Raw genomic sequence first — 144,179 nt, 5'->3', positions numbered from 1 at the left:
AAAATTTTGCAATATTTTAATTATAATATTTGGAAAGTTTATATGTGAATTATGGTGATTCTAGGTGAAAACTGTATTTTTATCATTTAAACTGGCTAATGAAATTGGAAATTATAAGTCATAATCAGGATTAGTAAGACTTTTAGACTAAGTTTCTATTACTAGAAATAGATCTCACTGATAAAAGTCTTAGTCTAAAGTAAGTTCATATAATACACCACTAGAGGAATTTCAAATAAAAGAGCAACTTAAACTTCTACCAAACTAGATGATTAGTACAGAGACTTGACCTGTGAGACTTGAGCCTTTTAATTTTAATTTCTTGGAGAGTCTTTGCATAAATTTGAGTCCAAGTTGACTCAATTAATTTTCTCTGCTTAAATTCGTTGTGTAGTCTCATTTATTCTTGATTTGGTTAATCACGAGGTGACATCAACTGGGGAGATAGCCATTAGGTCTTGTAGTCTATTCAAAGCGGAATATCATATTGATAAGTCAAGTAGTGAACCAATCAGCCTTTATCCCACCTAGTAGGATTATCATGTTAACCCCTTTTGATCCTTATATATTAAACCTTTTATTCTTAAACCAATCATCTTAAACCCAACTCCATATAAGGAGTATACCCCATATTATTAGCCTTACCCATATTTTTGAGAATTTCTAAAGAACTAAAGAGAAACCTAGAATGAAGAAGATTTTGAAGGAAATTTTACCAAAGTCAAATGACGAAAATCATTCTTTTAGCTCAAAGAAAAAAAATAAATAAATAAATAAGAGAAAAAGAAAGAAAAGAAATATAAATAATTGAGCAGAAGTCGTGATAGAGTTCAAGTGTTGCAGTCTACAAGTGAAGAAAATTTCCAAGAAGGTCAAAAGTACAAAGTCTTTAGTATATTCTCAGAAATTTTTAAATCCTTTTTACCCTTTTTCTTGTTAACCTATCCTAAGCCCCGTTTTAATACCCAGACTTATCACTAAAGTATGATATGAAGTGTAGAATAGGTGAGAGGATGCTAAAGTGAAGGACCCGACATTTCAAATGTGATTGACATTCTTTCCATGAGACTTTATTTATATATTTGCAAATTTCTGTCTTTCTGACTAAATATGTGGGATGTTATACTTTTTACTCATTTCCCTGCATATGAAGGTAAAATGGAAAACTTATATGAGAGAGATTTTCTTGTGAGTGTATGAAATGGTGAGATTTGAAGTCAAAATACTAATCCAAAGGTTAGGTAGAAATTTCGTTGCTTGGAAAAGAGAAAGGAATCAAAATGGTTAAAAATGAATAAGCTCTAGTTAGGATGATTAGTCAGTCTTTTCTATCTTTATGAATAGAACCTTAGCCTAATGTTTTATGATCATGGGTGTGATAAGTAATAACTTTTTGATTTAGACATTTTAACTGAAAAAGTTGTTTTATCTAGATTTCACCATAGTTCATATTTAAAATTGATTTTGTGGGTATATCAACTGAAAACCCTCACGAGACTATAACTCGTCCTTTAAGGGTAACTTAAAGGTTTAAGGCCTTGTTGCATATGGTAAATGCAACCGAGATGCCAACGAAAGTGAGTTAGTTGATTATTTAATTAGTATTGTTAGCATTGAACGTACACTTCTTTAGTATAACACATATTTGCTAAGAGACTAGCAAAATGCTAGTTAGGGGTTGTAATAAGTGCTCAAAAGTAATGATTTATAACTCCAATTATGTGTATGTTAGTCTCCATTTTATATTTAAATATTCTAATATGATGCAATTTGAGTTTTTGCAGGTCAAAGAACCTAAATGTGAAATATGGAGGGAAAAGAAGTCAAACAAGTCAAAAAGGAGTCATTGGGAATTACATCTAAAGGCCTAGGGCAAAAATGTCATATTTGTCTCCATAAGTGCCAAGCCTAATGGGACTCTAAAAGAGGATAATAATTAAGTTAGAAGAGTCTTCAATCTGATCTCAAAGCTTTAATTTCGACTTCATAGGAAGATGAGATCAACATGGAAAAGAAGTCAGAGTTTCACAAGAATTAGGAAACTGAAATATGTTAGAAGCTGCAGCTTGGGAAATAGCCTGCAGGGCAAAGTGGGCCACGTCTTACTTTTGTGCAAATGAATCTAACTTTTCTAGGATTGCTTCTAGAAAGATTATAGAGAGTTTGACACCAAATAAACATAGGATTCGGATCTCTATCCAGACAAGCATGTAAGCCAATATATAAGGCACAAAAACCTCAGTTTACATCATCTAGGAAATTTAGTGTTTGCACCTTAGATCTAGAATTAAGAGAGAAGAAAGTTTAGACCTTTTCACCATTAATAGCTATAAATATTATTCCTTTTCATATTGTGTTTATAGCATAGTATGAGGAGCTAATCTCCCTTCTCTTGGGAGGGGAGATGAAGCCTTTTTCGTATGTTTTAGTTTAGTTCTTCTTCTATCATGTTTTAGTTTAAATCTCTCATTGAGTTTCTTCTTATTCATCCATTGATCTAGTGCTCCTATAGAGGTTAGGAGGTCTTAGGGTAATTCATGATTGTGTAGAGCCAAATACCACAAATCCTAGATTCTTTTCTTCTAGTTTTTAGTGTTCTAGTGTGATGATTGGATTCTTTATGGCACCTCAATTAGTTGTATGGTTAATACCACATGTGGATTTTCCATGGCACCTAGAGTTGTATATTGAATGCTACCTAAAGCACAATTTGGTTAGATAAAAGATATCATTGGAGATTGAAGAAGTATTTAATGAAAAGATAGAAAGCACGTTGAAAGCCACATATTATCATCGTGGTTATGAGCATAAGGTTTGTAGGTATGGTGAGTTTCTATTGGTGATTTATATTAAGTATGATAGGTAGATTTATTAGACTAGTTCTATGATTTTGGTGGATTCATCTCTCCCAAGATATTCTCCCTCTTGATTCATATTAATATATTTAATTTAGTTTAGTTTATGCATAGTTTATATCTCAAATCAAATCAACTATATATTCATCATTACTTAGCCACATCTTTTACTTGCATCCATTAGAGTAATTTAGATTAGAAATTTCTATTATAATCAACTAGTTATTTAGAGTAGGATTGATAGCTTGCTAGCCACTATACTAATCAATATTTAATAGGCAAAGTAAGATTTGCAAAAGATACGTAACACAAACAACGATATAAATAAATACGTGTTACGTGCTTTTTCAGATAGCCGAAGAAGGAATAAAATGTAGATATATATTTCAAATAAAGTTTCTTATTGTCTTCTTTCTTCATTTATATCGGGATTTATCCTACTCGAAACCCGAACCCGAGTCCGATGGGTACCCGAAATATAAGGTTAGGGTAGGGTTTGGTCACACTTCTCAACAAAATACCCGACTCCGAACCCGACCGGCTAAAAACCGGTCTAGGTTCGGGTAACCCGATACCCATTCAAAACCCAAAAAGTCATGTTCGGGTACCCGTTTGGACATCCCTACTCAAGCACTACCTCCAGGACCTCATTGAATCAGGACATATCAAGCATTATACCAATATCGCTGATGGCGACCTGCGCCGCAAGCTCATGGCTCGCAAAGAGCACAGTAGATCTCCAGCTCGCCATAAGCGCTAGAGTGTCCAAGCTCGCTCTCGTAGCAGAGGACGCCCCAACGACCGCTCCCACCATGAGCGCCGTCAGCACTCGTCAGATAGAGATAATGACAGAATGATACACATGATCACGTTCCAGGATGATTATGTTGCATCCTCTAGAGAAAAAAGGAGACGCGTAGGTGCTCTCCAAGAAGTTTACCAGTTCTCTTCACAGGTCGCACCTGCCCCACACAGTTTAAGTCCCAGCTCAGGTGATATAACTTTCACAGAGGCCGACCTCAACAAGGTTTGCCTCCCTCATAATGATGCCTTAGTGGTCCATGTCAAAATCAGCGACTGGACAGTCAAGCGTGTCCTGATAGATCCTGGTAGTTCGTGTGACATCTTGTTCTACCATACCATCCAAGAGATGAACCTACCCAAGTCAGTCTTCATAGACCCATTAGCTCCTCTCTATGGGTTCAATGGCTCCAAAGCCAACCCAATTGGTGACATCATACTCCCAGTCTCTATGGGATCCATGGAGGACAAAGTCAGCTTTAATACGCGTTTCAGCGTTCTAGACATCCAATCGTCCTACAACGCCATCCTAGGACGGCGTTGGATTCACCAAATGCAAACTATACTATCAACACTGCATCAAGTGCTCCGCTTTCCCAGCCTTAGGGGTATGATGGCCGGAGCTTCGCAGCAATCAACTCGAGGCTTATTATTGTAACCAGATTCTCTCACCGAACAAGTCCGCTGACCCACCTATCAACACTAGGAGCGAGCCCACCAGCTACACGATGGCCAAAGATTTAATCGTTGAGGTGAGATCCAAAGCACCAAAGTAGAACGCTGGGGACATTAGCAAAAAAGTTCATTCGTCTGTCAGGACCCCAGAGGTTGCCAAACTTCCTGTGCATCCACCAGTCAGGACCCAAGAAGTCGATCTAGCATTAGTTACTCCTCCAGTCAAGACCCTAGAGGTCGCCCCAGCATTTTTTAGTCAACCGGTACAGGTTCCACAGATCACTCCAACCCCTATTGTCATGACCACAGAGGTCACATTAGCCCCTGTTGTCGGAACCACAGAGGTCGCTCCAACTCCTATTGCCAAGACCTCCATTCCTCAAATTGGCAAAGCACCACCAGATATCAGTTCCCCTAAGGACGCCTCATCTTCAAAAGTAGCAGTTCAGACTACAGAAAAGGAGCGAGTGAACTTAGGAACAGAAGACGATCCCAAGTTCGTCTATGTAGGGGCTAACCTTGACCCTACACTCAAGGCCCAACTTGTAAACTTTTTATCAATGAATTAATAAAGATGTTTTCACTTGGTTGTATATCGATGTGCCTGGTATCAACCCTAGTGTTGCATGTCATAGATTAAATGTCAATGCTAATGCTAGACCAGTTCGACAGCGACCTAGGAGACTATCCCTGAGGTTTCAAAAAGCAATAAATGATGAGGTCGACAAACTCAAACAAGTCGTCTTCATCCGGAAGGTCAATTACCCAGACTGGATCGTCAACATTGTAGCGGTTCCAAAGAAAAATGGCCCAGTTCGCCTCTGCGTTGACTTCACCAATGTCAACCAAGAAACACCTAAAGATAACTTCCTTTTACCTAGAATCGACCGACTTGTGGACCAAACCTGTGGCCACGAGCTCCTATCATTTATGGATGCATACAGTGGATACAACCATATCCCACTCATTGAATAAGATCAAGAGAAAACGTCATTTATCACAGAACAGGGAATTTACTGCTATAACGTCCTCCCATTTGGCCTCAAGAACGCTGGAGCGACTTATCAATGGCTTGTCACTGATATGTTCCAGGACATGTTAGGTGATACCATGGAAGTTTATATCGATGACATGGTCGTCAAAAGCAAGAAAGCAGGTGACTACCTCACTTACCTTGAGCAGGCGTTCTCCAGATTACGCCGAACTCAGATGAAGCTGAATCCAGAAAAATGCCTTTTTGGAGCGTCCTCCGGGAAGTTTCTGGGGTATCAGGTATCACAACGAGGGATCGAGGCCAACCCAGACCAGATTCGAGCGTTCTTGGACATGCCCGATCCAAAGACAAAGAAGCAAATACAGAAGCTATCCAGAATGGTTGCAGCACTCAACCGATTCATATCAAGGGCGTCAGACAAATGCCGACTGTTTCTGCAACTTCTTAAAAAAGGCGAACAGTTCTCATGGAATGACTAGTGTCACCAATCATTCTCCACCCGTAAAGAATACCTGACGACACCACCCGTCCTAGCAAAACCAACAGATGGGGAAACGTTAGGGCTCTACCTAATAGTGTCAGACTTAGCTATCAGTTCGGTTCTCTTCAAGGAGGACAATAACTCAGAGAAGCTGATCTACTTCATAAGTAAGACATTAACACCAGTTGAAAAGAACTACTCTTACATTGAAAAAGCAATACTCGCATTGTTATATTCTGCAAGGAAGTTCGGGCCTTATTTTCAAGCACATCCAATTAAAGTACTCACTGACCTCCCATTAAAGAAGATCCTTCTTAAAGAGAACAAGAGAACTCGCATGGCAGTATGGGCAGAAGAGCTCGGAGAACCTCACATCGAGTTTGTTCCACGTACTTCTCAGAAGGGATAGGTCGTTGCAAATTTTCTAGCAGATTTTCCTATCGACGACCTAAATTGGGAACCAGAAACAAATATCCCATCCATGAAGAAACAGGACAAGTCCATCTGGTCTCTCTTTGTGGATGGTTCTAGCAACCCCAGAGGGAGTGGAATCGGAGTCGTCTTAGTGTCCCCAGATGGAGCTACAATGGAGAAATCAGTTCACATCGATTTCACGACCTCCAACAATGAGGCAGAGTACGAGGCACTAATCATGGGACTCAGAACGGCGCTACAGCTCGGTGTACAAGAACTTCAAGTCTTTAGTGACTCGCAACTGGTTGTTTGCCAGATTGCTAAAGAGTACACTACCCATAAAGGTAACCTTTCTAAATACTTTCAAGTTGTTTATCAGTTACTTCCTTCTTTTAAGAAAGCCACCATACATCACTTCTTGCATGATGAGAACTGTCACGTGGACAGTTTAGCATATCTGGCTACCCAGACACCGAACTGCGCCCCTAGACAGTTACTCATCGAAGTAATTGATCGACCTGCTTACTAAACTGAACATATCTTGGAAATCAGCGACCTATACCCACTCTCTGACAGTCAGATGAGTCAAACATGGATGCAGCCCATCATAGAGTACATCCAGCATGGTATAATCCCAGAAGAGCGTACCAAAGCTAGACAAGTTCAATATCAGGCATGTCGTTACTGCCTAATCAATAACAAGCTATTCAGAAAGTCTGCTGGCAGCCCTCACTTGAGATGCATAAGCCCAGAGCAAGGTCAGTTGATTTTTGCAGAAATCCATGAGGGCGAATGCGGGAACCATGCTGGAGGTCGCTCCCTGGCCCACAAAGCGATCTCCCAGGGGTACTTCTAGCCATGAATGCAGATCGACGCCAAAAAGTATGTACTTAAGTGCATCAAATGCCAAACCTTTGGCCACAATATCATTCAGCCAGCTCGCGAGTTAATCAACATTGCCAGCCCTTGGCCATTTCACATGTGGGGCTTGGACATTATGGGACCATTCATCCCACAAAAAAGCACTAGTTTTCGGTTCATCTTAGCTGCAACTGATTACTTCACTAAGTGGGTCGAAACAATCCCCTTAGCTCATGGCAAGGAGTCACACATCAAAAACTTCATCTAGACACACATCATCACCAGATTTGGCTTGCCAACACACACTGGTGATGGACAATGGTTCCCAGTTCAAGGGAAAAATAGTCAAGGAGTTTTTGGCCAAGTGGAAGATCGTTCATGCATTTTCCACTCCCCAGTACGCCTAAAGCAATGGCCAAGCATAAGCCATCAACAAAGCAATCTTGGAAAACTTGATGAAAAGAACAAGAGCTAATGACCAAATCAACTAGAGAACATTCTATGAGCTCATCGAACTACAGCTCGTTCTAGCACAGGCGAGTCACCATTTCCATTATGTTATGGCACGGAGGCCGTTATTCCTACCGAACTGACATTCACCATGACTCGCTCAGAACTCGTCGAGTCTGGACACAATGACTCCGTCCTAGCTCGAGAGGTCGACTTACTGGAAGAACGATGTGACCTAGCAGCTATCAGAGTGGCATCTTACCATCAGACTCTAAAGAAGTCCTACAACAAGCGAGTTAATCCTCAATCTTTTCAACCTGGTGACCTAGTTCTGAAAAAGACTCAAGATGACACTAAGCTAGCACCAACATGGAAGGGTCCATACATAGTAGAGCGTGTCGTTGGCAATGGAGCGTACTGGATCAAGACCCAAGAAGGGAAACCATTACCACGTCCTTGGAACACTTATTTTTTAAAGAAATTTATCAATAAAAGTGTAATGTTTTGCAATCCATGTTTCTATTTATTACAAAGTTTGGTATAATTTACTTATGTGTGTTATTGAAACCTACTCCGTTTCAATAACACATAGTTCATTTGTTCTTTGAGTGTACTTACGCACAGTTCATTTGGCAGCATATATTACAACGTGTAGGCTACAACAAGGCACGAAGTGCGAACTGGTTGGAAGAAGTGGAATGGGTGATCATGAAAATGAAAGGGAAAGGCATTCAACAGGATGCGTTTCGACTGATGTTTAATGGCTTCATCTATCATGTGTGGCAAGAGAGGAATAGAAGGATCTTTCAGCACAAAAATTAGATTGTCGACAAACTCTCTTCTCTCAAAACAATAATGATGTAGCGACCAAACTCTCTTCTCTCAAAACAATAATGGATGAAGGGCCCGAAAGAGACAGTGTTATGTCAATATGGAATATAATAGTGGAAGCAAGGCCGAGGATAGCTCGATTTTGTGCATGGGAGAAGCCAAATATGGGATCGTACTGCCTCAAAACTGATGGAACACTCCAGGGGGGGTGGGCGGCTGTGATAAGAGACAAAGAAGGAGTTGTTGTAGCAGCTGCATAGGGGAAATCAGAATATCAGACGATCGACCTCATTGAGTTACAGGGGTTAGCGAGAGGACTTCAGCTGGCGGTGGAGAGAAGATGTTTAAATGTTAGAGCCCAAACGGACTTAACAACAATAACAGCTTATATGAGGGATCAGGCCTATTACCCATGGCGAGCCCATTACCTTTTGGGTGAAATCCACCGATTGAAAGCCCAACTTGAGAGTTTCACACTCAAACATGTATTTTGGGAAGCCAACAAATTAGCCGATATATTGGCGAGTAATATCCCGACAGCAAGTTATGTAGTAATTACCCCTAGTTCATTTTCCGAAGATGTAAGGAAAATTGTATTCGATGATGCCACGGGAAAAAGATATGTAAGAGTATAAGCTATGTAACCAAGCTAGTTTTAATTTTAATAAAATAGGGGTAAGGGACCTCTCGAAAACCCTGCTTGCCTTTCAAAGAAAAAAGAAACCTACTCCGTTCAAGTTCACTGACAGACATAGAACTCACGCTGAAAGAATCACCAGCACAAGCGAATCAAAAACACTCTCATGAGGTCAAACGCTCTCAACGAGCAGAATGATTTCTTAAGCTAACACGCTCTCTTGAGCTCATAGGCTCCATAGCCTCTCCAATTTCCACTAGTTGAGGACCTACAACTGTAGGATCAACTCAGTGAGAACGCTCTCTACGAGCAATACGCTCTCCGCGAGTAACAAACTTTCTTAAGCTACTATGCTCTCCACGAGCAACACGCTCTCTTGAGCTCATAGGCTCCATAGCCTCCCCAATTCCCACTAGTTGAGGACCAACAACTGTAGGATCAACTCAGTGAGAACGCTCTCTGTGAGCAACACGCTTTCTTAAGCCAACTCGCTCTCAGGGAGCACCAAGCTTTCTTAAGCTAACATGCTCTCAGCGAGCACCAAGCTTTCTTAAGCTAACACGTTCTCCACAAGCACGCTCACTCGAGCTACCAGGCTTCATAGCCTATATAGTTCATACTAGGTGACGATTTACAAATTTAGGATCAACTATATGAGATTAATGCTCTCTACGAGCAAAGAGCTTCCCTGAGCTAATTCTCAGGCTTCTCAGCCACTACATGCCTCATTTATTGTGAACAAAACAATAGATACAAGCAGTTAAGCATAAGCAAAAGACATGCATTCCATAATCATCTATAATCCGAACTGCTTAAACAAACACAGGAAACCAGTTCACAAATCCACCGATCTGCTAGGACTACCCATAAATCTAGATCGGTCTTCTTACAACTTTTGGAAAAATCGAACTGCCACTTGCATGGAAACCAGTTCGTATTGTAGCAAAGTAACTGTAAAGCAAAGCGAACTGCCCAGGCAAGCCTGAGAAACCAGCTCTATAGTTTAACTCTCTTATAGAGAGGAGAACAAACAACACATTCAAAAAAAATTCATAACTTACTTTCAAGAACAGACAGAACATTCAAGAACCTGGAACAATGTGTTTATCATCATCAGGCATAGGGGGAGCAGCACTGGTCGAGGGAGTGTTCCTCGCATCTCTGGGTATGACACGCATACCCGTACCCAGAGTCCCACAATCACACGCCTCTTTCAGCTGCAAGTACTTCTCTTCCAACTTGGCATATTTGCCGCATGCCTGGTCGTATGCACCTTGCGCCTTGCATGCAACACCCTGGCAATGCTTGGCGTACTCCATCACATCAGCCAGCTTTTCTTACAAGTCCTTCATTGAGCTAACCAGCACTGACCTCTCATCAGCAACGTCCCAGTACTTTTTTGTCATCTCTTGCAATTTCTTCTTGTCAGCCCCCCACGCAGCTCACATGCATTCCAGCTCGACTTTAGCACTGTCATCGTTGTCAGCGCGTTGAACAATACTTTTTAGCTTATCATACCTAGCAAGAAACTACAAGTAAAATACTAAGGTTAGAGTCGCCCATCAAACAACAGGAAACCATATCAGATGAAAAGCTTACCAAACAACAAGCCATATCCATGGTCCCTAACAGCGTCCTCAGGTCTTCATCTTTGACTTCTGCTTTATCACCGTCCAGTACTATCCCTTCTAGAAGACAGGTCGCTATGGGTGCTGAGTGGAAGCTACAGTCAGAACGTTTGACAGTGCGCTTCTTCCCCGTCTTCCCAACATAGAAGAACTTGCTCCCTACGTCACCGAAAACGATCGCGCGAGTCACGTCACCAAAGAACATTTTAGCCTTGACCAAGGTCGCCACATTCCTCAGCAGTAAGGTTGGCCCCATCCCTTCGACTGGGGGACCTGAACACAATTCCCCCAGTAGAGCGACCTGCACTTTTGGATCGCTTGTTACTCTTGGCCTCAGAAGCAACAACCTTCCTTTTGCCACGATCACAATGACGACGAGGTTTGAACTCAATCTCTTCCATCACAAGGGGGGAGGCTTCCTTGTCCCTTCATTTTCAGCAGCATTCCCACGTCGCCTGTCCATTGCATATTCTACAAGCAACCCAACATTCAGCGAGCTAACATAAGAACAAAGTTTTCTTATTCAAACGGTAAGGAAAACAAGGAAGGGCACTTACCTACAGCGAACAAAGAAGCTGGCACAAGAGCTTTGGAGAAGAACAACTTGAAGAACAAGAAGAGCAAATACCTTTGATCTTCTTGTAATAGTTCTACTTATGGTCAAGTAACGTACTTTCCCAAGGCACATAATAATTACATCGAGACGCCAAACGTCAGACCACCTGGCAACCATCATTCGGTATCTCCAACTGTTCATATTACTACACGTGCCACGCACGTGCTACGATCTCCTCTCACCAGAGCGCTCTCTAAGGGAGAACGCTTCATAAGAGCGAGACGCTCACCCAATCTCTCACAATTCAGGCCTAAAATGCTAGGATTAAACATCAGGATGCTCAACCAAGCTCACAGGTTACTTAGCCTCACCCACTCTTACCAAGGGTCGCATATACAGCCCGACAATTACAACAATATCAAGAATCGCACATTCAAACAATCAAGGAGCTAAACAAAATGGAGAAACAAAAAACAAACATTGCATAAAAGCAAAAGGATGAACTGTTCGACCAAACTAAGGCTCCAGTTCGTCTACTAGCTGAGCGGCTGAGTCTACTCATGAAATCCAGCTCGACTAGCCACCATTCATCATTCCATGGGTTCCCCAGAACAGTATGGGGAGCCAGTTTGTTCAGTATTTTGACAACCAAAAACAGAAAGGCGAACTGCCTAGGATACCCCGGGAAACCAGCTCTAATGTATCGCAGCTTACAACATCATAACAAACAAAAACACTTGCAACTCTCAAATTCAAGAAAGAACAGACAAATTTTCAGTAGCTAGGGGGTCCAGTTCAACCTCTGCAGCGCCCCCATCACCCACCACAATCGAGAGACCATCAGCATCCACATTCACAAACACGTCTGGAGCAACATCTTTAACTTGGGACTCAACGACCTCTTGAGCAGGTACAATAGAAATAGGAGCATCACATGCATCTCCCAGTACGGGTACTACTGATGTACTGGGAGCCCCGCGTTCATGCCCCTCTTTAAAAGCTTTATATTCTGCCTCTAGCTCGAGGAATTCAGCGTCCAGATCTTCATATCACTACACTAGAAAAGGGGTTTACTAACGGATATATCCGTTACTGATATTTTTACTAACGGTTATATCCGTTAGCTCTGGGGCATCACTCTCACTTAGACCAAATTTAGTAACGGATATAACCGTTACTAATAGTATTATCAGTAATGGTTATATCCGTCACTAAAATTCTTTGTAACAGATAACCCACGGTTGATGGCCCTATTAAATTTGTCATTTCTAACGGATATAATCGTTAGTAATGGATGTGCTATTTACTAACTATTAATTGTAACGGATATAACCGTTAGTAATGGATGTGCTATTTACTAACTATTATTTGTAATGGAAATATCCGTTAGTAAACTGTAGCCACTAAAAAAAATATTTTTTTTCCTGGGTCAAATAATGTCCACCATGCACATCTAGTTCTAGCAAATATGATATAAATATCACATTCTACAAACTTAATCAACAAATGAATAACAAAAAACAAAGCCACCAATCAATTAAACATTATTATAAAAATATAGCCATCAATCTAAATCCCAATTTACAAATCAAACTTACATAGAACTGAATTCACCTAACCTAATCTTGGGATGTTAGTCATAGAAGATCGCATTTATGACCCAACTCATTTATGTGCATGCTCACGTCAAAGTTGGTTAGAACATTAATCCCTCTATTCAATTGCTACAATATCGTAAACACGAGCAACAACCTTTTCTTGAGTACCTGCAACAAATAAGAAATCAACTTAGGCACATATAATTAAAGGAATAGAGCTAAGCAATTAACAAGTGAATAACAAGTAAATTACCAACTTCCATGCACTAATACAAACCCAACCCCCTAGGTAAATCAACAAGTAAAAGTCTACAAGTATTGTTATATTTAGAACAAAAGACCAACGACAATCGTACTTGCAACATTGGACCCTTGGCAGCCCAATCACGAGAGCTTCCACTTCCATACTTGGCACGAGCTAAGATGTAATACTACCCTATGTGATGTGGGTGTGCAGTGCACATTTTCACCCAAAAACTTATACTTCGAGAAGTACATATACATAGATGTAACCCCAACAAAAAAGTAAAAAAAAACATGTAGTGATGCTTTCCTTCAGCATATCATCATCACAAACCAAATTAGCAAACCGAGTCAGCCTAAGAGGTTCGAAATTGTTATGGAGCTTATAATATGATGAAAGACTTAACTTTACTCCAATCTTTTATGTTTTTTAGTCTTTTTAGAACTATATATGAAATATTGTCAATCAATAATATACTAAATAAATTTTTTAAGGAAATGGTCCCACAATGTGTCAGGTTGGAGTATAATTCCTAAGTATCATTCTATAAGTCAAATTGCATTAGAGTTCTAAGGAACAGTTTGAACATTGTTGTATAGTCTACTTCCCCTCCCTCTTCTCAAATTCAATAGCATAAATATACTGGAAGGTGTCAAGGGTCTAACTTTTCATAGTTTCTAACACAAGATACATCACTAACTAAAATGAGTTACCGGAACTGACGCTGGCTTACAAATAGTAACCACGTCACTTTCTTTATGAAGAATCGATAAATCCAACGCCATCACAGGTGGTTCATGCCTACACACCATTCTAAACTTTAAAAACTTTCATTTGTAATAAATAAATAAATGACAATAGCTAACTAACTAACTAACTAAGTTAACCTGTGTAAGAAGTGACTAATCTTGATAATACAGACATGGAAAAAATATAATAATGTGCAGATGGAAACTTGATTCTTGAATTTAGTATAAACCATATGAAGTTAAGTTTAGAAAAGTTACATTGACTACATATTAAAGGGAAAAGGGAAGGGGAGGTTGGAAAAGGAGGGTTCTCACACAGAAATCAGTTTTGACCATGAAGAGTTCCATTGAAGCTCCAATCATTGCTGATATCACTCCTATTTTCACGTACCAGCTAAAAAACTTCATCTCCTCTCACTCCCCTGTTTTAAGATTTAAAAAAATAATAATAATAAGATTAAAGAAAAGTTTGAAGAAATGAAGATTTACATGTGTTAGGGCTTGATTGATTATTTTGAGTTGTGGATTTCAAAGCCCAACAGATGATAAAAAAAAAACATGTAGTGATGCTTTCCCTCAGCGTATCATCATCACAAACCAAATTAGCAAACTGAGTCAGCCTAAGAGGTTCGAAACTATTATGGAGCTTATAATCTGACGAAAGACTCAACTTTACTTCTACACATGGTAGTTAACTAAAGAATCCATAAGAATCCTAGAAATACTAAAATGATGCGCTAATATCACAGCCCAGAAGAAGTGCAAGTCTAAAGGCATGAAAGACTAAGTGGAGAGGGAAACACTTTATGTGTGCTGATGAGACAGTACCACCGAATCAGTATGCTACATTTACATATAGTACCACCATTTACTTTACGCGTTTCTCTTGTTTCTTTTAACCTTCCACAGTATCAGCCAACATCACAACAATTACCTCCCATTGCAACCTGATATATAAGTACAAAGTTATTAGATGTTTTTATAAGTCCCACAACATGAGTGTACTAGAACCAAGATACTACAAAAAGGGACTATAATAATAATAAAAACATATGTTAAAGTAACATGAATCATAGGCAAAATGAACCATACCCCAAACATAGAGCTCCAAGTGATAAACCAATATCTATTATCCTAGTACCAGAATCTACAACTATTTTCATAGGGTGTTCTTGACCAAACAAATGAATTTGAGACAGATACTCCACAAGGCGTATTACACCTGCAAGAACCTACTCAGTTTCAAATAATCAAACTTCAGTGACCAAAATGCTTGCTTCATGATAGAATATAGAAGGCAAAAAACAACTGTCTAAACTTCAGTATAAACGAAATTCATTCCATGATAGAATAAACATATATGTAACAAAAGCACCTATAGAGAGATAACATTGCATTCAGTAGAGCATGCAACCATTCTCCACGTACAAGGATATATATTGAGTTAATAGTAACACCCCCACCCATCTGGCCATCTAGAACATGCACACCATAAACAAGAAATGTCTAATGGGATTAAAATTGAATAACTTCCTACTTTCTCCATATTTTTCCACGGGTGAAATAATATTGTCTACTAAAAGCAAAAAAATTCACTGGCATTTGCTCAAATAAATAGCAAACACTACGCATACCCCATACCATCAAACGAAAAATGTACATCTTTGATGCAAGAGATCAAAAACATGTTCCAAGTCCTTCTTTCCCTTCCGTACATCTTCTATGCTCACCCAAATAGTACCAAACCAGTGGAGAATACTTCTTACCAATTATATATAAAATTAAGAAAATCTTGATAGGACATAAACTTATTTGTAAAGTAGATAATTTCAAGATAAAGAGATGAATCAATCAAAATTAAGTGAAAACCTAAAAAAAATAAAAATTCAAGATAAAGAGAATAAGTTACCTTTGAGAGTGACTTCATAGCAACATATCTTCTTTGATCTCAAATCAAATCCCAACATGACAAGCCTTTTTCTATAATTTGAATACCTAACAATTTTATTTACTTTGCATAAATAAAAGATACCAAATATACTTTCTAAGGCATGTTGGTTGTGTTATGTTATTCATGAGCTTTAGCTTCTAAGCGTAAACAATAATTTTCTATGAGCTATGGTTATTTTTCTTTTTGCCTCTTCAACAGGTTTCTATAACTATTTACAACTCCAAATAAAGATGAAGCAGCAACCATGAGTTATTCATGACACTGAATAGTTAAAATAATAATAATAATAGATATAAAAAGCAATTTATATGATTCTCCTTTAAATTTCTCTCTTTTTTTTCCTTACTGTTTCGCATTACTACTTCTACCAAGAAAAAGACGAGAGGAACCACTGGATAAGAATTTGAATCTTCTTATCTATCCTACCATTTTAATGTGTATCAAAAGAATTCTAGGTGTTGTCAAGGGCGAGGTGAGGTGCAAGACGCTAGGCTTGGCAACTGACAACAAACTGCAACTAATTTCACTAAAAATAGACCTACTACTATATTACATGGATAATTAGCAATTTGCCACACAAGGACGAACAAGAGATTGCATTCAATTCAGATAGAACAACATAGCACAAACAAAAATTAAAATTGATGCAGGAAATACGAATAAAATAACTCACTGAAGTTTCAGCCTTTTTTGCAGGTGGAGAATCCAGCAGTGCCTCGCAACAAAATCTCTAGCTAGCAAACAGAGAAGAAGAAAATTTCAGCAAAATAAAAAAATAAAAATAGAAGAATGAAAAAACTAACATGTATAAGCAAAAAAATTTAAGAGGCTTTGGGGAGAAGAAGATGGGATGAGTGTTTGATGATTGATAAAAATACAACTCTAGGGTTAGTTGGGTAGCTTCAGCAGAAAGGAAAAATTTGAGTTTTTTGGGTTTGCTCTGCTAAAGTGAAGCAAAACACAGGTGTATAGAAAGGGGGAAATTTCATGGGCAACGAAAAAAGGTAAAGATTACGAGGGTTTTGAGTTGGAAAAGAAATAATTGTGGCCAAAGATATGAGAAACCCATGTTTGAAAGAGGCATAAGAGAGACAACCAATTTTGATCAGACCATTGAAGGCAGTCAATTAAATTTCTCTCATCATTCTTATGTTTTTGGTTAAAACACAACTGGTGTTGCTGCCTAGTATCAAACTAGGGACATTCAACGAGTAAAATAACGATGCGACCAATTCGTTGTACTCTCACTGTTTTCTAACGGATATTAACGTTAGGTGATATTAGAAAATGTTTTATAAAATAATTTAAAGAATAAATTGAATTTCAGTAACGAATAACTTGATCACTAACGCTTATATCCGTTACAACATTAGTAACGAATATATCCGTTAGAAATGAAAATTTTGGTCTGTTACAAATTGACCATTATGGTGTAGTGTATGCTTTAGTAGCCTGCTGAGCGACGCCCTTGCAGTGCTGGGCATAGCCAGTCACCCTGACAATCTATGCATTCGTAGCATCAAGTTTCTCCTCAGCGGCGTGTAGTTTTCGCTTGGCGTCTTCCAACTCAGTGGCCATCAGAAGCTTTGCCAAAGTAACATCCTAGTGCTCTTTTTTCAGTGCTTCGAAGTCCTCGCGATCTACGAAATATGCATCCTAGACATTTTGCAACTCTTCCTTCAGCTTAGTACAGACTCCTTCTCTGACTCAGCGATCTGAGCAATCTCCTTCAGCTTCTGATATCCACTCACAAGCTACACACACAAAAGTACAACAACAGTCGATAATTGACATGCAAGTACATAGCTAATGAACAAGATCTGAAGAACTTCACTTACCAGACAGTGAGCCATGTTCATTCGCCTCAGATTATCAGCAAGACCCTTGGTGTCCAGTTCCTTACGGCTGCCATCTAGAGATATGTGATCAAGCAGGCAAGATGCAATCTTACTTGACTTGAAGCCGACATCAGTTCGCTTCATAGTTTATCGCACCCCCTGGTCGTCCACATACACCAATTGGTGCTCCAAATCATCATCAGCCATAATAGACTTCCCACTCACCCTACTCGGGGACTTCAATTTCCCTGACGAGTTGGGTTATCGGGACGCTGGGGGTGGACTCTGACCGACCCCAAAGGTCTCCAGATCCAAGAGTGGTGCAGGCCTCGACCTGGAGCTACGAGTGGCCTTACCACCAACTCATTCACCACCAGACGAACCCCCAACACTGGAGCTACCCCCAAGCACATGCCTTGCAGCCTTGACAACCTTGGCAGCGTCCTGCTCAGTCATATCAGTCTTTCTCTTCAACGAGCTGCTCCACTCGCGAGGCTTGAAGACAATCTCATCCAACTCCAAGGGAGAGCTACTAGACCCCCCTTCAGGCTGCCCACTCGATCCACCAACCCCCGAGGCACCAGCACCTCCGGTGGCTCGCTTAGGACCAGAACGACTTCGGTTCCTGTCCTCCCTTGTCACCAACTCGCTCTTACGCTTCTCCATCGCTGCTTCACTAGTTTGACCCCAAGCCCTTTCTTTCTGATTCCTCCTCTTCTCCCTGACCATGCGCCCTCCTCACTCTACAAAATAATGCACGACCTCTGATAGTTTCTCTCGCTTCTGAGCCCGAGTTAACTTTGCAAGCTTATCTATTTCCCCCCGTTTAGTTCGCTTATTTATAACGAGCTCTACAAAAATAGCGAAGACCCAAGTCAATTAAAATATCAATTATCCAAACATCAAAACAACATAACAATACACCCCTACCCACCAGCAAAATTGCAAACCCTAGTTTGCAAACTACATCCTCTAGCACAGAAGTTTCCAACTAAGAGCAATGACCTCCTCTCCCACGCCTAATTGCTTACACCATCCAGCACGCTAGATTTTCCCGTCAAATTTTGTAAGCTAAAGTTGAAAGCACGAGATCGCTTTACCGTGTAACGCTCAATAATGTCAGTTACCCCTATGCGGTATTCACCATTCGCATTCAGTAGATCAAACACCTTAAACAGCCGCCAAGTATTACCCACAAACTGGCAGGGGGATTTCCAACAGAAGTTTAAAAAGTCGCAAGTTAGCTTCGAGAATGGTATCCTCATACCAGCCCTCAGCTGCCCCTCGCAAACTATTATCCCGTAGTTTGGTGGGGTGTACGTCTCACTAAACACCTTAACGGTCTTCTCCAGTTTGTGTATCTCCAAGTCGCCCCCTTGGATACTGTAAACTTCCTGCATATCAGTGAAAGCTCTCGTGGCATGTTTATTTACAGCCTTAGGAGGCAACCCACTCGAGGATGATCCCTCATCACAACCTGAAGTACTAGCTACAGCTGCCACAGCTTCAGATCGTACTTCCTCCTCCACATCCCCACTCTCAAATCCCTCTGACTCCCCTCTCTCCTCCTCCATTTCACCACAACTCAGTGACACTTCTCAAATCTCTTCAGATCGAGTATCATCAGAGTCAGACATGTCACTTTTTCTTAGTGGTTACTAATCCTAGACAAGAAAAGCTAAAGCCGACCTACTAACCGAATGAAACAAGCAAGAACAGAAGAAAAATAAGATCAACAATGGCGGAAGCACTAACCTGAGGAGTTCCAGTCTCTGGGTTTCTGGAAACAAAACAAAAAATGACTTTTCGGATCTCCAAAAGTTGGTTTATACAACCGCCTCTCAAGTTCCCAATACATTATGATTACCTAAGCCCTAGCCCGCACACGTCTACCAAAGACCTATCTTTTCAAGATTTCAGGAAAAAGCGGCAACACATTTCCTCACTGATACTATAAAAATGATGGTTTACCTACGAAATGAACGATGAAACTCAAAACGTAAGTAAACTAAAACTTATTACGAGTCTATATTTATCAAAGTTTCTACTCTCTTTCTATTGAACAGATATAGTGGAGTAGGAAATTCATTCCACTCCTAGGTCTCTATCATGGAATGATTTCATAGTTAACTAATCGGTCTTAAGTCTAATGAGAGTTTTACGAGGGGGAATTATACTACGATGCAACTACCCACAAGATACAAACTATAATTGATTCAATTACAGAAATACTACGTTGATTCTATAATAAGGAATTAGGGGGGATTGATTCTACCTTAACTCAACTTAACTCACTAACGACGAATCGTCGTAATCCGAATTAAACTGCTACGCAGAACAATTAGTTCTTCCTAATCCCTAGTTACACATGACATTTCTACCAATTCATAACTAGCATGTGAACGATTAAACCCATTCTCATGGCGAATTAATCGTTTCTAGAGTGGAATAGAAATTACGACGACTCTACGATAATCGGAATCAAGCTTTCATCAAGGCTTCTCAACCCCCTCTAATGGAGGTTTAGCAGAGAATCATTCTGCAATCATTTCCATATGAATCTAAACTAAACATCATATCAAAATTCTAACTTGACTAATTTAACTAACAATACTTCAATCTAATTTAACAACTCAGAAATGATAATCAACAAGAATTAAAACTAGATCTATAATTTGAAATGACAAAAATCGAAATTGACAAATAGCTATTTTATTTATCAAACTAATTAAGAACAATGATTCTAAGAGTTTAATCTAAAACAAGAATTGAATTTAAACTAAACTTAATTTAATTAATTGAAAACTAGATATAGAATTATCTATAGTTTTAGGTCTAACTAGCTACCATTAACAAAGAGCTAAGCTTTTGTTTTTATACTTTCAGATCCAAAAATCGTGCATGGGCTTGGAGCCATGTTTTGGGCCAGAGAATCGGACCAAAACCTAATTTCTTTAGTCCAAAATGGGCTCTTCAGCTGCAGTTGGCTTTGACAGATGTTTCGTCCACTTTTGCTCCTCTGATTGGGTCAAGGCTTGGACCATTGGAAAGCTCTTTCCGCGCTGGTCATTTTGACATAAGGTAGGCCCAATTCTGAGGTCTGAGTCCAAAGATATGGTCTTCAGAAGTTCTGCTGACTTTGTGTGCTGTTTCTACCCGCGTTGACTTTGACTTTTCAGCTTTGACCGGGCTTTAGAAAGGTTTTGTCTTGTTGAATCTTGGCCTTTAATCACAGAACTCCTTAGCAACCAACCATTACTCTTTTATCTCGCTAAAGTGGCATATTTCTGCAAATAATGGACTTTGAAGCCTGAAATACATAAAAACACGTAATCAGTATTAACTCTTACTTATTATTCACATAATTGGTCTAAAAGTATGATTATTAAGGGGTTAAAACTACAGTTTTGGGCTCTTATCACTCACCAACTGCTAAGATTCTCTCACATGCCAACCACGTACCAACTATCACCCCACATCAGTTCGTCATACAACACGAACTAAATTCCATAGCATGGTGGGTATTTTCACGCCAGGTTGCATCTTCAATGATGCTTGATGCTTAACACGCGCCACCGTTTTCTCTCAGCAGGTCGCTTCAATGAACAGCACGCCATACTGAGAGGGAGTGATATCCTCATTTAGGAATATCAAGCACGTGTTCAGCATAGCGGAAATACCACACCGACCTCTGACCTAGTTCCCCGAACTGCCTTCAGAGCGACCTACATCATCAAATCACATCCAAAAGCTACGAGATCGCTCTAGAACAGATCGACTCGCACATCTTCACACATAGCGTTCTATCTCATGACTCAGTCTATCTTATAGAAACATCATTGCCAAATCTGTACTTACACATTTCATCACTGCAAATTACAAATTGCTGTAACCACTCCCCATCACTATAGAATTCCTACCAACACCATTCCAATACTCCTTCTCAATCTCGACTATACATTTGTGTTTGTCAGTACATGTGTTGGATAATGATCCATATTCACCAGCTATAAATACCTCCCATATGAACTACGTCAGACCTGATTCTTCTCTCCCCCCAGAATTGAGAGATAGATACGTAGGCAGTTCGCTCAACAACGAACTCAGTCTTTCCCATTTCTAAACCCCTTCTCCTTCTTCTCCACATTTGTAAGGGATAACTAAAACACTCCTTTACAGGTGATATGGCTGATTTGGTGATATGTTTTTTTTTGGTTATTTTAAGTAATGGTGATGAATTGAGTTTGTTCATAACTAACTAACTTAACTAACTTTCCTTCCCTTTCTTTTGTTCAAGAATACAGTTAAAAGAGCATGTTTTGTTACTTTGCTTTCAAGCAAAGCCCAAAAGTTTAGTTTGTAGGCTGAAACAAGGCCCAATAATTAATTGTGGCCCAATAAATCGATGTAAACTTAACGTCTTAAAGTCTAATTAGTTTTGATTGGGCAATGGACTAATTGGAGAACCAAGTTCTTTATCTGGCATTATTCTTTATCTTTAGCAAGTTTTATATGCCAATATTAAACGCATATAAGCACAACTAGACGTGTCAAATGGGCTAGGCCGGGCAGGCCCGGCCCTCAAACAATGAAGCTCTCATGCTTTAAGGGCCAGGTCGGGTCGGGCCAATGCTTAAATCTCGAAGCCTTTACCCACCCCTAACCCTCTCGAGGGCTTGAAGGGCCAGGCTTGAGGGCCAAACTTGGGGGCCGAATACTATGTTATACATTTGATTTACAAAATAAATTTAGAAACATTAGTTAATAATGATAAAATAGAATGCTCTTCACAATTAAACCTTCAAACTACTAAAAAAACTTGTTAAAGTTGTATTAGTCAATTAAGATTAGTTAAATTCATTTCACAAAATATTATAATGAAATTATTAGGTTGGCAAACTTAATAGATAAATGTTCTTTTAAGTGATTTTTAGCATATTAATGCTAAAATGAAATATATTGTAAAAACATTTATTAAAATATATGTAATAAATATTGAGGGCCTAATGAGGGCCGGGCTTAAAGGAGGGCTTAAGTTTCAAAGTCTAGGCCCTTACCCTACCTTCAAAGGCTTGAGGGTCGGGTAGGCCCAGCCCACGAATGTGTGAGGGCCTCATTTTGAAGGCTTTTTTGGCCCATGGGCCGGGTCGGGGCGGGTGGGCTAAGGGTTTGAGGGCCATTTTGACACTCCTAGGCACAACAACCAAGTTCATGTAGTCAAACTATGAATCCAATCTTCTTCTTTAGTATGTTGACTGCTCTCAATGAGTCCAATATAACGATTACTTTACTAAAATCCTCCAACATTCGACAACACATAAACATCTGAGGCCTTCATTACCGCCATTACTTAATTTCTAATTAATAATTAAGATAATGACAGCATGTGAAAGTCAGAAAGTGGACTTGGTCCATGTCAGTACCCTCCACTCTCAACCACTCGTGGCAGACCACGTGTCCAAACTATAAGTAGGTCGTGCATATGACCTAAGGTCAGGTCATCCAAACGACCTAGGAAACGTAACCGCAGTAACCGCAGTAAGCTAATCAACAGCATCATTAATGATAAATCATTACTTCATAACGGAAGGAGTAAAAGTAATCATCAAGACAGCGCAAAAGGGGATCTACGCCTATAAAAGGAGGCGTCTTCTCCATTCTCAAGAGCGGGAGGCTCACATTCTCCCCATCTCCAACTCAATCACTCAAGATGAACTACGTCTGACTTGATTCCAATTCATCAGAGAACTGGATACGTAGGCAGCTTAGAACACTGACATGAGTTCAGTCAAACATCTTATACAAACCCTATTCTCTGAGATTGTAAGGTGATAAGAGCCCAAAACTGTAGTTTTAACCCCTTAACAATAATAATTTTAGACCAATTATGCGAGTAATAAATAAGAGTTAATGCTAATTACGTGCTTTTATGTATTTCAGGCATTGAAGTTAATTATGTGCAGAAATGTGCCACTTTGGCGATATAAAGGAGCAAGGGTTGGTTGCTAAGAAGTTCTGTGATTAAAGGCCAAGACGAAAGCGAAACAAAGACACAAAAAGTCGTGAGAACTTCCAAGATCATATCTTTAGACTCGGACCTCCTAATTGGCACCTTATGTCAAACGACCGGCTCGGAAAGAGCTTTCCAATGGTCTAAATCTTGACCCAATCAGAGGAGCAAAAGTGGACGAAAAGCCTATTGAAGTCAAAGCCAGATGAAAAGGGCCCTGTAGACTGAAGAAATTGGGCTTTGGGCTCGATTTTCCGGCCCAAAACATGAACCCTCAGCCCATGCACGAAAATGTAGATCTGGACTCCTCCATTTCCAGACACAAGACTTAGCTCTTAAGGATCAATTAGCTTAGGATAGAGGTAGCCATTAAAGTAGCCATTAAAGCTTAGTTCTAGATCTAGTTTTTTTCAATTAATTAATTAGTTGTTATTCTTTTTTTTAATTTCAGTATTGAATCATTGTTTATCATTCATTAGATAAATAAAATAGTTAGTTCTTGATAATTTCGATTTTGTTATTTAAAATTGCTTAGATATAATTTCAATTCTTAGTCGTTAATGATTTCTTAGTTGTTAATTTAGATTTCAATTATTGTTTAGTTAAATTTAATAAAGTTAGAATCTTTATATTATGTCTTATTCAATTTCATATGGAAATGATAGTTTGATGAATCAAGGCTAAATCTCCATTAGAGGGGGTTGATGAAGCCTTGATGAAAACTTGATTGTGTAGTATAGAATCGTTGTAAGAGTCTATTCCACTCTAGAAGGTCGTTGATTCGCCATGAGAATGGGTGGACGTCCTCACATGCTAGTTATGAATTGGTAGAGATGCCATGTATAATTAGGGATTAGAACGACCAATTCTTACCGTCAAAACGTAAGAATTGGATTACAACAATCTATACTAGTTTCTTAAGTTGGATTCAAGGTGGATTCAATTCCCTCCTAATTCTTATTCTAGATTCAAACTTTAGTATTCCGTAGCATTTCGTAGTATAATTCGTAAAACTCTCATTGACTTTGGTAGGGTTGATAGTCGTAGGAAACTTGAATGCTAAAGAACTAGGAGTGGAACGAATCTTCTATTCCAACTCTACTTCAATAGTATCAAGAGTAGAAATCTTTGATAATCACGAGTATAGTTCAGTTTTAGTTTTACTTGCGTTTAGAGTTTCATCGCTTTATTCATTAGTAAAACTATTCAATTTCATTATTATCATAAGGTCATGACTAAAATGTACATCTACATTGGCGCCGTCTGCCGGTTCATTTTCTTGAAAAAAAGCATTCACACCATTTTCTCAAACCCACGAAACCTGGTAAAACCACCATGGAAGAACAGTCAGCATTCTTCCATTCAACTATCAATGGCAGCAAGCAAAAAGTCAGCGTTCTAAGAGATAAGTCTACATTCAACTATCCTTCATTTATACTAATATTTAATCTTTGGATTAGTTCAGATAATCAGTGCACACTTCTATATTGCAAGATATACTTTATACTTACAGATCACTTGCAGTCGATCCAATACCACTGTAACAACCACCATGTCACACGTTCCTTTACGGCGAATCGGTGACAATACAGATCCAGGAATCCAACTTACAGGTCGCTCCAACTAAGGTGTTGGTTCAACCAATCTCAAACAGAAATTTCAGAGCATGCTAATCTATTGACCTATACCAATGAGGAGAAGCACACACCAGCACAACTCATCACAGAGATATATCAAAACCTCAGCCAGATCTCATGCAAAGACCTCTGTCAGGTCGTCCATCAGCCTTCCATCAGCCAGGTTGTCATCAGTTATGTCATCCTCAGCCAGGTTATCCATCAGATCAGCGCATCATCAAGTCAGGTCATCCTCAGCTCAGGTCATCCTTAGCTCAGGTCATCCTCAGCCAGGTCGTCCTCCTCCAAGTCATCCTCCGCTAGGTCGTCCTCAGCCAAGTCGTCTATCAGATCAGCGCATCATCAGCTTAGGTCGGACAAAAATAGAAAAAAGGTGAATTTGGAAGGAAAAACAGTGGATTTTGACCTCGAAAATGACCACCACAAAGTGAAGCTCAGTGGTGACAGCGTGCGCGCCGCCGAGATCTTTTCGAATTGGGATCGCACGCATGATTCTGACAACTGTAGCCAAAGTTATGGCCAAAATACCAAAATGCATCCAAACTTACTCCAATTAGCTAAAGATCACGATTACTTGCCATTTTTGCGCTGATCCACCAACTCATGATACTTTAGTACCATCAATGTGGAATCTGATAACTCAGCATCATCTGACTCAGATCCTCCTGCATCACTCAGCCAGGTCATCCATCAGATCAGCACATCATCAAGTCAGGTCATCCTCAGCTCAGGTCGTCCTTTAGTCAGGTTATCCTCAGATAAGATCATCCTCATATCAACTAATTCTCAGCTCAAGTCATCCTTAAGTCAGGTCATCCTTAGATCAGCTCATCCTCTGATCAGGTCGTCCTCAACTCAGGTCTTCCCCAGGTCAGGTCGTCCTCAAATCAAGTCATCCTCAAGTCAGGTCAGAGCAGGTCTACAACCAGGAATAAGCAACCAATATTCCAACTATCAGTTCAACTCGGACACAATCACTGTCAGTTCAGCTTGTACACAGGTTGTCATCAGTTCACTGGAGCTTGAACGAACATCAATATTCCAGGTCGTCCCAGACTGACCACACGACAATGCTCACATCGATGATGTCAATCAATCTAAAAAAGCTCGCTCGCTATGGAGTTATACCACACACAAAAAGTTGCGAGCATATCCATCATCAATTGAAATAAAAAATCAAGAGGAAGCAATACTTTGTCGAATCAAAGAATCAACAATTCCAAACCAAGAAGCATCCAAGTGTTCCCGAATCAGATATAACAATTCAAAGCATGTAGTTCCCTCCTCAACAGTTCGCATATACTACAGACCAGTGAGTCGCTCGAATTGCAAAATGGAAGCTCACTCCCTTGCAGTTTATTACAAGTCAATCAAGCTGGGGGCTAGCCATATCCATCTCCGAACTGGGACAAGTTATTGCCATCTAAACATGTCAACCAAGATCGAACACTAGGGCTAAATAAACAACATTAACACCTACAAAGGACTGCTTCTACTATGAACTGGGGGCTAGCGATAAGTACCCCAGCTCAAGGCTAACTATCAATCATAGTAATGCCCCCAAAAGGCTTACTATCAGCCAACCAAATTGGCATCTACGATCATAGTAACGTCCCCAAAAGGCTTACTGTTCAGCCAACTCAAATGGCATCTACGACAACAATAGCGCCCCCAAAAGGCTAGCTATCAACCATAGTGACGCCCCCAAAAGGCGTACAAATCAATTTAACACCAACACCAGGGTTAAGCTTGATTCAACTGTAATTACTACTCAAAGGCTAATTATCAGTCAAATTCAATCCACGGTACCCCCAAAAGGCCTATAAATCAACTTCAGGCCTCTGATAGGGTTAAGTTTGATTCAACTATAATTACCATTCAAAGGCTAATTATCAATCAAATCTAATCTACGAACTACGAGCTATGACCCACGATTTATGATCTACGCACTACGAGCTACGATCTGCGCACTATGTCGTAGGACCTACCATATCAACTCCCAACAAAGCTCTAAGCAACAAACAACATTCAGCCTATAAACACAGAAAATTCAATTCACAGCAATCTCCATTTTCAAACCAAGTAAGACACGCGGTCTCCTTTATTATCTTTCTTTACACCACTATTCTACAAACAATAATATAAAGAAAGGGGGCTATGTCAGTATCTTCCACTCTCAACCACTCATGGCAGACCACGTGTCCAAACTACAAGCAGGTCATGCATACGGCCTAAGGTCAAGTCGTCCAAACGACCTAGGAAACGTAACCGCTGCAAGCTAGTCAACAGTATCATTAATGACAGATCATTACTTCGTAATGAAAAGAGTAAAAGCAATAATCAAGATAACGCAAAAGGGGGATCTACACCTATAAAAGGAGGCGTCTTCTCCATTCTCAAGAGAGGGAGACTCACATTCTCTCCATCTCCAACTCAATCACTCAAGATGAACTACGTCTGACTTTATTCTAGTTCATCAGATAACTGGATACGTAGGCAGCTCATAACACCGACCTGAGTTCAATCAAACATCTTATACAAACCCTATTCTCCGAGATTGTAAGGTCATGACTAAAATATACCTCTACAGTCCACGAATCAACGATAATGACTAAATTAAAATTTGACTAGTTGTTATTATGATTTTCTTGAGAACGTTCCTTTGAAATACACTGGAAGTTCTCTTTCAGTATTCAACGTTTATATATCAGCTTATGTAGAACCCAACTGTTTAGCTCCTCTTTAGCCTTGAAGATTCAAGTTCAGCACCCAACTCAATCCTCTTGCCTATATAATTCTAGCTCAAAAGTGTGAACAAGCCTCCAAAAGTGAAAAACATATATACAAACTGATATAGCTCGAAAGTATGATATAGCGTGTAGGATCTTCACTTTAGTTATTTTGGTATGCATCCAGGCCTACGCTATTCATTAACATGAATTTTACTTTTACAGGCTAAGTAAATTTTCTTACGTTTACAGTTATGAGATTGACTACTTCATCAAAACTAGCAAGGTCATCTAACAAGCCGGGTAAGAAACTTCGTCAATTCGGCAACCTATTTATAAGCTATTGTCGTTTTCTCGTTTTGTCTTGTTTTGCTTTGTTTATTTTTTCTGTTTTGTTTTTTTTCTCCCAACCTCTACTTCATTTTCGATAAGAAACATACTTATATAAATTACTAAGACGAGCAGTACTGAAAATACAATCTCGGGGAGGCCCAGTACAACATTATTATGAAGTTTATTTTTTATTTTTTATTTTTTTATGGTTCATTCTTATTAAGCAATTGTGCTAAAAGATGGGGCTCCCGAACATTACATCCAGCAGTTCAAAGGAAACACATATCCTTGTACAATATCGTTTGATGAAGTAAAAGTAAAGTGAGAATTGTTGCAGTGTCCAATCTGACATGTATTGCGATTAGCTCTGTGACCTCCACGTCAATTGTTTGAATCTTCCTACATGCTACTTCTTATATCACACTGTTCTGATCTAAGTATACGGCTGCGGCTGCTCCTCAATCAGTGACCCTGTCATACGCGGCGTTGCAAACATTCCTAGAGTTGGGAGGAATAAAACTGCTTCATTTGTGTGCTAGTATATGGATTAGATTGTATAGAATCAGAGGAGTCATTCCCATGTGAGTAAGCAAGAGACAACTGGTTGGCCATTTTAGTATCAACATGAATAGTTGATTCTCTGGAAAGAATCCCTATATCAAACTTAACTTTATTCCTTTGATTCCACATTTCACGCAGCAAATGTGACGCAGTCCTGCCTTTATGATGAATGAAGAGATCGATACTTAGAAGTGCACCAATTCACAAAGTGATCAAGCCATTCCGAACACCCCATTGATTATCCTGCAGCCTTATACCAACTATTGAAGCACACCAAACACTTTACACCCACTCACATTTTAAAAGGAGAAGTTCACCTGTTACGAATGGTTCTGTACAGAAGGGGCATTGAAAATCACCTTGAAGATGTCTATGTTGCAGCAGTAACGCTGTAGGAAGACCCCCTACATAAAGCTTCCGAATGAATTGCTGACATTGTGCTGTAACTTTGAGCTTTCATATCTTCTTAAGAGTGCATCTACTTAAATTTGATATCTGAGTATCCCAGCTATCTTTAACCACAGAAAGATACACAGACTTGATGGAGAAATTGCCTCCTTTAATGCCCAATCAACACAACATATCGTGTACAGCACCTGGACGAACATGAATATATAAGATAGATGCATAACTTGAGTAGGAAACATGGCATGTAATTTACCCCAAGCCCATCTATCATCATGAAATAGATTCATAATCTTTAAATTTGAATAGAAAGATAAATCTGCAACGAAATCTTTAAGAAAAACTGGACGATCATTACGAGCAAACCATGGATCTTACACTGAAAATGTAGCCATATCATGAATTCTCCAGAAACTGAATTGAGTAACCAGTCTGCTCTTGCATAGACTTCTCCAATAATAGGGTATATAAGAAGGTAAAGAAGAATTCCAATGACCATTAGGCCACCACTTCCCTTAAGCAGCCTCGAAGGTCTGCACCCACAAGGAGTTTTGTTCTAAATTTAATTTCCATCAGTGCTTTGCGAGTAAAGCTCTGTTCATGTCGCATGATGTCCTGAACCCAAGACCACCAGTACATTTAGGCCTACAAAGCTTGTCCCAACTTTGAGTGTGAATAGGATTTCTGTCCACACCCTGCCCCTAGAAGTCTCTAAACTAGTAAACGTCCAATAAAATCTCATTACATAAACTAATAGGTTATGCGTAAGCAGACATAGCATAGATTGGGAGAGCTTGGGCAACTGATTCGACCATGACGGTTCATCCTGCCTGCAACAGCACTGATGGCTTCCAGCCTCTTACGTTGTTATGAACCCTATCCACCAGATAAGCAAACTAAACAAATCCTTTACTGCATATCCATAAAATGTCTGATTGAATAACTGACATTAGAAAAGCTAACTAGTTTGCTTAATAAAGCGAGGTTTCTGTTTATTCGCGAAATTATATTTCAACAGTGTCTAGCTCCTTCATAGTCTTTAATCCATTGGTAATTACATCTACCTCGTTTTGACGTACTCTTTGTTTCTTATCTCAGATTCCGTCGTTCAGTTATCACTCTTTTGTGCATGCTCTACTTGGCTGGACAGCCACCCGCACCTATCCTGTGTGACCTAAAATGATGGAGCACGATGACAACTCACAACCGATTGAGGAGTTCTTATATGAACTAACAAACGAGATACCACGGTCATTCTCGGAAGTGGAACTCAAGAGCCTTACATCAGATTTCAAAACAAAACTAGGTTTTGGTGGGTTTGGAGACGTCTACAAAGGAAAATCCTCTGACGGTGTCAAAATAGCTGTCAAGGTACTGAGAGAGCACAGAGGAAGTCATGAGAAAGCAATTCATGGCTGAAGTGAGCACCATGAGAAGAAATTCTCATCCAAACTTAATCAAACTATATGGGTTTTGCTTTGATACCAACATGAAAGCACTAGTTTTTGAATACATGAAACACGGATCACTAGATAAGATATTGTTTAAGAATCACCTTAATGTAGAGTGGGCGAAGCTGTATGAAATAACAATTGAGATAGCAAATGGGCTCTCATTTTTGCAAGAGCATTGTCGTCCGCGAATAGTTCACTATGACATCAAGCCGGATAATGTACTTATCGACTCAAATCTTTCCCTAGGATTATAGATTTTGGAATGGCTCGACATTCGAGTCAAGCTGAACAGTCAGGATTTAGAGGAACCAGTGGTTATGCTGCCCCAGAGGTTGGTAAGGGACGACAAGTTACTTACAAAAGTGATGCTTATAGTTTTGGAATGATGTTGTTTGAAATTTTAAGGAGAAAAAGGAATAAAGAGGGGCCAGGATGGTTTCCAGGAGAAGTTGGGGAAAAAGTTGAGAAAGACGAACTAGAAGAAATTCTTTTGGTATGCGGCATCGAGGAAAAAGATAAGGAAAAGGCAGAGAAATTATGCATAGTTGCATTAATGTGTACTCAGCAAAATCACCTAAAAAGACCTGATATGAGCAGTGTGGTGAAGATGCTACAGGGTGAAATACTGCTTCAGAAGCCACCCAATCCGTTTCCGTTTTATGACTCCTCACCTGAAAGCAGCTTGTTTGGCGATCTTAGACAAATCCCAAAATTCTCTCCTGCCTTTACTGAAGGGTACGTAAAATGAGAATGCATCAAATAAATTCTACATCCTATCTTTGTTTTTTATTTTATGTTGGACAGGCCAAATAATTAACCCTTTTATTTTCAGCCTGCCTGAGGAAAGCTCTCACGAGAGAGCAGAGGATTCAACCCATACCAATCAATCTGGTTCAAAACCATCTTCTAGTAACTCTCCCATTGATCCAAGAGGGGAGAGCGTTGAAATTGGTACTGGCAAGACCACTCCAGAACTTAACACGTCATGTGCAGAAGAGCCTATCCAACATAATAAACTTTCCGGATCTTCAAAACCGGAGAGTAAAAAAGCCAGAAAATCAGAATCGATGCTCGAATCATACAAAAAATTTCTTCCCGGAGAAGATGTCAATGCTCTCTTTTATAGAACTACCTGGGGTACCAAAAAACAGCTTGATGATTACAACCAGGTCCGTTCAATTTTAGAATCACATCAAATTGTGATAGAAGAGCGAGATATTGGTTGGAGTTGGAACGAGATAGATGTTCCTATACTGTTTGTGAAGGGAAAGTTGATAGGTGGAGCTGATGAAGTGATTAAGTTGGAAAAAGAGGGTACCTTGAGGATTTTGTTTGATGGGATTCCCAAGAAACGTGGAGCCAACTGAAAAAGAGCTCAGGACTTGTGTCAAAAGGAGCTGACCCAGAGAACACTCCAGGAAAGTTTCTGTATGAATTCCATTACTCCCAAGCATGGCCCAAAATATCGTCGAGATATCGGATATCTCGCCGATATATCTCGGTAAATTGGTACACCGATATCGATATTTCCGATATATATCCACCGAATACTGAACCCCTTTTTTTCCGAGATATATCGGAATTTCCGATATGAAAGTTTATATCGCCGATATAATCGATATTTCCAAGATAATCGATATATATCAGTTGATTTTTTGACCAATTGTTAATAACTTAATATTGAAATTTCCGAAATATCCGATATATCCGATATATATCGGCGAGATATCCGAGATATATCGGTGAGATATCTGATATTTTAGAAACTTTGGACGGGTCACCAAAAAATCCGAAATATCCGATATATCTCAGTTTTTTAGTACACCGATATATTAACCGATATCGAAATTTTGGGCCTTGCTCCCAAGGGGTTGTAAGTTGTAAGTTGTTGCCTTTGGCGTGCGACCCTCTTTTATAACACATCTATTATCTATATACTAAAACAGAGACCTTTAAAGGAGGATTTTCTCTCTCCTATGTGTCACTCTAATATGAGAGTTAGATTTTTCTCTATCCTATGTGGCACTATAATATGAAAGATAGTATTTTCTAATAGCCTACAATCCTACCTACATTGAACCTCTTTGGAGAGTTTGAGTGTATTTCTAATTCTTATATTTGGAGCTCTTTGGAGAGTTTGAGTGTATTTCTAATTCTTATATTTGGAGAGTTTGAATGTATTGTCAATTCTTATATATTTGATAAAATAAAATAAAAAAAATTGCTAAAAAATAGGTGATTTGTAGAATGTAATTTCATATTACGAATCAAACACTTTTATTGTTCTAATTTTTATATATTTGATCAAATAAAAAAATTGCTAAAAAATAAGTGATTTGTAGAAACTAATTCCATATTACAAATCATACAATTTTAGTGTCTATGAGGACTATGATAAAACACCGACTTATTTGAATATATCTTTAACGTAACAATTATACTAAAAAATAACATCACAAAATATATAATAGAAAATGAAAAAAAAAAAATAATAACGACAAAGCAATAATGACAAATATTTTAAAATATGTATAATATTGAATGAAACTAACGTAAAAAAACAATTAATGGGGAACCAAAACTGGATGCAAATGTATCGAACTAACCTCAAATAATATTTAACGGAAAATCGTAAACCGGATGCAAATACAAGCATTAAACTAATCTTAAAAATTAATTAATAGAAAATCGGAATATGGATACAACTACATTAAACTAACATCAAAGAATAATTAAAGAAAATCAAAACTTGGATGCAAATACATCAAACTAACATTAAAAATAATTGTCATAAAAATCGAAACCTGGATGCAAATACATTGAGCTAACCATCAAAGATTAAATTAACAGAAATCGAAATTGAATACAACTGCATTGAACTAACCTCAAAGAAAAATTAATTATAAATTAGAAACATAATGCAAATGCGTGGAACTAATCTTAAAAAATAATTAACGGGAAATCGGAAACTATATGCAAATACAACTTTATCAAATAATAAACGAGAAATCAGAAACTGGATGCAAATACATTAAATTAATCTCACAGAATAATTAACGAGAAATCAAAAACTGGATGCAAATGCATCGAACTGACCTTGAAGAACAATTAACAGGAAATTGGAAATTGGATGCAAATGTATTAAACTAACCAAAAAAATAATAATTAACGATAAATCAGAAACTGGATGCAACGGCATTGAATTGATCTCAAAAAATAAATAATGAGAATTGGAAATTGGATGCAACTGCATTAAACTAACCTCAAAATATAAATAACGGAAAATCATAAACTGGATGCAAATGCATTGAACTAACCTCAAAACATAGTTGGGTTATATGTTGTGGGAATGTCTCGATAAATATAGTTTTGTATTTAAAATGGTGTTTATCTTATCTCTTTTAAGATTCAAGTAGCTTCAATATATATGAACTTGGCTTTATTAGGCAATCTCACAAAAACATCAATCAAACTTCTATTATTAAACAACAAAATGAAGTTGAAGGATTTTATCAAATGCAAGTTTTTTTTTTAATGGAGAGTGAGGTTTTCACGTTATAAGAAATTTGGTTTAATGATAAATATAATATTAATATATAATAGTTCTGCATATTTGCAAATATTTTTCAGAATAATTAATATAACAACACCCGTTCGTAGATAATCTTTGAAGATCGATTCCATATAGTGAGTCATGCATAATTTAAAGAATAATTAACTGGAAATCGAAAACTGAATAATCTTCGATGATCCCACATAGTAAATTAAGCATAATTTACTTTTTATGTCATGTTTGCAATGACACTTCTGAGATGGATCGATAGAACTTGGTATTACACACCACATTAGATAATTATAAGGAAATCGAAAACTGGATTCAAATACATAACTGAGCTCAAAGAGTAATTAACGGGAAATTAGAAACTTTATACAAATTGCATTAAACTAACGACAGAGAATAATTAATGGGAAATTAGAAATTGGATGCAAATCTTTGAAAAATATTTAACGAAAAATCGGAAATAGTATGCAAATACATCAAACAAATCTCAAATAATAATTAATGGGAAACCAAAAACTTGATGCAAATGTATTGAACTTAACTCAAAAAATAATAAACAAAAATAAAAAAACTAAATGCAATCGCATTGAACTAACCTCATAGAATAATTGGTGGGAAATTGGAAACTAAATGCAAATGCATTGAAATAACCTCAAAAGAATAGTTAACGGAAATCGAAACCGGATATAATTGTATCGAACTAACCTCAAAGCATAAATAATCATAAACTAGATGCGGATGCATTGAACTAACCTTAAAAGAGTTATTAACGGAAATTGAAAAACCGGATCCAAATGCAATGAAGTAATCTCAAAGACTAATTAACGAAATATTGAAAAATGGATGAAACCGCGATCAACTAACCTTAATGAATAATTAATCGGAAATTATAAATTTGATGTAACTGCATTGAACTAACCTCAAAAATAATTAATGGGAAATCGAAAACTTGATGCAAATGCATTGAACTAATCTCAAAAACAATTAACATAAAATCGAATCGGATGCAACCGCATTGAACTAACCTCAAAGAATAATTAACGGAAAACCAAAAACTGGATGCAATTGCATTAAACTAAAATCAAAGATTAACTAATGGAAAATAAAAAATTGGATGCAAATGCATTGAAATAACCTCAAAAATAGTTAACTAGAAATCGAAGTCGGATGTAAGCGCATCGCGATCGACCTCAAAGCATAAATGTCCACTTTTTAGCCTTCTCCACATGAATAATTCACGGTAGTTAGGAACCCAAAACGAAAGTGAATTTATAAAAAACAGACCACTACATATATGTAAATTGTATAGAAATTGTAAACTATCGAACTAACCTAGAAAAACAATTAATAGGAAATCGGCCGGATCTGAGATATATTAAACTAACCTCAAAGAGTAATTAACGGAGATTGGAACATGGATGCAAATACAATGAACTAATCTCAAAGACTAATTAATCTAAACATCGAAAATGGATGCAACTGCTTGAATTAACCTTAATGAATAACTAATGGAAATCATAAAGTGAATACAATTGCACTTTGAACTAACCTCAAATAATAATTAATGAAAATTGGAAACTTGATGCAAATGCATTGAACTAGCCTTAAAGAATAATTAATGAAAAATTAGAAACCTGGATGCAACGTCTACATTAAACTAATCTCAAAGAATATATAATTAATGGAAAATCAAAAACTTGATGCAAATGCATTGAACTAATAACCCTAAAACATATTTGTATTATATGTAGAGAGAATAAATGTCTCGACAAATATAGTTTTGCATTTTAAATAGTATTTATTATAATTTTTTTATTGTGATTGGGAATGTCTTGCTATTCAAGCAGAACTCAATATTATTTTGGCCACATTGGACATTCTCACAAAACTTTAATCAAACTTATATTATTAAACCTAACAATAAAAAGAAGTCGATGAGTTTTATCAAGGTTTGTGCTTCCTTTTATAGAAAATGGTGCAAAAGAAATTTAAATGAGTAATTAATATAATTTTTATTTTTTTTTTCATAGTTATGCATAGTTGCTAATATTTTTTAGAATAATTTAATATAATGACACCCGTTCATAGGATACGTTCATGTGATAAATCTTTTCAAATGAGAGTAGTGTATTTTTTTGATGATATGAAAATAATCAATCTGTTTTAGTGATTTGTACACATTAGTACATAAAATTTGAATGGTGATGATTTACTGACTAAATCACCATAAATCTAATAAAACTATTATACAAGCTAGATTAAGTTTAAGATAATTCTATTTGAAAATTATGGATTAATATTCTAAACCATAAAGTGAAAAGGTTATCTCAATTTAATTCCTTAGTTTCCAACTACTTATACACCATAATCATTTTGCTTTCATTAACATATTTGGTTTATTTTTCATAAAAATATATTCTCGATTCAAAATTTGCCGCTAAATCACTATAAATCTAAGAAAACTATTATACAAGCTTTAGATCGAGTTTAAGATAATTATATTTAAAAATTACGGATTAATATCCTAAACCACAAAGTGAATATCTATCTCAATTTGATCCCTTAGTTTCCAAAGTACTTATGCACCATAATCGCTACTCATTAACGTATTTTTGATTTATTTTTAATAAAAATATATTCCGATTCGAAAATTTGTGTGAGACATTTTGTAAAAGCTTTTTCAAAGACACAAAATATTTAATAGATCCCGGGCGTATGCCCGGGTCCAAAATCTAGTTAACAACACTATATAGGGGCCGCGACCCTCTTTTATAACATTAGCTCAGGTATCCACAACAAAATAAGAAAAAGAAAAGGAAAGGAAAAGCTTACCTTATAAACAGTGCCAAAGCTCGCCGATTTGCAATTGAGAATTATCTACTAAGTACCTCACGTTTTGCATGCATGGTTACCAGTGAATTATCTACTGAAAGAGATGACCTAGGCCCATGAACTTGCCCGCCTAAATTCTAAAACATTCAAACGCTTTCGCACTATACCCGGAAATTGAAGAAGACCAAGCTATTGAACTTTGTATTAAAATCTCATTAAATAAAGTTTGCGCTTCGTTGAATAAACTCAATCTTGCATAACAAGAAATCAATGTATTCCAAGTGAACTCATCTCGGTTGGGCATTTTGTCACGCAGTCTACAAGCTTCATCGATAAGACCAGATTTTGAAAATCTGTTTCGGAGCTGGCTGATTTGGTGACATGTCGTTTTAGAGTAATTTAACTAACTTTCCCCTTCCTTTTCTTTTTTGGCAAATGATAAGGAGAGATAGATCTCTCCTGCAATTAGAGCGCACGAATCTCAATGCCAAATGAGTCAAATAAAATTCCACTCGTCTTCTTCCTTTCATTCACATTGTTTTTCCCTCTATGTATAAAACTCAAATCATCAATCAATGACGACAATGTTTTGTTAATTTACTTGATCCTAGCTTTAATAATCTTCACTGCTATACTAAAAGCTTTTGGAAGTGCAAGATAAAATTCATGTGTGGTAGAAAATTTGAACCTGTGCAAGTCTCCCACTTAGTTCATCTTGAAATGGGATAGTAGCAAACTCAAAATACATATAGAAATATAGAAATGGGGTGTTTACGGTTCAACAATAAAGGCAGTAATTTTGTTGTTTATCCAACACTGCCAAGTTGCGTGATTGATTTATGGGTCTTAATAACCTCAGTATTAACTTAATAAACGTTTAGCAGAGATGAGATTGTAATAACAAGAATAAAAGTTGGCAGAGAGGAGGCGAAGAAGACGAGGGCAAAAGTGTTATTTTGTTTTTATTTTTGTCCTTAAATTGTTTTGCTAGCTAGCCACGTCACAGCAAACAAAATGCAAGTTTTGTTTTTTTTTTGGGATAAGATTCGCCTATGATCTAACGGTTGACAATTTTGTGCGCTCCTTGCGAGGAGAGATCGAAACTACAAAGTTATCCCAACGGTTTTGTGCGCGCCTATGATCTAACGGTTGACAATTTTGTGCCTCATCAGGACTTTCTTTTTTTGTTCAAAACTAGAAATTGCTCGTTCGTCACTCTGCCATTAGCAAGTAAATAAGGCATTACTCCATTTACTTACAAAATGAATATGGTTCAATTTTATTTTTCAATTTACAAAATAAATGATTAGCCATACTTTTTTTGATATCTATCTATATCTTAATATTAAAACTCCCACAAAGTTATTTTTTGAGTTTCCTTAAAATTCTGTCACTAACCTAAATATGGATTTAAGAAACCAACTTAAAACAGGAATCTAACTCCTATTAAAATAGAAATTCCTTCTTTCGATTTGAAAGGAAAATCCTATAACTTCTAATTAAAACAAGAATATTTTTCCTATTAAAACGGAAATCACACTTTTAAATTAAGTCAACTTTTATAATATAATCTCTCTCCCAATTAAAAACGGGTTTTTTAAAGAACAATTAAAATGATTTGTTAGAAAATTCAACTAAGACTTACGATTTTTTAAAATTCCACGTCATCGCCTATTAAAATGGAAATTCTTTTCCCTATTGAAAAAGAAAAGTCTAGCAATTCTAAACTAAAACGAAAATCCTTCATACTAAAAGTAGAAACACAATTCTAAATTAGGTCAACTATTACAACGAGATCTCTCCCCAATTAAAAATGGATTTTTAAAGGACAATTAAAATAGTTTTGTTAAGAAATTGTATATGTTCTTGAGCAAAGTTTCAAAAGAGCCGGTGCGTATGCACGGGCCTACAAGCTAATCATAGTATATTTTATTTGTTCTTAATTTACCAGTGACAAATATATTTGATGTCAATAATATGTTGCGGTATTATCATCGCAATTCTTGAAAGGGGTATGGTGTTTGTTTCATGGCATATGACATATGGTTTTTCTTCAATGATGATTTTTCTTAATGTGATTTCAACTTCGATGAATAAAGTGACGGTTATTTTTATTTTTATTTTTTTTGTGAACTCGAAGTAAAATTAGTAAAACTTTGAATGCATGTACAACTCTACTTTTTTTTAAAAATTTATGTGAGATAATAAATTTGTGTTTTTGCAATTCGTTCTTTATTTTTTTTTTGTTAGAGATTGGATTTGTTTCCAAAACTAATTTCTATCGAAATTGGAGTCTAACATTTCTTATTAGTGAAAACTAATAGAAAGGAAAAGAAAAGTATGAGGTGGTCCACCTTTTCCATAAGTTTGGTGTGTTTGTTTGCCATGGAAAGGAAAATTGTAAAGTCCTGAATTATTATTACGGGTAAATTAGTAAAAGACACTTGAACCTTAGGGGCGATTACGTACTTGGCCAGTCGGATAGACGGTTAGCCGGACGTAACGTAAATTTATTTAACACCGACCGAGAAAACCAAGTTAGTTCAGGAAAACTTCTCGAAAAATTCTAAGGTTTCATATAACTGGCTACTTAGAATATTCGAAAATCGAAAAGAAGATAAATAATACGTGATAAAATAATTCGATACCGGGTAAATTCGTGTGCGCATAATTAAATACTTGCATAGTCAATAAGAGTCTTTTCAGAACCGGAAACTTTAAAACTGGACAAGTCATTCGAAAACTTAAAAATTAATTTCGGTATCGCGTGCGCAAACTTGGGCGTTGCACGCGAGAGCGGGGGATTCAAAACCTTGTTGGAGGCTAAATTACAAGGTAAGGGGTAAGACGATCATTTAGCAAAGGAATTAGAAATCGCACAAAACAAAAATCGCACCCAAAATTTTCTCCCAATTCGCCAATTTCAAAACCTAGGAGAGAGAAACCTCAAATTCACCCAAAATTCAGGGATTAAAACCTCAATTCGCACCTCCCCATCCTTAGTAACACTAAACTCTAGTGTGGGAGTTCAAATTTCCAGCATACCAAAGTGAAATCGCAGCGACAGGTGAGTTAAATTCTTCTCAAATCGATAGTTCAAACTTGATTTCGATGGAGTGGGTTGTATTGAGGAAAAATAATTGAAATGGGGTGGTTTTCATGTCGGCAGTAGCTCATTGGAGGGATATGGCGTAGCGAATTGGTGGAGAAGAAAGCTAAAGGAGCGATTTTTGCTGACTTGGTAAGAATTTTTGGTTATTCACTCTAATTTCGAGCAATTCATGTCGGTTTATAACTGCTTAAGATTTGATTGAGTAATGATCGAGGGATAAGGAACACCCACCGATTTTATTAATAGAATTAATGTGAATTGAGAGGTGTAGAATTCGTCATAGTTGGAATTTGGAATGGATAGGAGTGGTGTGGGCATAAGGTCCTACAGTGACTGTAAACGGACTACCGAGCCATATCAGAGTATCAATGCCAGAAATGGCTTGTAGCGCGGTTGACCGTAGTTATAGGAAAAGATACCTGAAACCAAATTCGTAGCGTCGAGATTTCTTCTCGACTTACGTTAGATAAAAAGTCCTCGTTTGTTCGATAAATTCTAATAACCTACGTGTATATGATGTTATAGGAGTCAAATAAGAGTGGATTCGGTTAAGCGGGCTCGATTCGATTAAGTGGGCTTAAGGAGAACGGAGCTTGCTAAGGTAGGAACCTACATACCAATATATAGCATGCTTATTTTCATGCATGATTTGATTTGATTTGATTTGTTTAAATTGGTAATAGATTGTTTGTGTATCAACCATGCATGTATATATATGATATTCATGTTTTGCATTGTAGTTTTCCTCGATATAAACTAAGTATATGGATAGCTTTTGTGTGAAAAGAAATGAGTTTGTGAAATCGGGATAGTTGGGATTGTTTTCTTTGTTAAAAGAGTAAAACTGGTTTTGGGAAGGGTTCTCGTCTCTTGTCACAGTAAGGAGACAGAGAGATGGATTTTGTAATGCGGGTAAGGATTACCCGGTTGTTTGTAACTAGGTGTGAGGTTCTGGATTGTTCCACAGATGGTTCGTTGTTATTTACGATGATTCGCCGTTTGGGAATCATCGGTTGTCATTTACTATGACTGGCCCGTTTGGGAGTCATAGGTTGTATTACTCGACTGTTGGAAATCCAGGAACTCGCACATACAGAACCAACAGTTTTAAAAGAAAAACTAAATATGTATATATAGTATTTGAAAATAACCGATAATACGAGTATATATATAGATATTACTATGCTTATCACGAGGGGATTTAGAAAAGGAATTGTGAATTCCTATAAAGAAGGAACTGTTGTCGCAATTCCAAATACGGTAGTTCGCTCTAGGATCCCAACTGTGGTGTACACCTTTCGAGGTGGTGGGCCATCTTTAAAGGGATGCATCACAGGATGGAGTCCGGGAATTCCCTTTCTACTTTTCTAGATAACCATGCTTGTACGTGTCACGCTGTATGGTGCTTAGCTTGTGTGAGGTTACATGTTACCTCGATGAGGTTTAGGCGCTTGCGAGGAGTGAGAGTTTAGTCCACTCGGATGTGTGTCGATCCTGAAAGCTGGTCGTCGAAACGGTTGACCACCGTAAGTTAGGTGACAGCCCGTATAGGGGTCGTGGTCATAGGGCCCACCTGAGCCCTAAAAACTTTGGGGATTTTGTGTGTACGAACACAACAACGGCATTTTAGCTCCCTGCCAGTAAAATCAGGAAAACAATGGTGCATGGTTCACACTGGAAAGTACTGAACCGAGATATGACTGTGACTGGGGCTGAGTACCAGTCGTACCCTCACCATTCTAATAGGATGCAGCGGCCACAATAGTTGTATGATGTTTGTGAAAACTATATTTTGAATATTAACCAAGCATGTCGAAATGATTTATACTAGTTAGTGATGTATTATATAGTCACGATATTTGGATATTATTATGGAAACCCTGCATGTTTGTAAATGTTTCCTATAAGTAGACTATTTATTGGTTATGTGCGTTTCTACTGGGCATAGTGGTTTGCTCATCCTACATTAACATTTCAGCCGAGCCAGTTGCGGAGGAGACATTCCCTAACCCTAGTGATGATGGTTATAGGGATTTGGGTGGATTTCCTTATGCTTGACGAGGGACAGGGTCAAGTATTTTGTGGTATAGGGTGAAATTAGTTCCTTTTGTTGTTTATAGAGAGTATTAGCTCCTTTTGGTTATATAGAGAGAGCTTCGCTCATTTTGATGTAATACTTGATGTAATTGATTAGCTGTTACACTTAAACATTTGGTGGATGTATATACTATTGTGTATAAGGTTGGTTGCATATATATGGTTGTTGGAAGGATGAATTATGCGATGTCCAGGTATTATGACAGGTTTTTGGGTATACGAAACGTCGATTAAACAAAGAAAACTCTGCCGAAATTTCGTTAGAATTGGGATGGTGTTGGCCTCGAGATTCACTCCTCGTCCTCGGGATGTGTGTTGGGTCTTGGAGCGTGACAAAAATAGTATTTCTCTTATGGAAACAAAACTATGGAATGGAAAGGTTTTTTGATTCCGAGGGTCAACGAAGAGAAAAATAAAAATATGAATAAACACATTTCATTTCCATTTTTTTTTTTTTTTCCTTTAGTATTTGCATAACAAACATGGTTTATTTCATCCATTGGTTTTCCTTTCTTTTCTCCATTTAATTTACTAAACATACAATACCAAAATTTAGTTTATATTCCATTCTATTCCAAAGTGACCATTCTATAGTTTTCCTTTCCTTTCATTTTCTTAACTAAGTGAGTAAACAAACGCGAAAAAAAAAGAAAACAAACGCCACCACTTAGCTTTTCTAAGATTAAATCCTAGCCACCACTTAGAACTAGTCCTATTATGTTATACTAACTAGAAATTGCCCGTGTCTTTGACACTATGCCATTTGACATCATGTTTTTTGTTATAACACTTTCAACGTCTCAGTCGTATTATTTTTAGCTTTTATTAAAGACACTATGCCATTTGACATCATGTTTTTTGTTATAACACTTTCAACGTCTCAGTCGTATTATTTTTAGCTTTTATTAGGTTTTTTAGGATGGTACGATTTTGTGGTTTTGTGGTATTTGTTTCCTAATTAAATTCCTAATTTGTAGAATAGCACGATTTTTATAACACCCCGTGTTTATTTCGTTTATTTTCATAATAATAATAATAATGGGAAAAAAAATATAAATAAAAATAGGATAAGTGAGTGGAAATAGGAGACGTGGGTATGGGATAAACTCTCTTCCCTGTTTCGGGGGGTTTTGTTTTAAACAGAAAGAAAAACGAATAGAGTTTTCTCACGGGGAGTTTTCTCGGGGAAAAAAACAAAGAGAGTTTTACACGAAAAATGGGAGTCCGACGTATTTTTTTCTGAGATCTAGCTGGTTGAGCTAAAAAGGTGAGTAGATATTTTTGTTTAACTCATGGATTTTCTTCGTTACTATTGTCTTTCTAAATTTTATAAACTTCCGTCATCTGGCTGGTTCTCGTGCCGTTTTATGCATGCTCTATAACTTGTCTCAAGATATATGTGTCTACGCGGTGTTTGAACAACAGAAAAATTGTGCGAAATCAATTTGTTTTGCACAATGATTGAACAAAGCGTGTTTATAATTATTCGGGTATTAACTCTAATCACATGATTACATCTTGTCGAAAATTGTTAGATTATAGTGATTGAGTTTTTCCACATTTTTTTTATATATTGTTTGGTGGTGAGAACCAACCCTTTTGGTTGGTTGAAGGGGTGGTCACTTGATATCGAAAGTGATGGGTAGAGGTTGGTGGTTTGTTTGGAGTTCTCGTGAAGCAAAACTTCGGACGGTGGTTAATGGCGTTAATGGAGGCGACCATAGAAATCGTATCTTGTTAAAGATTTTGAATCTTTAAATGTTATGATGTGGTGGTTATGGGTTAGGTTATGTTTGTTGGCTAATGTAGTGTGTGTGAGGGCTGCGAATGGTGGTGGTGGGAGCTTTGACCATTAATGGCGTCAATCACGAGTTTTCATCGTTATAAGGGAATTGAGATTTGTTAGTATAGATAGGTGGGGGTTTTTGAGGAACCAAACCCGCTGGGTTTGTTTTTACTGATGGGTGGCCGTGGTGGTGGCTGTGTGGTGGTCGGTGGTGGAGGAAGTTTGGTTTGAAGAAGGAGATGAAACAATTAAAAAACGATTTTGGGCTTGGGCCAAAATCGTGGGCTATTCTTTTTGGTTTTGGATTTTAAAATTTGACTTTTAGATTAGACTATGGGCCTTAGGATTTGGGCTTTTGGGTTTTGGAGTTTAGGCGGGTTGACCAGAGTTGACTTGTTGACTTTGACCGAGTTGACTTTGACTTTGACCGGGGTTGACTTTGACCATTGACCTGAAAATTTGACTTTTCATAAAATTATGATTCGGTCTAAGAGGATAAGTCTAGGACTATTAACGTTTGGCTTTAGGCTAAGACCTTTCTATATATAAGTGTATGCGTGTATTAACTAATATGTGATTGTGGCAAGATTTTATGATATACAACGTTATGACACTTAGACATTCATGAAATTAATAACGCGTAAAAAAAAAAAATACGTGAATCAAGATATTCTGTTGTTCTCTGAAATAATAATACATGAAATAAAGTTCAATAATGCGTAAATAAAATTACCCCTCTTTGAGAACTCTCCACGCCTAAAATTTCATAATTGAGTTTTATAAAAAGTGGGCATTTATTGAATGTGCCATAAATGGCCCGTTAGCGTTATATAGGGGTATTCATTGAATGTGCCATGAATGACCCGGGTATTCATTGAATGTGCCATGAATGACCAGATTGTTTAGACTGCCCTAGAGAGGAACTAAGGTATTCGCCTTGTTTAGTTGTATTCTTTGATTATCGCGAGTGTTTGGGTTACTTTTTTTGAATACATAGGATATCTACATACGTTATATGCAAGTTCTAACTTTCTTTTGCGGGAGGGTAGGACTTAATAACATTTTGTCTTAGGCCGTCCTACCCTTTATACAGTGAATATCGGTAAGTTTTAATTCGGTATTTAGATATTAAAACGAGATATTAGAATGAGTTAAGATAATAGAAGTTTTGCTTGGGAAGAACTATGCCGGGTTGAGATGAAAACCACTACATCTTCCAAGCCGAATGATTAGGTTATGATAGAGTTAAAGTGTTGTTTGGATAATTAAAGTATGATAATGTTTATATGTATTTAGTATACAGCAAATTCAATTTGTCAACCCATGTTTGCTTTGTTTTGGCTGGGTGTGTTCTTAGGAACATAGGTGGAAGGCAATGGAACCGCGTGTGATTGGGATTTTTAGTTTATATTTTTAGGTCTGTTCTTTTTGGAAGTATGTAATAGCGTAGTTTCATATTCATATGGAATGAGAATAAGATGTTGAGGACCTGTTATTCTTAGAATTTTATATTGATGATTTTTGAATGGAAAAGAGAATTTTGGAGATTTTTGTTGTTGAGTTGATCCTGTTGTGATGTGGGTTTTAGGGTTTGACATGTGTTGTATCCCCCCGTCATAGCCTGGGTTTTTAGACAATTGAACCAAGTGATGGTTGAGATATTTATATTTCAATTATTCATTTTTTTTAATTGTTTAGAAATTCGGGCTGTGACAATTTTGTTAAGTATACATCATTGGGCGGAGCCAGGAAATCGGTCAGGGTTAATTAGCCCAAAGTACAATGACAAATTACATTTTTTTTTCAGTTAAATTACCCTTGGGTTATTGTTTATCCCTACATCTTCAAACTCGAAAATTTCATGTATCATGTATGTTAGCTATTATGGGTAGTTAAGAGAAAATTAGTATTAAACTTAATGTGATTATAAAATAATTTGCTGGTCTAAGCCGCCATTTTCACCCTACAGAATTTGTGGATTCATGATTCCCAAACTTCCATGGCAAAATGGATCCCTCATAACCTTTAAAATCTCTGAATAGTCTTCAACTACTCCACTCTATAGCGTCACATATTGCACCCTTCACCAAATAACCGCTTTATTACACTTAATTCCATACAACATTAGATAAAATATATTTCTACATCGTCAAGATTGGAGAATATGAATAACATATGAATTTGCATACTCACGTGTTTACTTGTATGTCCACCTTTTTTTTTTTCAGTTTTTCTACGGCAACACACATTATGAACCGAATGGCAAACACAATGACGTGGCTAGGGAAACTCACGTGCCTTGATATAGTCTTTTTGTTTTTTGTTTTTTTGCTTTTTTTTTATCCTTATTTGTTTTGAGGTTTGCTTCCATGCACAGGCATTCCAATGCATTCCAATGTGCACTAATCTCAGCCCCACATCTAATTTTTGTTGGGAAATCCATGATCCAGTATAGACTTGTTAACCAGATAAACTGGTTTGGAAAAAAAAATATATATGAAATACCAAATTTACCCAAAAACTAATCCAACCTAATAACCATCGTGGAAATTGGAAAGTCAAATAAATACATCGCTATTTACTTCGGGCTGGTTCGAATAAAAAGGAAAACAGTTGGCCAAACTCTCATACTCTTTTTTCGGGTTCATCTCCACTAAACCGAAGTTCATCTCCATTATTTCCCTTTTTCACTATCTTCTAAGAGAAATCTTCTGCATTTCAAACTCGGATTGGGCATCTCTCAAATACTCCTTCAAGATCTTCAGGTTTGGATATGAGTATTTAGTAATTTAGGCTTAGTTTAAGAAATTTTTCTATGGATTGATTAGTGAATTAATATCTAGTTTCAAAATATCTCATTATTTACATATGGTGGTGCTTGATCTTCAATGGCAAACACAATTTTTACATGTATATTTTGGTTCAATGGTTTGCTTTTCTTGCTTGTTTATGACTTTCACACATATATCATGGCTTCCTCTATATAAATGCACTGATGCCATCGAATCCGCAATTAAATGTGCTAGGCGATAGTACTATCTACTAAGGCTAACAAAGATGATCGCTACTAGACTGATGTCTTGGCAATGCCCTAACCCTCGCTCATTGGCGACAAAAGCATGTTAGATAAGAAACACTTATTTTATTGATGAACTTGGCCTGTTCATAAATTTAAGTGTAGTAGTAGTTATCTTATTGCACTAAATTTGTTTGTAAACTCTTGAGATGTGCGATAGACAAATGGCGGATTGCAAAATTGAGTTAAAGTAGGTACAGATTATAATCTACAATATTTATGTGATTGTGCTAAAGTGTGTACAGAATAATGTGATCAAGTGAAAAGAGTTGAGAGATAATGAACCCCCGATGCTTCATGGCCAAAAATGCGAGGAAATAAATGAGCAAGTGGTGAGAAAAAAGAATTATTAGTTAGAAATGTGATTCGGCATAGGCATACACAGGAGGGGGAGGGTGGACCAGTTAAACAGTTAAAAGTGTACCAGTTAATTAAACTGATTTACTTTCATCCTGATATCACTGCTGGCATTGTTAGTCGATCCTATAATTTTAGTGGCACACATGACAGTATGACACATGCAAGAGCATAAACAATCCTTGAGACCAGAGAAACTAAATTGTCACTTTTTCTAGCATAAATGTAAAAAAAAATGATGTTGGAATAGTATTACCTCTTTTATAGTTCTGGAATGACATCTTGAAAGAACTATAGTACTATACAACGTAATAACGAGAGAAGTAGTGATAGTTTATAAATTATAAGTAGATTCCTGGCCTGGCCGGATTACCAATTATGAAGGTATTCTACTCCTTGAAAATTGAAATTGATCATATTTTCAATTCTAGGATTCAAGACATGTAAATATTGAGCTCCATAGGGGGAGTTTAATCACATATTGAACTTGCTTATCTTCTTATGTCACATAATAAGGAGAGTTTAATTTTACTGCTAGTTTCTTTTTACTTGTTTCCGTTGCTTAAATTATCGTTACGCATTACTCACCTTCACCTTTTGTCCCTTCATGACACAAAGGTGAATCTTTTAATTATTTATTTGTGAACCTAAAATGCTATTGTCTGTTTTATTTTTTTATTTTAAAATGAAATTTTAACTTCAAATTAATGTTGCTTCACGTGTATACTCTTTATTTGTTGTTTATTTTATTTTGCACTTATAGTGCAAGAAGTAATGAATGCATATTTATATTATTACCATATTATAGTGATCAAGTGATGGTGGATATCTCTAATGAAGACAGAGATTGGGCTACAAATATGTGTAATGACGCATGTCCGTATGAGGAAAGTGATTCTTCAGACACCGAAATAAATAGTGGAAAGTTCAACCAACGTGAGTTTGGAAGACGAAGATGAATCAGATGACCATAGTGTTAGTGAAATTGAAGGTTTTGAAGGACAGTCAAATGAAGCAGATGCAAGAAGTGAACAAACTAATGAGAATGATTTCGATCTATTCAGTGGTAAGTTGGGAGGGGAAGATCTAGATGAAAATACAATCATGTTTTCAATGTATTTTAAAACCAGCAACGAGGCATTTGAGTTCTACAACGAGTATGCCAAGGTTGTTGGGTTTAGTGTACGCAAGGGTGTTTATCGATTTCATAAAGATATCCCAGTTAAAAGAAATTTTGTGTGCTCGTGCCAAGGTGAGAGAGAGGTGAAATATTTGAATATGGAACACAAAAGGAAACAACGTGAGTTGTCTAGATGCAAGTGTCTTGCGATTTTTGAAGTGATTTTTGATATTAAATGCAATATGTGGGTTGTTAATAAGTTTGTTGCTGAACACACTCATCCACTTGTGCCTTATCCTAGTTCGATATTTGGTCGCTCACATAGAAAGATGGGCAGTGAAGATGCGGCTTTGGCAAAGAGTCTAATTGATGTGGGCATTAGACAATGTCAAGTGATGGATTTCCTTGTTTATAGGGCTGGCCAGTTTTGTAAAGTTGGTTACATAAGAAAGGATTTGTATAATTATATGACCAGGATGAGAAAAATTTATTATATGAATGGAGATGCTAGCACACTTGTTTCCTGCATGAAAAACAAGTCGAAGATTGATCCAGAATTTTACTACTCATACGAGTTGAATGAACTTAGCCAATTGGTCAGATTGTTCTGGGCAGATTCGACGTCTCGTGCAGATTAAATTTGTTTTTGTGATGTGTTATTGTTTGATTCAACATACCGGACAAATCAATACAAAATGCCAATTGCGTATTTGCCGGAGTGAACAATCATAGACAAACTATTGTATTTGGTTTTGCGCTATGACTAGTGAGTCGAGCGTTTTACATTTGAAGCTTAGAGCGTTTTCTTACAAACGATGGGCGGTAAGGCACCTAAGTCGGTCATAACAGATGGTGATCATGCAATTCGCAAGGCTATTAAAGCTACCTTACCTAGTGCTAGACATCGCTTTATGTGCTTGGCACGCTCTGAAAAATTGTATTGACAATGTCCGTGTCTCGGGTTTCAAAGGGACTTTTGTTCACTCATGTTTATGAAATGTTCGAAGAAGAGTTTGACCAAATGTGGGAACATTTGTTAGAAGCACACCAGTCCATGACCACGAGTGGGTGAAGAAGATATACAAAAAGAGGGATGAGGTGGGCGAGGCATATCTTCGAGTCGCATTCTTTGGTGGTTGTAGAACCAACCAACGTTGTGAAAGCATGAACTCTGTTATACGGCTTCATGTAAAGCCTGGTTTAAAAATGGTTGAGCTCTATGGAAAAATGGAGCTAGTACTTGAGAAGATCCGGCATCGTGAGCACGAAGAAGAAGTTATTACTCTGATAGCCAAGTCGGTAATTGTGACCCACCTGACTGAGTATGAAAATCAGGCGAACTCCATCTATACACGGGCGGCTTTTAATGTGTTTAAGATGCAATTGCAGCAAGAGGCATTGTACATTGTTGATTCAATGAAGGGTCATCAAGGTGACAATATTCGTTACTACACTTTGCATCGTCATTTGTATAGGCACTGCAAGTCTATTGTGGAATACACTGTTGTTGATAAAAAAGCAAAGTGTTCTTGTGGTCTATTTGAGTCATTTGGTTTTCCATGCCGACACATCATTTTCGTCTTAAAAAATGAAGACGTCACTGAAATACCCTCTAGTTGCATTTTATTGAGGTGGATGCGACATGTGAAAACGGTCATTCCCTCGGCATTTCCGCTTAATGTTCATAATGAAGCAACTTCTGCTATTTGTTATAGTGAGCTTATGGGGATTTGCAAGAATATTTGTTTGAAGGCCTCCAAAACTAAAGAAGCTAGTGAAGAGTTCAAAGATTTTCTACATTCTTATCTTATGTCAAAAGAGATCCCATCAACTGCTGAAGAAAATCCTCAAGTTCCCGTTGAGGAGCCATCAGATACTCACGGAGATGCGGCCCACTTAGAACTGATACGTGATCCACCCCAGGTAGCACCTAAGGGTCGACTAAAAAGACTTAAAGGACACAATGAGACAAGGAAGAAAAGTTGTGGCGAATGTGGTGTTGTTGGGCATACAAAACCCACGTGCCCAGAATTACATCGAGAAATTGGGGGTAACTAGTTATGTTCACCGCTTTAGTTTTTTCAATACAAGTATCTATATTATTGAAGAACTATAATTTTTAAACATGTTGCGTTGTTAGTACTTCTATTTTTTTAATAACTACAATACTATGTGTGTGTAATAGGGCCAAGTACAAACTCAAAACGTGTGAGAAAATGTGCTCGATCAGCCGATTTGAGCGAAGAAGAGGAGATACATTATACGAGTGGTAGGTACTGCCATTTGCTCAATTTTCGTTTCCAAAGCTCAATATGATTCTCAATTTTTGTTCTAATATAGGTGTGTGTGGTTTTGTTGCTATGGAGAATTCTGATAAAAATAAAGGAAGATCTCGAATCAGCAAGTGTGGAAATTGCAATGAAACAAGGCATATGAAGACTACGTGTACATGGCCTAAACCTCAATCACAAAGTAGGTACTACATATTGAGTAGTTATATTTGGAAGGTTACAATATCCTGAACTATGTATATACTTATTTAATATTAGTATTTTCAAAATCTTAGTATTTAATTATTGAATTTATTGCTTGAATTCTTTTCAAACAACTTCTTCTTCTAAGGTTCCAACAACTCCTCCACCTTCTCAGGTAATTACATTTATCTTATAGGATATATTTTCCCACCAATCGACCATATTTTACTAAAACGAATGTAAACTTCGAGAAGGCATTAACTGTGTTGTATTAGTTTTTGCGGGGGTGGTCAATTAGTGAGATTAGATCTTTGTTGGGAAGGTTTTGCGGTGATCGGTAGTGGATATTAGCTGCTTTGAGCCTCATGACCGTAAGTTGATCGAGTTGTTTGTCAAAGTTGGCGCCCAGCTAATATGCCTTGTATTGAGTTAGTGGGACGTAAGAAAGTGAATCATCGGTCCTACCCGACTATAGAAGTGAAGAAGTACTCAATTGTGAAGAAAGACATTGTCCCAGTTCTTGGTCATTGCTACTAGACTGATGTCTTGGCAATGCCCTAACCCCTTTCTGTTGGCTAGCAAAAGCATGTTAGATAAGAAACACTTGTTTTATTGATGAACTTGGCCTGCTCAGAAATTTAAGTGTAGTAGTAGTTATCTTATTGCACACTAAATTTGTTTGTAAACTCTTGAGATTTGAGACAAAAGAGGTTTGAGAATTTCACCATCATGTCATAATAACAATTCTGTTTTTTAGAAGAAGAAAGAATGGGAGTGTTCACTTTTGTCCGCAAGAGTTCCGGGAAAAGTATGGAGTGGAAAGCAAGATTCAGAGATTTAGAAGCATCGGCTTCATCAACTTTTGAGTTCTGAGAGGAAACTTGTTCAAGCCGCTCTTTCTGGCGACTCATCCGGTGGTGTTTCTTCTTCCTTTTCTCTTGTCACCTTCTTCTTCACTGTATTTCAGGTTATTGTTGGCGGTGGTGGTGGTGGTGGCTTCATTGGAGGTGGTGGCTTCATTGGAATGTTTTGTTTTAAGTCTTAGTTATGTGTAGATATTTAACCCTTCTTCATCCGGCTTGGTTCTTTCCCTCAAGTGCAATGTTATTTTTGTACAGGTTTGAAAAGCAAGATGGAGTTGTTTTGATGGCTACAACCAGAAATCTGAAGCAAATAGATCGGGCCCTACAAAGGACTGGTCGGATGGATAGAGTATTTCATCTTCAACGGCCAACTCAAAGAGAAAGAGAGAAAATCTTGCAAATTTCTGCTAAAGAGACTATGGACGAAGAACTAATTGATTTTGTAGACTGTGGAAAGGTAATTATTTGCATATTATTGTTAAATAATTCAGAAAATGCTTTTATATGTCAACTCCTAATTTTTTTTTTTTTTTTTTTTTCAAATCATATGCAATTTGTAATTGTAAAATTCTATTTTATTTTTCATCCTTTTCGGATAAGAAGCTATTATAACAACTAGCGATTATTAGCTAGTATTAATATACTTGTTTGAAAATATGTTTCATAATCGCTATTTGGCCTGTATACTCTATTTGGAAGAGTTTTAACCCGATTCGCCATCCTTATGCAAAGTGTTCTATGCTTCCTTCATGGATGAAATTTACTCACCTAAAAATGTGAAGAAAGTATAATACAAATAAAATTTTAAGTGGTCGGCGGGGTCCAGTTAGTAAAATTCCAAGCACATTTGTTTTCCCCAAACCAAACTCCTAACATGCCAAACTTCGTTACCTTTTGCAGAGTGAATCACACAACTTTAATTTAAATACGTAGAGTCTTCATCGTATTGAACTTGGTTATGGTCATCTCTTATCTGATGTATCGACTTAGGGAACGGTTTTGCACATGGCATTTTATCAAGCTTCCAGTTATGAATAAGGAGCTTAGAACTCATGTCCTCTGCTGGTTGTGGGACTTATTGTAACAAAAATAGACATTGCTATGGCAGATTTAATTTATCAAATGCTTTGCAATTATCATGCCTTTGCCATAAGTTCATAACACCTTGGCGAGCTATTAATTGATCTCAGAATATAGAATTAATCTTTTGTCTCTCAGAATTAAATATATATATATATATATATATATATATATATATATAATATATATATATATATATATATATATATATATATATATATATATATAATCAGTCAGAACACAAACTGTTGGAGATTTGGTGAAACAAAATCCATGTACAAAGAAGTAGTTTTAGGTGGTGATGTTTGGGATCTTCTTGACGAAGTTAATGATTTATATGGGAAACCTTATGCGATTAGACTCACGAGAGATAAGTGCAGTTTGTTCGGATAATTTTTTCTAATTCCATTTATTTATTACGCATATTTTTAATCGGAATATCTTATTCTTTTTGGAATAAGCTTAGTTTCTATTGGTAGATTTTGATGTAGCTCTTTGGTGTCCGACGGGTGTTCTTCTCTCTCTGTCCTCCCCGAACAGTAAAAAAACACTTTTAACTAGATTTTTCTTTGATTGGACCCCTTGATTAGAGGTTACCGTTACCCACGGCTTTAACTAGACCAAGATACCTGTTTTCCAAGGAATGAGGAAATCTCGAAATTTAACAGGGGATCTCTTATTTGAAGAGGATAGCTGCTTTAGTGGTTTGTAGCTTCCTCGTAGTATAAAGATATGGTAGTAGTATTTAAGGCCTACTAGTAGTTTATTAGTGCTCAACAAGTGTAACTAGTTTCTCTCAGAGTCCTTAGGAAGTCTTATATCTATTACAGTTAGGTATTTTGATGTTTCATTGATTGAATTTTTCTTCTCTATATTCAATACTTCCGTAAATTTTCGGAAGCCTTCATAGCGAACTTAATCGAAAACTAATCTTTCTTGACTTTTTGTCTTTTACTTTTTATGATCATTTTGTTTAAATGGCAGTTTGCACCTCTTGATACTCTAGCTGCAATCGATGCTTTCCTTAAATATTGGAGTCCAAATGTGTTCGTGCTTTGGGAAAGAAGGTCCGCCAAATCTCATATTGGGTGCCTAAAGAAAAGGCGTAAGTGAATATCGCAATAATAATTCGTGCCTTTATGTGGAATTTGAAATTGAGGATAACCTTGAATGTGGGCAGATATTTTTCCTTTAGAATTCACTTTCTCTATTTCAAAGGATGTAAAACAATTGATCACTTTTTAGTCAATAGAGCTTTAAAGCGAGGGATACTTTGAGTATTTATCAAGATGCCACTTTCATGATATTAGATTACCAAAAGTTTGTAATACTTAGCATAGTCCACTCCCCCACCTCCTCCTCGGCCTCGTTCCTGTCCTCCAGTATAAGCATATTACCTTTAGATCCTTTGGTAAATAAAAATCATTCCAGTTGGTTTTCGTTTGATCTATGCATTTGGATTGTTGACTCTCTCCTTTCATCTCTTTTTTTTTGATCGGTAATTGTATTTGTTTTAATCCCGGCAAGTTATGCTCAGTCGTCTTTGGCTTTGTTAAATGCCCGGTTTCTTCCAGATCTTTCAAACTTTGGTCACGACCACTAGCTCTACCCTTGATTTCGTTGATCTATTGCAGTAGTTTGGATTTTTATACATTGGCAACTCTATGAAGTATTGGATTCCGGATGATGGCATATTCGGGATTAGCTTTTGTAGTAGTTGCGGCTATGTGTCTTAGACTCTAGTGCAGATCTTTGTTATCTCTTATCCGACAAACCGGAAGATATTCTATATTTTTGGATCGTGGTCATTCTATTTTCCTTTGTGATAATATTTATCGGGTTAAGTGAAATATTGGAGCTCTATAGAAGGATATATGAGGAGTATCTAGCAATCCCAGTTGTAAAGGGAAGGCAAGCGAGCTTGAAAAGTTTCTGGTGGGTTTTATACAACAACCGCTGAGGTGACTCATGATAGTTTTGTGCAACTCATCTACTTGTTTCAGGTGATTACTATAAACTATGAGCTTTCTTCATCTCTTTCGATTATATTTTGGCGGGCATTTATTCCAAATACGGTCATGGCATACAAGGTGCAACATCCCATTGCCTCGGTCAAATTTTGCCAATATGTTTGAGATAACCTTCGAGAATGAGATGAGAGAGAAGGCTATGGTCCGGCAGAATTCCTGGGCGTCTGACTCTCAACAAGAAACTCTCACACAATTTCTTTTGTTATTTTTTATTTCACATAATTGCTTAGGTACTTAACAGATCTTGAGTTAACCATCTCTCGTGAAATTTTATAAAGGCATTGGATGAGAAACACTTCTACTTGATATTTTCCGACCGTCCTAGAATAGTTAAAAATTGAGTGTGAAAACCAATAGACTCTTCGTCGGATCAAGAGTTCATTTAATATAGAACTTATAGAAGTCCGATTCATTCCAAAGTAATTTATATCTCCGCTCACTTTAGCTGTTTGTAGGACCGCTTCATTCTTGTATATGAAGAGACGAGATGTGCATTTGACAATGATCACAACATTCTTGAATGGGCTAAGGTTTGATGCTCTATTGTACTTTGTCATTAATTGACATGCTTTCGTGTGGAACACCCGGTGCTCTGAAGCCATATTTAAGCCATTTAATTCTAATGCAATTTTGTGTTTTCAGGGCAAACAATCATGGATCCTTGCAAATTATATGTGAGTATTATCGTTTATGTTGTCCTACCGGAGGAACAACACTTGCATTCTGTCCTCTGGAGCACCCGCATCCTTTGGAATTCCACGGACCTAGTGAAACAAAGGCTACATGTTGCGGGATTAACCATTGATTTGAAATCCTGCGCAGTCCGGAGTTTGTAGAGGTAAATTCCTATATTTAAATGAGTGTACCAATGCCAAAAATAACAATTTAGTCAGTTGTAAGACAAATGGATTCACCCCTAAGTTCTGATATTTTCCCAATGAACAGAGGTGCATGTGTTGGTTGTGACTTGTGAATCTGTGGTAGAGCATTGGGTATGAAAAGTAATATTATGCTCAAAATATTTTGGAGCTAAAAGTAATATTTTTATTTCATAATACCAACAACGCACAGAGATATGATGTTATTAAAAAGATTTTGATAAGCTCATCACAGGTTCTTTCAATTGGGCGTTTTCTAGTGTTTTGTGGAGAATTGAATTGCTGTAGCAAAATCTTCACAGAGAGGTATTTCTTTATTTGTTTTTGGGTAATTCATGACATCGTCTAATTCGACTACCCTAAACCTCTCCCAATCCCTTGTGCCCATTTTTAAAGGTGAAAATTATGAGTTTTGGAGTATAAAGATGAGGACTTTTTATTTCACAAGACCTTTGGGATCTTGTTGAGTGTGGTTACGTAGATCTAAGGAAACAACTCGACTGAAGGAGCTTCGCAAAGAAGGATCTGAAGGCTTTACTTGTATTACAAACAGGTCGTGGTCGGATTCCATTTTCCCTCGACTAGCAAGTGCAACCAAATCGAAAAGAAGCTTGGAAAATTCTGGAGCAGAATTTCATGGTGACGACAAAGGTAACCACTATAAAACTGCAGACTCTTCAGAGAAATTCAAACACTTCTAATGAAAGCTAGTGAGTCGGTACAAGATTTTCTTTGTAGACTTTCAGTGATTGTGAATCAAATGAAAACTTTTGGTGAGAAAATTGTTGACTAGAAAGTTGTAGAGAAGGTGCTAAGAAGCCTGCCTTCCAAGTTTGATCATGTAGTCACAGCTATTGAAGAGTCTAAGGATTTGTCGGTGTACACCCTTAATGAATTGATGGGTTCCCTTTTAGCACATGAAGAACGGATGAATAGGTCGGCAGAAAAGAATACTGAGCAGGCATTTCAGTCCAAAGTAGAGATTAGTAATAAAGATAAGAATGGGGAAGTTGGTTCTGGACATAAGTATTCAAGCCGTGGAAGAGGAAATAGTGGGTATCGTGGTCGTGGAAGAGGCCGAGGCAGGTCTAATTTTGGTCGTGGAAGGTCAGAAAATGGTGATAGAGGCGGCTATAGGCAGAACTATAAGGACTATAGGGAAAAGCAGTGCAATTTTGCAACAAGGTCGGACACACAGAACCGTATTGCTTTGCAAAGGCTAGACAACAAGAAGCCAATTTCACTGAAGAAAAACAAGAAGGTAACCTATTTCTTACTTATCTACTTCCGAAAGATAGTAAGAACGATGTGTGGTTTTTGGATAGTGGCTGTAGCAATCACATGACAGGTGAAAAGACCTTTTTCAGAAGCATAGATGAATCTGTGAAGTTGCAGGTCCGCCTTGGTGATGATAAACAAGTTCAAATTGAAGGTAAGGGGAGTATAGAAGTTAATACTAAGTCAGGTATTGATAGACTTATTCACGATGTTTATTATATACCTGGTTTAGCTAATAACTTGCTAAGTGTTGGTCAATTAATTCAAAGAGGTTTTTCAGTCTTATTTCATGATGATACATGTGAAATCAGAAAGAAGCAGTCTGAAAAACCTATGCTTACGATCCCCATGACGAAGAACAAGATGTTTCCTCTTGAGCTATCTTGTATTGATGATTTTGCACTTGTTGCTCATGCTAATGATGATTCCAGATTGTGGCACTTACGGTATGGACACCTCCATTTTAATGGGCTGAAATTATTAAGTCAGAAGAAGTTCGTGTTTGGTTTGCCATCTATTACTTGTGTTGACGATGTATGTGAAGGTTGTATATACGGGAAACAAAGACCGCCTTCCATTTCCGAGAGGTAAAGCTTGGCGAGCAAACATGCCGTTAGAACTACTCCATGCAGATATTTGTGGTCCGACACGCACTCATTCCCTCAAAAAAGTCGATATTTTTTTGCTCTTTTACGGATGATTTTACTCGTATGAGCTGGGTGTATTTTCTTTCTTATAAGTCAAGCATTTGACAAGTTTAAGGAGTTTAAAGCTTTGGTGGAGAAAGAAAGTGGCCACGCGATCAAAGCTCTTAGAACCGACAGAGGAGGAGAATTTCTATCCGATGAGTTTGAGAATTTCTGCAAGCAACATGGTATACGACGACAACTCACAGTACGGAGAACTCCATAACAGAATGGGGTCGCGGAAAGGAAGAATAGGACTGTGGTAGAGATGGCTCGAAGTATGTTAACTAAAAACAAATGCCTAATATTTTTTTTTGGCGCGGTGTCCCTCCTCCGTGTTTCTATTGAATATTTCTCCGACAAAGGCAGTGCGCGACATGACTCCTTATGAAGCATGGTGGGATCGTAAACCAAATGTGAGTTATTTAAAAGTTTTCGGATGTATAGCTTATTCTTTGATTGATTCAAGTTCTCGTAACAAACTTGACAAGAAAAGTGAGAAGTGCATTTTTGTGGGGTATTGTGCTAATACGAAGGGCTATAGACTTTATAATCCCGAATCTAAGAAACTTATTATTCGGCCGAGATGTTATATTTGATGAGAAAAGTTTCGATTGGGAAGCAAAGGACAAACCGAATGTTCCATTTGTTGAGGGGCCAAGTCGAGCCGGATCGGGCTTAAAGGAGACGAGTGGTTCCAGTACACCTCTTCGAGTTTCTCCTTTGAATTCACCTCAGCATTCTTCTCCTGTGCATATGAGTCCTCCTTCTTCAAGTTCATCTCTGTCAACTAACTCGAGTTCAAGGAATTCAAGTAGAAAAGACAGCAATCTATATGATCCTACACTTGATACTGACACACCTCCGCGTAAGTTTAAATGCATCAAGGATATTTATGATACAACTTTTGCTCTTATAGCTGCAGAACCCACGCGCTATGAAGAAGCGGAAGGAATAGAAGAGTGGGAGCAGTCTATGCAAGACGAAATGGCAGCCATTGAAAAAAAAATAAGACATGGGCTCTTGTGGATCCGCCACCAAAAAAAATGCAATTGGGGTGAAATGGGTCTACAAAGTTAAGTACAATGCTGATGGGACAGTGCAAAAATTCAAAGCAAGGCTCGTGGCTAAAGGGTATGTGCAACAATACGGAGTAGATTTCTTCGACACTTACTCTCTGGTTGCTCGGTTTGAAACTGTTAGATTTGTTCTCGCAGTAGCAGCTCTGATACCACAATGTTGGTTTAAAGATGAGATATGTGAGAAAATGTGGAACCTTAAAGTCTGAATAACAAAACTTTATTTATTTGAGATGAGAGTCTCGTATGAATCAGTTTCCTTCTCTTAGACTTTCATCTCAAATAAATAAAGTTTTGTTATTCAGACTTTAAGGTTCCACATTTTCTCACATATCTCATCTTTAAACCAACAATATCTACTATTGGCATATTTTCAGTGAAAAAACATATTAATTGGAGATCAGGGAAAGCACAATAGATGATAAATGTTTTTCAGGAATGATCCTATACAAGAGAAGTAAAATTAGTGGAACCTACTCCACAAGAGTCATATGTCCAAACCGTGTATGTAAATGCCGTTGGTTTTCATTTATTGTATTATATGTTTATGGAGTAGGTTACGTTTTACAAACTTTTTTATGCAAAGACTTCATACAATGCCCCTAACAAGGTGATTTAACGGATAATTTCTTGATTTCACCACCATGGAGATCATGTCTATATAATATCACTCATTTACAAATAGCTAACCTCTTTTTGAAATTGTTCTCAACTTACGAATTTTTTAACGGTCCAAGAAAGCAGATATTGCATCCATCTTTCCTCGGCAATGTCAAAAAATGTGCAAAGGAACTGATTTTTGGGGTGATGATTTCCATGGAGTATCATACTTAAAAATAATTCAGCCTTCGATTCATCTTGTGGGGTGTGGGAGGGGGCATTGTATGTACATTTATGTATGTATTTCTGATTTCACTTCTCTATGATATTATCAGGCACGCAATGCAGTATTAGCAGAGGAGGAGGCAACTGCTCTATCTGTGTGGACAGTTGCATGCTTATGTGGCTTGTTGCGCCTTGAACATGTAATTATCTGCTCTATCTCGATTGACAAAACCATGCCCTATCATCTGATCCTAGGGAAATAGTTATAATTGTCAGCCTTCTTATGAAAACTAGAAAGTATGTCTGTATGATGTCATTATTGAGGGTAATTCTTGTGGTGTTCACTCCTCGGATCAGGTGATCCATATACATATTTTAATCAGCTTTGTTATAGCTTCTTATTTATAATGGTATAATTCTTCAGGTTTATCTTCAAGTGATTATGCATCTCCCAATTTAAGTGTATACAGTATACATGTAATTTTTGATACTATATGTAGAGTAATTGGATTGAAGTTGAAATCGTTTGTACCTATTCTTGCTTTAAAACTTTCACTGAACTTTTTTGTTTAAATTCATATTGTATGCTTAGGAAGAAGGGAAAAAAGTCGTGGAGTAGGTTAATTTGAAATTAAGTAACTGTAGAAGTTAAGGACCAATGTCTAATTTTGCTGGATTATCTGAAACATTTGTTCATTGCACACGTCTTTTTCCGCGTTTCATGTCAAATCTAATAAGTTTTCAAATGGGTGATTTTTGCTTTTGAATTCTTCAGTTCCATAGAAAATGATAAATTATGTTAAGACCAAAAGAAAATTGGTAACAAGAAACCTTTTTAAATCTGATTCTGTAAGCGTGCCCGTTTACATCCTATGATTGTGTTTGCATGTTTCAGGTATTGACAATGTTAGCAGGGGCACTTTTGGAGAAGCAAATTGTCGTTGTCTGCTCTAACTTGGTATGGTTGAGTTATGACATTGACTTCATGTGAATCCTCCATGTACTTATGGTTTTGTAGAAAGCCTGTCCACTGTAAACAAATGTGGAATAAGGAGTTACTCTGTTACTTGAGCATGTAGGAATTGTTTCTTGGCCAGAGGTGGAAGATTGTAATGACTTGAGTTTTATGGCTGATTGACTTGGGGCTCATTGAGTCCAGCCTTCACCAGTAACATCTATGTATCTAACCAATAGACGTCGTCTTAAAAAAAGCAGTCAGTAGTGCTATGAGCTTTATCTATGTACGTGAAGTGTGTCAGTACCTATCAGCCACTACATTTTTAGAAATTCAGTGCAGCAAACCAATAATTTTATCTCCACCACATGCACATCCTCCTAGCATGTGTGCCTGCTTTTTTCCTCGCTCTGTTTTGTTCTGCCGTCACTGTCAAAATTTTATACATGAATTGAATTCTAAATTTAAACCCATCACTTCATTGAAAAGAGTGAGATTTGATCTGAAGCGTGATTCATCCAAAACCTTGTGATTTTATTGTTGGTTGTGCTGATATAGTTTTGAGTGTATCTATTGCCCTTGCATATTAGGTGCTTTTAGATAAAACTTATGGATATATTGTTTTTTTTCAGGGAATCTTGTCTGCTTCAGTTCTCTCCGTTATTTCTTTAATCTGGCCCTACCAGTGGCACTGGCAGAGCCTTCTAATGCCAGTATGGTACCTTCTTCTTTATGATTCGTGTAAAAAATTTCTTGAACAATTCGTTGTAATTGTAATGTGGAGATTCAGGTGTCAGTATATCCTGATAGTCTATAGCATCTTGTATGAACTTTCAGGTTTTGCCAAATGACATGCATGATTTTTTGGATGCACCGGTCCCATATATAGTAAGATTTTCTAACTTCCTCCTTTTTCTTAAACATCTTGTATGTAATATGTTACCCGCAGAATCCTGCATTGTTTCTTATTTTACCTTGTGGATTTGTGGAGTTCACACTTTTGTGTTTCAATACTCTCAAGGCAACTTTACTGCCAATCTTGACAGTTTTAAGCTATGCTGATGGGTCTTTTTCTGGCACTGACAATTATAGAATTTTCTGAAGTGCGTCTAAAGAATTTTGAAGATATTATATAAAATTCATCTAGTTTTAAACTTAGATGTAGCACCTAACACTTTCAGTAGAGACAATCTTTAGGAGAATATGATATTGAAAGAGGAGAATATATAGACATTTTGAGTATTGCTTTCATCAATCATCAATTGTTTCAACTCCCTCTTTAACATCTAAGAGATGACTAGCTGGAAGTCAAAATTCGTAAGGGCAAGTGGATTCCTTGCTGTGCAAATAGGTCTGACTGGTTAATTTAGTACTCATCAGCACTAACCATTCTAGCAGGTGCATTGGTGCAAGCATCATGGTAGGTATTCTAAGATCTATACAGACAACGTAGTAGATACTGTGTTTTCCGGAAGCAAATTAATAAAGATCTTTTTTCAAGTGAGAATTCCTATGTGTAGACTACCTAATAGAATCACTGAATTCAGAATCTTATAATAAATTTGTTTTGTATTGCCTTCGGTTTCTAGCATTATTGTATATGAATGAGAAATGTTTAGAGCTCCTTGTAGGTTGGTGTAAAGAACAAAACTGGTGAAGTACAATCGAAGATAGGAAATGTCATTCTGGTCGACGCTAACAAGAACCAGGTATTTAGTTTCGTCACATAGTAGAACTTTCATAATAAATAAAATTTTAATTAACAAAAAAAAAATTATACTTGTAAAAATCAGGTGCGGTCTCCCACTTTACCTCAATTGCCCCAGAACAAAGAGTTGTTTAAGTCGTTGAGTCCATACCATGCAAAGCTTGTTGGAGAAAGCTATTTAGGAAGAAGACGACCTGTCTTCGAGTGTACAAATGTTCAGGTTGGCTCTTAACACAATACAAAGTGCATAGACGTTATTGACTGTGAAATGCTAATAACTCTCTCAATTGCTTGCTGCTCGTTATTCGGTCCCACAATTTGTTAATTTTTATGAAGAGGAGGCCTGGGGATAGAAACACAGGTGCAACACACGTAGAAATCGGGACGGAACAATCTGAACTGCGTCCGAATTTGTTCTCACATTTAGCGACTTGAAAATTTGTTTGGTCGCTTATATACCAATTTTTTCTATGTGCAGATTGAGGCTGCGAAGGGCTTCTTAGCTGTTCTAAGGTCTTACCTGGATTCTCTTTGCTCAAATCTTCGGTCTCATACAATTACTAATGTGCAATCTAATGATGACAAGGTTCGTACCCCCCCCAATACCAGTAGCAGAAAATGTGTCTCAGTTGAAGGGCAATATGATTCCTTCCTCGACTTCAAAATTTATTTGTATTTTCTTGGGCCACCATCTGTTCACGTTCTTTCTATTGGAGAATTATTCAGGTCATGTGGTGTGATTGCCCATAGTCTATTCATAAAGTTAATGAGTGAGTGGTGAAAAACTTGATATTCCATAGTCTCATCCAACAGGACATTCTCCTTCGAAGCATTAATGATCTTTGGAAGAGAAACATGACCGTTATTAAGTTTTGTTCTTTGTGTGGCTGGCCCTGTGTCAGCAAGAACATTCTGAGGTGGCCTTTGTCTTAGCACATTTTTTTGTAATAGTACTTTGGTAGATGTCCAATATGGCTTGTGTCATGCTAGCGGGGCGTTGGTACATGGGTCTCTCTCTCCAAGTGAGAAAGTGCCTCTGAAGTTGTGGTTCCTTTTTTCTGCTTGGTCTTGGTGGTTGTGTGCAGCTAGTCATTAGGAGCCTAGGTGATTAAGGAGCTGTGGTCTTTCTCTCAGATATTTTTGTCTTTAGGGGAGCTGTTCCGTTTTGTACTGGGTGTGTCGCATGTGGTAGATTAGTTTTAGGAGCAGAGATTTTTTTTGTCACTTTTGGCTTTGTGTTTTTTCCTCTCTTTGTTCTTGTACAAAAGAAAAAAATGATTATTTGCTTCTCCATTGACAGAATTAACAGACACTATACACACTTACGCCTGCATTTCTTTCCACTATCAGGTGTCTTTACTCTTGAAGGAGAGTTTCATTGATTCATTTCCAAACAGAGACAGGTCTTTTATGAGGGTAAGCATCTTAAACAACTAGTTTTACAGGTCTTTTAAATGATATAAATTGTACTTAAGCGTCTGCTTAAATAGTCGGTTCTTTGAAATTTACTATCGCACTTCATACCAGTTTGTATATTTATACTGCAAAAATGTCCAAAAATCTTGATGTAACCATGCTAGAAATAGACATTACTTTGAGATCTCTTACAGAGTCCTGACCCTTCACTTAGTTCCTTACCTGTAGGCTGTAGCGGTGTAATAATAAAAAGTAAAGACTCTGGACATACAAAAAATCCGACAAGTCATTGTATAGTTGAAAACAACATAAAAGTTGGTATTGTTACTAATTTCTTTTTATGTTGAACAGCATTTTGTAGACACAGCTCTTTTCTGTACATACCACTACACCATAACAGGCTATTTGCAACGGCAAAAAACCGTTGCGAATAATTTTCGCAACGCTTTTTAAGCGTTGCAAATAGGGCGTCGGTAAAGTGTTGGAAATATTTGCAACGGTTTTTTGCCGTTGCAAACTAAATTTTCCAACGGTTATTAACCGTTGCAAAGTGACAATTACTAACGGTTAAAAAGCGTTGCAAACCAAATTTTCCAACGGTTATTAACCGTTGCAGAGTGACAATTAGTAACGGTTAAAAAGCGTTGCGTAGTTTGATTTGTAACAATTATTGATGATGCTTTAATTTTTTTTGCTTTGCAACGGTTTAAAACCGTTACTAATGTGTTGATATTGTAAAAAAAATTATTTTTATTTTTTTCTTGCCCTAAATTTGAACCTCTTGGTTTCATATAGAAACAAAGAAAATTACCAATGCTTTTGCAAATAGAACGAAAGGAATTAATCAAAACAGGAGCATTTGTATTATGGTTTGATGACTAAATCTCAAAAGATAGTGAAAGAGGTAAAAGAAACTACCTCATCTATACAGCAACCAAATAAAAAATACAATTTTATGAAATCAAGTAAAATACAATTCTATACTCCCAAGCAAAGTTTTGTACATCCTGACAACTTCAGCTCCCTATCAAAGATCACAACAATAATCCACAATCCTTAAATTGCCAAATGAAGTCATAGTGCAACATGAAGATGAACAAGAGTCGAGAAAGAAAAACAAACCTTCTCATATACCAGAGTCGAGAAAATAAGAAACCTTTTAGGCCTCATTATAACTTTTTAGTAAGGAAATACACAATGGAACTATATGTATATATAGGAGGGATAAAGAGTAAGACTCATAGTCACCGTTGTATGGTCCATAATAGACCCATATGAGGAGTCATAGCCAATCATGGAGTTGCACAACATCAACCAACACATTTCAATACATCGAATCGACAAAGACACAATCACTTCGGATCAATAGTAAAATCAATGAAAAGAGAACAACAACTAAGCAACATACGAAAATGCTGATTTTCACTAATACCCACTAGAAAAGCATTGAAGGTCCTATTGCTCGTGGAAATCACTTACACAACAATTTCTCTGCATCAAGTCGGCTGACCTCGAATAAGGCCCCGAGATTCCTTGATCTTCGCCAGTTTTTATCAATCGCACGCACTCCCAGTTCAACATAAATCTACACGAGGAGAAACAAAAAATGCCCAACACAACTCATTAGTAACCTTCCAAGAGAAATTACTTGTTAAAAGAGAAAATAGCTTTGCAATTTATTAATTCACGCTTACCTTCCCAGCAGATACACTGTTTAGCGTTTTGATTAATTCTACACGAGCTTCAATATCAGGCGTGTCATCTATATATTGCATAGCTTCTTTGGACCATAGTAAGAATGTGACTGTTTAACACCAAATAACAACATGGAACTAGATTTGAGATTTATATTATATTAAATCAATCGAAAAAAAAAATGTACCTGTTTAAGCTGGCCTCTTCGTTTGGACAATATGAGGATCTGTTCATTAAGAGTTTTCCAAGCACGTGCTTCAGAATGAGTTGAATGATATCAATGACAAACTTTCTTAGTAGCGTAAACATTCTCAAAGAAGTCTACTTTGTTTCTCTACATTCAATAAAGATTCAATTTGTGCATCCAAATTATCCCTCCTTCCTGCATTTAAAAAAAACAATAGTAAAAATGAGAAAGCCAAATCTAGAAATAAATTGAGATCTATAACGAACAAACTTACCATTGAATCGAAAGTTTGAAAAGTAGATTTGAGAGAGAATAAAACCCTAGTCTGCGATGACAAGAAAAAGGAACACTAATAAAGAGTTACGTGGGCTTTTCTTGTGGACCACGAAGGTAAAGCCCAATTAATGGCCCAATGTTAGTTTTCCAACCGACTCTCGACCCTCCTCATCAGCGGCATCGTCGCGCTTTGCTTAAAAGGCTCCAACTTTCCAACCCAACACATTGGCCTAAAATGTTATGTGTAAGGCACTAAATAAACTAAAGAGTAGCCAAAGACCAATAAAACAACCACACCCATACATAAAAAAATAAAAATAATGAGATTGCTATAAATGGAAGGTAAAACATATCCGGCGGTAGCCAACTTGCAAAATCCCGTGTTTAAGTAATACATGTGGCGGCAATTACAGTCAGTACCTACTAACATAGATCGTAGAAATTATGTGTTAGTAGTTACTAACCTTGATATAAGAATGTGGTCGTCAGGATGAGCCATGGGACCGTAATCCTAGAAAATCACCAGAAACATCACCTTTTAAAAATTCTAAAACCCATGTCCAAAGCTATGGGTTTTACTATTACAGTAGAAATATTACTATATGAGTTTTAACTTTACATACTGAAAATAAATAAAAAACTGTCGTGCCTACTGACTGACAGTTTAACACATTTCCAAAGCTATGTATTCGACATTCCATTGTTGGTTACAAGCTTAAGCATATCCTGACAAAATGAATGACAAAACTAAGAATTATATATATGATGAAAACAATAAGTTTTTTATTTAAGGCAAACTCACCATCAACACACCCTCAACTCTAGCTATGGAGGACTTCATCTCACTCATTTCACCCTTAAATTCAGAATTTGATGAAGACCTTGCTTGTGCTAACATCACCTTCGCAATACTTGTACGCTTTAATTGCTTCTTAGAGAGGTTAGAGCTGATTCCACGAGTCCTACTCTTTTTGTCCGCTCCTAAGACTTCGGTCAATTCGTCATTATCAAAATCAAGATGAGTTGCCTTTGCCTCTCCCACTTGAAGTTGCACTTTTTCTTTTTTTTGAGCAGCCTCCACCAATTCATATAGTGTTTTCCATGGAAATTAGTTCAAAACTAACAAGTTAGTACAAACTTAAGGTAACTCAAATGAGAAAAATTGTCTATAATAACAAAGTAACGAACTAACAGCACCGCACACTAGTTAGGTGCATCATTTACAAAGAGAAATACTATGTCAAAGACTTAACAAAATTATAGTTGGAACTCAAGTGAAATGCAAACTCACATAACGGGCTCGAAAGCTCTCCAAAACAGTTCCATTCGACGTTCATGTCCTCTTTCCAAATTTGTCTACCCGTCCGTGTATCTTGTCGATTTTTGTTTATTCTACATGTACATTGGTAAACAATTGTTAGCATATCGTGATAAAAATTAAAAAGTTTATGGAAAGACACCTACCATTTTATGCAACGTGTTGGCATCGATCCCCCCTAAGTGTATGTCGAGAATCATTCAATTTTATATTCTCACCATTCTTTGCATTTCTTGCCATCACCTCGAAGTGTTCTCATATATTACAAACTGTTCCCAATGATTTGGATCAATGCCCGATTTGGGCATCGCGGCGATTTGTTCTTCCAAGGTCTCAAACTTATTCAATATATCTTTTCTCAAGACCCATTTTCCATATCTAAACTTAGTAGAAAAGTTTTTTCTGCATGTGAACGAGCTAGTGCTTGGTCGACATTTGTAACTTCAAATTCACTTGTTGTAAAAACACAAGTTATATAGTAATGTGAATGAAGCTAGAACTCAAAATGTCTAGAATGCATTAAAAAAAAAAATCAGAGGTAAACCTTACCATTAAGGCATTCCAAACCTTATCCTTGAATTCAGAATGTACAAGCCTCCAATCAGTGTAACTAACTGGGATACGAGCTCGAATGAGACTACCAGCACGAGTATTCCATCTGGAGGCATTATCACCAACGACAACACCATCAATATCAATCAATATAGGTAACTTCCTAACATTTTCTGATTCTTGCACGTCGCCTGAAGGCTGAGATGGATGTGAAACCAAGTAGAAGGTCGTGATGCATGTGAGGCGTAACCGTAAGGTTGAGATGCACTAGGTCATGGTTGACTGATACCATTTCAAATGAAATCCTAACATATATTGCAAAATAGTCTATTAGTAGTCCGGGTAATGAAAAAATATAATCATGAAAGGTGAGAAAGAAGAATAAATAAAAGCATATACACGATTCAATCCAAACAAAAGTATTTCATTACATTATCATAGTTTGGAAACTACAACAATTACAATCGAGGTTAAGCACTTCATCAAAGGCTTCAAATTAGGTTGGTCCTCAAGGGTAGATTGAAAAAAGGTTGGTACATCTAGTGAGTCAACTCCACACGCCAATCGCCTCGGTGAATGGATGACTACCGACCAATTAGGATTTTTCAAGTCCTTCGAATAAAACACTTGACTAGCTTCGGAAGCGAGAATGACCGGCTCATCAAAATACTGATCAACACTTTTCATCTTATTAAGATTGACCAACACCAAATTAGAGTCTGGACAGAGCTTGCAGCCATTGGTCTTGTCTTCCACCTTCACCCAATTGCAATAAAAGACTACTTGTTGAAAGTTTGTATAGTCCAGCTCTAATATTTGTTCAATAACCCCATACCACTTCGTCGATGCATCTATTGGATTTTTGTCTTTCCTACTTGACGTAAACGGCGATTGCCTCCATGCAAACACCACTATCTTGTGTGACAACTGTTTAGATCATGCGACCTAGTAGAAAAGACAAAACCATTGATGCGATACTTTCTATACGCTTTAGCTTGGTGTAATGGTCCTTCAACTAATCGCCATAAGTCATTCTTGGTGTCGCTTTTTGCAGCCAATAACCGTAAAAAAGACGATAGTTAGAAAGCTAATATTACTAACTTCAGATTTCCTATTTAACTAATGGATGAATTAAACAATACCTTGTTATATAACCGGAAAATGAAATCTGTTTGTATCCGCGACTTCCGACTTTGCAACCCTTTTTCCTCTACCACGAGATTGTAAGGAGCGGTATTCACTACAAATCGTTCATGCAATTACGCATGAGTATTTTCATGTAGAGTACTAGAGTAGGTTTAGAAACCAAATGTGTCAAAAAAAACACACCTGTAGTAATCATCAAGCTTTTCGACGTCTAGTCGAAACAGGACCCATCTACGTATTTGAATCCATTGTTTAACACTTAGAGTCACAAATCTTACCATCGAAAGCAAAGGCCCTTCATCACTATACTCGCCATCTTCATCCAGAAAGGCTACATGCTTCGATTTATGATTTCCGTCCCGCGAATTGGGCATATACTCCATAGCATACCTAACTGACTCAGAAATAATAGACGACTCTGCAATGGACCCTTCAACATATCGTTTATTCTTTGGGAATATTTTTACACTATTTCATCGCCTCTATTAGAACAAGAAATTTAAGTATACACTTTCAATTTTTAAATCCAATTATAGAAAAAGCTAGAGAAGATATTAAGGTAAAGTAATTTACATACCGCTCAAATGGAAACATCCACCTTTGATGCACAGTTCCACAAAGTAGCGCTTCATCACCAAATGCACCATGAGGTGGATCTTTGATATAAAAAAAACGATGGTGGAAAATATTTTTCAAGCATGCACAATGCTTCGCAACCATGTACTTGGCCTCTTGGATATGTTGCGAACTAAGACTTTAGAGCACAACAAGTTGAAGAATAAGCTTATCCGATGAATAGCTCTTCGCAGATCCGCGATGTTTAGGAAAAGCATGTTGAAGCAATACAGTAGCAAATAACACATAATAACATGATAGTCATGTGATTTCATTACGAGCAAACCGTGGATTTAAAGCGACAATGTTGCTCGATTTGATGAGAAACCGTAAGGAAGCTTCAAGTCCTTCAAAATTTTGCGTAGTTTAACTTCGCCTTTAGTTAAGACAAATGGAGCCTTAGGTTTTATTGGTTTCCCTGTGGATCGGTCCGATTGCGATCCATCCATTCACCACTATGAATTCGCGATCTTCCTCATATCTTCTCGCAAGACCCATCATCCTTTGACTTGTCTTTCTTGTCTAGGATGTAATTTAGTAGATGTTCCGCACATTTTTCTCGGTATGCATCACATCAACAACATGTCGGATTTATGAGTGGGCCAATAGGGCATATCCCAAAAATAGACCTTTTATACCAAGCCTCAGAACTTGAACATCTTCATCATCTAGACTATCATCCAAATTCACATCGATGTGCTTCTTTTGCTACCCTTGGGATTTTACCCGGCTTATACTTGATATGACTCACTGGCGCATAACTTTTTCTCCACTTAACCTTTGTGGAGCAATGTTCAACTCTTGATCTTAAGTCCCAAGTATTTGCCTCCGACCGAAATGGGTGACCTAACGGAAGAAAGGGGCGATAGTTTGTGTAAACAATCTTCTTTGCATGCTCAAGATATATCGATTGAGTGTTATCCGAACAAATCGGACATGCTTTGTAACCATGTGTTATGCAACCCGCTAAATTTCCAAGAGCGGGGAAAATCATGAATACCCCACACTAGCATAGCTCTCAAGGTAAAATGTTGTTTTTATGCATGTCATAAGCCGGCACCCTTCCTTCCACAAACTGTTCCAACTCCTCATACAATGGTGAAGAAAAACGCCGATATCTTGACCGGTGCCTTCCGCCCGGTATCGACAAAACACATCATTTGGAACTCGGGCTTCATACATAAAGAAGGGGGAGATTATAAGGTACCAAGTAAACAGCCAACAACTGTAGTTAGTGGATTGTATTCCACGGGGGGATTGAAACCATCGATTTGCAATTCCAAGCCAAACATTACGCCTTCCTCGAAAGCAAAATCGGGCCAACTCTTTTTACATGTTTTCCATTGGATTGAGTCGATGGGATGTCGATATGATCCCAAGAAGGTGTAGCTTCGGTCGTGCCATGTCATTTCGTTAAGCTATCCATGGGATAGTGTACAACCTCTTGAGCCTTGGAATCAAGGGAAAATGTCTCAAAACTTTATTCGGCTCTTTTGTTTCTTTCTTACCCATTTTTCCTTCTTTCACTTTGTATCCGGGTGCTTTTACATCGACGACATTCCGTTAACTTAGCATCATCTTTCCAAGATAACATACAATTGTTCTCACATGCATGGATACTTGTGGCTTTCATTCCTAGATCTTTCAAAGATTGCTTTCATTACTGTGGTACTTTGATGGCAAAGTGATTCCTTCCTCGGGAACCATATCCTCAAAAGGGACAAAAGTGCGGACACACTAGTTCTCGACCAACCATATTTCTTCTTCAAGTTATGAAGGTCAACATTTGCGAAAGTGTTGTAACGGGGAGCCTCACATGAAGGGTATAGCTTTTGTTACGCCATTTTCTTGTATTCGTTGTACCTCTTCCCCAAATCAGGTTCAAGAACAGGTGGTGGTTCAAAATCCCCCATATGATTTTCTTCATCCTCATTCAAATCACATGCAACTACTTCATGCACTCCATAAGAAGCATCAACAAAATTCCCCATCCCAAGCCCTTCAAATCGGTGTTTTCTTCTTCAATCAATTGGCTCCACCACCGGATCGATTACATGGGTTCTCACCATGTAAAACCCATACACGATAATTCTTATCCATCCCGTACCTAATCAAATGTCTAGAGATTGTATCAAACACAAAGCTTTTTCCATTTCGACATTCTCTACAAGGACAAGGACACGTGGTCGAGCCGCGGTTGTTCACAGTCGCAAATTGAATGAAATCAGCCACCCCTTGTTTGTACACATCTCCAAGTCTCATCCAATTCATTCATCCACTCTTTCCTCGAATTGGGTGAGACATTCTCGCAAAAATTAGACATGTGGGGGTTGAACAAGCACATTGTGTAATCTATCGATTTGATACAACATAATACACAATCAAACCTTGAATATAGACCGCAGTACTAAGGCTTTTGTGTAAGTCGTTGAATCCTAAACTCGACTTCAACTACATCAAAAGTAAGCTCTAAGTCGGTCAAAGCGGTACCGCCTAGGTAACAAGCAAAGACTAGTATTCTCGAATTCTAGCTAAGTCTATGATATTAAAGGAATAGCTATAAATAGAATTAACAAAGAATATTAACAAAGAAAAAATTGATTTAATCTGCGTAACATTGGGCTATACTACCACCTTAGGCAGGCACCGCCGTCCAACCCTCGATCGACATATCTTTATCTAAGCAACCACATATACTTCATCATTGTTTCACCACTGAACATAAGAAAACTTCAAACAACATCATCTATCAATACTCAGTTGACGTCAAATTGTGATACTTGCTCGGTTCTTATATAGAGTTGTTATTACGTGGATTTGCTTTGTTACTACACAATTGCGTGAGGTCTTTGCATAATGTTATTACGTGGACTCGATAAACCAACACCTCAACCTTTTCTAATTTTGTCTAAAATAGTTTCTATCTTAGCTAGTCCACAAAAAAATTTGCATTGAGATTGATTGAGACAAACAATTGACACCTCCTCGATCATACACAATATTTACGTATCCCAAAGAACCGTTACAAGTCACCGTTGATTTAGATCCGAGATTCGTGTGTGCACCAAGATCTGTGTGTGCGAGATCCGAACGAAACAATCCAACGACAACTAGTAATGGTTCTTTGAATTTGATCCCAATAACCGTTCTTGTGTAGCCGGACTCAAAGGAAAATACTGCATTCCTCTACGTGTGTTTAACAACTTCGGTTCTTTGGCCTAGGGAACAAAAAGTCCTTTAAAGAATTTTTGTAATCTATGGAGAAACCACTTCATCAAAAAGGAATAATAATAATACATTCCAAAGTCAATTGAATTTTCTTTGACAAACTTTCAAAGTAGTTACATGGAAAAGAAAATAACGAATACTGAGATTAAATTATGAAGTCAAATGGAATTCTCTTTTTTACTAAACTTTCAATATGAAATTGCAATCTTTTGTTGTTATTATTATTTTTTCCGATGAAGAGAAATTGCACTACTAATTTCTCATTGTTTTCCACGTAATAGTTGTTTACATGTGTACTTCATTTCTTGTTCCACACGCAAAGAAGACCCCTCACTCCAAATCTCTTTCATGTGATGTTCTCAATATCGGCCCAAGGTTATATGAAACGGGTCGGGTGTTGGTTTGGGCCTTGGTTTCCCACCCCGCAGTTTTCTCAAGGAGAATTAATTCACCTATTTTTCCAAGAGCTGTAATTTGCAGTGAACGGTCGAAACAACGCCAGCCCTCAATTGTGTGCGCAAAAAGCCTTATCATTGTGGTTCAAGTGTGATACTTGCTCGGGTCTTATATAGAGTGAAATATCGATTATAATATTCATTTAAGTGAGCGACCACATTGTAATTCAAATAAAGCAATATAATGCCAACATTGACTGATCAAATCCTTTCTTCTTGGCGATTCTAGAAAAGTGAGCGAAACCGCTAAGAGAGACAAGTCATCGGGAGAGAAGCCTAGCAAGTCAAAGGCATATACAGATTTCCTGCTAGTATTCTAAATAACATACTAGAATAAATGCCAACAAATCAAACCTAATCTACATATTCGAAAGCACCACGAGAGAAATTATCATATCAAAACCACAACTACATACTAAAAAACTAAGCTTGCATATATGTATGAATCAAGTAGTTCTTGCTAATAGAGAGACTTCAATAAGAAACAAGAGAAGCTAGAAAGGATAAAGGAAAGAGAGAGAAATTTCAAAAGCTTTAAACTCACGCTTCTTCTAAATCAATAACTTTAATAGCAACATCTCTGTTAAGCTCCTTATCAAATCTGCATTGCAATGTGTAACAATGCATATTAAGTCAACATGTAGGAAACCAACAACTCAGATTTATGTGAAAATCTTACTTCTCAAATGAATTGAATAAGATATATCCTAGACAGATGTAGCTTTTTTGATATAGACTAAACAAAAACTGCTTAAGTGCAAAAGAGCTCTAGGAGTATAGCAAATCGGTCTCCGTGAACCAAACGGTAAGTATGAGAACCTCACATTATAATAGTTTTTCAATCCATACAAATCTTATTAATACTTTTTCTCCAAAGATGTAACAAACTAGAAAGAAACTGAAAAATTATTACCTCAAATTGCAAGAAATGGATTGTGTCAAACGCGTTGCAAAAGAATTCACAAATTCACAAATTTACTTGCAAAAAATCCGAACTTTTCGTGAAAGAGTTCGATTTCAAACGTTGGGGATTAACTTTCATGATCACAAATTCACAACATGCTTTTCGATCATATCATAAGATAGATAATTGTAAATTGTGATTACAGCTAATGAAGAGAAAAGTTTGAGGAGAAAAGAGTGTATGGCTTAATTAGTTTTGGCCTTCTCTCACATTGTTTATATAGGAAAAATAGTTGGTTACTGATAAGTATGCGCCTATTTAATGTCTCGGCTTAGACACTAACATATAATTAAGGTAGATATATAGCCAAATATAACATTTGCTACTTACTAATTATCATTGACGATTGTGGTATGGATCACCAGTTAGCATTTACTCAACACTAATATCTGATATTATCATGTAAACGTAGTTTGGTTTCTTTAGTCAAGAATAAGTTAATGACCTAATAAATAAGATTTATACATTATATGATTGTAGTCCTAGTAGTAGTGCGAATATGTATTTTCCCCATATTTCCAGGTACCAAAAAGTTTATTAAGAGTTGAAGAGTGTACAAGACTTAGAAACCTTACGTAATAATACAAGAAAAACTCTAATACTATGCTCAACCAACTATATGTGAAGTTATCAAACCTGAAGCGCTACACACTTCTAGAATCTAGCAAAAGCACCCCAAAGGTTTTTCATGCTTGCGATAATTTGGTCAAGATATGAGGAGTGCTTTTACTTTCTAGTTGTTGTTTCTTTCCAACCAGATTGGGCCAGGACACTGTATGAGGGAGCAATTCCACAAAACATACGGCCGAGTTTTGTCAGTTTGTTACACATTCTTATTGTACTAGTTACATATTACGCTATTACCTGACTATCTGAGCATATTCATAAATATTTTCAGCTCTCTATTTTACATGAATGAATGAGTAATACGCTTGAGCAGGTGATGCCAAGCCCAGATAAAGCAAATAGCATCATGTTAAGTGAATGGTTGCTCATAGTTAGTGACAAATCCCAAACCAACTTTATGATCTTACAGCTTAATATGTTCATCGATAGGTGATTGAATTATAATGACCATTATTTATATATTTAAGTTTAAGGAGTCACTAGTCATGCTAATAACAAATGGCGAACACATGCTAATAACACTAGTAAAATGGTTAAGCACATACCTACAGATGTCCCGAGCATTTTGTGCACGTGGCTCTGCCATAGATGCTTCAAAATCAATGTAGAAAAGGTAATCAAAGTACTGTCATCATAAAGGATTCACTTAACCAACTTATAGGCTTTAAACCTAACATAAAAGGAAGTTTCACCTCATCAAACAATTGAAGAATAATTCTATTAAATGTTAAAAGACACAGATAAAATCTTTTAACATCTATAGTGTATAATCTTTTACTAGTGATATCTCCAAGAGTTCCATCGAAATTCAGACGTTAGATTTTATCATCCCCGAAAGTCATATCAAAGACAAAGCATTTCCCATATATAAGGATGTTATGTAACTTTTGTGTTATGAATCATAACGCGATATTACCGCTCTTCTTTCCTAACACTTTTTACAAAACTTTGAGAGCCTCGAGAGTAGACATTCTTGTGTACACTTTTGGATAAGAGATGAAATGTTTATGTATCTAGATTGCTATATTGCTCTTCATCTTCTTTCTTTATCAATGTGGGGCTATCTTTTATGTGATTGTCCATACTACTGGTGTCGATCAAGGGGGTGTCCTTATGGAGTGGTTCTTGATTCTTTTTGGTTCAAAGAAGTATCAAGATCCTCTATAGAAGCAGAGATCCTGTAGCCTACTACTGCCGCAGAAATGACATGGCTAAGGACCTTGTTAAAAGTGTATCCGTCGATCCACCAATGCTTTAGGGTGACAACTCGAGTTCTATGACACTATCTCTAAACCCCGTGTTTCATGCGTGTCGTTGGAAATTTTAATGGTACGCGTTTGCCTACAACTAGGTCAAGATCTATGTCCTCTCTGTAAAGACTGTAGCCATTATGGTAAAAGAAACAACTCTATGACAATCAACCAAAGCAACGTGTCACCTATATAAAAGGCTTCCAATATATGAAAAAAGGAACAATATTATAGATGTCGGGTAAGAAATATAAGTTATTGTGATCGAAATGACATTTATAGGTTTAGATAACCTATCAAAATAAAAATCACTAAACAAACAAATTCTTGACTTTCAAACATGCCATCCTCCGGATGAAAACAAAGGAAAAAAAGGACTATGAATGAAACCATCTCATATACTAACAAAGATGAGACCTTTAAACTAATTGTCATATCCTACCACTGTATTCAAACCTTCTTTTAAACGATGGAACACTATGTCGAGTAATTAGCCAATTACATCTACAAAATGTAAGCAAGAAGTCGTACATTTTAAGACCGTGAGAACACCAAACCCAAATACGGCGGAACTAATTCTAGTGGCATCAACAAAGAACAAACCAAAGACACCCAACAGAGAAAAATAGATCAATTCAATATAAAAATAGTTCCTCTACTTAAAAACACAACTTTCCACTAATAAAACTAATACCCATCAATAATTAGTTATATTTCACGCAAAAATTTTCACACGGGTCGGGTGACCAAAATGTTCTTCGAGATACTCCTTAGGATCAACCGGTTCTTAAATCCGCCTAAAATTTTCAAAGATAATATACCAATCGATCCCATTATTAAATATGTAAAACAAAACATGGCCATCTCTTTCTTCCTTTTTTTCATAGTTTGGTAAAATTTTAATAAATGAATAAATTTAATAAATGGAATGATAAAAAGATTGAGACATGGTAAGTGACGGAAGAATATCACGACCTCGAATTTGGATGTGTTTTCTCATTGTGGACTTTATGAAGAAAAGGAAAAGAAAAATCGAAAATTAGTTTTGAGTCGCGGTGATGAATTAGTTTTGAGGGGATGATAATTTTAGGGATGCGGCGAGAGAGAGAGAGCGAGGAGAGAAAGAAATTTTCGCTTTTAACACAATGATATTTCGTTTTTTTTAGTTTCGCTCTTTCAAAATTTCAAAAATTTTAATTTGTAACACTTCTCCAACGCTTTTTAAGCGTTAGCAATTAATTCCGGAAATTCAACCAAATAAAGTAACGCTTTACAATATTGCCAACGCTTATTTAGCGTTGAAAATTTACTAACGGTAAATAACCGTTGCAAATCAAAAAAGATGCGTGTTGCAAATATCCTATTATGGTGTAGTGTACGGATCTTGTTCTATCCTTCTATCAAAAGGATTAGCGTCACCATGTAAAGGTTACTGGATAAGTTATGGGCGAAGTACCTAGAGCGCAAGCTCTATAATTTAGACAAGTTATTTATGAATTATTGATCCCCAGTTAGGGGACACAGAGAAGTTTGTTTCCCCAAGTTTTCCTTCATTCCTCTTGTTCACTGTGAAGGAGTTTAGGAAGTCCAAGTTCTTACGATGAATTTGGTTTTGCTAGTTGCAAAGAAAACTTTGCGGTTGTATTGTAGCCTTGTAGGTGAAAGGGAACTAAGTGTTGTACGATATACATACATTAATCTCATATATATTTTTTAATGAGATTGTGGAATTATTGTTTATATTTAACCAATCTCCCCCCCATTCCATCAATCTCTTCAATGCCCATGCTGCAAAATAATAAATGAACAGGGATTAGTGATCTCTTTGTATAGATAGCTTCCACCCCACCCCCACACCTCTTTTTATGAGGAACTCAAAAATGAAAATATATATACATATATATCAGTACAGAAAGGGTGTCTTTGATGCTAGCCAGTAATGCACTAAGAGCTGACTTTGTGGCTTTACGTTACCTGTATGATGTCATTTTTTCAGATGCTGTCTGCTTTTTTGTGCTGGTGTTCAATTCACCTCAAATTTGGAGTCGGTTGCAAGGCCATCTATGAACCAAACGAGTTGAAGGTCCGTCATTCTTGAAATTTTCTGTGTTTAAGGTATCTTCCAGTTTCCCCAACCCCCCTGGTGGTCACCTGGAGATCTTTTATGCCAATAGATTACCAGTTTGTATGTATAGTGTTGTTTCTCCACTAATTCTTCTTTTATAATGTTTAACCTCATTTCTCAAATTATACTTGCAAATCTAACATGGAAACTCAGTTCTGTAATGAAACAACTGTTATATGGTAAATTTTGTTTAAACCATCAAGCTGAAGTCTTGTGATATGAACGCAGCCATTCAAAAGTCGAAGTCACTGCTCAACACGTTAAATACAGAACTTATATTTGGCTAATAAAAGTATTTATGAAGCCGCTTCACCATACAGATAGTTCTGATATAACAGCACACATCACATTAGTCTACAAGGATATGTATTTCTTCCCTCAGCAACTACATGTAACCCAACAACCATGAGAACCAAAGATCAAACGAAAATACAGTCTTTTCTAGTAGATATGCAATAAGTTTCTTCAAATAGATTACAAGAAATTGAAAGTTTTAACCATACAAATTGAAAACCATTCAATGGAGAACATGATTTTCTCACTTGAGAACAGAAGTACAATAATGAAATTCTATTGAAACTAGCAAAGAAAGATTTTGGATCATAAAGCGGATAACATTCAAAAGAAATCAGAATGCATCATATAGTGATCTCACCTGCATCAACTTAATACTCAGACCCGATTTAGCTGCCTCAAGAGTTCCAAAGAGTGAACCTGCGGCATATGATGTGTCAGAAAACGAAGCAGAAACACACCCTCACCCTTCCCCTGAAGCAAAAAGCATAGAAAACGCGAGCACTATTTCCATTAGTTCTATCCCTCTAACTATGATCATAAATCATGTACATGATAAACTACCGAAATTTGTATGACAAAAGGTTACAACATCAGATCCACAAGTGAGACAAATTGAACTTGCTTTAAAGTTGTAACAGCATACCAAATATGAAGTAGAAGTCATCAGTAATCACGTCTTTAAGCTAAATTCTTGATGTATAAAACTGTAGCAGAACTCCCAGCTGAATAGTTCTGCATAAATGCAAGGAAGAATGCTAACTCAGTAAATATTTTTCATGCAAATGGTACTTAGATCTAGACTCCACTGCATTTTGAAATGTTCTGAATTTCTCCTTAATCTTTAAGGATTATACTAATGATGCCTTAGCATGAAATTGACATGGGTCTCTACTATGACTGATATGCAGGCATAGATATTTTTAAGGGTGCCCACCGCCATCCCAAAATTGGAGTTACACAGAACTCCGTTATTTTCTTCGATTATACACTGATTAATTTTTAGCACGTTCAAATCATATTCTTTCAGTTTTCGATACCTTAAACATTGGTAGTGATAAGATTTCTTCGGGAGGCAACTTTCCTCTCTCTATATCTTCAGTTGTTGCAAATGGTTTTAGCTCCATGCCCTCTTATTCTGGCTCCCCTGATTCATTCATGTTGTCCGCATCATATTTATCTTCATAATGTATTGGTTTAGCAGCGAGTTTGATCTGCATCCAAAAAAAAACAAAAATTAAATTACTGATATATATTGTTTAACTAAAGAATCTTAATTAACTCTTCCGAGGATGAGAAGCTACCTGCAGAACAGGGCTATTTTTTTTTATCATCGGCATCTCTTTTGGAGCTAACGTGGCTACTTTCAATCCAACATCCTCATGAGACACATCTTTATTTACAGTCGGCCCTACAATAGTTTCTCCTCTGCAACGCTTTCGACCACGCTTTGATTTACTATGAGCATCAACGAGGCCGCTTTTGTCTTCATCCTCATCTCCCTCAATTTTTGGGCATGAAGGTGAACATTCCTCTTACTCCTAAGCTCAGACACTTTTTTCTTTTGGTAATCTTAACTCAGAGACTTAATGCCTGTAAGTATACTACTCGCGACAATACAAAAGATAAAATGTTCCGAGAAATAAAATCTGTGAATTCTAATCCTACTGTACAAAAATACATAGCAAATGCACAGTTAAAATCTCAAACACATTCTTTAAGTGGTAATAATGGCCCAACTCAAAGGAACAGAACCTTTAAACCAGTAGCTGCTAATGTGTTCATCTCTAGAGGGCTTGTTTATCTTATGCATTCTGACCAAGATTTGTAAGTTCTTGCAGTTCACTAAAAATTCAAAAAACTGAAATCCACACCAAATCCGCAATACTCTAAAGTTTGTTTCTATTTTAAAGAAAATAATGTATGTAACTGAAGCCATAAATTTAGTACCTCCACTGTGAAGGAGTTGTCACTTTGGAACTCGTCCATGATACCTGACTCATGTTCTGATAGCAGGCAACAACCTGTAGAAAATATAGTAACAAGGAAAACAGGGTTCTAATGCATCAACACTAAAGAAAAACTATAAACAACAACACAAAATAAGGTCAACAACATACTTTCTCAATTTCTCTAGTACAGAATGAAGAATTAGAAACAGGAAGTAAACAGCCAACAGTGGGTCACAACTTGCAACTAAATCATCTCGGATATATTGTAAAATTCAAGAAGAAAGTATGTATAGAGTAGGACATTGTCCATTCAACATGACCACTATGTAAAACTGTAAATTGGAGATTTAGGCTGACGCTCTACCTCATTATCCTTATGTTCTGCCTCTTCTTTGCTATCCTTGTGGCTGCTGTCCTCTGGCACACTTTCTACCACTTTGACTTCCTCTTTTGAGGACGGCTGATTGTTATCTGGTACACTTTCGTCCACTTTGACCCCACCTTTGGAATCGGCCTGGCTGTCATCTGGTATACTTCCACCAACTTTTAAATCTTCTTTTACAGAAGTCCCTTCTCTGAACTTCTGCCGCACATCCAGGAAATCGTATTTCTGGTTCCCTGAATCAAGGTTAACCAGAAGGTTAAAAAATTCAACATGAATGACGAGGTCCGTAATCTGTGTTTTCTGACATAAGTACTGCCTGGATGGGCATAATATGTACAGATTGGAAAGAAGGAACAGAATCCATACTGTGATCCTAGACTTATATAATTAGTTAGTAAGGATTCCAAGTGATGTATGCAAAAGGGTCACATACAATAAAGTAGATTGAAAGAAAATGTTCTGTGTGTAAGACCTAGATCGAGTTATGTTAACGTTCTTCCTAACGTACTGATTGGTTTAGAAAACAAGAACCATCTACATTTTAGTATTAGTCAATGAAGAAGGTGAGAACCAAGATCAATGGAGTCAGCTTCCAAGAGATGTTCTAGCTTATTTCATATTTGTTTTAAGACACTAGCTTATTTCATACATGAGGAGGCGGAAGCAAAGAAGTGGATATGCCACTGCAAAAACTAGGGAAAAAAAAACAAAACAAAAAAACGTAGCAATCTAGTAACAAACCTTATCTGGTTTGTTAGCTGCAAAAAGCACATTTGTGAGACCACGCAGTACTTCAAAGTTAATAGATTCGCACACCTAGCACAAGTGAGAATACATTTGTGGGATCTGGTCAGAATTCAGAAGTAAGCCAATACTTTTGATTTAAGCGAAAGCAAGATTTGTAAACTTAATCTCAAATTTCATAAACCACTGACAGATGCAGAACTCCTATAGGCAGCAGCACTCCCTTCATAATCCTTGAGCTCATATTTAACTTCGCCAAGTAAACGATAAACATCAGGATCACTTGGCTTTTCCTAAAATACAAAAGTAAATTTTTTGGAAAGTAACCTCCAGAACTGTCCAAACAACTGGATATATATAGCAAATTCTACTTTGGTTCTACTCACTGATAATTGAGAACAAGAGCGGAGCAAACCTTGGACAATTTCTCAAGTAGAGAAGCAGCTTGGTCATATTCTCCTAATTCTGAAAGGGTTACAGCAGCTGCCTGAAGACCATTATTCCTTTAAAAATTAAATCCACACTAAGGTACTTACCCTCAAAACTTGGAAAGAAGAAATTTGTACTGTGTTAGTTGTAGGTGTTAGTTGTACTGTGTTGTCTGCTAATCGATACTGTAGGTTTGTCAAAATAACATATTAACAAACAAAATATTTCTCAAGGAAATTATAACATTAGAGTTTATTTAACCTGGAAACCTGCAGTGGAACTGTCCAACAACTACTAGCATAGCTGCTTAGTTGCTGAAGTCCTTTAGCTTAATCAATAAATTTTAAGGATATTATTATTAATTTAATAAATATAAGTATTGCATAGATTTTTTTTTTTTTTTTTACACAAATGGTACATCTCACGTTTTTCTAAAGGTCCAGTGAAGTACAGGGCACTCCTAGGTCAAATCCCTGCTAGCAATATCAAGAATGAGGGTGTAAGTGTTAGTACAGATATAACTTAAACCTCAAAGCAATTTGGAGTTCTTTTGTCTTCAGGATCCCGCTCAAACCCTCAGAGAATGCATTTGGTGCCAAGTTGAATTTCTGCACTTCCGCAGTATAGATTAGCAAATCCCCAGTTGAGATATGAGCACATATTTTCAAGGATGATGGAAAGATTAAGAAAATTCACTCACTTTTAGTGTAGCCCATGCAACTCCTTTCCTATAGTATGCCTCCGGCCAGTCAGGTCTTAGCCTTATACATGCGTTGAGAAAGCTGTGGAATGCAATTGGATTAGGATTTGACTGGAGGTAGACTCCTATGCTGCAGTGCTAGCGAGTAATGGTGGCTCTATTACAATGGACCTATAGAAACAGGAGGAATGATAGCAGGCAACAACCTGTAGAAAATATAGTAACAAGGAAAACAGGGTTCTAATACATCAACACCAAGGAAAGACTATAAACAAACAAAATAACTCAAATTCAAAAATTATAATATTGTACTTATTGACACTAATGAAAGACCACTAAAGAGGACTATATGTCCAAACCCCTAACTGAAATAAAGACAACATAAACTAGAAACTTCTCTACACCAACGAAATAAGTCTTAAGAAACCAAAACAAGGAAGTAAAACTGCTCCTATCCAGTCCATCAAACTCCACCACTACCACGCTTTTTCCCTCGGGATTCAGGAATTGTACCAACAACCTTCTTGTATGCATCAAAGCATGGTTGAAAATACGTTTCCCAATCACCGTTAGTAGGATAATGATAGTCAAACTAGAGCTTCGCAATTTCTGGCATCGGATAGTTTGTTTTGAGCTTGAGCTTTAACATTTTGTTCTTGACAAGCCCAATACTTATAACATTAGGGCCATTTTTAGGGATAGCTGATCTCAATGGGAGAAATGTGACGGACTTTGCCTTTGAAAAAAAGACAACGACAGTATGATACTTCGAAGCTGCAAGATAACCAGCTTCAGGCATCTTCATAAATTCATCCATACCAGATTTTGAAAGGTTCTCCACACAATTTTTAAACCCATGAACACTGAACATCTTTACATACTCTTGCTTAAAGCAACTCAACTCTGCCAACAGATCTGCTTGTACTTTTATCCAATTCTCTTTACGATAACCCAATGCTAAAGCCAAGGCTATAAAACCACCAGTTCCATCTCCCATTGATTCTTTAATATCCAAAGTGAATGGCCTCACAACTTCTGGAACTTTCACTATTATGGAAAAGCTCATTAACCACTGTTATATACAGTGGTAAAAGCCCTTTAACCACTGTTTTAAAACCGTGGTAACAGCCAACGTGACATATACTTCTAATGGAACCGTGGTATTAAGTTATCTCTTATATACCACGGTTTTGGAAAAACGGTGGTATTATGATATCAAAAACGAAATGTTGATAATAATTACCACTGTTTGATGCAAATCGTGGGTTATACAATCTCTTTAAACCACTGTGCTTACAAAACCGTGGTTTATACTCTTTTTTTTTTTCAAAAAAAAAAACCCTGATTATTTGATTTCATCCTATCAACCTGCAAAAAAAAAAAAAAAAAAAAAAAAAACCCTGATTATTTGATTTCATCCTATCAACCTGCAAAATTATTCACACCTGCCATTTTCACCATATCCACACTGAATGATAAAAACACATTGCTTAAACAATACATCATGCAACAAACTAAATAAACGAATTTAGACCATCCAACACGCGGCAATGCTAAAAGAATTTAATAACTTTTTTCCGTCAATAAAGAAAGAACAATTCAATCTACTTGTTCCATCTAAAGCATAAAAATAATGACCAACGTGTTCCTTCCAAAATATCAAAAGTGTAATATACTTGGTTCTACATATACATCAAAAGAGTTTGACAACACCAATATGCGAATGTTGAGATCAATCCCCAAACCTTTTGAAGGGGTCAAAACCTCGCCAGCTCGAACATTCGATTCAGTGGATGAACTTCAAAATTTGAAGTCAAACAACATCAAGTTCATCTTGGGTGTAGGTATCTTTGGGTGTTAAGTTTGTCATCTGCACGATCAATGATCAAGAGGTAATAACTTAAGAATGAAGATTACCATAAAAAAAATATAATGCTAAGTGTATGATATGACAACTTATACCTTAATTTCAAAAATATTATCTAAACAAGTTTCCATGACTAATAAGCACTGAATACATTAAATAAGCAAGTTTTACAAGCCACGTTTACGGCGGCATAAGACACAACAAAAAAAAAAAAAAAAAACTCTACTTGCAAATAATATACCTCATCCATAACAAACATCGAGCAATCCTTCAAGACACAAACACCTTTCTTTGTGAGATCAAGTATTCTGCTAGGTTGTTATAAACGCATGACGTTGTCTTTTAAACTGGTTCCTCCTATGGTAACCATGACTTGAATCTTCATATGTTTTCCAAGCTACTTACTACTTGAGATGTTTGAAGTGCCAACTCTCTTGTTGGGATGAGTATAACAGTTGTATGTCACAAAGGATGGGAATGTTTAAAATAATGATATACAAAGGAAATGAAACAGTGAAAACTTTTGAAACAATTTAAGTGCATAACAAATAGCGCAAGGTAGATAGTGTTTGTGCAACGTAAGAGTAGCTAATTTCTTTAACATAGTAATACCAAAAACTAGGAAAAGATGCAAACTGTAAACAAAAACATTTTGCTCCATGTCTAGGTGAACTTGATACAGTCAAAGACTCCCCAAGGGGAATGACATAATATCTCACACCGTCAATTCGCAGAATTGCTAACCCCTTGTTGCGACAAGTATAACATCTATATTTAACCAACGAAAACTAACACAATTAACCAATGGAAAGTTCTAAATAATATATTTACACTACAAACAAACAATTTGTTTCTAATAGTGTTTCTATAACGTATGATTCATCTTTCCCTATGACTTGCTCCATTAATAGAGCCTAGCTATCTAAATAAGACATGTATAAGAATAAAATTTCAACTTTGACCAGGCCATATTCGAACCAGCATAACTTCTGATTCTGATAGCCAAATGCAACAAAAGAGGATTCATTAGAAAACAGACTGCCCCAAATCATAGCAAAGCGCAGATGCGGTAGCCATTTTAGAAAGCTGCCCGCTAGCTTTGTAGCTATGAGATCTGTCAAGTTCTGCTCTGCCCACTTGATCCTGCAAGCAAGCCTTGCTTTGTTGGAATTGGTTGGTCGCTTGTGCGAGAGCCAACCCTAGTATGAGAGGACTAACAGACATAAAATACTATGTTTTTTATGTAAGTCGCTGAAACCAAAATATGATCGAACTATATCAAAATGCTGCTGGAAATCAGTCCATTGCTGCTGGACTGAGCAGACTATAACAGCATGCAATCAAACTATTTTAGCTAGTAAAAAAGCAAGCAAGTTGTCGTTTGACCAACCGTGGTTAATGTCCATTTCTGTAGTAGTGAGATACCACTACATGCTTAACAACTGAAATCTCGAGACAACGATCAAAACCAAACAATTACATATATCCTTAGCTGTCTAATGAATTACTATCCAACACAAAAAATTTGCTTAAGAGCCACCCATCTGGAATTAATAGATCAATGTACAATTAAATGGACTCCCAGATTGGGATTTAAGAAATCACTTATGTAACACACACTCATGCGAATCATATTTTATAACCAAAGAAATCGAAAAAAATCGATACTGTAGTCTAATCCAATTACTTTGGCCATACCAATTGCATATATGTCGTCTAGCACTCGCAAATGCAATCACGATTGGTGTAAGTATCTAACAACACATAGACACACGCATAGAACAAAAAACAAAACAGAGTGAACATGGCTTGCACTTACTTTTGCAAGCACCTTCACTTAACCAAAAAAAAAAAAAACATGCTTGTGTCAAGGCTATTAAGTGTCTGGCAATTGCAAATGCTCTTAAAAATGATCCTAACAATTGCCCACATAACACATGAAGAAAAACCAAATGTCTAGTCCATCAAAGTAATGGTGTAGTTTTATTCATTTCCCCCCACAATATGCAAACTATATACATGGTCTGAATATGTTTAGAATACTAAGCTATGCACACTAAATTTTGCATTCCTAGAATAACTAAGACTTTGTAATATTTCATGTTCATAAAAACATCATATTCACATGCCTAGATACTACTCAAAATCAAATGAGTGAAAGAACAAACCAGCTCACCTCCGGGGAGTGATCAAGGTATTGTTCCTATAACCAACTTGACATTATCTTATCGAAAACCTTCATAGAGTCCTGCACCATTCCATAGTTTTTTTTAGAAGATATAAATAGGACTTAATTCCTAAGTCGTAGCATGGCCACAAACATAGTGCTTACTTAAAATGAATACAACAAAAGGATTACAAGCATAAGAGAAAAGCATTGAAGCTAACCACCAAATTAAATTTAATTAAAGAGTAGAATCAATGGACATTGTGAAAGCCTGCATCAAAGAACTCCTTAGCCCTATCTCAACAATTCTGCACACAATTGAAAACACTAAAGACACACACTTACATAGATCAATTACATCAATCCAGAAATAGTATTAAAATAATTTAATGCACATAAATAAACTATTAAAGACAAATGAGAAAGTATAGGTATCCACTTCCTAAAAAATACAATCACTCTCAATTCTCAACAGTAGTCTTATACTCCTTTTAACTTTCCTTACACACTTAAAAGTGGGCTGCAAAAGAAAGTCCATAAGGAAAGGGCTAAAAAGAAGCATTCAACAAACCAAATTCCTCACAACAAACCAATTGTGGCATCAAATACTTTGGAAAAAATGCTAACTGAATTATACTCAAATTCAGATCAACAAATAGAAGTAAATTATGCTTCAACAATTCCTATAAAAAAAAACCCAAACTAGTTTTCTTGCAGAGGCTTAGTGAAAATAGAACAAATTAAACCATTGATAAATCTTGCTTCTAAATTTGTGTTGTGCAACGATTAACCAAAGACCTTGGGGAGACAATTTATTAACCCATAATAAAATCACCATTAATGTGACATTTTATCAAACGCTTTATATAGATTGACAATAAACCTAAAACACATAGAGAAGTAGCTACTTGGGTCATTGCTACCTGCTTCGATACCACACAATCCAACAAACACACTCGTTCAATCAAACAATTAAGGCAAGTAACTTAGAGAACACAAAATCAAATCTGTTAATTGGTACAACTAAAATAATCACTACAAAGCAAAAGTAAAGAACAGAGAGAAAACCCATCGTAAGTATCCAACCCTATTTAATTTAACTGCCCAAGAAGCTTCATGAGGTTTCCTCCAAATAGCAAATAAGCATGAATTTTGAAGTAAAATTTAGAAATTTAAGAGATAGACTTTATACCACAATTAAATATATATATAAAAAAAAAATATGAATTTGGAAATGAGAAACCCTTACCAGATGATGAAGTGATGAATTAAAACATGAACCCGAGAAGCTCAGAACTTGAACAAGTTCACAGGGTTTGTCAATGTTAGGGATAAAAAAAAATGGTAGAATTTGGAGAGCGAATAGTGCGAGACGGTTTTGAGTGAGTTCGTGGAACCTGTTTCCTAAGAGAGTGAAGGTCTTTGGCGTGGAACATCTAAGGCCATGGTAGATAAGACATTTTCTTAAAATAAAAAAAGGTATAAAGTATAAACCACTGGTTAAGGGAAACGGTGGGGTACTCTAGTTTAAAAAACATAAATAATTGGAACTGTGGCATATGACAAACTAGACTCCACGGTTTATATGGAACAGTGATACACTAAAGAAACAAATAACTAGAGAAATTTCTACCGTGGTATAAATATATTTGCCACTGTTTTTTGTAGAACAGTGGTATAAAACTTTTCCCCTACCGTGGTAAATGTGCCATTATGTAGTAGTGTTTATCCATATAGTGAAAGTAGCAATGAGTATAGGAAGGTATTTCAACATCCCCAAATACTCTACCTACAAAAAACATCTCACTATTCAACAATTTTTTATTTTATTAATTCCTACTTAATCATAAAAACCTTTACACGAATTTACCTTCTCTTTTCTTTTCATTGCCTCCTTCATCAGTCCAAGAGTGACGGGTGAAGCATCGCTAGCACCTTGATCTGTAATATTTGCATCATTTGCAAATTTCTGTTTTTCTTTAATCAATTGAATTCTTTTCTCAATATTGTTGATATGAGACACTATGCCAATAAAAGCCTCATCAAGGTACTCTTTTATTGCATACAAATTCATCTTCGCATCCCACCACCTCCTCCTCCTAGTCGATCCATTGGAACTTGGAAATCTAAGAGAAAAAATAAATAAAGAAAAACATTTAGACCTAGGACAATATCAACATTGCATATACTATCTAGCTTAATTTTTAGCAATCAGAAAATAGTTAACTAGTTACTCTATTTTCATAACTTATTGAAATTTTCACGGGAATAGTGAGCTAAGTATAGTCTACCTTTCACTCTTAGAATATATTAGTTATGTCAGGGACGAACATACACCGCACTGAGTTGCTTGATTTCTGGCATGCTTACTGAAAACAACCTTCCATCCAAATATAAATTCAATAACGTTTAAAAGTGAGACAGTATGTAAACATAAATAAAGGCTCTCTTTAAACAAATTACAAGAGTCCTACTCACATTCTCTCAAATCAATAACCGAAAGGAACAAGATTCAAAGATAACATCATTCTTCGCATGCAGGCGTTGAATTCCCAAGGGTTCATTGACATAAGATCGTTCCGGACTAGAGACTACAACATATAAAACTCAACTCAAAAGCATATGAACCAATTACCATGGTCAACGCCTCTTGTCAAATTGGTCACTATAACATAGACAACAAACTAAAAAACCACTTACGTAACTAGATTACATTTTTGGGTAATATGTTATGGTCTTACATGCATGAATATCGAAATAATTGTAGAGAATAATTTATAGCAGGTGTTCATTAACTAAACATGAAGAACTAAAGCATAAAACATATAGAACATATAAAATATTACCTTTTAGTGTTGACACGCCGAAAAAAAAGAAATAGAGAACAACCGTTGACTGTTGATGGTTGATGTCTCTAATTGGGAGGGAGGTAATAAATGGAGTGGAAATAGAGAATGTGCAAAGGAGATCCATTCGAAAGTGGAAGGGGGACATGGTGATCGTGGGGTTTGGGCGTGGTGTGTGCGGATCGTGGGTTTGGGCGTGGTGTGTGGGGGAAGCCGAAAATAAATTATCTAATTTTTTTGAAGTTTTGAAATTTTGAAAATTCCGATAAACTGAAACAAAATTGAAAATTGCACTTCATCCGAAATGTGGGTAACGGGGCAAATCCACATGGCCCAATTTTTCCATATCTGTCGATCTCTAAAGCACGGACGCACTAACCCATGGGCTGTGTCCAAGTCGGACACGCGACGGATGCGGACGCGGACATGGACGCCCGTCGGACGCGATCAAGACGCGGTCAACTAAACTGGACGCATTCCGGACGCGGGTCAACATGGTCAGGACGCGGATTTTGACCCAAACAAATAAAAAATAAATCAAAATAATATTAAAAAACTAAAATTTTTCATTTTTTGTTTTATTAAAACTTCTGACATGTTTTTAAAGTTTGATTAGGAAATATTAAACTTAATTTTGTGGCTATTTATCTTTAATAGTTTTGAATTTATAAATGTTGATACATTTAATTTAGTTTTTAATGTTCAATTTATATAAAATAAAATTATTAATATTAATTAATTTCCGCGTCCTACATTTTTGAGATATAACCGAGTCGCCGCGTTTGTGTCCGCGTCCGCGTCGGTGCAACATAGCTCCACACACACCCAAAACCGAAATATAACGGTCTATATCAATATTTTAGAGATTCTAGCTTTTTTGAAATAGTTAAAATTTTAATATATATCATTATATATCGATATATATCATTGATATATAACGACATATGTCGAGAATTATCTATCAACAAGAAAATATAATCGGTCAAACAGTCAACAAGTCAATCGATATATATCAAATATATCATATATATTACTAATATATATCGATCCAAGTCAATCGATATACATTATTTCCATATCATGTACCCATATTTCGATATATTGATATATCGGACGATATTTTCAACCTTGGTTGAAAAGAAAAATAACTAAGTTAGGGGTTCAATAACATTTTTATTTGACAATTTTTGGTTTAGGAGGAAAGTAAAATCAGCTTATGTGTTTGCTCAATAACCCCAAATAGATATGAATAATGATTGGGAATATGAATAGTGATTGCTCATAACTTATGTTAAGGTATGAGCAGTGATTGTTCATACTCATATTGAGGTATGAACACTCATTATTCATACCTAAAATAGGTATAAACAATGAGTCTTCATATAAACAATGATTGTTCATAGCTCAGGTTGAGGTATGACCCCCTCCCCTCCCCAAATAGGTATTAACAATCATTATAGGTAGGAAGAGTCATTGTTCATACTCATAGCTTATGTTAATGTATAGTATGAACAATGAGTGTTCCGCACACTCATTTCGATCCTTAAACTAGAATTTAACCCGTAGCTCATACTTTCGAGTCATAATTAAATGAATACATGTAAATTTAATTTTTACAACAGAATTACCCTTTTTTTTTCTTTGACATTTAAATTGAACTTGTTAGTGTCATTGTGATACCCTTAATTGAATATGCCTTAGAAAATCTTCCCCGCCGAGAATATGTATTGAGAACAATTTGTTCATCCGTAATGGAGTGTACATAGACTTGTTCCAATTCCTCATTCATAGCGTGGATGCCACTTTGAAAACATTGATCTTCTAATAAGTTCAATTGTGGTACTACTTCAATGTGTTTTGATATTGGCGTTCATGCATTGGCACCGAAAACCACTTAATAGAGAATATGCAAGTTACACGATTCCTTATATATGAGCATGCTTCTAGGAGCAACTTTAGAAATACCATGAATCCATGATTATATTCCTTGATATGTACTTTGGACGTTGAACACCGATGATGGAGAAAAGGTGAGTTGAAATCCTTGATCTAATTAGGCAAATTCAGTCAAAAGGAAAACATATATACCTTAATTATAAACGATTTTGTTTTTGAAATGAAAATCAAATATACCTTAATCAAGTTTCAAACTGAAATTGCATAAGCTAATGTATACCATGTTTAGTCATCTTTCATAAAAGAAAAGAAAAATGAAAAAGAAAACTTGCTTTATTAGTGTGGCCTTTGTCAATATACGTATATAGCTTCATTGCCCAACCTATAGTGAACTTCTCTAACCATGGTCATCGATGGAAATCTCATCTTATAATCCCACAATTTATTCGACCATATCTTCAATGTATAATATGGATTAACTTGAGATAGTACGTGCAGTGAAAGCTCAGGCCCATTACCTTGATACCTTGAAGACCTTGAATAGTTGAACTACAGTCTTACTTTTTATGTTGAAATGTTGAATAATTTGTTTACCCAAAGGAAAAAAAAACCATCTCAAAGGCACTATATGAATAACTTGGTTTTATTTTTGGGTAATATAGATAACTTAAATATAATGAAAAAAACAACAAAGGATAGAAAAGTGATGTAAACCTATTACTTGAATGTTATATGATACACAACATTCAATTTGAAAGGATACAAACATAAGATCAATGAATATGAACATGAACTTAGGGAATGAGACCGAGCGTCCACAACGAATTGAAGCATCTAATTGCTTGTTAGCAATACTTGTAGAATGATCTCAAACCGATATTAATCAAAAGACCGTATGTCATTACATGCATTAGAATAAAGAAAAAGAATGAACTCATTAAATAGTCCTAGAAAAAATACCTACTTTAAGACGTGTAATGACAAATATCCCGGATTTGAAATTAATTTTTTCCGATTTTGCATTTTATGTCGTTTTGGTCATTGCTCATACCTTATGTGATATATGAATAGTGATTGTTCATACCCAAATAGGTTAACATACTTCATACCATAGTACAAAATATCAGGATAAGGCAAATATCGATTCCTGATTTATGTATATGTATCGTGGATATATCCCCTTCTTAATAGATATTTGACATTGTTTCATATGCAAATATCGTGGGCATATCTAAAATATTGACAAGTATCTATTATATTATGGAAATTTCTTGATATATCATGATATATAATTTATATTTATTTGAAATATAATGGTAAATATTAAATAAAATTATTACATACACAAAATATCGCCAAATATCCTTAAATATCGCAATATATCTCAAAATATAAAAAATATCGCTGATTTTTGTAGTTGTAAATATCTATAAGCATATCGCGATATTTACTTATCCTTTGTTGAAATCTCAATATATATTGCCATATATCACGATATATCGCGATATTTTGTACTATGCTTCATACACTATGTTGATGTATATTCATTCCCCAAATACGTACGAACAATGATTGTTCATACTCCAATATGTGTTCTTACTGATTATACTTTATGTTAAGATATGAACTTATGAACAATGATTATTCATACTCCAATATGTGTTCTTACTGAGTATACATTATGTTAAGATATGAACTTATACATTATGAATAGTGATTACTTATAACTCATGTTAAGGTATAAACAGTGATTGTTTATATTCATATTGAGGTATGAATGAGTATGAACAATGATTGTTCATACCCTAAATAGCTATGAACAATGAGTATTCATATAAACAATAATTGTTCATAGCTCAGGTTGAGGTATAAACCCCCCCAAATAGGTATGAACAATCATTATAGATATGAATAATCATTGTTCGTACTCATTGCTCATGTTGATGTATAGCTCATTATTCGTACTCATAGCTCATTGTTTGTGAGTGATTATAAAAAAAATCATATCCTCTAGAGTTGTTTTGAAAAGAACTTGTGGCCTGCGGCTAATTTATTGTTTTTAGAATATATTGCCTTGGCTTGGCCTGATTTGACTAAAGTAATTTCAATGTGTATCTGATAAATAAAAAAAATCATTGTGTAATAAAGTTAACTGCTGTTTGGTAATACTCAAGGTCTGCAGGTTTTGTTTGTTTGTTTAAAAAAAAAAAAAAATTAAACAATAATGCTACATCGACCCACTTATTTGACCTACTATTTGAACCTACTGATGTGTCAAAAGTCCTAATCATTGATTTACATAGAGATATGTATGTGTGTGTATTGCAATGCAAACCAACTTCATACAAATAGTGAGTTCAATAGTAGATCTAAAAAGTAGGTCCATGTAGCAGTACTCAAATTTAAGTCCACAAAAAAGCCCAAAAGATAAAAAAAAAAAAAAAAGCCTGAAATAGAAAAGCCCGCGAATCCATATATTGAAAATGTTGACGAGTTAAACGAACTCAATGTAAACAGACACTAGCTGAAAAGAAACTGCTGAGGTTATTTTGGAGGTTTTTCGGAACTCCCAACCCCCACGTTCAAGGTTCAAACCCCCCACGTCTCTAGTCGTTTCTTCATTTGTTTCGTGACTTAACATTTCTGAGGTATACACGTATCCATTTCCCGTTGCTTAGAAGTTTTTAGCTTTTCATGTTGCAACGCTTTTTGTTCCTACAGTCCAGAAATGTTTGATTTGCTACAAAATCACTTTATGGATACATAATTTTATTTTTAATCGGTGATGTCCTCTTTACTGGTAAGCTATCCTATATACATTTCTAGACTGTAGGCCAAATTGCTTGTTCAAGAAGGGTTAATGGACTTGTGATTTCTTTTTATTTCCCATTTCGTTTGTTGTATTACCAAGTTCAAGTATGTTAACATTTTAATTTTTTTCTCATATTCTAAGCCATGCATCTCTCTCTTAACAGTCCATTCTCACTTCAAAGAATAGCAACCATGGAGATGAGTGTCATAGTGACCTGCGATACAGCTAAAGTAAAACTTAACTCAGCTATTAACGGCTTCACTTTGGTGTATTTGGAATCTGTATAATATTATGTGAGGGATATATAATATAGTTCTCTTGCAATTGCGGGACAAAAAATTCGAGCAAGAACGTGATTGAGAATCATAGAGTTTCTATGGAGTCGACAAAGGGCCTCTTTCTCATCTTCCTCTTGTTCATCTTCATTCTTCTCCTCGGTTGAGTGTAACATATCTGTAGATGAATCTATTGAGAGGGGATCAATGGGAAGTATAAGGTGTCTGTTGATCCTCCTCAATGGCCTCACTAAACTTCAAGAGGCCCAAGATTTTTTCATGATACAAGAGAACCGCCAAGATCATCATCGTATGAAGTTCCGCATTTAACTTCCTTTTCAATTACCAAAGGACACCCCTCGGCTCTCTTTATGATGGATGTGAAATACCTCACTCTTCTTTTGATTCCCGAGACACCTTCAAATCCAACACAAAACTCGAGAGCTGCCAAGGCTTTCTTTGGATAGCGTGCAAAGTTCTATGAGAGGTTCTCAATCGGACTCCAAATCAAACTCATTTTTGGGGATTTCCAAAACGGTGGTGGCAATTCAATAGAACCTCAAATACACATCAAGGGTTGGAAAGTCACAAGCACAATCACGTTGTTGTGGCGAAATTGATGGGCTTGGAAGCTACCCCCAAATCCTTAGCAGCCAATGAAGGCTCAACGAGGCCGACTAGGACCTCTATCTACCCGGTGGTAATCATGATTCTTTGTCAAAGTCATCAAGAACAACAAGTGATTGCAAGAAAAATTCAATCTCCCCGAGAAATTACCTTAAGGAGTCTGTTTCACCACGATTAAGAAATCCCGATCTTTGTCCGCGAAAAACCATTGCCAAATTCACGGTTCCCTCGTCGAGGCGGATGGATAGTAGTCATCTTGTCCATAAACCTGCCTTCGAGTCGTGATAGCCCTCCTAGGGGAACTAGTGGCTCATCTTACGTGGTAATGCCGAGATTAAGAAAAGGTTGAAGGAGCTTGAGTTCAAGCAATCGGACAAAGATCTTAGAGCTCTTAAGCGGATATCTTGGGCCGCAATGCATGCCAAAGGCGGTCATTGGAAACCGAAAAGCAAGAAGATCAACGCTTTGTTTCGGCGAAGCTATGACAATCTAAAGCGTATATCCTTGATCAGAATGAAAGATCGGCACGACAAAGTCCGGTAAGTAGATATCCTGTTTCTACCACCGCCAAGAGAAATAGTTCACCAAGGACATTCGAGTCTCCAAGAGAAATATTTTCAGCATTGTAATTAAGAATATCTAGACAGATGTACAAGTGTAATTGCTTCTGTGTATTTTTACCCAGACTTGTTTTTTAACATTGAACAAGTTTCTCTCCAAATTGAGCCTCTGAAATTTTTTATGCTTGCTTTGGAACAAATTGTTGAATATAAGCACACCATCTATGATTCTGCTGAAAACTTCTCATGCAGGAATTCTTTACCGATCCTTGAAAAGATATCCGGAGAAAAAGAATTGTGAACAAAATTTCATGCAGAATTCTTATGAAGTTCGAGTAGCAAGATCTCTCTTTCAATTCACGTTGTTCAAGCCTACACTTCTTTGTTCAAGTACCATACTAAAATGAAACACTCCAACTTTAAGAGCTCCATTGTAGCACTACTCATTGGATTGTGCTCATCGTCGCACTTTTTAAGATACATTTTTTCCTCATTATCACTCTTGCCTTTTCCACTTTATCCCATTTACCTTGTTCAGCATAAATATTGGATAGTAATACATAGTTGCCAGAATTCCACGGCTCGAGATGTATTAGTTTCTTGACTGCGTGTTCTGCAAGTTCTAGATGTCCATGTACTCGGCAAGCACTGAGCAGTGCACCCCATATAGCAGCGTTTGGCATCATTGGCATTCCTTTAATTAACTCTAGAGCCTCCTTTACACACCCTGTGCGACCAAGAAGATCAACCATGCATCCATAGTGCTCGAGTCTGGGTTTGATTTTGTACTTCTCTGTTATAAAAAATAACAATTCTAGGCCCTTTGGCACCATTCTTGTGTGGGCACAACACGCAGAGCACCTACAAATGTTGCATCATTAGGATCCACACTCATCCTCTCAAACATTTCTAACCCAAGCTTGCCTTGTCCATTATAAGCAATACCTGAGATCATGGTATTCCATGATACCACACTTTTCTTAGGCATCTTGTCGAAAGTTCTCCAAGCCATCTCCAAATCACCACACCTGTGATAAAAATCAAGAAGTGAGTTCGTCCAAAAATTGTCCGATTAATCCCGATTAACCCCGACTGATTACACCTACTCGCTTCTTTCATTGTTGGGATAAAGGTCTACTTCTTCACATTTACCACACATGTAAGCATTGATATATAATTCTGTGTACGTGCTAAAGCGTTACACATGTTAATACACGACTGTTGATTCAAGTACGCAATAAAATAACCTTAGCAAAAATATTCATTCAATATTGTTACACTTGCAATAAACTAGACAATGATATACTCTATTTTTCTTAATTTATCTGTCTAATTATCAAATAATTAATCAAGTCATGGAAATAAATAAATAAATAAAATATATTATATTATATATAAAAAAAAAGAGCCAAATAAATGATATACTACGCTCACGCCCCACTGCAATGCAGTATACTAGTTAGAAGTAGATCTAGATGGATTCGAACCATCAGCCTCTCAAATAATGAGCGCTCTTACCCTTTTGAGCTTATGGATCCATTGACAAAGACAAACATTCACCATATGATAAGTAACAAGTTCAGATATCATAAGTCGTATTGATCTGATATACATACAAAGGGTACAAGAAAATCAATTTAAGGGTGATTTGATGAGGGAAAAGGTAGGAGATTCACTTTAAAAAGGTTCAAGATAGATATAAGTTATAACATTGCAAAAGTGAAAATAGACTTCATCAAGGTATGCTTGTATGCGCTCCGCCGGGTAATTAGATTGCTCATGTATTCCAAGAGCTTTAGTTTATCCGAGCTTTATTTCAAGTAAGTAATGCAATTCAAAGTCCCGAAGGAACACCGTTATGTTCCCACCAAATCAAGAGGGAAATAACTTGACACACAGGCGTTCTTTGTATTGTGCTCTAAAAAACTGAATGTGGGAAAATAACACGCTAAAATGTAGAAAGAGGCATCGCTTCCTTGAACTTTAGAACAGGACTACCCTGCCTTAAAGCCTTTTCGTTCAGAAATAGTAGACAATTTGGGGTTATTCAGCACACGGCAGGTCAAAATATGCAAGTTGAGATGCTATTAAACTATTATGCAGAAAGGGGATGGAATAATTGAATCAAGCATATCAAACATCAATTTTTCATCATGACTACTGGCTTGCTGCATATATAACATAATAGAATAGTACTTGCAATCATATGTGTTGCATCTCTGTGTAATAAAATGACGTTACATAAAAAAAAAACATATGCAAGCCAAAATATAACAACTTGTTGAAAATATTAAATATTTCATTAGAACGGTACACAAAGTTAGGAGAAGCCAACCCTTCTATGTATCGTAGTATGGCCAATGATTGGTTGGTTTGCCTCATTTTCATGATCTGGAAGAAGCCTCAAGTCGAGTTAAGAAAGGGTCCGAAAAGACCCTCATCAGGAACATCGTGCCACCTTACACGGCCAAATATATCGGTATATTCAGTTTTATCTAGTTCAACCAACTTCCTCTTGGATGTTGGATGGGCATAGCTTTCCTCAGTTGCGACAAATCTGTAAATAACGGAACAAATTCTAATGTAAGATCATATCTTTTCTAGCACACCAGTTTAAAGACTGCATGTCTATGTTGGAACCTGGACACTGGTCGCACGATAGCTTCTTAAAAAGCAAAAAACTGAAGTAGTTTAAATGATAAGTGTGTAAATAAAAAAAATGAAATCAGAACCTGGCTATGAAACCTAAGTGGCTTTCTATACATAGTTTATGGAACGAGGACTTTTATCACTTTAACTTTTTGCTATAAACATCTCCTTCACAGATAGAACAACTTTCATTACAGTGTTGTTACCTTAGCTTCTGTGAAAAAGAACCATTATACCGCTCACCTAGTGCCAAGTCTGATGCCCTGAGCCCCAAGGGCCAAAGCAGCAACATAACCACGCCCATCCACAATACCACCCGCAAAGAATGATGGGTATATCTTGACCAAAGAATGAGATCAACTACTTTTGGCAATAGCGACATCAATCCATCCTGAAAAAACAATTAGAATCAATGCTAAAGAGGTGAATAATTTTCCTACATACATCTGTAAATTAAAAACATCAAAAAGTTAAACACATTGTGTCACTTAGTATCCATGAATCGTGATAATTTTCTGTAACATGGCAAACATATTGTTAAACCTCTTACAAAGGGCAAGTAATAATTTTCTGATATTAATTAACATCATACAAGAGAAAAATAATAACTTGCAACACTTGATAATATAAGTCTCAACTATTATGTCAACCAAGGTTCAAGTAAATGATATACCTCCTTGCATCATGAGGAAGAGCAGTTCGTACATTTTTTGCCATAGGATGTCATAATCCTTCCATCCACAGAAATCTAAAGCTAGCGTGCTGAAGGCCTCAAAGATAAGCTTTGTGTCTTTGTGTGTATTTGTGTTTAGGTTATAAGTTCAATATTATTTTTGTTAGATTGGATAGTACCAAGAAAAGGAAAATGCAAGCAAAGCCTATTTGTCAATGAGTAAAGAGAGACGGAGGAGAGAGTTATCAAAAATAGAGACTGGGGAGAGGAGTCTGGGCACGAGTTTCTTGTTACAGAATAATGGGAAACCTAAACAAAATTTCATCCAATTTTATGCCGGTTTCACCCTTAGTACATTTTCTCATCTTTATGCTAGAAGATGACAGATGTGTGGTCTAGATCTGTGCTCATTGGCATGCATTTAAAGGTATGCGCATTGTAGATTTACTAATTTGTTTTAGACTTTTAAGTCACGTAGTTTATGAAAACTGTTCAACTTATCTTCTCTCCACTCTCCAGTACGTGAGAACAAAATGTCTTCTCTCTCTCTAGCTCTCACCATCTAAGTCGTTAGTTGTCGAACCCATTTCTTCTTACTTTTCTATGATCGATCAGAAATGGATAATGAACCTCTTTGCTTTGACTTGAATAGATATCATGAGGATGTTGAAGGAGATGCAATGGAGGATGTAGAATTTCAGAGGGAAAATGAAGGAGATGAAAATGATGAAGTTACTCAAGAGACCTTGAATAAACCAGAAGTGGGAATGACATTTGATACTGTTGATGATATATTGGAGTACTACCGAAAATACGGCAATGAAAAAGGATTTTCTGTGAAGATTAGGAGTTCAAGAAAAGATGATAATGGTGTAACAAGATATATTACTTTGATGTGTTGTCGAGAGGGCAAAGCAAGGAGTAAAGGTAAGAATGTGTTCAAAATGCAACCCATATGCAATACTAACTGCAATGCTAAAATCTGTTCTGTTCTGTGTCCTGATAGAAAATGGAAACTTAATACCGTTTTTCTTGATCACAATCATGTGGTGAGCCCGGGAAAAGCACGATATTTTAAGCAAAATAGAGAAGTACCTCCATCGGCAAAAAGGCAGCTTGTGTTACACGATCAATCAGGTATTCAAACAAGTAAAAGTTATTATTCACTTGTTAATGAAGCCGGTGGTTACGAGAATGTGCCTTATTTAATGAAAGATGCTTATAATATTGTTGAAAAAGAAAGACGCTTGAGACTTGGGTATGGGGATGCCGAAGCTGTCCAAAATTACTTTATCCAAATGCATGAAAACAATAGTAACTTCTTCTCTTCGATAGATTTTGGTGATGATGGTAGATTGAGAAATTTATTCTGGGCAGATGCAAGGAGCAGGGCGCATATGAGGAGTTTGGTGATGCTATAACGTTTGACACAACATATTTGACAAACAAGTATGACATGCCATTTGCCCCTTTTGTTGGGGTGAATCACCATAGTCATTCAATATTGTTTGGATGTGGCTTGATTTCAAATGAGGATACAAAGACTTTTACTTGGTTATTTTCCAAGTGGCTTTCATGTATGAAAAATTGTGCCCCAAATGCAATAATAACTGATCAAGATAGAGCCATGAAGAATGCTATTGAAATTGTCTTTCCAAAGACAACAAGACATAGATGGTGTTTGTGGCACATTATGAAAAAAATTCCTGAGAAGTTGAAGGGGTATAAGGAATATCAGTCAATTAAGAATTGTATGAAGTCTGTTGTTTATGAATCTTTAACTACCGCTGGGTTTGAAATGAGTTGGATTAAGTTCGTTGAGAAATTTAGCCTTGAGAAAAATGAGTGGTTGAGTGGTTTATTTATTGAGCGACATCGTTGGGTTCCTGTTTTTGTAAAGGATGCATTTTGGGTGGGGATGTCTACCACTCAAAGAAGTGAGAGCATGAATGCGTTCTTCGATGGGTATGTTAACTCAAAGACTACTTTGAAGCAGTTTGTCGAACAATACGAGAATGCTTTGCGAACAAAGGTGGAAAAGGAGAAGAAAGCTGACTCAGATACTTTTAGAGCTTCTATTCTTTGTATAACTAAGTACAAGATTGAGAAACAATTCCAAAAATGTTACACCAATGAGAAATTTTTGGAGGTTCAGGATGAGATGAAGGGTAAGCTTTATTGTACTTTGTCACGCATTGAGGAAAATGGAGACATTGAGAGGTATGAAGTTAAAGAGGACTTGGTTGGAGTAAAACAACAAGATGTCACTTTTACTGTTATGTTTAACCCTGTTGATTGTGACGTTAAGTGCATTTGTCGCTTATTTGAATTTCGAGGGATCTTATGCAGGCATTGTTTAACAGTCCTGATTTACAAAAAGTTTGAAATTGTGCCAAAAAAATATATCATTCGCCGATGGAGAAAAGATGTGGATAGATGTCACACAAAGATTAAAATTCTTTACTCAAATTGGGCTATGAATCCTGAGAGTGAGCGTCGTGATAGATTGTGTAATGCATTTTATAAGGGGGTAGAGTTGGCTATAGAAAGTGAAGATGCTACTCAAATGGCAATGGGTTGGATTGAATCGTTTATTAATGAGTTGAAGAACAATGCTGGAAAAAATGCAAATAGTCAACTAACTTCATCAACTAGGAGAGCTATTGATTGTAATAGCAAAGGAAGTGTTACCTTTCTTGATCCGCTCTCGGTTCGTCATAAAGATCGACCATGTAGCAATAGGATTGTAGGAAGAACGAAGAAATATGTGCAGCAACAACATAAGAAACAAAATAGTAAAAGGTGCGTAAACTAGTCAATTATGTTATACTTTTGTTCTATGTATTAATTTTGTATATTATGAGCTATGCTTCTTATTAGTTCATTTTATTTATAATTATTAAAAGTGTAGGATGACGAAAATGCATCTCAGCTCCCTCATGGTTTAGAAGGCATTTCTAGCCATTTCAGTTCTTTGCATGTGAGTTTGATCACTTTAGTTCTATGTAAATTCAATTATTAAAAAAATTAAAGTAAGTCTGTTTTTAAGTGATGTTTTTGTATTTATTAATCTTCCAGGAGAAAGAAATCGAATCTCATATCCCTCATTGTTCACAAAATGTATCTAGTTGTCTCGATGCAAATCACGATCAGTTATCTATCCAATTTGATGCTTCTAGAGGGATACCTAGCCAGTTTGCTGTCTCACATAATGATTTTCCAATGCCATCATCTATGATCAATCAAAATTATGTCGAGGTATCATTTGTTACTAATATGATTGTTTTGTTTTGTGTACTTCATTTAATCAATTTTATTTAGTAACAAGCAATGGCATTCTCACAATGTTGCAGGCTCATGATTACACATTTTGGAAGGGGTTTTTGAATGAGATGAATAATGATCCAAACTTATGAATTGATGAGTATTTTGAACCAAACCCAACACCATCACTGTTAAGAAGAATATTGAGCAAAAGAAGAACATGGGTGTGTTTGTACTAGTACTAGTACTGCTACTTCTTTTGGGTGGCCAGCTCTTTATGATTCTGTTTTATTTGGTGCTGTTTTTGGTTTGCTTTCTATGGTTGCTGCTCTTGCTATTGCTATACCTGCTACTGTTGTAACTTGGGTCACTATTTTAGTACTACTTGCTTTTGTTGGTAAGCCTAGAAGAGCACTTGTTCTTGAAGGAAGGAAAATTACTAAAGATATTGTTGGGTTTGTGATCAAGATTGTTATTAAATAGGGTAATATTGTTGCAACTGTTTGTGTTGTGATTGGGTATTTTGCTCTTACTGGTAGAAAGAGTAGAGATGATTGATGGTGTTAGTTTGGTTTTAACTAATTTTAAAATTATCTTTCTTGTTAGATGTATGTTTCTTGTTAGATGGGTAAAGGCTGATCATGTGGGGGGCACAACACAAGTGTTGGTAAAAAAAAAAAGGGTGGGTTTGGAGTCAATCAAAAAACGAGGGGTAACCATTTAAGTGTTGGGTGGTATCAATTAACCTTTTTTAACATATATGTCAAAAATTAAAAATCGCAAAACATACCGACTTACTGGTGACTTAGTCAGGAGATATTAGAACAAGGCTATCTAAATTGCTCATCTGCTTGAAGGGGTCACATAGTTGAGCACACCTCTGCAAATAGCTCTAAACTTGAACACTAAGAATATTCAAGTGAGGAAAAATTCAAAAGAGTTAACTGATTGTAAAGAGAATTAACTCGACTTCAAGGACAAGACACAAGAAACCAAATACATGCCATCAATACTAATTTGGCATTTGTTTCAACTCTAACGATCTTAGTGGATTTGAACCACCATCTCTTGGGATATGTATTTGCATGTGCCTCATATTAATCCCAAGCGCTTTGCCTGTTAAGCTAAAGATCCATTTAGCAATCATTGTTTAAATCATATGTTCAATTCCAAGAATATCAGTGTAAATTGTCTCAAGTAGAAACATACACAAAAGAACTCCCATCAACAAGCTTTTCAAAGAACTTTAGAAGAATTAGTAACAACATTTTCCACTTATTCCTTGGAATGATAAAATGAACAAGTTTTTAAAATTATGCACAATTAGTACAAAGGAAATTCAAGTAGTAGTAGCTTAACAAGATACTCTATGGGCAGAATTGTTAACTCTCAACACTAACAAATATAAAAGTAAGAACTTAAAGAGCATATGTAAAATACATCAAGATGGGCGTAATAACCTTCAAATTTGGAGAGGTAACTCCAATTAGATGGGCGAAGAGCTGAAAGGGGCGTTTAGCCTCCCGAGCGTACATGAGAAGATCATCATCATGACTAGGCTGCAAGAAGTTGTTATTAGAAAAGTATAATGCCTCGTTGACAGAGATGAAAGACTTGTAATGGAAGGCTGCTGCGGCGAGATATGTATTAGGCTCTTTAGCCATTGTTGTCGCTCACCATATGTATTCCATGCCCCCTCATCCATATCTAGCTACTGACTATGGTACATAACTTTCGTTGTTCATGCATCACATGTGGATCGGTGGATTTCTCATAGTTGGTGCTGCTGCGCATGCAACCATTTTTATAGTAAGAGACTATGATCCAACTACTCGATACAATGATCTCTTAGATCGTGTACTTAGGCACTGCGATGCAATCATACCACATCTGAACTGGGCATGCATTTTTCTAGGCTTTCACAGTTTTGGCTTGTATACAGATAGCCTACAATGAGAATCAGATAACCTACAAAGAAGAGAGGATAGGAGGAAATCAGTCAAACAAAAACTCACAATAAATTAGATAATCGCCTAGCGGCTAGCCTTCATTGGACTAGGCGAGGTACCATTAGCTCCTCTCATCTCAACTCACATTGATCTACAACTGACACAAACAATTAATTAATACAATAAAAGAAACCCCAATTAACTTTCAATTATCAATTCCAAACTTACAAATTCAAATTTACCTCAACTACAAGCCAAATATCGAAATAAAATCACAAAATAAACCAAATTAATTGTGGATTAATTGTACCTGAACTACATATGAATGGGAAGTAACAAGTGGATAGCAAGGGCAACAACAATAGAAAAGAATTGGTGATATGGTGAGTTGGTGACTGATTGTTGGAGAGAGCGAAATTGAGAGCGATTCCTCTTTTGGTCCTTGGCCGGGTTCTCTTTCTGGAAAGGAAAGAAACACAAAAAGAAAAAAAGAAACGCAGGTTTTATTTTAAGGAAAGAAACACAAAAAAAGAAAAAAGAAAAAAAAAATAAGGAAAAGAGATAGCAAAAGAGTAAAGACTAGAGGGCACGTGAACTCAAGTGCCACGTCAGTGTGTTCACAAGTTTCAGTTCATTTTGTGTGTTGCTATAGAAAAATTGTTTTTTTTTTAGCTAAGTGAGCTTGAAATTTTATTAAAGTAAAAATGAAAAGTTACAAGAGAAGTAGAACATGGAAAGAGAAAATATAAAAAACATGAAAACCTATATAGAGGGGATTGCATCATTGTAATGGATATGACTTCCCTACTAGGTAGATCCTCCATACCATTACCAATCATGTGCACTACCTCTAGTTCACAAACCTAAAGTATGCTAAGTGAGGAGATTCCCACTTGAACATCCAAGCGGGTCTACCCTCAAAAAGATAGGTCTTAGTAGTCGACATTGTGATCGCTTTGTTGGCGGCAAGGTCAGCCAAGAAATTGGCTTCTCTCCAGGTGTTGGCGAAGATACGATTGACCACCTTTCCTTTGATGTTTTCCCACCTTTATGTTAGCCACCAAGACAGTTTACCAATACCAAAAAAGCCTTAATCACTCCGACTCGATCAAGAGGTTTACCCATCCATGCTCCCATGCTATTTCCAAAGCTTCCAATATTGCAAGCACTTCATACATGTATGGCACCAAATGTGTCATACTTCAAACTCTAATTTCACATTTGGCTCTGTTCGTCTCTTTAGCACCGATTGAACAGAAGAATTTCAATATATGTGATCTACAGTGGCAACAATTTGTATAGTAGTTAAATAGAAGAATAACATGTATGATGTATCTGATCAAAAGGGTGAGTGGTTCAAACAATTATACCTATATGGTCCTTGACAATTAATCTGTAACCTATTTTTGTTTATCCTCTTTTGTTTGTGTTTTGAACTTTTTAATATTCATTTACTGGACTAAGATCAAGTGCAAACTTTTGGTCACTTGGAATGAATATCAGTAGAGCACAACGATTTTGTTCTCCGTTCGGCTCCATAGTACCGAACAATATAATTTCCACATATGTCAGAAGCAGTGTCATACTCCACTGACATATCTCTACCCAACAACAATTACTAGTGATAACTAACTTTAATAGGTGTTAAAACAATCGTTAAAACAGTACTAAATAATGTTAATCAATCAATAATAAAACTCTCTAAACATGTTGATAAAGAGGAGAGTAGTCGTGTTCGTTCCACACTAGTTCGTACACTACTTGAATACGAGTCTAGATTAGAAATATGCTTTACTAGTGAGAGTCAAAATAGTAGATATGAGGTGAAAAATAGTGATTTCAATTGACAAGAGAAAGTATTGGAAGCATTGTCACCAAGTACGGTACGGGTTTAAAACGGTGTACTTGAAAAAAACTTAGTTCGTGTTTTAAACGGAACGTCTCGGGAAAAAAACGGAAAAAAAAGCGTAAAAAAACGTGGGGCATAAAAAACGGGTTTAAAACGGTAAAACGGGTTTAAAACGTATAATACGTAAAAAAAACGGTAAAAACCGATGATAAATAATATAATAGATAAAGAGTTTGATTTTCTATAAAAGTGGAAAAAAAAATAGACACATAAAATAAAAATAATAATAATACAAATGAAAGAAAATTCAAATACATGAAAATATCAAATTATCATTACTCATCCAAATACTATAAGTTTTAGATTCAGTGCCAAAACACTACTCAAAATAAGATACTACTAATTACCAACCATAATGGCATAATTAAGTACTACAAATAAGTTAATAACTTTAAAATTTTCAATTAATTATTAATAGTCCAAAGCAAAATAGAACGGTCTCAATAAGTCAATCTAACGCCCACTCTTCAAAAAGGTAAACTCCAAAATCCTTTTCTTTTCTAGCGTTTAAAAAAAAAAAAAAAAAAAAAAAAAGTTTTAAACGGGAGATTTTCAAAATCTCGGGTTTTAAACGTTTTTTAAGTTTAAAACGGGTTTAAAACGTTTAAAACGCGTTTTTTTGAAAAACCCGGGTTTTAAACTGGAACCAGACGCCTTGGCAATATCTCGGGTTTTAAACGCGTTTTTTTCAAAAAAACGCCGTATTTGGTGACAATGATTGGAAGGGGTTTAATCCACCACGCTATTCGATTGACTATTAGTTAGTATTGAATCGCTTGTTTTAGTCCCTAGTGAACACTAAGTCCTCTCGGATCAAGGCTTCACTAACATGAGAGTTTAGCTCCACTACAAATCTCTTTGGTGGTGGCTCTAAACTCTAGTTCTCCATTATGAGCTCTATCTCTAGTTACTCATAACGAAGAACATGAAGTTTATATTTGCAAAACAATAACACTAATAGTTAATCATCCTCACATGGCTTCATAAACCTTCTCTAATGGAGGTTTAGACTTGTTTTATTGGAATCATATTAACTAAATAAACTAAAGACATAATTGAAAAGACAAATTAATTGAAGAACTAAAGTTTTTATTGATGGGAATTAATGGTGGCTACAACCTAACATTATTCTAACCCTAAAGAAAGTAAAAACTAATTAAGAACTAATTATAAACTACCTAGCGTCCCTTCATGATTCAACTGATTTTGTATTGCAATTTGTTTCCCCATTAGATCAGAGATTATAATGTATTATAAATGATGATGCGAGTGGACAAATTTATGTACGAAATGGTTACTGATTAATATAATACAGGTCGGAGTCAGCCTAACCCTAGCTTATTTTTTTTTAAAAAAAAACTAATTATAAACTAAGGAAAAAAGGTATATGAAGTGTTTTGCCTTAACCATCTTTATATATGAGAGGGTTAGGGTTATATTTTTGTGCATAGGTCAAAAAGGGGGACTTTGGGCCTCTAATGTAAGCCCAAAGTCCATTAAGTTAAATCTAAAAAAGCCACAGCTATTGGAAATTGCTTCGATCATTGCCTTTTTTGTCCACCTTTACAGCTCTGATTGGGGAAAGGATGGGTCCATTAGAAATCTTATTCCGAGCTGGTCTTTTTGACATAAAGTAGGCCCAATTCTGAGGCTCGAGCCCAAAGATACGACCTGTTGAAGTTTTGTTCACTTTTCTGTTCTTTTTCTACCCGGATTGACTTTGACTGGCCTTGAAAAGGGCTTTTCTCCATGATTCTTGGGCTTTAAACGTAGAACTTCTTTGGCAATCATCTTGACTCGTTTTCCATGCAAAAGTAGTGTTTTTAGTCACATAATCAACTTCAAGTCCTGAAATGCACAAAAATACGTAAACAGTACTAATTCTTATTTATTATAAACATAATTGGCCTAAGTAGAATACTATTAAGGGGTTTAAACTACACTTTTGTGTACTTATCACATCACCCCCAAACAACATTTTGTTTGTCCTCAAGCAAAGATGAGAAATAAAAACAGATAAGTAGCCAAAAATGTGGTCCTAACTAATCTCATTTCACAGAGTGCGATTGCATTGACCATATGCGCGCAATAATGCCTTAAATGACTAGGAATTCCCTAGTGGACGAGTTATAGCCTCGTGAGAGTTTTCCAGAGAAGGTACTCACAAACTTCATTTATACTACAACGACTAAGAGATAAAAATAAAATTTCCTAATTAATTTAAGATATTTAGACATCTCAATAACAATATAATAAGAACAATGCTTTGGAAACCTATGCTTTTGAAATCATCTAAAGATACACATGCATGCAGTGGCGGAGCCAGGAATTTCCTCCAGGGGGGGCCTAGTGCGAAGTCACTAGTAAAGACAAGTCAACAAATAAGTAAAAAAAAAAGAACAACTGTAACAATATTAACAACTTATACAATCAATACTTTGTATTAAAAAGGATCACCCAACAAACGAAAATGAGTATCGATTATATATAAATAGTATAAAAGCAAAATAAATAAATAAAAACATTTTTCAACTCTGCTAACCTAACAATTCACAATTGCCCTTAGCGATGTGAATGACCCATCTTTTGGAAGCGTTGAACGATTGCTTCTTCATCAATGCTATCAAATATGTCTCGTTCTATGTATGTAACCAAACAATTGTTCAACCATTCATCTCCCATTCGGTTGCGTAACCGATTCTTTATCATGTGCATAGCAGAAAATGCTCTCTCTACAGTGGCGGTAGCAACAGGCAGAATTAGTGACAATGTCATCAACAAGAACACTAGTGGATAGAAAATATTTTTCTTCGTCTCTACCATCTTCTTAGGAAGTTCACTAATCCCTTTCAACTATGAAAATAGATGGTTAGAGCACACATCGACAACATAATTATCTAGCTGATCTTGAAGGGTCATAAGATCAATAGGTGAAAAATCATTAGGATAAAATTCAGCAAGACGTATTAAACTCTTCTTATCAAAAGCAAGGAAGGAATCATTTGGATTCAAGCAAGCAACACAAAGAAGCAATTCTATATTCACTTTGTCAAACTGGCTATTTAACTCATGAAGCTGTCTGTCTATACATTTGTAGAATAAATCTACATGGTAATAATGAAGATTTGTCATATCTTCAGCATTACGTCATGATCGTCCTCTTACTATGAGCTTTTCTTCCATGTTAGGTATGGAGATAGTATTTTTAACGAAAAAAGAAGATACATCAGCCATAAGCATAACCCATTCATCATCTCTCATCCTTTGCAGTCTTTCCTTGGATACTTTAACTAGTGCCATTGCATTGACAATATCTTGATCACTTCTTTGCAATGCTTGTGATAAATCATGAGTAATTCCCAGTATCTTTTTCATTAAGTGTATGTAAGATGAAAATGAAATCAAAATGTTGCAAAGAGCCTAACAAAGCGAATGCTTCTCCTCTTTGTTCTGAATTTAGACCATCTTCTACCACAACCTCAAGAACTTCGATAACTGAATGAAACATGACAAGAAAGTGGACAAATGTAGCATAATGCGAACCCCAACGTGTGTCACTAGGCCGTTTCAAACTAATCTCTTGATTGAGACCCTGTCCACTTGGAAGTTCACCAGATTCTACTTCTTCAAGAACTTTGTTTTTGTGGCTTTCCGTAAGAATTTCTTGACGTTTACAGGAACCTGCACAAGTATTCACAGCACTAGAAACCAAGTTAAAGAACAAAGCAATGTGGGTGTTATTTTTAGCAACAACAACTAGTGCTAATTGAAGCTGATGGGCGAAACAATGAACATAGAAAGCAAATTCATTATCCTTCAAGATGAGGGCTTTGAGACCGTTGAACTCACCTCGCATATTACTAGCTCCATCATAACCTTGACCACGCAATCTTGATATACACAGTCCATGCTTGCAAAAAAGTGATTCAAGAGCCACTTTAAGAGATATGACACTAGTTTCTTGAACATGAACAATTCCTAAAAAATGTTCAACCAAACATCCATGAGTATCTACAAAGCGCAAAACAACAGCAATTTGTTCTTTAATTGATATGTGATAAGAGCCCAAAACTGTAGTTTTAACCCCTTAATAATCATACTGTTAGACCAATTATGTGAATAATAAGTAAGAGTTAATACTGATTACGTGTTTTTATGCATTTCAGGCTTCAAAGTCCATTATGTGCAGAAATGTGCCACTTTAGCGAGATAAAGGAGCAAAAGTCGTGAGAACTTCGAATGCCATATCTTTGGACTCAGACCTCGGATTGAGGCCTACCTTATGTCAAAACGACCGGCTCGGAAAGAGCTTTGCAATGGTCCAAGCCTTGACCCAATCAGAGGAGCAGAAGTGGACGAAAAGTCTGTGGAAGCCAACTGCAGCTGAAGAGGCCTTTTGATTTGAAAGAATTGGGTTTTGGGCACGATTCTCGGCCCAAAACATGGCTCCAAGCCCATGCACGATTTTTGGATCTGGATGTATAAAAACAAAAGCTTGACTCGGTGTTAATGGCAGTCAATGGCAGTTAGGTTAGGTAGATAGCTTAGAATAGAAAGTAGCCATTAAAATAGCTTCTAGATCTAGATTTAATTGTTTTATTTAATTAGTTTCAAATCCTTTATTAGATTAAACCTTTGGATCTTGTTCTTCATTTGATTAGATCAATAAAATAGTATTTTTTATCAATTTCGATTTTGTCATTTCCATTTCTAGATCTAATTTCAATTCTTGTTCTTATTTCATTTTAGTCATTAATTTAGATTTCATTATTGTTTAAATTAGTAAATTTTAATGCTTATTATTATGTGTAGTTTTAATTTAAATGGAAATGATTAGCGAATGATTCAAGGCTAAACCTCCATTAGAGGGGGTTGAGAAGCCTTGATGAAAGCTTGATTCCGTTTATCGTAGAGTCGTCGTAATTTCTATTCCACGCCAGAAATAATTAGTTCACCATGAGAATGGGTTTAATTGTTCACATACTAGTTATTAATTGGTAGAAATGCCATGTGTAATTAGGGATTAGGAAGAACCGCTTGTTCTGTGTAGCAGTTCAATTCGGATTCTGACGACTTCGTCGTTAGTGGATTAAGTTGAGTTAAGGTGGAATCAATCCCCTCTAACTCCTTATCATAGAATCACCGTAGCATTCCCATAGTTGTCGATAATCGACTAGTTGCATCTTGTGGGTAGTTGCACCATAGTTTAGTTGCCCCTTCAAAAGCTCTCATTGACTTTAAGTAGAGTATTGAGACTAGAATACAAGCATCTGGAAGGACTAAGAGTGGAACGAACTTCCTACTCCACTTTATCTCATAGGATTGAGAGTAGAAGAAAACTTTGATAAACAAGCAACAAAAAGATAGTTTAGTTTAATTACGTTGTGAATTCATCGTTCATTTAAGTAGGTAAACTATTCATTTCACTCTTATCAAATGGCCATATTTGCCATCTTAGTTTCACTTTCGTATTGTTTTCATAGTGTTAGTACTGTTTTTAAAGTCCCATTTCACCCACCCACCCTTGTTTGAATCATCTTTGTGGGGCTGTCCATTTTAGAGTTGAAAAATTCGAGCAAAATTTACAATCGAAGGCCACAAGGCCTCTCTCCTTCCTTGAGCCCTACCTGGACATTCTTGGACACCCCATGCCGACCAAAAAAACAACGTAAATTGAAAATACCTCGGGCCTTGGCTGCCTGTTAATTTTTGGATTTCGGCCGGTTTTAATTCGAACTTTGATCTTTCATATTTTTTTCAGGTGTTCTAACCTGCTATATACACTTGAACAAAAGCGTAAACAAGGCGCTATTTATAAGCGAAGCAAGGGCCTTGTCGGTATTCCTTCCTTCCAAACCTCGCATCTCCTCGTTAGAGGTTTTATACTAGTATATCGAAATTGTTTGGAGTGTTGCATGTTTAGTTAAGCTCGACTTAGTCTTGCATGAGATTAAAGGTCCGGTAGAACAAAACACCTAACGCGTAAATACAACAACAACACCAACAAACAAATCTATCTAGTATACCACACACTACACCTCTAGCTACTATTTTACACACACCACCGATATAATGGGGAAGAAAGAGAGACTCCTCTCTCGGACTTCTACAAAGCCTTGGCGATAGCCCCAAATCTTGCATCGTTCTAGCGGACCCGGTGAGGATTTGAGAATCCTCCAAATATTTTTAATTTGTTACCCGTTTTCATGGTTTAGACCATGAAAAACCTTATCGGCTACATCGTAGGATTGAACAAGTCTTAACAACATTCCACCATCCTACGGTTGATGCGGAACAAATTAAATTAAGGGTATTCCCTTTCACCTTAGGCGATAAAGGCGTCTTTGGTTAACTGCCCAAGCGCCTAATTAAATGGACTTCGTGGGCTAAACTTGTTCAAATTGTTTATGGAACATTTTACCCACCCCTAAAGGCGGATGAGATGCTTTCCAAGATTCATTTCTTTTCGACAAAATCCTCATGAATCATTTTTAGAGGCTTGGAATCGTTTCACCGATCTGCTTATAGAGTGTCCACACCATAACCTAGCAAAAGACACGTTAGTTCATGCCTTTTTCAAAGGACTTCAACATCACCATAAAGAAGTCCTTGACATTATGAATGGGGGTAGTTTCTTAAGTAAAGGAGCCTCGGAGGCTTATAAATTTTTAGAGGACCAAACTAAGCGAAAATAATAATTGGGGGTAGTGATGATATCCCCGGCTCCGCTAGTTCTACTAATACTGATTAAGGCCGCGGTATGTTTGAAATTAAACACGATTCGAGCTTAAAACTCTAATCGAATCACTTTCACTAAAAAGGTAGAGGCCATTTCGTACAACAAAAGCCTATCCCCGTCATGAATGTAAATTCAAACCCATGTAGTTTCTGTTGGAGTCCCGAGCATCCCGACTCCCATCATCCTATAACCCTATGAACAGGGCTTCTTCCATTAATAGTGAACCTAAGCCCTTGGAGACAAAATCCCAACTTCGGTTGGAGAAATAACCAACAAGTCACACCTCAAGGGTACAATAATCAATATGTTAGGCCAACACACGGCTTTAACCAAGCTCCACTCGACAAGGGCGGTCGGGGTAATTTTAATAATTATAACAACCAAGTGCAACCTCGACAAGGTCAAGCACAAGGTCAAGGTAATTATAATAATTATAATGCTAATAGAGGTATCGTTCGGTCAATAATAATTATCAGAATCCACCTATAAATAATTCCGCGTGAAATAGTTCGATCCACACCACCCGTGACTACTACACCCACACAACCGGATCGCCTTGACACCTTCATACACGTGAGCCAAAAACTTTCCAAACTATGGCTCAATCTAACCAACGGCTTCTACAATCCGTTAATAATTTAACCCAACAGTTGGCTCAAGATAAAGCCCAAACCAAAGGTGTGTTGCCAAGTCACGCAATACATAATCCTAAAACAACAAACCACGACTTTTTGAGGTAACGGATAATACTAGTAATGAATTTGAAAATGTAGGTGAGATAAATGCCATCACCACTCTCCGTTATGGCGAGTGGTTGATAACAAGGTAACTATGCCTATAGTTACCCCACCAAGATAACCCTACACCTACTATTTTACTAGATACCGAAATAGAAACTGAAGAGCCTACCCTTTGTAGAGGTACCGGTTACAACACAACCTAAGAAACAAAAGCCACGGTTAAACATCCGGTGATACCATAGCTAAATATAGACGAAACCACCGTTTCCACAAAAATTAGCCATGTTAACTAGGGATACAAATTACGAGGAGATTAGGGGCGTTTTCAAGAATCTAACTATAAACCTTCCCTTCCTCAAAGCTATTAAAAGCTACCACATCATGCTAAGTTTCTTAAGGAATTGTGTACTACTAGGCGTAAGACAAATATACCAAAAGGCGCCTTTTAACGAACAATTCCCAACCTTATCTGAACATAATGGAATTGTTAAGTACAAGGACCACAATTAGATCCTCTTGTAAAATGCACCTTAGGAGATTCCTATCGGACGACCGCGTTATTAGACACGGGGGCTAGTGTTAACTTACTCCCATTTTATTTGTATAGACAAATAGGTCTAGACAAGATGCAACCCACTAAAATGGCGTTGCAATTAGCTGATCGGTCTATTAAGTATCCTAAGGGTGTAGTCGAAAATGTCTTTGGTAAAAGTTCGAGGATTTCTACTATCCGGCTGATTTTGTAGTCCTCGATCTGAGTCGCTAATAACGACTCTGTCCCGATCATTTTAGGGCGTCCTTTCTGGCAACCGCCAATCGCTCATTAATTGCGTGATGGTTCAATGTCCATGTCTTTTGGCCATCTTCTTTGTTGAAGTCAATGTTTTAAAACAAGGACATAGTTACCCGATTAGTCTATGGATGGAGAGGTTAGCATGATCGAGCTTTGCTTGAGATTATTTCAACAACCGCGTTCCACGATAATCATATTACCAAAATTCTTTCCTTTGGAAAGTCGGACTCAACATTTTCATTCCTACACTAGTCGATACACATGTTATTGATGAGGGGCCGGGATAGATGACTTTCTCAAAGATGTAGAGGACTACCATAGTAATGTGGATATGACCAATCTAGATGGGGAATTGATGAGTTTTTTCGGTAGGTGAAAATTCACCCTATCAAGAACTAACTTGCACAACATCCACCTCGATTCCCCTCCTTCCACCCTTTCAAAGGAACCTCGAGTTTGCACTCGATCCTTTTGTTTCTCCCCGTGCTTCATAATTTTTAAATCCTCCTAGCAAACAGATACTTCAGAAGGACAAACTATTTGACACCTTAATTTTCAGAATTGAGGCAGTCCTACACACACAATGAATGAGTTCGGTGCTAAAACCACATCCTCATTGTGTACAAAGCTGTCTTTCTACAACTTATCCATATCCACCATATTCTCCACAACCATTCACTTTTCCACACTTATTTACTAGAACACCCACTCATTCAAAATGAAAAATAAGGTGCATGATAGGTTACCTGATAGGGTAATCCGACTTAAGCTTTCATTTCACTAGGTTGAGTCATAGGGAAAATTGGTGTTTCATTGTGTTTGGATATGTTTTATGTGATATTTATTTATGGAATGATCCACAACTATTTAGGTTGTTGATATATGAACAACTTGCATGTTCATACATATGTTTTAGATAAAGTCTCGAGTATCGACTATAAACGACTCAATTTAGGTGTTTGGTGCATTTCCTTTCACTTTAATATATTGGTGAGTGCACCATTAAGGTAACCGGGCCCTCCCTATGGAGTGTGTGGCTGTAAGTACGGATCCTAAGTCCACGGTTCACATAGTTCACGTTTTCCACTCTTGCATGTTTTTCTCGGATTTTTTGAGTCATGTTTCTCTATGGTGTGAATTATGTCTTTATTGCTTATCGTTTTCCTTCTAAAAATAAAATAAAAATAAAAAAAAAAAAATAAAAATAAAATAAACATAGTAATCTAGGAAGTCTCGAATCGACTTTAAAAGACCATTACTAAAAACAAATTTTCTAAGCTTCAAGTAAAAATTTGTTTGGGGAGTCAAGTGTTTGTGTTTCCGTAATAAATATTTTATGTCCTATTAGAGTTGCTTAGGCCGTTTTATTGTATTACGCTTGGATTGACATAATCTATTAATTTAGAGTTCATTCGTTAAGCATAACTTCGTCATGCACGCACTTCGAGGCGTTTTCCACTATCTCGTATGTCATCCGAAGTCGGAATAGAGTGTTTTATGGATCATTGGATAGGAAATTCCCTCCTGATCATTTCCATATCTCATTCGCAAAAATCGGACCGGTAACGAAGCGGCAATTTTGATTTGAAATTTGCGAAAAAAATAAAAAAAATCAAAAATTTCGATTTTGGGCTTGGGCCCAACCAGCCACGACCGGTACTCGCGCAGCCTTACCTTCTTCAAGACAACAGTTCATCGTTTTTTTTCATCTTCCACCACCATTAACAAGCTCCAAACCTAGAAAAATAAAAATTAAAAAGAAAATACTATAAACCCACGCCAAAAATCAAATCCTAACCCCAAATCTTCTCTAAAACCAAACCACCACAACCCCCACCGATTTAAATAACTAAAACCACCAAAATTCACAAATTTGGTCTTTGCCATCACCACCACTCCACCACCACCACTGTTCTTTTCGGTCGGTCAAGTCAAACCACCACCACCACATCATATTTAAACCACCATCCATTTCAAACACTAAATGGCTCAACAACGCGCCGAATTATCTGGGAGCAAGTTTTCCTTTGTAGACCATTTAAGCTCCGTTTTCACGGTGTGAAATGGCTAGTAGAGACTGGAATAGTCTACGGTACTTTCGATCGAAGCCTTCTACCACGAAGACTTGGTCCGACGGGTTCTACAACACCGGGGGAGTTGGAGGGGAGTAGGATTTTGTGATGGTAAGGAAGAAGAAGGGGAGTTGACTCTGGGAATTTGTTGGTGAGATTCTAGGCATTCCGCCTAGAATCCATCTGGAGGCTACTTTACAGGGCCCCGGTTTGTGAGGTAGAGCCATTGATGGGCGTTCTTGTCATCAATGGGAGCTACAATACAAACTCCCATTGTGTTAGCCAGGCATCCCTCGGGACCAACCCGGTGGCTACGACCCGATGGATTAATCGGAATGTCCTAGGGAAGGACAAGGTCGGCGACATCGGTCGACCTGCCTCCATCGTCCTATGGGTACTCGGGGAGGCGAAGTCACGATTTCGTATCACGGAGTTTTCTTGAAAGCATGATTAGGGGGTCGGAAGGTCTTTGGCACCTCTTCTGTGTTAATCACCAAGATCATCTTGCGAAGATGAAAGCGACTCCGTTAATGCGAGAGGATTTACATTACCCTGCACCGTAACACGCGTATCTATAGGGAGTGTGTCCAACAAGTTTGGAGGAGGGGATAGAGAAGAAGAAGAAGAGGATGGAGGAGCTGAGAATGAAGAGGAGGAGGATGGGATGCCTCAGGGGATGAGGAGGGCGTGACCTGCTTTGATCACGGATGCCTTCGAGGTGTTGATGCGGCCTTGAACAACATGGGCTATGCTTCATAGGGGCATCGTTCACTAAACACTATCTGCCTGAGACCTCCGGACTCGACAGGCGACTATTCATCACAACCGAGATCCGCACCCACGAGAGGATGAGAGATGGGAGCGGCGAGGCTGAGATGGAAGCCAGTAGCCGGTTTAAGTGGATATGCTTGCGCTTCCCACCTCATCTGAGACTCGCTTCGAGGACCGGCCTCGAGGCATGGCGTCGTCGGCGAAGGGCGACTGCTTCTTTGGACCTTACGGAGCCAGGAGCCACCACTAGAGAGTGTGCCCTCCGCCACCGATGGGCGAAATGTTTAGAAAGTCGAGGATTGATAGTGGTTGTTGTTTTATTTATTTTTGTTGTTTTATTGTAATGTAACTTTTATTTCCGTAATTTGAATTTTGTAGTGGTACTCGAATGAAATTTTAATATAAGGGCCTATTTTCATTATGCATGGTTGTTTCATATTGACCCCACCTTCCCACTTGTTTGGGGGTGGTTTTATCAATTCAAGCATGATTTTTGTATAACCCTCCATTATTAGAATTAATTCTTGAGTCAAGGTGAAAATATGGTTGTTTAGGCGAGAAATATGATCAAGTATCATTGTAGGATGAAATCTAGATTAAATTGGTACATTCTATCATAAAATCAACCTAAAAGATACTGGGTTTGAATTAGAATCCAGGTTATGAGTTGTTTCCGTTTTCGAGTTTGGAAATTTTAGGATTTCCGGAAACTGCCGTAATTAGTTTTGGCAACTTTCCGATCCTTTTTAGCAACTTTAAACCTATATAAACTTGATACAAACTATTCTCACAACTCACACTACACCTAAACTCCATCACTCACCCTTCACACCCGCGATTCCCACGTTTCGACTTCATTTTTGCAAATCACCTTCGGGCGGCGGCTACGAGCTTAAGCGCTTCGCGCCCTACACTTCGAAAAATTTTTACCTCGAGGCCCAGCCCATAGAAGCTTCGGCGCTAAAACACTGGAATTCCAAAATACTAAGAAGCGCCAGCAAAGTCAAAAGCGCGACCATACTTTGGAATTCCAAATTACAAAGAGCGCGACTTCGCGCCCTAGTTAATGGCCTTCGGCGCCGACTTCCGTGGACCAGAAATTTTCCAGTTTTTCGCGTAGTATCCGGATCTTTCGCAGCTATTCCAAAGCGTAATTTTGAGATGACATCTCCAACATTGATACCGAACAGTCTTTTCGAAGATTTGTTCCAAAGCACTACTTACGGTGCTTGGTTTTGCGAGGTGATCACATCGTTGGTAGGAACCTCTTATGGTAAGACCGGCTGAACTTTATTCTCCAAAGACTTGCATCTTATTTTTATAATAACTGCATTTTCTTTGAGAGACCATGGAGAACAAGTGTTCTCCATCAACATTGACGATGAACCAATGGAAATTACCGGGTTCTTGCTAGCATTTGTTCTTGGACTTGCTATGCCCGGCCGAGATACAAGACCCATGGTGCTATTAGATTCGATAATATGCATGTCTACACTTATGAGTCTTTGCCGCGAGGCTTATGGGGCAGGCATTTTCCGTGTTGAGGACCAAAGGGGACTATAACGTTGCCCTTGGTAGCTTTGTCCATGAACATAAGAACTGTTATGTTTTGGATTATGCTAAACATTTTAGGGGAATGGCGTTTTCTTACGTGAATGGCGCCACTTGCGGCGTTTTCCTTGCTTTAGCCAATGGGCGCCGGTTCTATGACCTTCCCGAACTTTGATGTCTAGTTTAGCACGAGCCCATACCATGAGGCATAAGTACCTTCTTATGCCTGTTCTAGTTTCACGTATTATGCTATGTTTCTTTCCTGTTTTTGTACCGTTTTCACGGATTGGATTAGGGTAGACGGGTCGCGACCCACCAATAGTATTATTCGATCTTTCCGTGCAATGACTTGGCAAGGGTGGCGGATACAACCTCACCGGGTTGCACCCTACACCCCATCGGACCAAGTGGCACTTAATAGGTTAGCAACCATAGATGATAAATGGCGTGAAGCACGGCAAATTATCATAGCATGGCGGGGCGAAGGAGCCTCACTTCTTTATAGAAGTGGAGGATGACGAAGATGACGAATAACAGCGGAGTGGAGGTAAGTTTTAGTTTACGTTGAGTAGTGTCCTTATGTCCCAAGCAATTTCATTCTTTAACCCCATAATGGGTAGAACTTCGTATAGAGTTGAGTCAGTTTTTATTTCCTATATTAGTGCGTTCTAACTTTGTTTTGCGGATGTTCACGAATTTCCGCGGCGTTTCAATGGTATTTTTTACTACCCTCTTTATTTAAATGCTTTGAGGACAAAGCATGCTTTTTTTTTGGGGGGCATAGAAACCGTGTAATTAAGACATCTGCTAGGATATAAATATGTATAATATGCATTTGTTTTCTAGTTAAAATTTCAAAATTTATAAATATAAATAAATAAGTTATGCTATACACTTAGGAATATTGGTATTGTTTCTTTCTCTATGCTCTTAACAATCTAGAAGTCTCACATAGCTTTTGCATCGGAATAATTGTTAAAAACTTAGGTTAATATGTAGGTAATAATCTTTGCATCTATCTATAAATATATTACATGAGTATCTATGATTGTTTGGCGATAAGTTTAAAATCTAGGCTAGAGTACTTATTCTACAAATCCTGTGAGAATATAGCCTAAAGCCTTATATGAGTGAAACAATTGAGAAATGACACAAGGGAGAAGTAAAATCCGGATAGAAAATCACCGTCCACTTGCTTGATCACTAAACCATATCCTAAAGCGAGAATTTAGGCCCTTTTGGATCGATATAGCCGAAATTCAAACCTATGAATTATTTTCGCTAGTCGCCCCAATCGAGCCTTTCATTAGCCCTTCCATAAACCACAATTCCTTTACCATGTTACAAAAACAAAAACAAAATAAAAAAAATATATATATATATATATAATAAATCAACCTACCCAATTTAGAATAAGTCCGAATAGAATGAATGGAGAAAGAAGAAGAAAAAAACACATGTGTAAACAAAAATTAGTTAGTGCTTGAAAAATAAAGAAAATAAGTTTCCATCCAAGGAAAAAAAAAATAGAAATAAAATAAAAACTCCAAAAATAATAAAAGGGGAGTCAAAAGCCAAAAGAAAAAAAAAAAAATATGGCTAAGGATGGAAACAAAGTGTAGAAAAAAAGTAAATAACAAGGTTTTCTCTAGTTACATAATATGAAGACTCTATTATCTCGGACTTGTCCTTTAGAATATCCATTTCCTTCCTTCTTAAACCATCTCCTAATCCCGTAACACCTAATAAAGACCTCTAGCTCAATTAGGAATAGGTTAGTGTGATAGTAAGTGGCGGATGTGTTTGATCGACTCCGGCTTCTGTGTGTCATTGAGATTGTAAGGTAAAGTGTGCCCACTGTACATTAATGGAGTAGCGAAAACTTGAGTGGAAAAATCAGTGTTGTTTCTTGACTATTATTGTGAGAACCTACTTAAGGGCCATTTATTCGGAGTTCTCGAGAAACAAACACGCTAAACATTTTATAGTACTACTATTCATTGTGTATATGTTTATTGTAGATGATAGATTATTATGCATATATTAGCTTAGGTTTTTGACTTGGTTATTCTTGTTCATAGCTAGTGAGGCGTATAGATAATTTGGAGCATGAATAAAGGAAACAATAGTTTTATTTTCTTAGTCGTTGTAGTATAGATGAAGTTTATGAGTACCTTCATCTTTGGAAAACTCTCCGCGAGGCTATAACTTCGTCCACTAGGGAATTCCTAGTGGTTTAAGGCCTTGTTGCATATGGTCAATGCAATCGCACTCGGGAAACGAGATTAGGTAGAACTCCATTTTTGGTCACTTATTCTAATTTCTCATCTTTGCTTGAGGACAAGCAAAATCTTTGTTTGGGGGTGGTTTGATAAGAGCCCAAAACTGTAGTTTTAACCCCCTTAATAATCATCTTGTTAGACCAATTATGTGAATAATAAGTAAGAGTTAATACTGATTACGTGTTTTTATGCATTTCAGGCTTCAAAGTCCATTATGTGCAGAAATGTGCCACTTTAGCGAGATAAAGGAGCAAAAGTCAGTAGAACTTCCAAATGCCATATCTTTGGACTCAGACCTCGGATTGAGGCCTACCTTATGTCAAAACGACCGGCTCGGAAAGAGCTTTGCAATGGTCCAAGCCTTGACCCAATCAGAGGAGCAGAAGTGGACGAAAAGTCTGTGGAAGCCAACTGCAGCTGAAGAGGCCTTTTTGGACTGAAAGAATTGGGTTTTGGGCCTGATTCTCTGGCCCAAAACATGGCTCCAAGCCCATGCACGATTTTTGGATCTGGATGTATAAAAACAAAAGCTTGACTCAGTGTTAATGGCAGTCAATGGCAGTTAGGTTAGGTAGATAGCTTAGAATAGAAAGTAGCCATTAAAATAGCTTCTAGATCTAGATTTAATTGTTTTATTTAATTAGTTTCAAATCCTTTATTAGATTAAACCTTTGGATCTTGTTCTTCATTTGATTAGATCAATAAAGTAGTATTTTTTATCAATTTCGATTTTGTCATTTCCATTTCTAGATCTAATTTCAATTCTTGTTCTTATTTCATTTTAGTCATTAATTTAGATTTCATTATTGTTTAAATTAGTAAATTTTAATGCTTATTATTATGTGTAGTTTTAATTTAAATGAAATGATTGCGAATGATTCAAGGCTAAACCTCCATTAGAGGGGTTGAGAAGCCTTGATGAAAGCTTGATTCCGTTTATCGTAGAAGTCGTAATTTCTATTCCACGCCCGAAAATAATTAGTTCACCATGAGAATGGGTTTAATTGTTCACATGCTAGTTATTAATTGGTAGAAATGCCATGTGTAATTAGGGATTAGGAAGAACCGCTTGTTACTGCGTGGCGATTCAATTCGGATTCTGACGACTTGTCGTTAGTGGATTAAGTTGAGTTAAGGTGGAATCAATCCCCCTCTAACTCCTTATCATAGAATCACCGTAGCATTCCCATAGTTGTCTGATAATCGACTAGTTGCATCTTGTGGGTAGTTGCACCATAGTTTAGTTGCCCCTTCGTAAAGCTCTCATTGACTTTAAGTAGAGTATTGAGACTAGAATACAAGCATACGGAAGGACTAAGAGTGGAACGAACTTCCTACTCCACTTTATCTCATAGGATTGAGAGTAGAAGAAAACTTTGATAAACAAGCAACAAAAGATAGTTTAGTTTACTTACGTTGTGAATTCATCGTTCATTTCGTAGGTAAACTATTCATTTCACTCTTATCAATATGTCTCGAGATTCATCAGCTAATTACAAAGCAAAAAAAGAATCTCCAAGCTTTTTAAGGATGGCATTTGAGGTTTTCACTGCAGCGGAGTTGACAATATTTTTCTGAATATCAAGAGAAGTCAAGGTGACATTCTTAAGAGAATCTCGTATAGTAGTCTTAATGACATCATTGTGATTGGCTGTGTAGTTCAAGAGCCCAAGAAAAATTCCAGGATTACTTGAGGTAGGTTTCTCGTCATGGCCTTTGAATGCTAATCCTTGTCGTAGAATAAATTGACAACAATCAATCACTGCTTGCAAATGAACTCGGTAGTCCCATCGAGCTTTTTTTGATTGCCTATCAATAAAAGTTCGAATTTCTTATTTCTGATTTAGTAAAGCTTGCCCTTTCCTATATGCGACATTGTGAGTACTATTAGGTCCCCCAACATGTTTCTGCAATGCTTGTTTATCTTTCCAATTTCTATAACCCTTAATCACAAAAGAATCACCGCCTCCTTGCTCCACATGGTCTGGTCTGAATAGATAGCAATGCAACAAAAAAACTACATCTTCATGTATGATGTACTCTACCCAATCACCTTCACGAAACCAAGTAGCACAGAACTTGCCATTTTTATTGTTCGTACGTGTAATTGGGTATGTGTGTTATTTAGGCTAAAAAGGACCCTTTTGTAGATATGCTCGTCGCACAAATTCTTACTTATTATGAGGATAATCTATGATTCGATGCCGTAACCCAGGATCTGAAGGAAGATTTGTATGATCAGCTTCTACACGACTTCGCGTTAAGGCAGGTTGCTCTTCAATGACTTGATTGAGGGGAGTGTTTTCTAATACCGTCGGTGTCGTCAGTAATTGATTAGGATTCGACTTCTTTATAAGGAATTTATCCATAGTTGTTATTCCTTCAATGGTACGGGAGAGATAGGAAATGTAGAGAAGGGTTGCGCCCAACTGCCCAAGTGAAGCCAAGACGGCTAGTAGACTTAGCAGTTAATATAAACAAATAATGAGAGTAGGATAATCACAGGAGCATATGAGAATAACTCCCAAAGACCATTCTTCACCAAACCCGAACCAACCAACTGAGCCATTTGATTCAACAACAACAACAATCCCAAACCTCAATAAAAAACCCTTCACCCAACAATCCTAGGCCCTATTCCAACTAAAGGAAAAGAAAGCACATGTGAAAAACCTATAATGGAATTGATGATATGAGCAATCTGACCTGACTCTGTCACCAGCAGAAGAAGTCAAAGCCTCCCGAAAATGAAAGGAGTTGAGGGTTTGTCAGTCTGTGAGACGTTGAGAGTTGAGATAGTTGAGCGAGTGAAAAATGAAAATAAGAAACAGAAATATGTGGGCGGGCCTAAGCAATTAGTTTCTTTTTTTGTTTGGGTCCAATTGTGGACTGTGTATGTAGGCCTATTGTTTAGTACTAGTATTTTTTTTACACAAATTCAAGGGGGCCATATGCCCTACCTGGCCTATACATGGCTCCGCCACTGCATGCATGTTATGAACTATGTTGTGAAATGCAATGGTAGATCTGTTTATGAAACTTTTGGATTAGCGTCCTTAAGTAGATCCTCACAATTTGTCAAGACAAAAATACTCTGATTTTTCCACTCAAGTTAGCTCACTCCAGTGTGTAGTGGGCATACGTTTCCTCACAATCTTAATGACGTCCAAAGGAGCCAAGGTCGATCAATCACATCTACCACTTACTATCATACCAAATTAATCCTAATTGAGCTAGATGTCTTTATTAGGTGATACAGGGTTGAGGTGATGGTTTAAGAAGAAACGGAATGGATATTCAAATAAACAAGTCTGAGATAATAGGGTCTTCATTTACATGTAACTAGAGAAAACCTTGTTCTTACTTTGTTTCTACACTTAGTTTCCATCCTTAGCCTTTTTATTTTGGCTTTTTGACTTCTTTTATTCTATTTTTGGAGGGTTCTTTTTTATTTTTTTTTATTTATTTTTTTTCTTTGGATGCACTACAACAAATATGACATATGACATCGCTAATTTTACATCACTTTTAGCGAAGTGATGTCATAAGAAAACTATGACATCACTTTTTCTTAGCATGTGATGTAATAATTATCACAATTTTTTTTAACATCACTTATTTCAGAAACTGATGTAGTAGAGTTGTACAACATCATTTTAATTAGTGATGTTGAGATAGTGATGTAACACTATTTTACGTCACTCGCTGTGTCACTTATAAAGTGATGTAATATCTATGTATTCAACATTACCTTAAAGGTGTTGTCACTCACCGTGTCACTTATAAAGTGATGTAATATCTATATATTCAACATCACTTTAAAAGTGAATTTGTCAAGTTTTCAAAATCACTTATAATGTGACCTCCAGAAGTATTATTATTAATATACCTCTTAATTAAGTTAATTAGTTAGAGAAAGACCATCTAAAAAAATTAGGTTAAATAGAAATGAAATAGGGTGCATGCTGGTTTGCTAGACTAGCCGCCCTTAAATGAAAAATAGAAAATAAAAAACCGCGACCAATACCCAAAAGGCTTAAACCCCATAAGCAAGGTCCAGCCCATAAATTTATAAGACCTAATACATACGAAGAAGAAAATTAAGAATGGAACTTGCTCTCACTTCTAAATTTTGGGGATTTTAGGGATAATCTTTAGTATTTTATTTTCCAAAACCCTACAATCCTTCATTAAACTGAAATCGAAGATTGATTGACGCGTGATCGATTACAACATTGAAAGGTTTTTAGATCGAACGAGTAAGATTTTTCAATTTTAAACTTTGTGAATACCAATACCATGCTAATGAGCAAGGAACGAAGCTGCTTCTCTAATAGCACCGTTGAATAGGAGGGTGAATGCTGACTTGCTATCTAGCTCACAGAAAGGGCTTTCTTTAAATGAGGGGAATGCTTTATAGGGAGGGATGGTTTCTGAACAAGAGCCTTTAACTTTTTCCAGGGGTGCGGGTCCTGGTCATCGCTGCCCCATGATGCCAATAGCTGTCTCGGGGAGTTGAGTTGGGAGCTTTCTCTTATGGTTGCTTCTGGGTCCGGTCTAAGGTTGGTTCTAAGGATGGTTTGGAACCCTTACCTTGAATAGGAACTTCAGCTTAAGTAGCCACTGGTGTCGAAGCTAAAACTGCAGGATCAGTTGTAGACCAGAAGCTTAATTGTCTTGTCCGCTAGCTACTATCTCTCTGATTATCGATGTTGGGTATTTTACCATTTGATTTATTACATTCTATTGTTGCATCTTATCTTCATGGTATTTGTTTGTTTATTAAAATTTGATGTTTGTCAGGTGCACTACACCAGAATAACCATTTTGTAACAGAGACAATTTTAGGTTAGTAACATATATATCCGTTACTAATGAAGTAACAGATATATCCGTTACACATGGAAACAACTCTTACCAAATATTCAAAATAATAATTAGATAATTGAGTCAAATAATTAGATAATTGGGTCACGGTTATCTTGCCCTTTTCTTACGTTTTTATCTGTCGACATAAAAGAAAATTAAACTTGTAATCTAATTGACCATTCTAATTTCATAGTCCCCTTAAAAAAAAATCGGCTAACACTTAATAGTCCTTACTGTGGTTTCCCCTTATCTCGGCTAAACCCTAAATTCTTCTCATTTCCAAAGCTAGGTCAAAGAGGAAAACTTAAAGAAGTAGCTGAGGAAGACGAGGTAAACTCACACCATTGATTTCTTTCTATTGTGAACAGATTACTCTCCCTCGCGAACTGATTTCTCTCATCGCAAAAGTTCTAATTTCTTTTTCTTTTGGGTTATAAAATTTGGGCATTGCTGATTCTTAAAGTAGGTATCTTTTGATTTCGGTGTATGTTTTTTTTTTTTTTTTGTTTTCGGTCTGCAGTTTTTCAGAACTTGGAGATATTGGAATCATCTCAGTTGGATCTTGCAACTCTAAGCTATAACTACCCACAGTGATATTGAATGCACTTTCTAAATATTGAGGTAATAACAATTTATACTGTAGGTGGTGTTTCGATGTATTTCAGTTCTTGGAGCTTTGTGTTATCCCTAGTTACACGTTCTCCAAATATGCTACCATTAGTCTATTCTAAAAAGTTGTTGTTGGAAATATTAAAGCAATGCTTTATGGAGTGAAGTTCATTCCTAGGGAACAACTTACCACTGTAAGTTCTTTATTGTTTTATATATGCATAATACTTCATCAAATTTTGAATTACGTTGCTTAGTTTTATTGAATGTTTGATGTTATTATGGTTTTTAAGCACTTGGATCCTATGCTGAAAGAAAGGAATAATAGGAAAGATAAAAGAAAGTAGAAGAAAAAAAAAAAGGATTTGAAGTATGATAGTTCTGATGAAGAGAAAATAAAGAAAATTTCTAGAAGTAGGAAAAAATGGTACTCATCTAATGATGATGATGATAGTTCTTCTTCCTCATTGTCTAGAAGTGGTATAGATGATGGGAGTAAGAGAAAAGAGAAGAAAATGGAGGCAAGGAGAGGAAAAAAATAAGGAAGAGAAGTAGTAATTTATCAGAGAGTTCATCTTCGGAAAGTGAAGAAGATTCTATTGCCCATGATATTAAAGAATTCTATTCATCTAATGACCTCAAATTTGTCTCTCTGCTTAGCTAAAAGACTAAAGACCCACGTTGATAGATCTGTTTGAAATTATGGAAAGTCTTCTATAAGAGCTCCATTGCCGATTGGCTTGCACTTGAATAGTGTTGTAAACACTGCAACAATGGTAGCAGAAACTCTCCCATTTCTCCGGTTCCTTACGATATGAGAATGATTGTATAAGACTTTGACTGTATAAGACTCTGACGAAACAAACAGACGCTAACCCAATACTCAAGCCATAGTTAAAATACTTAATATGTTTTTGTTTTTTGTAACAAGGTTTAGGCTTACATTCGGCCAGACCCCTACCTGCTGCAGCTGTATTTGCTTCTCTACAAGATCAAGTAAGTTGACTATTTTTTGTGATATTTTATCGCTCATATGGCTCATAGTTCCTAAAGTTAATTATTTGTGTTTTAAGTTCATAATCTGGTGAGGGGGAATGCTGACTTTATTGGCAATACTGAATACTAAGTGCGAGAATACTAAGTGTGAATTGCACTAGAACGTTTGATTTCTAACGCTAGATGTGCCAGTAAACAATCTCATCTAAAGTACTTTCCACATGGTCTTCATTTAAGTTATTAGGTCAGTCGATCATTTGGTGCCTGGTGTAGCATATCATTATATAATTTTGATTGTAATGATTACATGTCTAATTACATACTCCCTATTTCTACATATGTGATCCGTCCCCAAATATGTGTTTTATTACCTTTACAATACTTCAATTATACCATTCTTATGCTTAATGAACAAACAACTTATAGCTTTTGCTACCTTTTGTAGAATACATGCCATTTAGGACATATATTCCTAAAACGTGCATTTTAGCGCAAAAAGGATTGCTACTGACGCTGTTTGGGAAGATTCTAGTTTAGGAGCAAAAGTGCCAAAAAGTCAAAGTCAACTCTTAAGGACTTAGGACTAAAAGCTGAAGACCCAAGGACTCAAAGCTAAAAGCTATGGACTCAAGGACTTAAAGCCAAATCAAGAATTCAATTATATGGGCTAAAGTCAAAAGCCCACAAAGCTTAATCTTATCCTCAAGGTTGTTTCTAGAAAGAGGGGCAAATATGTAATTAGTGTCCTATATAAACCAAAATAGGAGGAGAAAGACCCTTATCCTAGAATTAATCTTTGGTCATTAGGAGTAGATAATATGTTTTAAATTAATAGTGTAATTTGTTATTTACTTGTTTTCCATTTTGATGTTCTTGAGGTTTTAGTTGTTAAATCAAGTTCTTATTATCTTCAATACAAGTTTTCAATCTTGTCTTCAATACAAAGTTTTCATTACTTCTCTAATTTTTGATTCAACCACAAAACACTAGTCATACTCATTTGACAAGTTCAAATGGGTATAACTTTGTGAGCAAGATATCTATCAAAACTATTTCTATACATGTTTTTCTATTAAATCAATAGTTTATTTAAGACTTCAACCCATTCTAGATAAAGAACTAGTGTTTCCACCATTAAAACATCAAGAACAAGAGTAAAGAAAGACTAGAAAGACTAGAAAGTTTAGAAAGAGATTTTTCAACCATCAAACCATTCCTCCTAACAAAGGATTGAAGATGAACAACAAAACCCAACACACCACTATTCTTAACTAACACGCACTCAAAATACCAATCCTTTTGATATACGTACACTCTCTTCCTAGTTGGAATCGTACATATGAGTGCTCTACTCTTATATGTTCTATTCTTATTTTTTCGTTGGAAAGTTGTGAATATATTAATAAAATAAAATTACATGAAGGATGTGTAGACCTTCAATTACAGGATAAGGTTCCCACCATTAGAGCATTCCCAATGCAAGCAGCTTTAAAGGGGAAAAACAACTTGTCACCCTTGTTGAACAAAAAACAATGCCCCAATGCAAGGGTGACAATGAGGGTAGTTTTTCACTAAATAACAATGAAAGTAACACCTGCTACTGAGATTGTTACCGAGTTGTGAACTTCGGGCGGAACCTTTTATTCCATCTCGTGTGTTATTTTGAAACTTTTCATTTTTTCCCCAGATGGAATGTTTTATTCCGTCTTGCGTGTTTTTACGACTTTTTTTCAGTTTTTTTTAGTTCAGACGTTTTTTTGACTTTTTTTGGTTTTTTTTTTACTTTTTTTCAGTTTTTTTTTTAGTTCGGATGGGATGTTTCATTCCATCTGGTTGCTTTTTCGATATTTTTTCATTTTATACATTTAGACATAACGAAACATTCTGTCCAAAGTTTAAAGTCACCTCTGCATTGGGCAACCCTTGATAGCTTTTCACCTGCAAGATAGCTATGAGGGCAAATAGTCATATGTGGCGCCTATGTGGAGGTAACAAGCTGCTGATCAAAGATGCTTGCATTAGGAATGCTCTTATACCAAAAAAACATGCAATTGATTTGTATGAACTCTAGATGAATCTAAAGTATAACTGATCTGGATTTTCTAGTTTGGCTACAAAAGGAGGACTTGTTTCGCTCCACACGAAGTTATCTTTCTCCAGTGTTACTCCATGTCTAGCTGCCAAATCTACACTGAAATTAGCTTCTGAGAGTAGAATGGTTATGAGCAAAGTTTGTGATGTAGCCAAGTTTTCTTTATAAGCACCTGAGGTGTTACTGTGGGAGCTATAAGAGGTTCAACCAACCCAATAAGATCAGGCTTGTACTTCTGTAATATTTCTGCTAAGTATACACATGGTGAAGTTCTTCTCGTCCTCAAACATTCCAGAATAGGACATTCGTCATTTTTTGTGTAGAGAAGGATTTCTTGCCCTTGTAGATGAAGGAGAGTGTTCTACGCTTAACTTATATATTGGTGTTGGCAAAATAGATACTCATGAGACTAGTCAAAATTGAGTGACCATTTCTTTGGATTAAATCAAAGTCATAAAGCGACTAAGCAAGAGTTAGGCATAAGAGGATCATAGGCGTTATCTTAAGTGCACATACATTCCTTCAAAATTATACATATATGAGAAAATTCAATTGATAAATTCATTCTAAGAAGTAATCGTGTATAATTCGAGACTCTGCACAAAAATTATAAGGTTTTCGGTTTAGGGCCTATATACAGTCTATAGTCTATAGCCTATATCACCTATAATAGGATGTTAAAAAAATCATAAACCTTGACATTATACGCAATCACACACTCCATAATTATTTATGTTAACGCTCATCTTATTTCTAATTTGATAATTATGGCTTCTTGCAAAAAATTTAGAATTTTTAATCGAATTTTACGTTTTCATTCTTGCCAAATTTACATCGAATTCCAAATTTGCTATGACTAACAATAGTCACAAAAAATTCGACTTTCTCAAAAAAAAAAGTCAAAAAGTCTCTAAATTGACTGGTTCTTGAATTAATAAATGAAGCCATAAATGAATAAGCGGTAAAAACAGTCAAGAGTCTCCTAAATCTTGATGTTTAATTACCCGCCTTAGTGCAATTTTTTCCGAATTTTGTAATGACATGATGTATATCTAAGTTGTTTCCATGTTATAGTACAAATATTTGGCAAGACTTCACATATGAATTTTTGAAAATTTTCAGTTTGATATATGCTCAAAGTAACCCTGATATGATGCACATGCAATCACACACCAAATCTATATGGCTTTCCCAATTATGTCTGATTTTTATCAAATTTGGACTAATCTTACGTTTTCATCAAAATGCCAACAACCAAATTATGCTTCAGAACATAGAACAGATGATTTCGCTGATCCCCTCACCTAACATTTAGAGTAGTACTGGACAATATTGTTGTTTTGTGTAATTCTATTCTATGTAGGACAACTACGAAGGCAGTGAATTCTCAAGTTTTTAAGTTAGCTCAATGGGTGCAACACGAAGGCCTAATAGAGCAGTGTAACCTCTATGAGGACAACTTTATTTCCCATATTTGTGGATGAATGAAACTGCAAATTATTATTAAAAAAAAAAAAAAAAAAAAAAAAAAAAAAAAAAAAAAAAAAAAAAAAAACGTCTTTGAATTATTGATTAAGATCACAACATAAATTCTAGATAAGGCTTTAGGAAGTGAAGCAGTCGTCCATTATGATAGGGTTGTACCTCATCCCTCACCATGAGACACCCAAGAGCATGGGAAGAACTGCAGAAGTACGTACACAACTTAGAACATAAACATTAGGCCACAAACAATGTCATACTATATTTTGGACCCGGGCATACGCCTAGGATCTTTTAAATATATTGCTTCTTAAAATTGGAACGTTCGATCAATGTTTTTTGTTAAAAAAACTATATTAGGAAAAGCCTATATTTCTTCATATTCTTTATAATCTTATGCATAACTGCAAGTTCTTAAAAAACTTCAATGTTGTTTCCATCATCAGGTAGTTGTGTGCCAAAAAAAAACCATTATGCTTATTCTTGTGATTTGCATTGGTTTGCAACCTGATATGTCATCCCTCTTTGTATGCATATGCTCTGAAATGAACTCATATACGTGCTCAATAGCATTTATGATACTCAGTGCTATAAGAGAGTTATCTAATTCTCAATAGTTCCTGTTGTAAACCCCCCTTTTATGATACTTGAGTTGTCATAGAATGCAATAATAACCTCCCTTACATTTGAATGATGTTTGATTCCTGCTATTTGCCTATATAATTTGCTTGAAATAAACTACATATTTGATTGGTTATTTGAATCTCTCATGCATTGACCCTTTCAATTGTTGATGAATATAATTATTGGTTAAAAAAAATTGTTGATGTTTTTTTCTTGCGCACCCATAATACAAATGAGAGAGTGCAATGATCTAGAAAAAACCTCTTATCGTCTTAACACAAAAACTGCTAGTTTATACTTTATAGTTCATGTAGAGATTTTTTTTTTTTTTTTTTTTTTTTAGGTTATTTTTCTTCCTGAAACTGAATTCTACTACTTTCCTAATTTATATGATCCTATCACAATAAAACTTGTTTGAAATAAACTACCTATTTTATTTGATTGGTTACTTGAATCACCCTTTCAATTGTTGATGTTTTGAATTATCGAAAAAAAAATTGTTTATGGTGGTAGACTGAATCCTTTTTTTTTCTTGCGCACCCATACTACGACAAATGAGAGAGTGCATGCTCTAGGCTTATAAAACTTAATATGTTCTACCATAAACAAAAATCACTTATGAAAGACATTGCAGGTGATTTTTGGTTTTCTCCAAATGCATATTAGCATTATGAACTAACATCTTTTGTTTCAAGAAGAGTCCACCAAGGATCATAGTATGTTTACATGGCATTCTCTTCAATCTGCATTTACTTTGTATCTTTGTAGGTTGTGTTCTTAAGTTTTAGTGAATGATATATATATATTCTGCTCTATTCCAATCAATCAGCTGAGAGGAATGCGAGAAAATGCAATCTGCCTAATGAATTGAAATAAGTTTTCTTCCATTGAAAAATCTCCTGGGCGAGGTGTCTCTGTAATAGTTTTTCTTGATTTCTGCCTATCCCAAGAATAAAAAAGACACACAGAAACACCAAGGTCAGTTGTTTCCAACCTTGATATCTTAATGTATATGACCACGCTCATGAAGATACTCCAAACCTTTCAGTGCTTCATACAAAATATCATAAATAACCGCCTTATCTCGAAAGCCGTCTGGATAAACAATCTTGAGTATATGATGAACTTAATATGGTTCCATATACGACATGATAACCCACAAATCACGATCATTCACAAAAGCACAATGGCCTTTAACAACATTTGGGTGGTCAATTAGTTTCATCATCTTAACCTCTTGAGTAATGTTGTTCAGGTCACTTTTCTCAAAATCTTAGATCTTCACAGCGAACCACTTACATATACTTTCAAACTGAAAAGGATTCCTTATACTGAATTTGTGGGGTAATTATATGATCTTTCTTCCAACTGATCTATGAATCCATCTGTTACTTTGTTCTCGCTCACGGCACTAAACACGCAGGCGCATCTCCCATCATGTGCATTGTTGTTTGTGAGCTCTTTGGCGTCCTCCCCTAAGATATTCTCTTTGAGCTTAGTTCTATTGAATACTCGAGGTTGCTTGCATTGTCACATTGTGTGTATTCTTCCTTAAAACTTAAAGTTTAAGACATAAGTGGAGTTGTATGGAATTTTTCATGCACATTTTCTTTATGGCGTTCTTTACTATTTCTGGATGTTCTTCAGATTAGAATGTTATCATCCAGAGAAGTAAACTTAGATATATTTCTGGTTGCATTTCATATGTTTGATGCGTTAATTGTTGGTTACATACTCAAGTATATAGACGCTGGTCACCATCTCGTCTCAGTAGGATATATTTTTTTTTGCTAAGGGTAATTGTATTAATAAAATAAAAGGTTACAAAATACAAAGAATGGATAGGATTGATAGTAAATCACTATCTCAAAGTTGTTGAGCTCAGTTTACAAATCTATTGTACGTGATGTTCATATCCTCATTTCTGTGCAAGAATGTCGGCCTACCATCCCACCACTTCTTCTCTCCCTTTGCTAGGTTAGCTGCTTCTTTAGAGCATATGTTCGTGCCAAAATTAGTCTCATGCCAAGTGTTATTCACAATGATCCAGTCCGCTAGCTAGCCCTTTCACTTTGTCCCAAGCTGCACGAATTTGCCAATGTACTTGATCATTCTGAAAAGATTTCACTGCCGCAGTAGAGTCGGATTCCACCTAAATTAGTTTCCATCCCAGTTCTACCACTTTTGAGATGCCCTCCACTATCGCGAAACTCTCGGCTATAAAGTTTGTGGCAATACCTACCTCCTATATATGCGCCAATAATATTGTCGTTACTGTCTCTAAGAAGTGTTCCCCAACCTGAGTTTTCAGGATTTCCTCTTGAACAACCATCAGCATTCACTTTTATCATGTTACTTGGTGGGGCCACCCAATAACATTCAAAGATGCGTGGAGCCTTCCTTAGCTTGGGCGGTAGCTTCCAAGCCCTCAAAACTTCCAAATCTCTAGTAGTGTTATTCATGTGTTTCTTCGACCGACCATAAACTCTTTTAACTGCTCCTCGGACTTCGATTATGACGGAACTTATGCTTGACTTCTTGCTGCCATATAGGACCCCATTTATATTCCTTCAAATAGCGACCAAACAAGAAATTGAGGCTGCCTTCCACAAGTCCTGTAAGAGGGGACTTTCATTTCTGCATTTTATGACCATTTCTTCCCGATTTGCAATCCTCGAATGTTGATGCATATTATTTGCTATAAGCTCCCAGTAGGATTTTTCACTGTCAAATAGTCAAATGTTAACATTCCAGATGTAGGCATTTTTTCTAGTGTTGAATATGTGATAACTTAAACTTTCGATTTGCTTGGTGTTTGCAGTTCACTTGGGAATTGGGTGTTCTCTGTGGCAAGAGCTCTTGCAAATCTAATGGACATAAAGAGGAAGTCCTTAGGACCTCGATATTTTTTGGCACCCCTGGTACCATGCTTGACATCATTATAGATTTTATGGGCGTTATAACTTGTGAAAGAGAACATATGCGGAGTGACAAATAAAGTTATTGGAAGCACAAAATCTTTCAACGGATGTTGTTTGTCATGCAGTTTGTCGAAAATTACACCAGTTTCAAGGTTTATGTCGCAGTATTGCATGTCCGGTTTGTCATATCTTGAACCCTTAGGAAAACACTATTTTTTATTTATTTTGGAAGCAGCAAAAATCAATATCAAAACGAAACATTTTTATTTATTTATTTATTTCTAATATTTTTTTTTTCTTTAATTAAACATCTACCTTATTTTGTTTACTAAGGACTTAAGGAGAACCTTACCTGCACAAATTCTCCAAGCCCAACGGTGGTGTACAAAGATATTTCAAGAACTCACTAAGAATTGGTGACCCAAAATAAGTATTATATGTATAACCTTCAACACCTATAATTTCTCCAATCAGTATCTGTTGTACCGCTAGACTAAGAGGCACTGATTAGAGGCACATTCAAGGACGTCTATGCTTAGTATTTGTATAGGTGCATTGCCTAGCTTATGTTTTAAGTCAAACTATTGTGTCTATGGTGTAATTGTTGGTGACTTAAGTGTATTCTTGGATTTTAAAAAAAAAATGTGTTACTCATGAATGTGTGGCCTGTAAATTCACAATGTGAGGTGACCTAATAATGGCTAGGGTGTTGTATTTAAAATTTTAAATACACAACAAGACAACACTTCATATTGGAGTGTAAACATAATAAAAAAACATAAGAAGATACATAACAGATAGTATTATTCAATGGAAAAAATTGTATTCAGTTTATTCAAAATAAGATAGAGTACAATAAGAGATGATATGTTAAGCACATTAGCGAAGCCTTACATATGAAGAATGACATAGTTTCCGAAAAAGAGATTGAACTTGTACAAAACCTATTTTTTAAGCAAGTTAGTTTAATAGAAATTGAAAATTAAGAAATACACTCAAACTCTTTAAAGAGGCTACGTGTTCCAAAGAGACTTTTCCTTAGAGTGTTGCATCTCCTAGTGTTTGTCTGGGCAGTCTTGAACTCCTGTAATTGTTCAAGCTTGATCTTTGAAGCCAATGTCAATATATTTTTTTTTTTTTTTTTTTTTTTTTAACAATCAAACTTCATACAATATCACAAACTTGCAAATACAGTATTAAAGGAAAATGCAATTCGAGTTCGTACTTGACAAAGTATTGTGTAAAACATTGTAAGCTCCAATATAGTTCACATATTTAAATATGATAGAAATGAAAATTTGAAGGCATCTCCATGGCTTCAAGTATTTTTCAACCTACTGAAACTGAAGAGTAATATGGTTCCATCCTTGACGATGCCATCAAAGTTTCAGTAATTGGACATTTAAGCATAGGAAGCAAAACCATTGTGCATCAATAATATGCTTGAGGGCATGGGTTCCCTTTCGCCATATCGTGACCATAATTCCTCCATTGACATCCATCAGAAACTGGAAAATACATTGGTATGTTTCACACATGCTCTAATGGAGACTTGGAACCTTCCTAATAGTGGCTTGATCAACCCTCTCTGCACCACTCACTTTAAGAAGTGCATTCGGAAGCCAACCTTGTGTGATCCATGATAGTAAGCACACATGCCGGTAAGTGGACATTAGTAATTAACCTAGAGCTTCATTTCCTCTTGAAATAATAAAGCTTTTCAGAATTGTATGTTCTAATAACATAGAACACACGCTCTGGCCACTTTTTTTAACACATTAGAAATTATGAAGAGATTAGGAAACTACTTATTCATCATGTTCAGTCTCAATTCAACTTGGCCAAAATCGTGACCTTCAATAGGTACGATACAATAAGTTGTTGCATAGATCCTTCATAGATAGCTTTTTGCACATCATCTAAGCCTTAGTTTTACTGAAGAGTAAAAAAGTAAGATGCAGGTTATATAATAGTAGGGTCTACTTCAATCAATGTGCTCCAACAATGCATTGCCCCTAAACTAATCGATCTAACAACCCATTAAGAGATCAGGTTCAAGGTTTGACCTTCCATCCCCCAAAGAAACAATTAAACTATACTGAAATGTATTCCTTGTAAAGGTTTTCCAAGTTTATTATATCAAAACTTCACATGTCAAAAGCGTGCGAGAGACATTCAAAATCGACCATCATCAAATAAGAAGGTCCCATATTCTGGTAAAATCAATACATCCACATTAGAAAATTGAACAACCCTACTCAATAGTAGTTTCAATTTAGAAAGTTGATAGTAACAGTTCATAATCAATCTGGCAATGCCACCTATAGAAGAATGCTGACATTCTTTTGATTTCAATATTATTTCTAGGTTATATGTAAGGGGAAATTCAGTTCATTGGCTGGGGAAAATCAACTAACAAATAAAGACGAAGAGATTTTTGCACCTGACAAAGTTTTCCTCCTATAATAACAATTACAGAATAATGCACATTGACAAAATGTTTACAAAGAGGCTTAGGAGATTTGCAGAAAGTGCACTTTGACAAAATGTTTATTAATGTAGTTAATAATTCTCTTGTCTTCCTAAAGGGCCTTGCATACACAACGATAATAATGTTGATCCTTAGGAATCATCATGCTGCAAGTCTTTTTAAAATCATTGGCCAAAATTGAAGAATTTAAGCAAATTATCATTATTAATACAACAATGGAAATAATAACATATCAAAAGTAATCTAAAAGTGATATGATTGTGGGTGAGCTCTCCTTGTCTGAACTTAAGGTCTATGGATTCTACACAATAGAGGTTCCATTCAGCTTACACTATTAACTTAAAAGTCATTTAAAACCGTTTGGGTAACGAACGTACTTGTAATAAGATATTTAATTTTAACTTGTTTAATTTGCTTCCTTGTTGTCTTTAAGTGTATCTTGAAACCTGTCATTGATAAGCAATAGCCTTAGCTCTGTACGTCATTTTGACGATTTATATAGCTTCATAGCTACTGAATATGCTACTTTGTCAATATCATTATTATGAACAGTTGTACGTCCATTTATTTGTTCAATATATATAGGTACACTTTCTCGTGGTTCTCAAACAAAATAATCAGTCTCGAAGTACTTTGTTGTCGTCTCACACCTGATGCATTATATTAACTGGCTGTTTGTAAAGGAGTACAATACAAAATTAAGGGTTATATCTTTCGGATTTAGCTGCATCAATAAGCCATTATGGTGAGGATGGGATCTTTAGCTGTATCAAATTTATTAGTTGGTATTTGATAATCAAATGAATATTTCCAACGATGAATATACAGATAGTCAGATTTTCCAGACTTTGTCTTCATGATTAATTTCAACTGGTTTAGTTAACTGTGTAAACTTCCCACTTCAACCAAGCTGGTTATAAATGAAAATAGCTTCACTATGCCCTATGAAAATAGCTGTATCAAGAACCTATTTTTTAGCAAGTTATTTTTTATGGAAAATGGAAATTCCTAAATACACTCAAACTCTCTAAAGAGGTTATCTTTCATATTAGAATGCCACGTAGGAGAGAGAAAATCACTCTTAGAGGTCTCTACTTTAGTATATAGATATTAGATATACTTCATGCCATTTTGAGCTGTGTACTTCTACCTGAGGGACAACCCCAACATTACCTTGTTCCCCTTTTTGCATGGACAATTTACGGACAAATTGTAGCATTGTCATTGTTGTTGAACTAGTTTAGTTTGTTTTTAGCTAAATCTACGGTGCGCGAAGTGAAACTGGCAAGATGATGTGTGCTCAAAATATCATTTCAAGAAATAATATAGGCAGTGAGTGAAATGTTCCATCGCTCTCCTGAATAAGTTAAGTAACTAACAATTTCAACATAAATTCTCCCCCACCCGTCAAATCCATTCAATCACTCAAATTTCCCTCCTGTCTTTGACCACGTCATCAAATTTTCATAATCCCTCTATGAAACTTCTCCAACACTCCTCCAACTGTAGAAACCGTCCCTCACTTTTTCAATAAACACAAATCCTCCCTCACACTCCACTGAGCACCAGCGTCTTAGAACCCACCATCTCCACCGTCTAAAGTCACGTGGTTTTGGTAACATGTTTTCCTCTTATATCTTATATATTTTTACTGAAACTTGTATGCCAAATTCACGTATTGCCTATCAACTGTTTAATACAAATAAAAAACGTTTCGATCACAAAGTAATGACGGTTCACAAGCATGCAACTAAGCTGGAATTGATAAAATTTTCAAGGTTTTTTGTGATTTGGCCACTAGGGTATGTGTTCAAATTACAAAAACACAAACAAGAGAAAACTATTTTAAAACGCATCTTCTCACTCTCAATCAACCCATAAAGGATTTGTATCTAACCACAAAATGGTTGAATTGGATATCCTTGCTCCTGGAGTATATCAAAAACCCCTTGATGATAAGACCACCAATAGACGCCTCGAGTGGGAGAGGAACCTTAGGGATGATGGCTATGAGCCTTAGAGGCTTTAACCTAACATTGGTCTCCTAATAATCAAATTCTTTTTTTCCTTTTTGTCCAAGTGTGCCACTAACATCTGAGGACTGGGACTATTGAAGATTGATAGCTGTGATCATGATTAAATGGTAGTGACAGTGGTAGATACGCTTAGCATTTTGTTTCATTGTCGTTTATATATCTCTTTTGGAACATTGGTCCTCACTCTCTTTGATATATCGTTAGCCCCATAAAGTTTGTAAGAGATTGACATCCTACAACTCTAGAACTAAGTTGCTTTTAGGAAATGGTCAATGCCTACATTGTCAAAGGTGCCTACAAGGCCCAAAGGCATCAGCACTGCCGAGGGGAAGCTTAGCGCCTTACCATACCCCTGACTTCATAGGTCAAGCCATCTGGAAGGTAGTTCCTTTCTTGGGGGCTAACAGAAGGTTAAGTCAAAATTAGCCTTTGCTTATTCAGCATGTGGTCCTCGGACCAAAAACCCTTTACAATGGGTACGACGACTGTAGCAGCAGTTGGGTTTTGTTTTGGGTATAGCCTGATAATTGAACTCCTACTCTTAGTAAAGACACCGTTAGTGGTTTATTGTGAATTTAAAACTAATGAATTAATGTTCATACTGGTAACGTCATCTGTAATGTTTTTTAGGCCAATCAATATGGTGAAGTGTAAGCTAATAATGGACAGTGCATTGGTTTTGTTTTTTTTTTCTATATGTTCGTAAATTTCTTCTTTATTTTAACAATTTTGTCTTAATTTTTTTGGGGCAAAGTTTGGTTTTAAGCTTCATATCGCCTCAAGGCATAGGCCTTGTCTAATGTTAGCGAGCTTCCTCAGATCTCGATATCTTTCTGAGCTTGTAATTTCAGTGAGAATATATGTCATATATCGTGGATGAAGATAATACATTATGAGTTTATTGTGTCAAAAGAAGTTTATTCTTGATTGGATGTTGTAAGGGAGTGATATTTCCCTTCAGGAATATCAAGCACGTGCTCAGCATGGTGGAAATACCACACCGATTTCTGATACACCTCGCCAACCTATGTCACAAGCTCGCATCCACACGCTACAAGATCGCTCCATAACAGGTCGTATCATCATACAGACCGATCTACATCGTGATTCATCTTATCTTCTAGAAACAATCATGAAGAAATCTACACGTGTGCAAATCACTACCGCCAGCTACTGACCACTGCCGCAAGCTACTAAGCCAGGCTACTAATCCCTATCATTACAGCAGACCTATAAACACAGTTCTCACACGCCTCCACAATCTGGACCTTACATCTGTGTTATCCTTTACGCGTGTTGGGTGAGGATACTCTTGGATCACCTATAAATACTCTCCATATGAACTACGCCAGACATGATTCTTCTCTCCCCCCAGAATCTAGAGAAGATACGTAGGCAGTTCCCTCCTCGACGAACTCGGTCTCAACCATAATCTAATCCGTTCTCCCTTTCCCTGTGTATGTAAATGAAACACCAAAACGCACCTTTACATTGGCGCCGTTTGTGGTCTCGATTTCTTGAGAAACCACCTAACAAATCCAAACTCCAGAAACCAAAAGTCTCAAGCCCATGTAGCATGGCAAGCCTCGAAGCTCAAATCCAGAGTTTAGCTGGTCAGCTAGGAACGATGAACGAACAAATCACCCTGCTCAGACAGGAGAACGTTCAACTTCGCACGCAAGTCGACACTCAAACTCCACCTCCTCTCCTAGAAGAGGACGGCATCAACGAAGTTAATCAACAGATTAACTAGTTGTCACAACGGATCGGCCAGAGTGCTGTCAAGAAAGACGCCACCCAAATCGTCCAAAAAATGCTCAAAACATACCGCACGTCTCCGTTTACTGCTGAAGTACTAAGCAGAGCTTCTCCTCCATATTTCATACAACCACGCTTTCCAATGTACGTTGACAGCGCGTGTCCTGGCCAGCATGTAGCCCGCTATATACAAAGCTTGGCACTCTACAGTGCACCTGAGTTTGACCACCTTCATTGTCGTCTGTTCCTCGCGAGTCTCAAAGATGGCGCACTCGATTGGTTCTTTTCACTTGAATCAGACTCAATAAAGACCTTCAAGCAACTCACCGATTTGTTCGCTAGTCAGTATGTCCACAACAGACACAAGAAAGCTGATCTTGATCCGCTTTTCCAGCTCTCACTGGGCGAAGACGAAACCATTCGGGAGTTTCTGGGCCGATTCAAAGCAAAACTACTATGCATGGAAGCCGGCCTGAAAGAATCATTTGCCACCTTGGCATTCTCCAACGCCTGTCGTGTGCGCAACACGGCACTTGCCAAATCATTGATGAAGGAACGCCCCGGAATGCTGTCCAAGCTATACGCTCGTGTGGACAAGTACATTAAGCTAAAAGAGGGGCTACGGCGCCAAGGCCTACCAGAAGAAGAAGAGGTCGCAGCAATCTCCGATGACCCCTCAGCTTCAAAAAAGCAACCTCGACAGCAGCCACAATAGCAGGAACGGAAACCAGAAAACCGGATGAACAATGATCGTGAGTTCGCTGTCCTCACACGATCTCCCAGTTACATACTGGAAAAGATCAAGCGAGCTGCATACTACCGACCTGATGTACGACAACCAGCAGATCGACATGACAAGCCATACTGTGCCTTTCACCGAGCAAAATGTCACGAGACTGATGCATGCTGGGGGATAAAGCATTACCTGCAAGACCTCATCAAAGCTAGACACATCAAGCAGTACACTAACATACCTGACGGCGACCTGCGCCATAAACTGATGGCTCGCAGACTGCGCAGCCGAACTTCACCCCGCCTTGAGCGCCACAACGATCAGACTCGATCTCGCAACAGAGGACCCCCCCAGGGACCGTTCTCGCCACAAGCGCCACCTGCACTCATCAGATCGCGACAATGAAAGAAAAGAAGGCGCATGGGTGCCCTTCAAGAAGTTTACCACTTCTCCTCCCAAGTAGCACCGGCCCCCCGAAGTTCAACTCGCAGCACCGGAAACATCACTTTCACAGCAACCGACCTCAACAAAGTTTGTCTCCCCCACAACGACGCGCTTGTAGCCCACGTCAAGATCAGTGACTGGACAGTTAAGCGTGTTCTGATCGACCCTGGTAGCTCATGTGACATTTTGTTCTACCACACGGTAAAGGAGAAGAACTTCCCCAAGTCAGTCTTCATAGATTCAATTGCTCCTCTTTATGGGTTCAATGGCTCCAGAGCCGACCCAATCGGTGATATTATATTCCCAGTTTCAGTGGGATCAAGAGAGGATAAAGTCAGCTTCAATACGCATTTCAGCATCTTAGACATCAAGTCGTCCTACAACGCCATCCTAGGATGGCATTGGATTCATCAAATGCAGGCCGTACCGTCTACACTGCATCAAGTCCTTCGCTTTTCAGGCCCCAGGGGCATGATGGAGCTTCGCAGCAACCAACTCGAGCCCTATCATTGTAATCAAATCCTCTCAAATAATCTGACAAAAAACCACTGTCGGCGCAAGAAACGAGCCCACCAGCTACACCATGGCCAGAGACTTAGTCGCTGAAGTCAGAGGCAACACACCAACTCAGAGCGCTGGGGGCTCCACCAAGAAGGTCTATCCATCTATCCAGATCCCGAAGGTCGCTAAAGCAATTACCGATCCAATCATCAGGACCCCAGAGGTCGCTCCTGCAGTTCGTACTTCACTTGTTCAGGCCCCAGAGGTCGCCCCTCCAGATCACATACAACCAATACAGCTTCAGACAAGTACTCCAGCCTTTGTTGTTATGACCACAGAAGTCATTTCTGACCCTATTGCCGTACCCACAGAAGACGCTCCGGTTCCCGTAGCAACTCCCATTACTCATCAGACCGACAAAGCAACTACAGAGAGCAGTCCCCCACAGGACGTTCACCCACCACATGCCACGGTCCCAGCTGAAGAAAGGCAGAAAGTGAACTTAGGAACAGACGATGATCCTAAGTTCGTCTATGTAGGGGCTAACCTCGACCCCACACTCAAAGCCCATCTTGTAAGCTTTGTATCCATGAATAAATATGTTTTCACTTGGTCGTATATTGATGTGCCGGGTATAGATCCTAGCGTTGCATGCCATAGATTAAATGTTAATCCTAATGCTCGACCAGTTCGACAGCGACCTAGGAGACTATCATTACGGTTTCAGAAAGCAATCAATGGCGAGGTCGACAAGCTCAAGCAAGTTGGTTTCATCCGAAAGGTCGACTACCCCGATTGGATCGCTAACATAGTGGCAGTTCCAAAGAAGAATGGCACGGTTCGCCTTTGTGTTGACTTCACCTATGTCAACCAGGAAACACCTAAAGACAGCTTTCCCTTACCTAGAATCGACCGACTGGTGGACCAGACCTGTGGCCACGAGCTACTCTCCTTCATGGATGCATACAGTGGGTACAACCAAATACCACTTGCGGAGGAAGATCAAGAGAAAACATCCTTTATTACAGAGCAGAGCATTTATTGCTACAACGTCCTCCCGTTTAGCCTCAAGAACGCTGGAGCGACGTATCAACGACTGGTAACTGATATGTTCCAGGACATGTTAGGGGATACCATGGAAGTCTATATTGATGACATGGTTGTCAAGAGCAAGAAAGCAGGTGACCATCTCACTCACCTTGAACAAGCGTTCTCCAGGTTACGCCGCACTCAAATGAAGCTCAATCCTGAGAAATGCCTGTTTGGAGCGTCCTCCGGGAAATTTTTAGGCTATCAAGTCTTACAGTGTGGAATCGAAGCTAACCCAGACCAA

The 144,179-nt window shown here is 36.9% G+C and overlaps 8 protein-coding genes and 1 long non-coding RNA gene across 35 annotated transcripts; 6 read left to right on the top strand and 3 right to left on the bottom strand.

The window, feature by feature from the left end:
• Positions 1-28,452: 28,452 nt before the first annotated feature.
• Positions 28,453-29,756, bottom strand: LOC147524993 (uncharacterized). The gene is made up of 2 exons (XR_015220977.1): positions 29,617-29,756; positions 28,453-29,429 (listed from the first exon to the last, which is right to left on the bottom strand). It is a non-coding gene; the product is annotated as an uncharacterized LOC147524993 (long non-coding RNA).
• A 1,198-nt stretch (positions 29,757-30,954) lies between these two features.
• On the top strand, positions 30,955-32,348 carry LOC147524992 (uncharacterized). Its single transcript, XM_086604986.1, has 2 exons — positions 30,955-31,427; positions 31,525-32,348. The coding sequence occupies exons 1-2, from the start codon at positions 30,955-30,957 to the stop codon at positions 32,057-32,059; spliced, it is 1,008 nt and encodes a 335-aa protein (XP_086461112.1). The 3' UTR covers positions 32,060-32,348.
• A 15,984-nt stretch (positions 32,349-48,332) lies between these two features.
• Positions 48,333-49,272, top strand: LOC147524991 (protein FAR1-RELATED SEQUENCE 5-like). The gene is made up of 2 exons (XM_086577641.1): positions 48,333-48,450; positions 48,506-49,272. Exons 1-2 carry the CDS (start codon positions 48,333-48,335, stop codon positions 49,270-49,272), a joined length of 885 nt encoding a protein of 294 aa, XP_086433767.1.
• Positions 49,273-49,449: 177 nt separating this feature from the next.
• On the top strand, positions 49,450-50,219 carry LOC147524990 (protein FAR1-RELATED SEQUENCE 7-like). Its single transcript, XM_086577632.1, has 3 exons — positions 49,450-49,571; positions 49,675-50,066; positions 50,110-50,219. The coding sequence occupies exons 1-3, from the start codon at positions 49,450-49,452 to the stop codon at positions 50,217-50,219; spliced, it is 624 nt and encodes a 207-aa protein (XP_086433758.1).
• Positions 50,220-51,876: 1,657 nt separating this feature from the next.
• Positions 51,877-77,966, top strand: LOC147524989 (uncharacterized). Its single transcript, XM_086577619.1, has 16 exons — positions 51,877-51,916; positions 51,999-52,134; positions 52,227-52,428; positions 55,537-55,611; positions 55,724-55,755; positions 55,904-55,919; positions 59,938-60,027; positions 60,723-60,785; positions 61,415-61,495; positions 61,620-61,670; positions 62,414-62,491; positions 62,576-62,710; positions 62,969-63,076; positions 63,841-63,906; positions 64,258-64,290; positions 77,599-77,966. The coding sequence occupies exons 1-16, from the start codon at positions 51,877-51,879 to the stop codon at positions 77,677-77,679; spliced, it is 1,287 nt and encodes a 428-aa protein (XP_086433745.1). The 3' UTR covers positions 77,680-77,966.
• On the bottom strand, positions 77,839-88,391 carry LOC147524988 (uncharacterized). Of its 27 annotated transcripts, none has more exons than XM_086604946.1 (15): positions 88,132-88,391; positions 86,892-86,963; positions 84,594-84,718; positions 82,849-82,930; positions 82,677-82,756; positions 82,135-82,206; positions 81,911-82,012; positions 81,717-81,791; positions 80,955-81,208; positions 80,589-80,662; positions 79,943-80,179; positions 79,679-79,852; positions 79,285-79,373; positions 79,000-79,058; positions 77,839-78,007 (listed from the first exon to the last, which is right to left on the bottom strand). In XM_086604946.1, the coding sequence occupies exons 6-9, from the start codon at positions 82,170-82,172 to the stop codon at positions 81,112-81,114; spliced, it is 312 nt and encodes a 103-aa protein (XP_086461072.1). In that variant the 5' UTR covers positions 82,173-82,206; positions 82,677-82,756; positions 82,849-82,930; positions 84,594-84,718; positions 86,892-86,963; positions 88,132-88,391; the 3' UTR covers positions 77,839-78,007; positions 79,000-79,058; positions 79,285-79,373; positions 79,679-79,852; positions 79,943-80,179; positions 80,589-80,662; positions 80,955-81,111. The 27 variants fall into 27 exon arrangements, 10 of the variants coding, with proteins under 10 accessions (XP_086461072.1, XP_086461061.1, XP_086461059.1 ...); XM_086604935.1 differs by having other exon boundaries at positions 79,943-80,242; positions 88,132-88,366; XR_015220966.1 differs by lacking the exon at positions 77,839-78,007 and adding exons at positions 84,957-85,072; positions 87,104-87,190 and having other exon boundaries at positions 78,764-79,058; positions 79,943-80,662; positions 88,132-88,365.
• An 11,446-nt stretch (positions 88,392-99,837) lies between these two features.
• LOC147524987 (protein FAR-RED IMPAIRED RESPONSE 1-like) lies at positions 99,838-100,641 on the top strand. The gene has a single exon (XM_086577611.1). It carries the CDS (start codon positions 99,838-99,840, stop codon positions 100,639-100,641), a length of 804 nt encoding a protein of 267 aa, XP_086433737.1.
• A 20-nt stretch (positions 100,642-100,661) lies between these two features.
• LOC147524986 (protein FAR1-RELATED SEQUENCE 5-like) lies at positions 100,662-102,636 on the top strand. The gene is made up of 4 exons (XM_086577601.1): positions 100,662-101,930; positions 102,132-102,200; positions 102,299-102,478; positions 102,574-102,636. Exons 1-4 carry the CDS (start codon positions 100,677-100,679, stop codon positions 102,634-102,636), a joined length of 1,566 nt encoding a protein of 521 aa, XP_086433727.1. The 5' UTR covers positions 100,662-100,676.
• A 7,052-nt stretch (positions 102,637-109,688) lies between these two features.
• Positions 109,689-134,424, bottom strand: LOC147524985 (uncharacterized). Its single transcript, XM_086577594.1, has 2 exons — positions 134,205-134,424; positions 109,689-110,320 (listed from the first exon to the last, which is right to left on the bottom strand). Exons 1-2 carry the CDS (start codon positions 134,422-134,424, stop codon positions 109,689-109,691), a joined length of 852 nt encoding a protein of 283 aa, XP_086433720.1.
• Between the last annotated feature and the right edge of the window lie 9,755 nt (positions 134,425-144,179).

Source organism: Coptis chinensis, chromosome 1 (assembly GCF_015680905.1).
Source record: "Coptis chinensis isolate HL-2020 chromosome 1, ASM1568090v1, whole genome shotgun sequence".
Lineage (NCBI taxonomy): Eukaryota > Viridiplantae > Streptophyta > Magnoliopsida > Ranunculales > Ranunculaceae > Coptis > Coptis chinensis.
The sequence above is the reverse complement of the archived record's forward strand: the minus strand, read 5'-3'. Positions and strand labels throughout refer to the sequence as shown.

Bases quoted from the DNA above. Each gene is read 5' to 3' on its own strand.
- LOC147524992 (XM_086604986.1), top strand. From the start codon at position 30,955: ATGGCTCGACATTCGAGTCAAGCTGAACAGTCAGGATTTAGAGGAACC. The intron at 31,428-31,524 runs GTACGTAAAATG...TTTTATTTTCAG, and splicing joins TCTCCTGCCTTTACTGAAGG to CCTGCCTGAGGAAAGCTCTC.
- LOC147524991 (XM_086577641.1), top strand. From the start codon at position 48,333: ATGGTGGATATCTCTAATGAAGACAGAGATTGGGCTACAAATATGTGT. The intron at 48,451-48,505 runs GTGAGTTTGGAA...GTGAAATTGAAG, and splicing joins TAGTGGAAAGTTCAACCAAC to GTTTTGAAGGACAGTCAAAT.
- LOC147524990 (XM_086577632.1), top strand. From the start codon at position 49,450: ATGGGCGGTAAGGCACCTAAGTCGGTCATAACAGATGGTGATCATGCA. The intron at 49,572-49,674 runs GTATTGACAATG...AACATTTGTTAG, and splicing joins TTGGCACGCTCTGAAAAATT to AAGCACACCAGTCCATGACC. The intron at 50,067-50,109 runs GTGACAATATTC...TCATTTGTATAG, and splicing joins TTCAATGAAGGGTCATCAAG to GCACTGCAAGTCTATTGTGG.
- LOC147524989 (XM_086577619.1), top strand. From the start codon at position 51,877: ATGGGAGTGTTCACTTTTGTCCGCAAGAGTTCCGGGAAAA. The intron at 52,429-55,536 runs GTAATTATTTGC...AGCTGTTTGTAG, and splicing joins ATTTTGTAGACTGTGGAAAG to GACCGCTTCATTCTTGTATA. The intron at 63,077-63,840 runs GTTCGTACCCCC...TTCCACTATCAG, and splicing joins TGCAATCTAATGATGACAAG to GTGTCTTTACTCTTGAAGGA.
- LOC147524988 (XM_086604946.1), bottom strand. From the start codon at position 82,172: ATGACCAAGCTGCTTCTCTACTTGAGAAATTGTCCAAG. The intron at 81,792-81,910 runs GTCAGTGGTTTA...CACTTGTGCTAG, and splicing joins CCTATAGGAGTTCTGCATCT to GTGTGCGAATCTATTAACTT. The intron at 81,209-81,716 runs GTTTGTTACTAG...ACCTTGATTCAG, and splicing joins CAGCTAACAAACCAGATAAG to GGAACCAGAAATACGATTTC.
- LOC147524987 (XM_086577611.1), top strand. From the start codon at position 99,838: ATGGATAATGAACCTCTTTGCTTTGACTTGAATAGATATCATGAGGAT.
- LOC147524986 (XM_086577601.1), top strand. From the start codon at position 100,677: ATGCCATTTGCCCCTTTTGTTGGGGTGAATCACCATAGTCATTCAATA. The intron at 101,931-102,131 runs GTTCGTCATAAA...TTAAAAGTGTAG, and splicing joins CCTTTCTTGATCCGCTCTCG to GATGACGAAAATGCATCTCA. The intron at 102,201-102,298 runs GTGAGTTTGATC...TTAATCTTCCAG, and splicing joins GCCATTTCAGTTCTTTGCAT to GAGAAAGAAATCGAATCTCA.
- LOC147524985 (XM_086577594.1), bottom strand. From the start codon at position 134,424: ATGAATAACACTACTAGAGATTTGGAAGTTTTGAGGGCTTGGAAGCTA. The intron at 110,321-134,204 runs GTAGGTATTGCC...AACATTTTTTAG, and splicing joins TATTGGCGCATATATAGGAG to GAATTGTTCATGTTCAAGAA.